Below are 125,986 nucleotides of genomic sequence, written 5' to 3' on the forward strand. Positions count from 1 at the left end.
ACCCAGCAGCTGCAAGTGGAGGAGCTGAGACGCGAACCCGGTTCCCCAGATTAGGAGACTACCGCTCTTAACCACTACACCACACTGGCTAGTCATAGAGACTAGCTTAGTTATCCAAGGCCCGAGTGAGCAAGAAAGATGATGGAAACCAGACGGTGGTGCCAGGTGTGTTTCCCTGGAGAGAGCCTTCCACAAAGCGGCCAGAGATGCTAACCATGGCTAGACTACTGTAATGCACTGTGTGGGGAGCTAGCTTTGTACGTGGTTTGGAAGCTGCAGCTAGCACAGAATGCAACTGCTCGGGGGCTTTGTTTTACCCCGGTGTTGAAAGACTTCATTGGTTATTTGTTTTCATGTCTCTCTTCTGTGTATGAGAGTGGAATCTTCCCATTCCGGTTCCAATCCCAGGTAGCAAAAATGCCTTGGGTGGGTCTTCGTTGGAGACTGCTGAGGAGACCAAAGGAGAAGTCATTTCATTGTGGCCATGGAAGCCTCTTTTGGGAAGAAGCAGAGCTGCCACAACTTCCTGACATGAAGGCACAAATTAATTTGGCAGTTGATGTGGACACACTCCAACGTACCTCCTTTGCGGAGCTATGCGTAACTTTGAGACTATTTTCTATTTTCTCACCCACCACACTCTGTTTATTTTAGTCTGTTTTTCACTTGGGCAATAAAACAGGTGGCTCTTTTCCCACATCAGTGGGAGCCAGCAAATATTATTACTCTTGGCTTGACCCCTTTGGTACTGATGGGGAGTCTAGTCTCAGAGCTCCGAAGGCCTGGAATCCTGAATCTCCTGGAATTGTTCTTGGACATGGACCACTTGGCAACTGTTGCCATAGAACCAGGTTGCCCAACAACAGAGCCCGGCGCATATCTGTGCACAAATAGAAGGTGGCCAACTTCCAACCGCTAGAAAATCAACTCTGATTTTGGACCTTCCTTGAGATGCCTCATATGGGATCAGCCTATTGAGTTTCTCGGCTCCTCTTCTGCACTAGGTGAGCTACATTGCCACCACGAGAGCCTTCTTGTCACTTATTTCAGTGGTAAAGCCAGGCCTAGATGCTACAACTGCCACATGACTCCCACTCAAGTAGTGAGAGGGAGGAAATTTGTTTCAGTTTGCATTTAAAGATGAACTTTCTTAATCTGCATGTTCCTAAAACAATATGTGAACCAAATCACAGCTGCCCTTCAAAATTCGCACTTCTCTGAATTTTGCAATGCAGCTCTCCAGCTAAGCTATGTGTACAAAAATGTGTGTTGTTGTTGTTTAGTCGTGTCCGACTCTTTGTGACCCCATGGGCCAAAGCACGCCAGGCACTCCTGTCTTCCACCGCCTCCCGCAGTTTGGTCAAACTCATGTTCGTAGCTTCAAGAACACTGTCCAGCCATCTTGTCCTCTGTCGTCCCCTTCTCCTTGTGCCCTCCATCTTTCCCAACATCAGGGTCTTTTCCAGGGAGTCTTCTCTTCTCATGAGGTGGCCAAAGTCTTGGAGCCTCAGCTTCACGATCTGTCCTTCCAGTGAGCACTCAGGGCTGATTTCCTTCGGAATGGGTAGGGACTCTCAAGAGTCTCCTCCAGCACCATGGGACTCTCAAGAGCTCTCACTTCCATACATCACTTCCATACATCACTACTGGGGAAACCATAGATTTAACTATACAGACCTTTGTTGGCAAGGTGATGTGGGGTAAAGTATGCATATAAATGTGTATATTAGTGAAATTAACTTACAAAAATGTATTCAATTGGGGGCAAATCGCTTTGCAAACATGTGAATTAGGGGGGGAAATTGCCACTAAAATACTGATGAATTTTCATGAGGAATTTAAAAGAAATGCAGAATTGTGATGAAATTTGATAGTGGTTAAACAGAAAATGGGAGAAGCTTACAGTTCGCCCATCCCTACACTCAAAGCCACACATCTTCCTTCCCTGTAACATGAAAGGAATGCCAAAATATGGGATGTAACATCACCATGTTGTCACTGTCCTGGCTCCAAGTCATTGGCTGCCATTTCTGGGGGCCGGGAAACTTGCAAAACGATGATATTGCATCATGTGCTTTGCAATAGATGGCATTACTGGAAGGAAAGGTGAAAAGGAATTGACATCTGGTGGGAGGGCATTCCACAGGGAGAGCGCCACTACCGAGAAGGCCCTCTGCCTGGTTCCCTGTAACTTGGCTTCTCGTAGTGAGGGAACCACCAGAAGGCCCTCAATGCTGGACCTCAGTGTCCGAGCAGAATGATGGGGGTGGAGACGCTCCTTCAGGTATACTGGGTCGAGGCCATTTAGGGCTTGAAAGATCAGCACCAACACTTTGAATTGTGCTTGGAAACGTACTGGGAGCCAATGTAGGTCTTTCAAGACCGGTGTTATATGGTCTCGGCGGCCGCTCCCAGTCACCAGTCTAGCTGCCGCATTCTGGATTATCTGTAGTTTCCGGGTCACCTTCAAAGGTAGCCCCACATAGAGCGCATTGCAGTAATCCAAGTGGAAGATAACTAGAGCATGCACCACTCTGGTGAGACAGTCCACGGGCAGGTAGGGTCTCAGCCTACGTACCAGATGGAGCTGGTAAACAGCTGCCCTGGACACATGGCCAAAGCCATGTGCTTGTGAAAGTCCCAGAAATTTCCAGGTTCCTGGAAAATGGCAAGAAGATGAAGGCTGTTATCCCCATCATTGAGCCGAGAGAGAGGGGACTTCCCCCATTATTTATTTCAATAACTTTAGGGAAGTGATGTGGGGGTGCGAGACAATTTTCTGCAGAGCTATTGGCTTCCATCACTTGCTCAGCGCCATGTAAGGAAAGGCGGTGGATGTTTTCAGCATCGGGCATTATGATGTGGTAGCAGATGTGTTAGCCACAAATCACAGATCTCAGTCTGCACTGGATCCTTTGCCTCAGGCACCATCTGAACTAAGTCTGGGGCCTGATCCTGAAGAGTCCCAGTCTGCACAGGTTCCCCTGCAACAAACACCAGCTGGGCCGAGTCAGGGGCCTGAGCCTGCCCTGGCTCCAGATGCGGGGATTCCCTCGTTGCCTTCAGCTGGGCCATCACTCACAGCTGCTCCACTACCAGTTGGGTCGGGGGAGGCTGAGGCGGCTCCTGGGTCTAGTAACCCACCGAGGTCTCCCGAGCTGCAGAGACTAAGGTCTGAGAGAAGGAGAGACCTGAGTACTCGCAGGAGTGGTGCTCGCCTTCGGGCGAAACAGGGAGGTGAGCGGCCAGCTGAGCTGGGAGGTGCTGCGTCCAGACTCCACCTCTTCCCCGCCAGAGGAGCCGCCCTCCAGCCGCTGGCCACCACCTCCAGCCCCGCCGGCAGCGCTGTCCTCCCTATCTACGGTCCTCGTATCTACTGGATCGCCTCTCCTGGTCTGCCCCGCAAAGGACCTTAAGGTCCCTGAATAACCATAGTTTAGAGGTCCCAGGCCCTAAGGAAGTCAGACTATCCTCCACCAGGGCCAGGGCCTTTTCAGTGATGGCTCCGAACTGGTGGAATGCTCTGTCCCATGAGACCAGGGCCCCTCAGGATTTAACCTCCTTCTGTCGGGCCTGTAAGACAGAGCTATTCCGCCTGGCCTTTAATCTGAATTCAGCCTGATCTTTTATTTCCCTTCTCTTCCGTCCTTCTCCCCTTCTACAAAGATCACCCACTCTGAGACCCCACAGCTAATTCTCCCCTGGCCTCCTCGTTGGCTCAAGTAGGACCAATTCAGCCAGCTAGCCCTGGGGGTTATCTAATTGATTTTTGAATTTTATTGTTATTCGTGTTTTTATACTGTATTTTATGCTGCTTTTATAATTAAGTGTTTTGGAGTGTTTTAAATTTGTTGTTAGCCGCCCTGAGCCCGGTTTTTGAATCGGGAAGTGCAAGGTATAAATAAAAATGTATTATTATTATTATTATTATTATTAAAAAATACTTTGGGAAACGGGGTTTCCGGAGGGAGCTCTGCACCACAGTGCCGGATGTGCTTAAGACAGCCCTGATGGTGCCTGGTGGCCCCTGGAAGGCTTCCCAGAAGGAACATGGCCCTCGCCACCCTGAGCTACAAGATGATGTCCCTGTGGGCAAAAGTCAATGGGAAGAGAGGGCAACCAGGGATCGAAAAATGAATGAGATGAGAGCACAATAGTCAGCAAGACTGAGCTGTGTGGTACATCATTGAGAGTCGACGAAGGTGGGGAAGGCAGGAGAAGGGGCAAAGCAAATGAATTTGCAAGCGGTGCTGAAAAATAGTTGGGAAAGGGATGTGTTTTTCAATACTGTTGGGAAAACTGTTCCCCCCCCCCCCAAAAAAAAGAGTAAATTGTTCTGGTTCGCCGTTTGTCCCGAGCAACCTCCTTCCCTAGCTAATTTTAATGCCTGCTTTCCAAATATACTTGATAAGAAAGCATGAATAAAACGGGGGTTTAGCTTTCCATTTATGGAAGCCTCTTGTTGCTAAGTGTGTGTCGATTTACACATGCATTGATGGGGCTTTCACTGTTGCCATGGTAACTGGTGTAGCGGAGCAGTTACATAAGAATGGGAAGATGCATTCACCTGCCTTGTGGATTGCTGGAATTAATTGCAGGACGGGGAAATAAGCAAAGAGAGAAGAGAGAGATCTGAAGATCTGGGTCCACTAGGGTCCACCTGTGCTGTGCAAAGCTCCTGTTCTTTAGGTAAAGGTAAAGGGAACCCTGACCATTAGGTCTAGTCGTGACCGACTCTGGGGTTGCGGTGCTCATCTCGCTTTATTGACCTAGGGAGCCGGCGTACAGCTTCCGGGTCATGTGGCCAGCATGACTAAGCCGCTAGCGAGCCAGAGCAGCGCACGGAAACGCCGTTTACCTTCCCGCTGGAGTGGTACCTATTTATCTACTTGCACTTTGACGTGCTTTGGAACTGCTAGGTTGGCAGGAGCAGGGACTGAGCAGCGGGAGCTCACCCCGTCGTGGGGATTCGAACTGCCGACCTTCTGATCAGCAAGTCCTAGGCTCTGTGGTTTAACCCACAGTGCCACCCGCCTCCCTTACTCCTGTTCTTTAAAGCACTGCAAAACAGGCAAAGATATAGCATGCTGGGAAAAGCTATTTCTGTTGAATTTCTCCCTGTCATACAGCTGTAATGGGATTGGGCTCCCTGCCAGGAGGGCTGTGTTTGGGGAGGTGACTGTCTCATGCTCTATTCCTCGGGTGTAAAATGGGAACAGCTGGAGTGCAACAACATCTGGAAGGCCATAGGTTCTTCTCCATCCTCGGCTGGTACTTTGCAGGTTAAAATCAGGACTTCGAATTACAGCCAGAAATGGACCTGCTGCCAGCGTAGCTGTTCTGGAATTTGAACAACATTCTCCTTCCACATTGGGTCCCGATTACTATGCTGCTGCTGTTGTTGTTTAGTCGTTTAGTCGTGTCCAACTCTTCGTGACCCCATGGACCAGAGCACGCCAGGCACTCCTGTCTTCCACTGCCTCCCGCATGGTCAAACTCATGCTGGTAGCTTCGACAACACTGTCCAACCATCTCGTCCTCTGTCGTCCCCTTCTCCTTGTGCCCTCCATCTTTCCCAGCATCAGGGTCTTTTCCAGGGAGTCTTCTCTTCTCATGAGGTGGTCAAAGTATTGGAGCCTCAGCTTCATGATCTGTCCTTCCAGTGAGCACTCAGGGCTGATTTCCTTAAGAATGGATGCGTTTGATCTTCTTGCAGTCCATGGGACTCTCAAGAGTCTCCTCCAGCACCATAATTCAAAAGCATCAATTCTTCGGCGATCAGCCTTCTTTATGGTCCAGCTCTCACTTCCATTCATCACTACTGGGAAAACCATAGCTTTAACTATACAGACCTTTGTTGGCAAAATGCTGCTGTATTTTGCACTAACCCTTGCTTTCTACCGGTGCGTGAATAATTGTGGTCATACTGTCCAGTAAGTATCGCAGTAGATCATAGAATCTAAGAGTTGGAAAGGACCCTTGCAGGAACCTTGCCCACAGCTTTCTCCTGGGTAGGCTCGAACCACCAGCCTTCTGGTCAACACCCAGACGCGCTCACCCATTGCGCCACCTGAGGCTCACCAGCCTAAGCTGGTGAGACAGGAAATAGAACACTAGACAGGAGTTCTTTAAGGAGGGGAAAGTGACCCCATCCAGGTTAAATAGCACCCCTCTGTCCAAACCACACACAGCACCTCCACCTTCTCTGGGCTGAGCTTCACTTTGTCGGCACCAATCCATTCCAATACTGATTGCAGGCCTTGCACAGCTTCTTAGATGGAAAAGAGAGGTGGAGCTCAGTTCCCTCAGCAAGCTGGCGAGATCTCACTCCGTATCCCCAGATAATCCGACTCAACGATTTCGCGTGGATGTTCAACAGCATCAAATCATAACCCCACCTGAACCTTTTTCATAGTCATCCTCGGCAGCCATCCATTTTGATCGCTTCCATGGTAATTCAATCAATCCTTTATTAGGCATAGCAACCACACGTTATAAAACAAACACTGTATGCAGATTGTGGAAAATACGAATTCAGCATAACAATTTGCATAAATAATACAGTCTAACACATCACTGACCAGTCAAGAACCACTAAATCTCTCTATAATGGCCCAGTCTTTCCACATGGACAGCACTCAAAAATTTAGCCAATATCAAAGTAATTTGGTCATTCCTGTCTGAGAGCAGGTCCTGAACTGTTAGGTTGTAAGGCCTCTAACAATTGTATTCTGGCATGAATGCCAAAATCACAAGAAAAGAAAATACGCTCCAACGTATCAGGTTCCTGCCTACCACATTTGCAGAGACGCTCTGCTTCTGGGAGAACTAAATATCTTCCTCTTACTATCATGGAGGGAAACATATTAAATCTGGCTAGCATAAACAGCCTGCACAGTTCATGATTCTTCAGATTTGTCATGTAACCCTTTTGAAAATCTCTACACAAAGGGAGATTTAAGTAAAGAGGAGAGCAAGTAATTCTCAATGAAGCTTTCTGTGTACAGTGGTACCTCGGGTTACAGACGCTTCAGGTTACATACGCTTCAGGTTACAGACGCCGCTCACCCAGAAATAGTGCTTCAGGTTAAGCACTTTGCTTCAGGATGAGAACAGAAATCGTGCTCTGGCGGCACGGCAGCAGTGGGAGGCCCCATTAGCTAAAGTGGTGCTTCAGGTAAAGAACAGTTTCAGGTTAAGAACCAGACCTCCGGAACGAATTAAGTACCATATTTTTTGCTCTATAAGACTCACTCCCCCCCCCCTTAAAAGTAAGGGGAAATGTGTGCGCATCTTATGGAGCGATTGCAGGCTGCGCAGCTATCCCAGAAGCCAGAACAGCAAGAGGGATTGCTGCTTTCACTGCGCAGCGATCCCTCTTGCTGTTCTGCCTTCTGAGATTCAGAATATTTTTTTTTTCTTGTTTTCCTCCTCCAAAAACTAGGTGCGTCTTGTGGTCTGGTGCGTCTTATAGAGTGAAAAATATGGTACTTAACCTGAGGTACCACTGTAACTCTAAAGCCTAAATGAATGTGCAGACAGTGGTGGACCACTGGTGGAATCCTCTCCGGCACTTCGGGCGGGATGCCAAGGGGCAGCGCGAACCGCCCAGTGGCGCACGCAGACGTCCGTACGGACTGGGCATGCACGGCATCCCATACTGACTGCGTACGCGCGGCAGCCCGTAGGGACACTCGCATGGACGGTGCATGTGGCAGTCCATACATACGCCCGTACGGATGGTGAACGAGAGCAGCAGCCCGTTTGGACGCCACGCGAGCGGCGCCCATATTAACTGTGCGCACGCCCTCAGCCACTCTACAGCGTGCAGAAGTCGATCCAACAGAAGACACCTTCGCTGTCCTCTGTACAAAGCCAGAACGGCATCGCCCGCTGCCAAACCACTAACCTTGAATGTAATTATTGCATGATATTTCACTGTGGTCACGAACATGAGGCCTTTTGACAGATGAATAATAGCTTTTGCAAAGCCTTTCCCCCTTCTCCCTCTCCCTCTTCTGGGCCTTAAAATAGCTTCTCTAACTCCCCTTCAGCAGCTAGTCCCTTCCCACGAGGACTGCTCCGATGGGATGGAAAAAGCAAGAGGCTTCCAGAGAGGGCTCAGGGCCCATTGAGCGCAGGGGAACTGCAGGCCTGCTGAATAGTTTATGGCCTTTCATGCCACTGTGGCTCATTGCTGGAGCCATGGGTCTGTCACTCATCTCCTGGCAGCCTCTTGAGATGGTTCTGCACAGAAGCCGTGTAAAGAGGCTTCCAAAATTGATTCCTTTTTAGCAAAATGAGAAAACCAGCTCGTACGAAGCATGGCTTTTGCCAGGGGTGGCGGACAAATGCATACAGTTCGCCTTTGAACGTACGTGTCCCAGCTTCACTTGAAATTTGCACCATCTCCGATTTTCTCTGACCAAAGAATGCACGCAAATATTCGCATGTCGAGGGGAATAATGTACAAAAATGGATTCTATTTTTTAAAAAATAATATTTTTATTAGGGTTTTTACATTACAAAATAGAAAAATAAAAAATAAAAAATAAAAATAATTAAAAACAATCAATCTTTTCATCACATTATTTTTCATTTACTTGTTTCCCGGACCTCCTCATACCTCCCTTTTTTGTATTCCAGTTCAATTTATTAGCTCAGCAGTTTCTTTCCCTCTTTAATCCACCCAGATCTTTAATCTTAAACTATTATAACATTAAATTTTTACTTATAAAAAACCATCTTTTCATATTCTTTTATACCATTACAGCTAGAAACCACTTAATTTCAATCCCACATCATTCTAGCATTCATTAATTTTACAGTATCTCTGTAAATAGTCTTTAAATTTCTTCCAGTCTTCTTCCACCAACTGTTCTCCCTGGTCTCGGATTCTGCCAGTCATTTCCGCCAATTCCATGTAGTCCATCACCTTCATCTGCCATTCTTCCAGAGTGGGTAAATCTTGTGTCTTCCAATACTTTGCAATAAGTATTCTTGCTGCTGTTGTAGCATACATAAAGAAAGTTCTATCCTTCTTTAACACCAATTGGCCGACTGCCCAGGAGAAAGGCCTCTGGTTTCTTCAAGAAGGTATATTTAAATACCTTTTTCAATTCATTATATATCATCTCCCAGAAAGCCTTAATCCTTGGGCACGTCCACCAAAGGTGAAAGAATGTACCTTCAGTTTCTTTACATTTCCAAAAATGGATTCTATAAGGGGGGAGGCAGTGGCAGAGAAACCCTCTCCAGCACCCGGGGTGGGACGTCGAGGGGTGGGGCAAACCGCCTGGTGGCGCATGCGCAACATCCGTACAGACTTCGCATGCACAGCATCCCATACAGTCACCGTGCAAGTGGCGCCCATACTGAGCGAGCACCATCGGCCACTCTACAGCTGGGGGGGCAGGAAGCCATCTAGTCTCCCCCCGAGTGGTGCCCAGGGTGGCCCGCCCCCTCCACCCCCCTTCATACGCCCCTGGGGGGAGGGGTGTTTATACTAAGCAAAGTTATATGCTATGTGTGTTTCTTTGCGGATGTTGTTGTTGTTTAGTCGTTTAGTCGTGTCCGACTCTTCGTGACCCCATGAACCAAAGCACGCCAGGCACTCCTGTCTTCCACTGCCTCCCGCAGTTTGGTCAAACTCATGCTAGTAGCTTCGAGAACATTATCCAACCATCTCGTCCTCTGTCGTCCCCTTCTCCTTGTGCCCTCCATCTTTCCCCACATCAGGGTTTTTTCCAGGGAGTCTTCTCTTCTCATGAGGTGGCCAAAGTATTGGAACCTCAGCTTCACGATCTGTCCTTCCAGTGAGCACTCAGGGCTGATTTCCTTCAGAATGGATAGGTTTGATCTTCTTGCAGTCCATGGGACTCTCAAGAGTCGCCTCCAGCACCAGAATTCAAAAGCATCAATTCTTCAGCGATCAGCCTTCTTTATGGTCCAGCTCTCACTTACATACATCACTACTGGGAAAACCATAGGAAAAATGCATATAAATTTCCATGTGGACTTCAAATTGCAATGAGGCGAACTGAATTTAAGAATGGAAAAAATGAGAAACCGAGAGAAACAAACAAAAAAATTTGGCAGATTCCCCCATCCACAATTTTTGCCTTCCAGTGCTTGACATCACTGTTCTTTAGTCATGTATACTCTGCAGTCAGAGCATGGAGGATAGTAAAGTTCCCACAAGCGTGTGGTTTGTGGCAAGAGTATTAGTTTTACCAAGGTGGGCTACGACGACTGGCTTCTCCAAGTGACCTGTTTATTGAGCATTCGTCTTGATTTGCTTGCACAGAGCTTTTGCTGAAGTTAGACTATGCCTGGTCCTTTTCATTCATTCTGATTTGTGGACCGGATAGCTACCTGACAACACTGTTTCAACCCTGAATTTCTTGCGAAGTGTTTACATGTCTTCCCACCAACTATCCATTTGCCCCACATTTTTCAAAACATTCCACTGTCACTTTCCAAACTGCAAAAAGTCGTGGCTTTTTTCCCTTTTCTTTTTTTTTAAAGTGAATTTGTTGTGTAAGGGTGACAATGCACTATAAATCCACTTAACTGCAGAAACCTAAAGTTCTGGTATGAGCTCAGATCCACCCTGCCCCCCCCCCCCCAATACAGTCTGGAGGTCCCCAAAGAACTCTGGAGCAGGGAGGAATATATTTTAGCAGGTTAGAAACAGGATTTACATTCTTTTAAAGCAGGGGTCAGAAAAAAATTTCAGCAGGAGGCCGGCCCACTGTCCCTCAGACCTGCGGGGGGCTGGACTATTTTTTTTTGGGGGGGGGGAATATGAACGAATTCCTATGCCCCACAAATAACCCAGAGATGTGTTTTAAATAAAAGCACACATTCTACAATGGTACCTTGGGTTAAGTACTTAATTCGTTCTGGAGGTCCGTTCTTAACCTGAAACTGTTCTTAACCTGAAGCACCGCTTTAGCTAATAGGGCCTCCTGCTGCCACTACGCCACCGGAGCACGATTTCTGTTCTCATCCGGAAGGAAAGTTCATAATCCGAGGTACTATTTCTGGGTTAGTGGAGTCTGTAACCTGAAGCGTATGCAACCTGAAGCATATGTAACCTGAAGTACCACTGTACCCATGTAAAAACACGCTGATTCCCGGACCGTCTGCGGGCCGGATTTAGGAGGCAATTGGGCCAGATCCGGCCCCCGGGCCTTAGTTTGCTTACCCATGTTTTAAAGCATCTCTTGCCAACCTAGTGCTTGGGGAGGCTGATGGGAGTTGTAGTCCTAAACATTTGAAGGGAATTTGATGAGCGAAAGTGGCTTTGAACAAAGAGCAGCCTCTGTTCCATAAAGATTTGGAGATATCTACCTCGCTCAGCTCCAGAGAGGGAGGGTTGTTTGCTTGTTCACAGCTTCGTTTCCTTCCGCCTTCCAACGAAAATGTTGTCTTAAGTGGCTTTTCCCGACACGTGCAGGATCCCCAGAAGGATGATATAGGAAACGGCGAGTTTCCTTTTCGCTTCACTTTCTATTCAAAAGACAAGGGAGTTCCCAACTTAACGGGTGATGGATTGCAACTTATCTGACCCTTTGGCCAACAGCAATCATAAGAAGGAATTTTTATTGCATTCAAGGGTAAGTGCAGAAACGTGCTGGATAGTATATGACAATGGGGAGATGCTTCCTGCACAAAATAAAAATAAAAGTACAGCTTTACCACTTTAAATTCCACCTTTTAGGAGATTAGGAGAGCTGTAAATAATGCCAATATATTTTGCTTCTGGCAACTAATGCACCCCTTTGGTTTTAGATTGTGCATGGGTAGACAGTTCTAAAAAGCGCAGGACACAAATTTTCGCAGCCCTCTGGAAGCTATGGTGCCTCGTTTTCCAGAAGTAATGTTTTCATGCTAACTATGGATGTGTATACTCTATATACTATATGTGTGTGTGTGTGTGTGTGTGTGTGTGTGTGTATTAGTTTTTTAACATACCATTTTCAACAGTGATTAAACGTACTTTTACATCTTATTTTTTTAAAAACTTCCATCAGTCCTATCTGAAAATTTTCCAATCTAATCTCTTAGTAGGCATTTCTTATTTTCCCTGTTACATTTCAAACTCATAACCAATATCTCTATCTTTTTCTGCTTTGTAACACTTCGTATATTTCTCCTTACAAAACTTCTTGTAGTCCTACTAGCGTAATTTGTTGATTACAGTTGCTCTTCAAATAATTCATATACTTCTTCCAATCTTCTGTAAATCTCTGGTCCCACAGGTTTCGAATCCTTCCTGTCATTTTGTCCAATTCTGCATAGTCCATTAATTTCATCTGCCATTCTTCTTTCGTCAGAATTTCTTCTTGCTTCCATTTCTGGGCTAACAATACTCTTGCCGCTGTTGTTGCATATAAGAACAGTTTGACATCTTGTCTATTAATGTCTTGGCCTATAATACCAAGTAAAAATGCTTCTGGTTTTTTTTAAGAATGTATATTTCAACATCTTTTTCATCTCATTATGTATCATTCCCCAGAAGTTCTTTACTTTCTTACATTCCCACCACATATGATAAAATGTTCCTTTTTTTTTCTTTACATTTCCAACATTTATCATTTGTCTTCTACATTTTAGCTAATTTCACTGGTGTAATATACCATCTATACATCATTTTCATAATATTCTCTTTCAAAGCATTTCAGGCTATAATTTTATCCTTTCATTCCACAACCTTTCCCACTCTTTAAGCTGTATATTACATCCAAAGTCTTTTGCCCAGTGTATCATTACCGATTTCACTTCCTCATCTTTCAAATGCCATTCCAACAGTATTTTATACATTTTAGACATTATTTTACATTCATTGTTTAATATTTCTATTTCAACTTTTGAAATGGATGTGTATACTCAGCTCTGACCAAACTGAGTCTGATGAGGCAGTTGTACATGATTCCACTTTCCATACTATTCGTTCCTGCCATTTCAGGGCATGGGCATTGCCAGGGGGGCAGGGGGACAGATGCCCCCCAAATCAATAAAAATCTGAGGCAATCATTTATTCAAAAATGGGGTGTGTACAATAGATATCTACAGAATAATAACAGTGGTACAATATCTATGGCAGCGTTTGAATGACCCTTGTCTAAGCAAACTGTTAAGAAACAAGCAAAAAGGTACGAATTGTTGTAGGAAGGTATTAGAAAATACAGAAAGCGTAAAGTAATAATGATAGTTACATTAATAATGATAATTACATTCATCACCATAAAGGTTATATGCATCGGGAAATGAAAGGAAGTCTATTCTATGTTAGCAAAAAGATAGGAAAAAAGGGATTGTATAAATTTAATTTAAATTTTGTAAAGATTTATAAGATTATCAGTACACAATTTTCATCTTGGACAGCATCTTGAGAAGTAGAGACGTCACCTTGCCAACAAAGGTCCGTATAGTTAAAGCCATGGTTTTCCCAGTAGTGATGTATGGAAGCGATAGCTGGACCATAAAGAAGGCTGATTGCTGAAGAATTGATGCTTTTGAATTATGGTGCTGGAGAAGACTCTTGAGAGTCCCATGGACTGCAAGAAGATCAAACGCATCCATTCTTAAGGAAATCAGCCCTGAGTGCTCACTGGAAGGACAGATCGTGAAGCTGAGGCTCCAGTACTTTGGCCACCTCATGAGAAGAGAAGACTCCCTGGAGGAGACACTAATGCTGATAAGATGGAGGGCACAAGGAGAAGGGGATGACAGAGGACGAGATGGTTGGATAGTGTTTTCGAGGTTACCAGCATGAGTTTGACCAAACTGCGGGAGGTAGTGGAGGACAGAGGTGCCTGGCGTGCTCTGGTCCATGGGGTCACGAAGAGTCGGACACGACTAAACGACTAAACAGCAACAACAAAAATTGTATATGTTATCTATGAATTTCAATAAAGCATTTAAACTGGGGGGGGGGAGAATATTTTAAAAATCTGAGGTTCTGCCCCCCCCAACAAAAATCCTGGCAACACTCAGGTTCAGGGCAGACAAGCTGCCTTGTTTCCCATCACTGCATGTTCCGTATCTTTCTGCCGTAACTTCTTATACCACAGCTGTTCAGAAGGGGTGCCTCTGTTTTGTTGTGCTGCGGCACAAGAGTGCTCTTCCAGATGGAAATGCACTGTTATTGCATACATACACCTCCAGGATTATATTTAAAAAACAAAACACCAGCCTGCCTGGAGGGTCCCTGGGAATCTGTTCAGGAGCCATAATAATAATAATAATAATAATAATAATAATAATAATAATAATAATAATAATAATTTATTTGTACCCTGCCCATCTGGCCGGGTTTCCCTGCTTACAAATTCGCTTCTTTGCAACTGTTTTTTGAATAGGGCTGCCATATTTCAAAGAGTAAAAAAACCAGGACAATGCCAAAATGACTTGTCTAAGATCCAGGACAAAGCTCCGAATTCCCCCCTGGGCACCAATTCTTCTTGCCTTTGAAATCCTGACGTTAAGGTAAAGGGACCCCTGGCCATTAGGTCCAGTCGTGGCCGACTCTGGGGTTGCGGCGCTCATCTCGCTTTATTGGCCGAGGGAGCCAATACAGCTTCTGGGTCACGTGGCCAGCATGACTAAGCCGCTTCTGGCAAACCAGAGCAGCGCACAGAAATGCCGTTTACTTCCCACCGGAGCGGTACCTATTTATCTACTTGCACATTGACGTGCTTTCGAACTGCTAGGTTGGCAGGAGCAGGGACCGAGCAACGGGAGCTCACCCCGTCAAGGGGATTCAAACTGCCAACCTTCTGATCGGCAAGCCCTAGGCTCTGTGGTTTAACCCACAGCGCCACCCGCGTCCCTTTAATCTAGATGTACGACAGCCGTATTTGTGAAATGCACTTTGCTAGCTCTTTTTCTTCCCCCCATTGCCCTGTTTTTCTTTGTGTAACTCAATCCCTCCAGTAGAGGCCAGGCAATTTGTAATCTAATTACCAGAGGCCCCACTGGAAACTCATCTTCTCTTCTCTTTTAAAGCAGTCAGCGACAGCGTTTTTCAAATCCACCTGAAAATGGGATCCACTGTTATTTTTATTTTATTTCATCCAGTAAATGTCCACCTTGTAAATGCCCTCTTTGCTCCTACTTTCTCACTTAGAAATAATACTACAAAAGCTTCGGGTCTTAAGCTGAGGTGCGACCCTGTCATGGCCTCCAGTTGAAGACCAATATCCCATACAGTGGTACCTCAGGTTACATATGCTTCAGGTTACATATGCTTCAGGTTACAGACTCCGCTAACCCAGAAATTGTGCTTCAAGTTAAGAACTTTGCTTCAGGATAAGAACAGAAATCGTGCTCTGGTGGCGCGGCGGCAGCAGGAGGCCCCATTAGCTAAAGTGGTGCTTCAGGTTAAGAACAGTTTCAGGTTAAGTACGGACCTTCGGAACGAATTAAGTACTTAACCTGAGGTACCACTGTATTGCCAATGTAGTTGCTGGACTCCAAATCCCATCATCCCTTTCCAGTGGCCATGTTGGCTGGGACTGATGGGAGCTGGAGTCCAGCAATGGCTATATACAGATAAAGCCCATTTCAAGCACACACACATACCAAGAATCCTGGGATTTGTAGCTTGTTGAGGGTGCTGAGAATTGTCATGGGTAAATTCCCAGGATTCCTTGCAGAAAGCAATTTGCTTTACATGTATGGTACATACACCAAATCCTCTTTTAAAGCCATCCAGGTTTGTGGCCATGCCTTCCTCATGGGGGAGTGAGTTCCACAGGTTAGCTATGTGCTGGTTGGATAAGTACTCTTTTATTTGTCTTGAAATGTTAAAGAAACCATGCACTGTAATGAAGTTTCAACTTTAAAAAAATGCCTTGAACTCACCCACCTCTCTACATCAGAATTGTTTTGAACCTTTCCACCTCTAGTTTCCATCATCACATTAGCAGGTTCTTTACTAGCTATAAAGCACCGTGCATCTGGGTGCACAGGCCTACGGCTGAAATCCATAGAGAGCCTGTAGGTTTAATCCTCTGTTGGCCAATGTATCCTCTGTTGGCCAATGTATAACTTGTCCTGTAGGCATAGCTCTTGTCACACACACTCTGTTGCAGAGTCCCATCTTCTTACCTGTCGATTCTTCAGGCTGTCCCTCTAAAGTGTTGTTGTTTAGTCGTTTAGTCGTGTCCAACTCTTCATGACCCCATGGAACAGAGCATGCCAGGCACTCCTGTCTTCCACTGCCTCCCGCAGTTTGGTCAGACTCATGTTTATAGCTTCGAGAACACTGTCCAACCATCTTGCCCTCTGTCATCGCCTTCTCCTTGTGCCCTCAATCTTTCCCAACATTAGGGTCTTTTCCAGGGAGTCGTCTCTTCTCATGAGGTGGCCAAAGTATTGGAGCTTCAGCTTCAGGATCTGTCCTTCCAGTGAGCACTCAGGGCTGATTTCCTTCAGAATGGATAGGTTTGATCTTCTTGCAGTCCATGGGACTCTCAAGAGTCTCCTCCAGCACCAGAATTCAAAAGCATCCATTCTTCGGCGATCAGCCTTCTTTATGGTCCAGCTCTCACTTCCATACATCTCTACTGGGAAAACCATAGCTTTGACTATATGGACCTTTGTTGGCAAGGTGATGTCTCTACTTTTTAAGATGCTGTCTAGGTTTGTCATTGCTTTTCTCCCAAGAAGCAGGCGTCTTCCTCTAAAGTAGGGTTGCCATATTTCAATAAGTGATAATGATGCTGTTTTTTTAGTTTTGGCAAAAGTCGTTGAGTTTTTTGGGGGCCAAATCACCCCCAAAAGACATGGGTTGCCATATGTCCGGATTCTGCCATTTTCCCAATTTCCACTCGGACACTGCTTCCGACTACAATATTCCGGGTATGTCTGGGAAATTCCAGACGTATTCCGACCCTATTAAATGCTGAGTCCGTATGATAGTGCCTGGGCTCGGCCAGCTGCCTCTCTGCCTCCTCAGTTGGGTTCTTCCCAACATCACTGCTTGTGATCTATTGGGAGACATCAGCCAGCCTGGGCCAGCAACAAGGGGTTATCACTCCCGCAACACTGCCATCTCAGAAAGTTGAGAACAGGCCAGGAATAATAGCTGTAGAGACATTCTCACCTGCCAACACTGACTCCTTGAGATGGATGCAAATTTCCTCCTATTGTATCTTTCGGACCTTATGCCAATACTTTTTTTTAAGGATTGAATATATGCAAAGACAGAAGTGTGTTCTAATATCGACCGAGCACAAAAGCTGACAGTTCTGCATTCCTGGCATTGTCCTTTGCAATGCGGAGTCTCAGAGAAATAAACACATTAAGCATTACAGTAATCTGAAGAACAACAATAGAAAGGGAGGTGGCCTGTACTGCACAATACCAGCTTACAACGATAAGGGACACTGAAGAGAGATCCGCGCTTGTTTAAGGAGGTGTGGATTTTGTCTTAGGATGCTTTCAAAATGCACATCCTCAACCAACAAAGCCATTGATGCAGTTGTGAAATGGTAGGGAGAGTTAGTGTGTGTTAGCAAGCACAAGCCATCATCCTTGCTCAATAAATTAAGGACATCTGAAGGACTTAAATTGGGACTCAGCTACATTATTAAAGAAAAAGTGTTTTATATACAGTGGTACTTCCAGTTGCAGGCGAGATCCGTTCCAGAGGTCCGGCCGTATCCCGAAGTTTTCGCAACTGGAGACCGCTTCTGCGCATGCGCGAGTGGCAGTAGAATGCTTCTGTGCATGCGCAAGCGGCGAAACACTTCTGGGTTTGCCGCTTTCACAACCCGAAGGGTAACGTAACCTGAGGTTCCACTGTATACGTTATAGCGCTGTGACACTAGATGGCGCTGTGGAGTCCCGTCTTTTGCCAACGTGATTTCCCACTTTGAGGTTTACAACACATTTTTTTCTGAAAAGCTTTTTTTGATGTGTCTAGACCCAGGCCTTGGTTCAGCGCCTGTCCCCTCTTCCTACAGAACACTGGACATTGTCGTTCTGACATTGTCGTTCTGACAATTACACCTCCCCTGTCCCACCTTCTGGGAACAAATACTTCTTTTCCTTTCCACCTTCTCCTTTCTTCCTTTCCTCCTCCACCCCCTTACCACCAAAGCTTGTCCCAATGTCAGGAATGTACTGGCAGATGTATGTGGGAAGCATTCGCAGTCTGGCGATGAACTCGGTTGCTTTTTCTGAGAGACAAAAATAATAGCTTGAAAGTAAGTCCAGGGGTCTTTCAAAACCTTGTCCTTCCCAACATGCTTTTACACAGAGGATGCCTTGCACCAGCTCAGACCACTGGGCCATTTAGCTCCGTATTGTCATGAGTTGGGGGAAGGGGGTAGGCTGGATGCCTAGTCAAAATCAAGGTCGTGTACATAACCTTCTGGTGGCTTCCTCTACAGCCATTGGCCCACCCCAAACCTGCTGAGCTTCAGTAATGTTGGGAGTCTCCATGTGCCTTCAAACCAGCCCAACTTGTGATACTTATTTCCCCCAGTCTTGCTAGCTTGAGCATAAATTGCTGGATGGCCTGTTCTCATTGTAGATTAACCCAGCCGAAAGCCACTCTTTGGCTTCCAATCAGATAAAACAAATCATACATATACACCCCAGTTTAGCTACAGTCATGCTTAACTGATGGGTTAATCATTGTCACTTTTGTTCTGACGGAATGTAAGAAACTCTGTGCCGGTTTGCTTATTGGAGAGGGTACTAAGCACAGAATAACACCTCCATCCTTCCGTCACAAGGGTCAAGATCACAGGAACCCTTGTGTTTAAAAAGTTCCCCTGTCAAGGAGTTGCCCCCAAATGTTTGGGGCCTCATGATGCTTCTGGGCCAGAAATAAAACAAAATGGAGATGTTTAGGTTTCATGGCGGGGTCAAAGCTCAGAGGTCAAGTACATGAAGATCCCAGATTCTTGACGTCTTAGGGGTGGGGGCTGGCTAAAACACTGGAGATCTGCTTCAAGGGCAATCCTGAGCTAGAAGGACTGTTGGGATGCTGCCAGGAAGACGGGGGTATCAGGTAGGAACCCAGCTGGCTCCAGCAGCCACCCGCCGGCAGCCGGTCTCCCTTGGAACAGCATCAAACAACGACACGAGCCTCAGATACGTTTAGAGACCCGTGCACGCTCTGTCAGCAGTGTGTGTAAATCTTCTCACAGCAGAAGACGCGGACAGAGAGATGTTTAAGCATAATGTACAGCATAATGTAGGGACGTGGGTGGCGCTGTGGGTTAAACCACAGAGCCTAGGACTTGCCGATCAGAAGGTTGGCGGTTCAAATCCCCGCAATGGGGTGAGCTCCCGTTGCTTGGTCCCTGCTCCTGCCAACCTAGCAGTTTGAAAGCGCGTCAAAGTGCAAGTAGATAAATAGGAACCGCTCCAGTGGGAAGGTAAACGGCGTTTCCGTGAGCTGCTCTGGTTCGCCAGAAGCGGCTTAGTCATGCTGGCCACATGACCCGGAAGCTGTACGCCAGCTCCCTCGGCCAATAAAGCAAGATGAGCGCCGCAACCCCAGAGTCGGTCACGACTGGACCTAATGGTCAGGGGTCCCTTTACGTTACAGCATAATATAAAAGGTAAAGGTAAAGGTACCCCTGCCCGTACGGGCCAGTCTTGACAGACTCTAGGGTTGTGCGCTCATCTCACTCTAGAGGCCGGGAGCCAGCGCTGTCCGCAGACACTTCCGGGTCACGTGGCCAGCGTGACAAGCTGCATCTGGCGAGCCAGCGCAGCACACGGAACGCCGTTTACCTTCCCGCTGGTAAGCGGTCCCTATTTATCTACTTGCACCCGGAGGTGCTTTCGAACTGCTAGGTTCGCAGGCGCTGGGACCGAACGACGGGAGTGCACCCCGCCGCGGGGATTCGAACCGCCGACCATGCGATCGGCAAGTCCTAGGCGCTGAGGTTTTACCCACAGCGCCTCCCGCGTCCCACAGCATAATGTACAGCACTTTATTCAGCATAGTTCAGGAACAAAGGAAAACATGTCTGCTTCCCTTTGTGTCCAGCAAAACAGCAGTAACACAAAAGCTAGATACAAATGGAAGTTCCTAGTAAGTGCTGGAAGTAAACAGGCATGTGACACACAAACGTCATGCCTGTACCCTTTTAAGGTGGAACGGAACTATATCCTAACAAGGACGGTGGTTCTGACTTGATATAAGGCAGCTTCATGGGTTTTTAAGGGTCACGTTTTCAACATTTTGTGACTGCATGTGATGAAACATGGTGGACGAGACTTCCACATCATTCTACCAAGCACAGGACATAAGAGCATAAGAAGACACTCTACTGGACCAGGCAAAGGCCCACCCAGTCCACCATCCTGTTCTCACAGTGACCCACGGGTGACTCTGGGAAGCCTGCAAGGACGTCCTGGGAGCAACAGATCTCTACCCACTTGCGAATCCCTACCACTGGAATGGAATTCAGACGTATTTCTGCCTCCAGCAGTGGAGGAAGGTTACACAGCCATCACAACCAGGAACCATCAAACGCTTTGCCCTCCATGAATTTGTCTAATCCTCTTCTATAGCCACCCAATGTATTTCATTGGAGTTGGCTAGCAAATTCAGCTGTAAAGGGTTCAAGTGCTTTTTTTGTATTTTCAAAAAGTTGAAGCCAAAGCATATTAAACAAGGCTAACATGCAGAATTAGTTCGTTAGATAAATTAACAGGAAGGATTCGAAATCTGCGGGATCAGAGATTCTTAGAAGACTGGAGTAAATATTTGAATTATTTGAAAAGCAGTTGTAATAAACAGATTATGCTAGTAGGACTGCAAGAAGTTCCGTAAGGAGGACTATTTGAAATATTGCAAGAAAGACTATGAAGAGAACTATTCGTTAATGATAATTAAAAGTAACAGAAAAATTAAGAAATGCAGAACAAGTGCTAAAGAACGGAAAATCTTCATAAGTTGTTGACGGAAGTCTAAAATATTGTATAAGATAAGAAGTTATGTAATGATTGTTGGAAATGGTATGTTAAAAAAGCTATTTCCTCCTTCCTCTCCATAAAGGCTTATAAGCTAGTAATCTTCCTCATTAACTTAATATTCCACATTTCCTTTCTCCAGAATCTCCCAGATGGCAAGTGTGTGTGCCCCCCCCATGCTTTTGCTAATAATAAACATGCCATAGTTAGCTCTTCACCTCTTTAAACCCTTGTGTTCCTGGACCAATGTTAGGAAACTTGGAAACCTAGGGCAAACACTCACAAGGCATGGCTCAAAATCTCTCTGGCCATTCCTTGCTTTCTAGCTGCAGAGATGGCCATCTCACTTTTCTCTCCTTCATTTTCAAGGTTAACACTACAGGTCAATGCAAACATTATCGAGCGAGGTGAGCCAATGGTCTCACCAACTATAAGGAAACTTCCTATGTTCCAGATACACAACCTGATTTAGACTACTCGATGTCTTCCCTGCTGCCCAGAGTACTTATGTCTCTGGCTGTTTATTAGATATGAAAAAAGCAGCCATCACAAATGTTGATCTGTACTGTGGATCTTGAAAATACGGAAGAGCAGGACTTGGGAGCTTGCATTGGTGCCCTATTCCCAAGCCTGACACACAGCTGTTTCCGAGTTAGAACAAGACATTGGCTTTGTGTATCCTTTCTTAAAGGTAAAGGTACCCCTGCCCGTACGGGCCAGTCGTGTCCGACTCTGGAGTTGTGCGCCCATCTCACTTAAGAGGCCGGGGGCCAGCGCTGTCCGAGGACACTTCCGGGTCATGTGGCCAGCGTGACAAGCTGCATCTGGTGAGCCAGCGCAGCACACGGAAACGCCGTTTACCTTCCCGCTAGTAAGCGGTCCCTATTTATCTACTTGCACCCGGGGGTGCTTTCGAACTGCTAGGTTGGCAGGCGTTGGGACCGAACGACGGGAGCACACCCTGCCACGGGGATTCGAACCGCTGACCTGACGATCGGCAAGTCCTAGGCGCTGAGGTTTTACCTACAGCGCCACCCGCGTCCTTTCTTACGGTGCCTCAAAAGCACACCTTGACACAAGTCCTCAGGGTTTTACCAGACAATAGCCACCAAAGCACCAGACACTCAATTCATTACTTATTAACCCCTGTGATCAAGAGAATGTGCCCTGGCAGACTATTTACTTTAGGAAGTAGTGGAATTTTCCCTTTTCTTCCTGCTAGGGGTATGTGGAGTGGACTTGCATCCTTACTTTATTGGTAAGAACTATGGGAAATAATCAGCTCTCGCGAATCTCCGGTCTTTATTTATTAAGTAAAGCATTTCAAATCCACCTTTCAGGCCACACAAAGGAACTTCCAAGGAAATGTTTATCACGAAATACCTAAATGGTATTTTTTAATTAAGTTTTCCAACCAATAAACACTTATTTAACAACACTACAGTGTCACAAATATTATAGGGAGCACATTATCGGAAAATGCATTCCAAGTACTCCTGCTACTGACACAGCACGCCAGAATAAGAATTGAGATGATGGGGTTCTGCCATCTGTGTCTGAAGCTAGCAAACTGGAGGCAAGGGGACCATACCTCAGTAAATCTATTTTTGTCTGTCTCACCCCTTGCTTTTCTGAGTCGCTTTGCTTTTCATTCAACGCCAACTGCCACATTCTAGAGTATCGGCTACAAATAGATTCTCCAACCTCTTCCAGTTTTGTGAGATTTCCAGATGTGCTGCTACCAGGGGTTTCAGGAACAAGTCTTTTAAGATGTGTGACTTTGTTTACCTGTTCGCTGAAAATTGACATTAAAATGTTTCTTTCATCTCTCTGTGAATAAAACCGGCTAACTTCTCAACTCTACCTGGATTAAGATGCTTTTAAATAAATACAATTGCTCTGGACGTCTTGTAAAGATTAACCAGGTTTTTCCTGACCATTAAAATTTGACTCTTTTTATTAGTAGATTCTTCTTATCATCTCTGGGTTGTATCCAATACCAGGCCTACTAAGAGTAGACCAACTGAAGTTCATAGACATGACTTACACTCATAGTAGTAATAGTAGTAGTAATAATCTATTATTTGTGCCCCAGCCACTCTGGGCGGCTTCCAGCATATATAAAAACATAATTTCAATGGGTCTACTCTCAGCAGAACTTTCAACCCTCAAATTTTATTATACTGTTTTTATGTTTGTACTTTGCATACCACTTCAGAGATTTGAAACATTAAGCGGTTTAGAAATGCTTTTAAAAAAATAAAATATTATTTGGTAGGATCACCAAGGACCGAAGAACATTGCCTTGATGGCTGAATCTTGTGGACTCTATTGGAAGGTAGTGGACTCCCCTTCACTGGAGGTGTTTTTAAGCAGAGGTTAAATGGTCATCTGCCATGGGTGCATTAGCTGAGATTCCTGTATTCCTGGGGTTGGACTAGATGACCCTCGGAGTCCCTTCCAACTCTACAATTCTATTTGGTTTGACAACTGCCCATCCCGGTAATATATAAAGAAGATCTGGCACAAAATCCTTGTGGGTATAGCATGAAATTGCAAATCTGTATACTTCATTGGTTGACTCAGGCTATGACCAGAGAGAAAAAGAGAGTGAGTTTTTCAAAGCTGTGGGTAGATTTTAGCCACAACAAAAACTTAGTGGCATTTTTAACTACTCAGATAATTTGGGTGCCCACCACTTAGCTGAAGATTTTGCCTTGAGGCTGCCCAAACCGGTTAACTCATTTCTTGGAAAAGTCACAAGACTGAAGATAATGAGAGACAAGTGATTATTGTGAACTCTGTGGCTTGGAGCTACAGTTTTCGAATTTTCTCCCACGGAAACAGGTGGTTCTGTAAAGCACGCTTTCCCATTTTAGACGAACCAAAGTTTACTGTGTTGTCCAAACCCTAAACTACAGTCAGTCTTATCAATGATTACTGAGAACAAGCCAGCGTCATAAATTATGGTTTGCAGGGGACTTGTTTTCAGTACTCATAGAACCGAGCGATGTTTGTTGAGCTTCAGACAACACAGCAAGATGCAGTTAATTAAAAAAAATAAAATGAATGTTTCAGCTTCTCAAATCTTCCTTGCAGGCACACTGGAGGAGGGACGTGTGAGCTCAAGGCTTGCTGCAGCGCATTACATCTGAGCAAGGTAAGAGCCTTATCACAAACCACAGGGATTGGTTGTGCACAGTGGATCCCAATTGGTCTGTGGACCACAGGGGGTCCCCGTAACCCACCAAGGGGGCCCGTGGCACATAACTGGCCACTGTCTGGGACATCCCATTTTGGGCGCCATGCTCTCACATGGGCACGGGACTCTTGCAGGAGCACGGCCCAGAAGTTGTGTGACCTGACTTTGCACTGGGACATGTTGAAGGGTACGGTGGCACCGTTCACATAACAAAAACTACCACAGAGATATCAACATTTTCAAAAGTAGGTGGTCCACGGCTTGGCTTCTGAAAAACAGGGAGTCTGCAGTACTAATTGGGAGCCCTTGCGCTAGGATGTACTGCATGCCTCCACTCATCAGTAATTACGGTATAGACTTTTCTGTGCTGTGACTTTGTTTGTAGAATGTTGTTGTTGTTGTTTAGTCGTGTCCGACTCTTCGTGACCCCATGGACCAGAGCACACCAGGCACTCCTGTCTTCCACTGCCTCCCGCAGTTTGGTCATACTGGTAGTTTCGAGAACACTGTCCAACCATCTCGTCCTCTGTCGTCCCCTTCTTCTTGTGTCCTCAACCTTTCCCAACATCAGGGTCTTTTCCAGGGAGTCTTCTCTTCTCATGAGGTGGCCAAAGTCTTGGAGCCTCAGCTTCAGGATCTGTCCTTCCAGTGAGCACTCAGGGCTGATTTCCTTGAGAATGGATAGGTTTGATCTTCTTGCAGTCCATGGGACTCTCAAGAGTCTCCTCCAGCACCAGAAATCATAATTTGTAGAATAACCTTCCCTAAAACACATTGGGGGGGGGGGGGGGAGTTTCCAGAGAATCTGATGGATGGTATGTTTTTCTGATTGCTTCTTGCTATTTCCCAACTAACTTTAATTGGCTCCTTTTCTTTTCTTCTTGGTAGCTTAATTATATTTCATTGTCAATTGCTTGTCACTGTTTTCAGCAGCTGTGTTTTTCTTTTCTTTTTTAAAGTCCATTTTCCAGGATTCCCTGCTATGGTGTTGTTGACTAAAAAGGTAAAGGGACCCCTGACCATTAGGTCCAGTCGTGACCGACTCTGGGGTTGTGGCGCTCATCTCGTTTTATTGGCTGAGGGAGCCGGTGTACAGCTTCTGGGCCATGTGGCCAGCATGACTAAGCCGCTTCTGGCGAACCAGAGCAGAGCAAGGAAACGCCGTTTACCTTCCCGCTGGAGCGGTACCTATTTATCTACTTGCACTTTGATGTGCTTTCGAACTGCTAGGTTGGCAGGAGCAGGAACCGAGCAACGGGAGCTCACCCCGTCGCAGGGATTCGAACCGCCGACCTTCTGATCGGCAAGTCCTAGGCTCTGTGGTTTAACCTACATTGACTACATTGTACCAAATTCCAGATTCCTTGGATAAGGCAGGGTCCCTCTCAGCCATGCCTACCTCATCGGGCTGTTGGCATGACCTTGTGTATGCAGATCTGAGTTCCGTGGGAGAAGAGTTTGGTTGCCCATACGGAGAATGAGCAAATAAACCTCTGCCATATGAAAGGCACCTGCTAGAATGCATTCTAGGCGGATCAGTTCCAAGCCAGGCAAGTGCAGACATGTGTAGGATTTCTTTTCCACCATCCATCATGTGCAGAAGGGCTTTAGAGAAGGGCGTTTGTTATTTTTAAAGCCAGCTTAACTTTAGGGAAGAATAATCAGCATTCTGAGGCTGCTTGGGAGTTATGCACCACTGCGCTCCGCGGGGCTTGTTTTTCAGCGCGCGCACCGGCTGCAAACTAGCCGGCACCTATCTGCACACGCAAAACGTGCAATGCCGGGGATCCTTCCACGCACCTTTTGCCCAGGACAGAATGCAACCCATTCTAAGTCTCCCCCGGTGCGCGCATGCAGAGCTTGCCTCTGCATCCCCCGACGAGCATTCCCTGCCCCTTCAATGTGCTTTGCGATTCCTGCCACTCGCCCCCGCCATTAACTCTCGCCAGGCCCCCCTCCCTCCCTCCCTCTGATTCCTAGCAGGCGCCTTTCCAGCAGCCCCCCCCCCCCCCATCTTTTGCCCAGGCGTTGCGCTCACAGCGATGCTGCAGCCCCATCAGCAGCGTCACTGGGCTCTGCAGGTTCTCCCACCTTCGCGGTGCGCGCGTTCCATTTCCTTGCGAGCGTAGCCAATCGGCGCGCTGCGGGGGGAGCCCTGCCCTCCACCTCATTGGCTGTCCGCCTCCCCTCCCTCTCTCTTTCTCTCGCCCTTCCCTCCTCAGGCGCCCCCCCTCCCCGTTCGCCCCGATTTGCATATTCATGAGGCGGGCGGGCGCGAGGGAGGGGCGGAAGCGGAAGCGTTGCGCGGAGACGGTTTCCGAGGAGCCGAGGGTATAAAGCGCCCGCCTGCGCCGCCCGCCGCCCGCTTCGGAGCCCGCTGCCGCCTCCGCCTCCGCCCGGTCGCCGTGACAGAGCCCGACGCCCGGCCGACCCGCCCGCGACCCCGACCCCGGACCGTGACCGGACAGGACCCGGCCCCAGCGGAGCAGCCCGCCCCTGCGAGGGGGAGCAGCCGGGCCCCGGCAGAGCAGCGCGCTCCGGCAGGAGCAGGTACCGGCCGCGGAGGGAAGGGCCGCGGGGGGGGGGGGGAGGCGCGCGGTCCACACGACCCTTCTGACCCGCGACCCTGACACGCATCGGCACGTCGGAATGGGCCGCCGGGAGGAGTAGATGGTGTTTGTGAGGGAGGGAGAGCGCAGGCGCACCATCCATACAGCCCTTCTGACTCGCGACCCGGACACGCACCTGCACGTCGGAACGGGCTGCCGGGAGGGGTAGGAGGTGCTCCTGAGGGAGACCACAGGCGCGCCATCCATACAGCCCTTCTGACCCACGCACCTGCACGTCGGAACGGGGCGCCGGGAGGGGTAGAAGGTGTTTGTGAGGGAGGGAGAGCACAGGCGCGCCGTCCACACGGCCCTTCTGACCCGCGACCCGCACCTGCACGTCGGAACGGGCTGCCGGGAGGGGTAGGAGGTGCTCCTGAGGGAGACCACAGGCTCGCCATCCATACAGCCCTTCTGACCCACGCACCTGCACGTCAGAACGGCGCGCCGGGAGGGGTAGAAGGTGTTTGTGAGGGAGGGAGAGCACAGGCGCGCCGTCCACACGGCCCTTCTGACCTGCAACCCTGACACCCATCTGTGTATAGGGACAGGTGGTTTGGAGTGGGGGATTGAAGTGTTTCCCCGAGGCAGGGAGGGCAATGGCACGCCATCCACATGACTCTTCTGTCCCGCGTCCCTGACGCTCACCTGCATGTTGGAACAGACTGCCTGGGGTGGGGTGTTTCCTTGAGATGCACCATCCACACAACGCTTTTGCCCCATGTCCCTGACACGCACCTGCACATCGGAGTGGTCCAGCTACAGCAGTCTTCTGTGTTGTTTGCCCCCCATAGCAGTCGGGGGTGGGGGTGGGCATAAGGTTTTACAGCTTTCCCTGCTGCTGAATGCCCCACCCTGAAACAGGTGGCATTTGGAGGTACAGTGCCTCTGCCCTTAGAGGTTTTACTCAGTTGTTGTAGGTAAAATTGCCGGCAAATCTCATGGGTAAAGAATACCCCCCATGAGATTTGCTGGGGTAGAGTGATTCTGAACTTGTAGGTTCTATGCAGAGGTAACGTAAACTCCTGATAACATATTTATTCAAGTATGTGCTTGGCTACATTTTGAAAAAAAATTAAGCAATCTTTAGGATTTGTTTTCGATGTGTATTCCAGCCTTGCAAGTTGCCTTCTGTTGATGGGGTTAGTGGTTAGAGTGTTAGGTCCAGGGTTCAAATCCCCACTCAGCTTGATGTATCTCACACCGTAACTTTGGGTCAGTCGCTACTTTCCCAACCTTTACCTACCTCACAGGGTTGCTGTGAGGATTAAATTGGGGAAAGGGATGCCACCTTGAGCTCTTTGGAGAAAAGGTGGGATATAAACGTAGTACTAAAATCTTGCCCAGTATTTTGTTTTCGATCTTGGTCTGTCTGGTGCTTGTAAGGTACCCACAAGAAAGGCCTAAGAGCAACCAGCAGCAAAAAAAATTTGGTGTGAAGACACACAAGGCCACCACCTTGGTTGAAGCTAACCAGCTTTGGGTTTAGTCCATGGGTAGGCAAACTAAGGTCCGGGGGCCAGATCCTGCCGAATCACCTGCTAAATCCGGCCCACAGACGGTCTGGGAATCAGCGTGTTTTTACATGAGTAGAATGTGTGCTTTTATTTAAAATGCATCTCTGGGTTATTTGTGGGACATAGGAATTCGTTCTTTTTTCCCCTCCCCAAAATATAGTCCGGTCCCCCACAAGGTCTGAGGGTCAGTGGACTGGCCCCCTGCTGAAAAAGTTTGCTGACCCCTGGTTAGTCACTGGATGGGAGACATCCTAAGAACCACATTTATGTCACCTTGGGGGGAAAGTGGCATGTAAACATAAGGAATAAAAAGAATGAGTGAGAAGAATTTTTTGGTGTCTTTTTTGGTGCCTTAATGTGGCTGACAGCTCCATAACCCCGTGTGGATTTACCAATCATTCCCTGCCACAAACCAGTTAATCTAAAGGCTGCCTGATTTGTGGTTTTCTAAAATACATATCTGTCGGACCAGCGGAGCAATTCAGGGAACCAAGCCAACATCAGGGTGGGCTTAGGGATCAGAACTCCTTGAGAAAGAGAGTGGTGGAGGAAGGGACCCAAAAGGAAACACGCAAAGGAGTGTCTTAGGGGATTTGCCTTGAAAGAGGATTTCATGGCTGGGGAGGGGGCATTCTTATGGAAAGGTGTGTGTATTTGAGTAGGGGGGTGTGTGTCTCTGGGCGCCGGGGTGGGAGTTGGAGGAATGCAGAGGCCGTTGTGTGACTGAGGGATTCTTCTTGTTGGAGGATTGTGCCTTGGTGAGTTACAGATCCTGTTGTGGCTGTAGAAACCGATACAGGAGGGACATGTTTTGTTGCAGCTGGGGCAGCCGAAGGCGTCTGGTTGTGCTGCTGCAGATGCACCGCAGCATTCCTTCTTTCTGCTCTTCTCCCAGCGGTCATTCCTCCTCTGGTCACTGCTGTGGCTGCACAGCCTGACTCTCTGCCTCCAGGCACTGAGGTTGTCTGTAAGAGATTCCCACACGTCGGGGTTGATGTTGCCAGCCTTCGTGTTTGGAGCCATCTTTGTAACGGAGACTTGGTCTGCCAGCACAGGACAGAGGAAGCCTGGAGTGTGTGCATTGACTTGGAAGCGAAAGATACAAGTAGGGGGTTGGACTAGATGACCCTTGGGATCCTTTCCAGCTCTGCAATTCTTTGAACAGCAGATTCAAGACAGGGACCATAGCAAATGGGGTTCAGAAGAAGAAAGGCTGGGGTGTTGTTGGAGAGGGGTTGAGTTTGAGAGGCAGGGTTTTGGGACAAGGGAGAGAATTGGGTTTGGTGGGGGATGCAAGAAGACAGCCTGTGGAAAAGAGGGAAGACACGTTTTTTGAACTATTCTTGAGATGTTCTTCAAGGGAGTTCAAAAAGGTGAGCAGAATCCCAGCGGGCGAGTGAGAAATAACTGCAGAAGCAAATAGTTTGTTGCGTGTCCAAGTGTGTTGGTTGATGGGAGGAAATAACGGGGGGTGGGGGTGGGAGGAGATGATAAGGCTGTCTGATAAGGTAAGAGAAGAGGAGAAGAGATCACATCTTGGGATCTGTGTGTGGAGCATGCAAGGGGTGAGAAAACCGACCCTAGAAAAATCAGGTGCCGAAGGGGCTGCAAGAAAGCTTGAGAGAGAGAGAGAGAAGATTCTTCTCTGCAAGGTCAGGTTGAGGAGGCGGGATGGGTGGCAAAGGGCTTGGGGTCGGAGGCAAGGAGCTTTCTAAAGCAGGATGTGCAACGGGGAGAAAAGGGAAGAAGCAAATAAATGTGTCGATCCTGGAAAAGAGAGTGAAATGAGGGAGGAACTTTGCTCCTTGTAGTGCTTGAGTCAGCAACTATCAGAACAGACTTCGAGGGCGGAATACAGGGTGGGAAAGAATCATAGGGAAGGTTGCAGTGACTTGTGGCAAAGGGGGAAGGGTTTGGGGTGCAAGAACAAGAGGGGTGCAAAAGCCAGAGAAGTGGAAGGGGAGAAAAGTGTTGCAGGTAAAGAACTGCTGGTGTGTGGAGTGTCCTGTAGGTGACCAAACAGGGTGATTATAGGAGGAGGTAGCAAAGCATGAGAGAGGGATTTTTTGCCATCCTGAGAGGCATCTGTGTCCCGGGCGGCTGTCTACCAGCTCCACCTGGTACGCAGGCTGAGACCGTACCTGCCTGCAGACTGTCTCGCCAGAGTGGTGCATGCTCTAGTTATCTCCCGCTTGGACTACTGCAATACGCTCTACATGGGGCTACCTTTGAAGGTGACCCGGAAACTGCAATTAATCCAGAATGCGGCAGCTAGACTGGTGACTGGGAGTGGCCACCGGGACCACATAACACCGGTCCTGAGAGATCTGCATTGGCTCCCAGTACGTTTCCGAGCACAATTCAAAGTGTTGGTGCTGACCTTTAAAGCCCTAAACGGCCTCAGCCCAGTATACCTGAAGGAGCGTCTCCACCCCCATCGTTCAGCCGGACACTGAGGTCCAGCACCGAGGGCCTTCTGGCGGTTCCCTCATTGCGAGAAATGAGGTTAGAGGGAACCAGACAGAGGGCGTTCTCGGTAGTGGCGCCCACCCTGTGGAACACCCTCCCTTCAGATGTGAAGGAAATAAGCAGCTATCCTATCTTTAAAAGACATCTGAAGGCAGCCCTGTTTAGGGAAGTTTTTAATGTTTAATGCTGTATTGTTTTTAACACTCGATTGGGAGCCGCCCAGAGTGGCTGGGGAAACTCAGCCAGATGGGTGGGGTATAAATAATAAATTATTATTATTATTATTATTATTATTATTATTATTATTATTATATCTATTGAGGGAGACTTGGAGGGCAGCTTTTGGTATGCATTAGCTTTATGTGGAGATGTGGCTTGTGGGTCATTAAATCATAGAATTGTAGCGTTGGAAGGGACCACGAGGGTCATCTAGTCCAACCCCCTGCAATGCAAGAATCCTTTTCCCAACGTGGGGCTCAAACCCACAGCCCTGAGATTAAGAGTCTCATGCTTTACCAACTGAGCTGTTCCAGATGTAGCCTAGCGGGTCAGCCCCATCGTATCTGTAGCACCCAGAATGGGTATTGGGTTTTCCCTTTCAGTGCTGGGGACCTTCCCTGCGTGACAAAACTTTCTTTCATTTGGGGTTGGGCAGGTCTGGTAGGAGGGTGCAGAAGCTTAAACTGGGTTTCACCAATGAACCCAGCAATCAATCCTGTTTTGTGTCACTTTGCCAGTAATGCAAATGGTCAATTCATTTTGCTGATCAGGTAAAGTGCTTCAGTTTGCATATTTGTGGTTTGAACCCAACAGGGATGAAATTCTTTGCCCCCGTATTATAAATACGCAGCAGTAGCACGTGTAAAGTTATGTTACAGATGCAAACACAGTTAACTGCATAGGATTTCTGAAAGCAGGCATTCCAGACCTAAAAATACAAAAGTAATTTTTGTGTGTGTGTGTCAAAGATCTCTCAGATATTGTTTGGAATGTTGTACCCGAAGCCACATGAAGTATATTGAGTTATTAGGCACTGGCTGAAGTGTATTTAGAGAGAAATTTCTTCTCGGTGTTGCGGGGGGGGGGGGGAGAGGCATGGTTGACTTTGAGGCTGCTCTTGGAAAAATGCAATTTGTTTTCTTGATAACTATCTCCACAGTCCATAACGCTTTAACTGCATGTTATCCTTACATCAGATCCTTCACCCGTTATTTTCGTTGGTGTTGTCAGTGATTCCAGCTTTAGAGGAACTAAAAGGAGCGAATCTGGTGGTGCACGTGGATTGAGAGGCTGATTAGCTAGCTTGCCTGTTAAGAGGAGGAGGATCTGCAAAGAAGCTCTTGTGCGTACTGTGTTGACTGATACCCAAACTGAGGGTTTGGTCTACAAAGGTATGTGGATGCCCACCTGCAAACTGTCCGTTACCTAGAGTTGTAGTGCTAATGGTGTTATCCCTTTACTGCCATTTAGCTTCTGAAAATGTATACATTTAAAATGGCTTGCACGGCACTCTGCTCTGGCATAATTATCTGTCTGATTATGATCTGTATCGCATTGCACTGCCTGGCTTAAGCACTGCTGGTAACGTTTGCTGAAAATCAGCCGCATCTTCTGCTGCTTGCTTTCGGCGCAAGTGGGCGGATATTGGCTTGGCTTTGAAACAGAAGGGTGAGTGTATCTCTAAACAGTCTGATAACTGGGAGGCGGGGGGAGATTCGTAAGCTGTCATACTTGCTTCTCAGCATTCGGTTAGTGTGTTTATATGTGCACTCTGCTCTGCCCGGTACATATTATTCTGCCCACAGTTGCTTCATAGAGCAAGATAGCCTTGCTGGCGAGAACTGTAGCAAAATCACCAGCCTTTGGTCTAAGAGACTGTGCTTTTTCGAGTGAGGCTGCACAATTGGGGCACTATGCCTTTAAATGAATAGCTCATTTGTAATGAACACTTCAGAACCAATCTTCCTTCAGGAACGGGCTCGGAACTCCAGAGGGAAAATTGTACAGTTTATGGTTTCTGAGCAATCTTGTTCTTTACAACAAAGAGTGAAGTATCTTGAGCTTCATTTATGTTATTCAGGGCTACTTTTTACTGGGGCCGCTGCCAAAAAGATGACAAACGCTGATGCTGAAATGCAGGCACTTAAAGGTAGCAGCAGCAGCAGCTGTTGTCTTGGAAATAAACATTAGGCTGGGGCTTTCAGGAGCACAGTTTTCATCTAGTGGGCATTGGTTGTTTTTCTCAAGCAGTCGTTCCAGGGGCATGGCTTGAGAGAGGCTCCGGCAGTCGGGGAAAAGGCTGATAAGTCAGGCAGGGATGCTTTGGTTTACACGTTCAGAAAAATGAGACAGAATTCTGAGATGATAGAATACATGGTAGGATTTGAGATTGCCAGGGATGAGGGATCGGTTTTGAATGCTGCAGCACATTAACAAAATATAAGAATCGGGGAGCAGTTGGGGATAATTTCTGTTATCTGCATGCTAATTTTCTACTTAAGGGAGCTTTTATGTGCAGTATTGCTTAAAAATGGGGTTTGCATGCACACCCCCGCACTTGCATCCTGAAGTGGTACATTCCAACTCACAAATTTACCATCTCATTCTGCTGCAAGTGTTGGCCGGGTCTGACACCGTCAGGTCACTGGTCTCTCTAGCCCCCTTTTAACAGCTGGCTGTCGGCATCTCTCTTCAATCTTGGGCTGGGGTCTTTCCCCCCCCGCTTTACTACCTGAGATTCTTTCACTGGGGATGTCAGTAACTGAATCTGAAATCTTATGCAATGCAGGGCGTTAGTTCTGCCGCGACGGGCACACTCCAAATATTGCATTTGCACTCGGCGTTTCTTTCAGAGAGTTCATCTGGCATTGTAGCTTAATATAATATTGCCCCAGCTGTACAACTCCCTTCTTGCAAACTCAGGGGAAGGTTACATCATAGTTTTTCAGCTGTTGCTTACACAGTGAAGGAGCCTGAAACCAGGCATAAACCTAGCTTATATAGACTGCTGCTGTTGTGCATGCTTCACAATTCAGACTACTTATTCAAGCAGAAGAGGCAGCAGGAACGAATAATCCTGTGTTTCTGCAAGCGTTTTTACTTGGCTTTGTTCACCACGTGGCTCTTTCACCGTGTTGTTCGCTCTCTGATTTGAGTGCATTGTGCTTGGATTTATTCATACGTCAGGCTTCAAGCAGATTGCGGAGGTTTAGCACTTTTTTCTGTTTTTAGCTGATTTATTACGGAGCCTCCATTTTTATATAATTTCAGAGGGTAACTTACCGCAGCTCAGCCCTTTACAGGGTAGTTCAGGGACTGTTCCTTAAAAATGCAGATTTCACCAACTCCCTGAGACAAATGGTTCTACGGGAGAATTACTTTCTCTCCTTGCCTAATTAACTTTGGCTTTAGAACATAAAATGGTGCAAAGCCAGAGTGGCGAGTATTCATAGTTTGAACCATCCCGTGTGAAGGGAGCAAGGTGAGGAGTTTATAGCAGCTTCTAGAGTTCATGTTCACTTTCCAAGGATTTGGGGCTATGATTACCAGCGAAGAGTACTTAAAGATCTCTTTATGGAGACTACTTTAACGTAAGCTCTGCGAGGAATTTTGCAAATGCCAGGATAAAAGCTTAGGTTGTTAAAGCCCAATGTAGTTGGAGAAGCTGGCACTATTTATACCTCATATGTGCTCGGCCTCCCTTTTAAATTAAGCAGTTCCCCTTTTGCATATTAAGATACTCAGATGCTTAGCCAAGCTCCCTTTTTTCATCAGACCTGTCTTGCAGAGTGATCCTTCTTGACTTCTTACACCCTGCATTCCATCCACTTGGCTGGCTGAAGGACTGAAGTTCACCCCAAGGTCTGGGGCCATTGCCAAGGTCTTGGAAAAAAAGATGTTTGTTTATCCTAGGAGAAGATGTCATTGGCTTGGCAGCTCACAGGCATCGCCCTGCCAAGCTTGATTGTGGACTTTGATTGACTGCATAACATGGCCTTTTTTGTGCTTTTACTGGCCCCGTGCTTGGCTTTTAAACTTGCAGATGGAAACGGGGGGAAAAGCATCTCATGTAGCTAATATTCATTTGCCATAAACTTAGCCAGCTTGCGATGTGTGGCATTGTGTGAACGATCTACTAGATGGTGATCACATTGGTGTATTTGACCAGTCTTGTTTCTGCTACTTCCCATAACTGTAACTCTAATGCAAGAGTTTGAATCTGTGTCCATGCTTGACACTACCAGTTGTCATCGTGGGGAAGAGCCATAGCTTATGCTCTGCATGCAAAAGGTCCCAAGTTCACTCCCTGGTGCCTCCTTGTAGGGCTGGACTCCTGCCTGAACTGCTGGGCTGAACTCCTGCCTGGACTCCTGGAGGGCTGCTGCCAGTCCATGTTGACAATATCAATCTCTATGGACCAATGATCTGACTTGGTATAAAGTAGGGTTTTTGTTTCTCCTACAATGTGCTCTCTGCATACCCACTGAGTGTGATCCTGTGTTGCACTAGCAGGTGTCTGCTTCTGCAAAGGGACTTCTTCAAAACCTACACCCCTCTTTGGCCTCCTAGTTCTGCTCCAAAGTCTAGCAGAACTTTTGGAGCACGGGGACTGGAGGGGGAAGAAGAGGGACCGAAAGCCCCATTGCATATGTGGGTTTCCGTTTCACAAGCAAATAGACATAGCCGGCTATTACCTATTATTATTTTTTCTCACTTGGGCTGGATCTACACTGATCTATAAAAACGCTGTTAAAGGCCATGAAAAAAGTTATATATATCTCAATGCAATTTCCCATTGCTGACAGGTCACTACTCTGCAGCGCCCTCTGGTGTCACATTTTTATAACGTATTTTTGACGTTACAGCCGACCAGTGTAGACCCGCCCTTCATCAACCATTGTTCCCTCCTGTATTTCAGGTTTAATGTCTCCCCTCTATCTGCTTCATGTAGGCCTTCATTTGTATAATATCCTGGCTCAACAATCCAGGTTCCTTGTCTAAGGTGCCACAATACTTGTATTTGCTGCTACAGACTGCCGTGGCTACAGTTCTTTAAAGTACAGTGAGTTAAGTTACACTGAAACTAGCTTTTAACTTTGACAGCTCACAAAACACTAGTTTTGCATTCAAGTATGGTTAGAATCTCTGACATGCTGTAATCAAGCCTTGATCTTGGACAAGTGTTATTTATATGGTGCATATATCAAATACTTGGTTTTAACCAACACTTTGTGTTTAGATATGCTATATCAGGCACACACTAAAAAGCTAACATTTGAAAGAAGCCCTTGGAAGTGCAGTGTTCAATAATTTTAAAATACATTTTTAAATTCTATGTAATTCTATGTATGTATGTATGCATGTATGTATGTACTGTATCTCTTTTTTACATATAAGTTGCTATTTTTTAAAAAAAAGTAAAAATGAATATAGCATTTCACTATAGCAATTGTAAACGGTTAAGAATTACAATTTTTAATCTACAGTATTTTATATGAATGCGTTCTAAATTTCATTATACTTTCCCATGCAAAGTCGTTTCTATAAGCAATCCACTAGTCAGGTCTTCAATACATTGAATAAACAGAGTTGTATATTTATCTTTCCAATGCAGCAATACCAGTCTTTTGGCCAGATTAAGGGCACAGATAATCCATTGTCCATTTCTCAAATTCCATGTAGTAGGTGTATAGTTCAAAAGAATATTGTCCTCTGAAAAATGTAGCCTTTTTCACACAGTTATACTTACATTAATCCACTACTTTCTGCCAAAACTTAGTAAGTGTAAGGCATTGTTAGAAACACGTGTTTTAAAGAAGCATTATGCTTATTACATCTCCAACAAAATGCTGTTTTAGACAGTTCTTTTCTATGTAAACATAGTGTCCAATAAATTCTAAATATTATCTTCTGTTGTATAACTCAGGTCCACTGACAGCCTTGCTATAGAAGTTAAAACACTACCATTGTCCCGGGAACATAGGAACCTCCGATTCTTTATTCTATTCATTTCTTAACATCTGCATATAAAATTGATTTATTGATAACAAATATAAACAAAAGGTAATCATTTTTTTTAAGCTTTAAAGTATTTAGCCACTTGTTCTAGTATCTCAAGCATCTCAGAAACTGAAATAGAATATTGTTAATAGAATGTTGTAGCTGCAAATACTGCCACTGGGTTACATCCAATAGCTGATATTTATCTCTTAATGCCACGTGTGTTAAAAATTCATCTTTCGATTTAACAATAATTTCATGTATTTCTGCATATATGAATTGGGAAATATTCCAAATTTCTTAGGTGCATCTTAAGCACCTTCCGGCCACCCGCAATTTCTTGTGGTTTGGCAGCACTTGCCCTTGTTCTGGGTCTAAATTCAGGCAAATCAATAGACAAAAGGGGTCTCAGGGAGGCTTCATTGATCTGTGATGTATTTTGAAGTGCACAAGGGAAGGCTCAAAGGGGAAGCACATACGTAGAAAAAGTTTAGAGTTCTTCTCTTGCATGCATGTTCGTTCTGAATGCTTAGGGCATCCATGAGAACTGTTGTCAAAGCATTTGCCTGCAGTCCCTCCCAGCAGAAGCCCTGCATAAATCTGATGTCGATCGCTTGGCTGTTCCCTGAAAGCTGCTTCCATTAACATTATGATGTCATGGAACTTTAGAATCCTAATGTTTTCTGTTACGGGAGTCATCAGAAGCTAAAAGCATCCCTGCTTGAACTTCAGGCAGGCCATCGTTGGTAGGGCTCTTTGGGATGGGGACGGTAAAGGTTCTGGCAAGCACAGTACCATTCTGCTAGTTCGTCAACCTGACTCTTGGTTGCACTATAGAGATGGGCCGTTGTGCACTGCGCGTTGGAAGGAAGCGGATCTTTCCTGCCACAATAAGCTAACCTGCTGCAAGGTTCCGGTCACTGAAACTTTTCAAGCCAGGGGGCAATTTGCCCAGTCCTGCCCTGTTTCAGTTCAATCACAGCTGCAGTGTGTAGCCTCATCTTTTGGAAGCTGTCAGATGTACTTTGCAAGCCAGGGTGATTAGATTGGAGCTGGCCTAATTGCATTCCCCTTGGATCACTTGTCTCCTTGCATATACTCCTGCCCACATCATATGCTGCAAGGCTTCACATATTTGAAATTCCATCTTGCTTCTTCAAGAAAATCCAGGGAGTAAACAAGACGTTACATTCAGTCATGGCCGGTCGGCCAGGCTCACCGTTCCAGAAAATGTTCCGATGACAACACCCCACATCCCCTGACACATAGATTAGTGCTATGTAGGCAGCAGTGTTAAAAACTCAGATATATAAGCTAGGTGCCCAATAGCTCCTTAAACCAAGGTTTCAGGCGCCAAAATGGAATGTCTTGTTGACATTTTTGGGCAAGACGTGTTATTTTTTTAAATGATGGACTGACTGAGATTGAGTCTCAGTTAAACATCTGGCTAGTTCGGATGGCAACCTTGAGCTATCCTTAAGAGCTTTGAGAACTGAAAGAAGAAAAGTCACTTGATCCAGGGACAGGTCACACATATGCCTATGCTAACCCGTTTTTTGTTAATGGTGACCTCTCCTTCTCAGGCTGCGCAAAAAAAAGCATTTTGGTTCCAGAAATCCATTCCAAAGGTGCAGATAAAATGTAACTGAGATAATTCTACAGGATGTGGTTGGTACTGGTGTGTGAAAACAGCCGGGGTATGATCCCCAGGCGTGCACCTCCAGATGGTGGAGATGTCAGGCGCCATCCTGGCACCAGGCATCGTCACTTGGTTGCAAGTGGTCAAATGCCGGGTGCAAAATGCGCCTGGCTAATTTCAAACACTGGAGTCAGCCACTGGTGGGTATATTTTTGTGATATCTTTGTGGTGTTTCTATAGCAGTTTAAATTTGAGCATCAGTCTAATCGTATTTCTAGGGACGCGGGTGGCGCTGTGGTCTAAAGCAGTGTTCCCCAACCTTGGGCCTCCAGCTGTTTTTGGACTACAACTCCCATCATCCCTCGCTAGCAAGACCAGTGGTCAAGGATGATGGGAATTGTAGTCCAAAAACAGCTGGAGGCCCAAGGTTGGGGAACACTGGTCTAAACCACAGAGCCTAGGGCTTGCCGATCGGAAGGTCAGCAGTTTGAATCCCCGCGACGGGGTGAGCTCCCGTCATTCTGTCCCTGCACCTGCCCACCCAGCAGTTCAAAAGCACGGCAAGTGCAAGTAGATAAATAGGTACCGCTCCTGCAGGGAGGTAAACGGCGTTTCCGTGCGCTGCTCTGGTTTGCCAGAAGCGACTTAGTCATTCTGGCCACATGAAGCTGTCTGTGGACAAACGCCGGCTCCCTCGGCCTATAGAGCGAGATGAGCATGCAACCCCAGAGTCGTCCGCAACTGGACCTGTCAGGGGTACCGTTACCTAATCGTATTTACAGGTGTGAGGAATTCTGCAGTGAAGTATTTAAGCTTCAGCAAGTGAAGCATGCCAAATAATTTTGGAAAGTGTGGAGCTTGGTTCTACTAATTCTCCAGCTAACCAGCTGGTGTAGCTTTTTTAAAATAGCATAGTGATCGCACAAACACTTCTTAATTGCTGGGAAAGATTTCAAATGAGTTCCAAACTAGACGTGACTTCAAAGTTGCGTTAAGTGTGCCAGTTTTTGTTTTGTTTTTAATGCGAATAGAAGGCACAGAATATGTTGTCTTTTGGATCTCAGCATGCCTCTGAGAGTGACACACTTTGGAAATAATTCCCACACTGAAATCTAGTTTGACCCTTACAGTTACCACAAAGCCAGAGTATGTGGAATTTCCAAATTGGTAGAATGTTAGTAACAGGGAGTTTTCATGAAAATCACCTGTTGTGAACCCCATTTTTAAAATGGTTGGTAACACACTATTGTGCAAGTTATTCCCAATGGCCCATACCTATAATCCCCATTGGAAATAAGTTTAATAGACCACAAATAGCTTTATGAAAATAAGCAGAGATTCAGCTTTACTAGGTTTGTCTATATGAACTGGTTTTGTTAAAGGAAATGTATCAATAAGCTGTTGCCACTTTGGTCCCAGCGAATACAGTGGTACCTCGGTTTAAGAACAGCCCTGTTTACGAACTATTCAGTTTACGAACTCCGCAAAACCAGAAGTAGTGTCCAAGTTTGCGAACTTTACCTCAGTCTAAGAACAGAAGCCGAATGGTGGAAGGGCACCGGCTGCAGGAGGCCTCATTAGGGAAAGCGCGTCTCGGTTTAAGAATGGTTTTGGTTTAAGAACGGACTTCCGGAATGGATTAAGTTTGTAAACCGAGTTACCACTGTAAACGTGTACTCTTGTGCCAAGCTGGTCTAACCTATTGGCTCCTCCATGTTATAACTATCTCCCTGTGGAAGGTCTAGCTTGTGTGAGAAAGATTTAAATTTAACTCTTCCCTTTGGTATGCTAGTCTTCTGCATGCGGGGAGATGCTTTTCTAGGTGGAAGAAAACTCACAGCATGCTGTTTGCCCACCCATAGGCTGAAACGTCAGAGGAGGTCTTTACCATATGTTTTTGTTGAGCATGTAGGCTGGAAAACAAAACATCTCAATTTCCCATAGTAGGTCTCAGATTTGGGGAGGAAACCTTGTAAAAGCGATGATGATTAGCTTTTCACGTACTGATGCTAATTAAAACCTTAATGTCAACAGTGTGCTTGGCACTGCTCAGAACTTGAGTGGCGGGGCCTCTGCCAAGAGGGATTGTGGTGTGCAATCAGGCAAGCTACCTTGTTCCATAATTTGCACTAATTCTAATCTGAGATCATATTCTTTGGAGACGATCGGGCTCTCTGGTGATTAAAACTTCTAGTCAACAAGCCTCAGCGGTTAAACCCTTGAAGACAATCCAGAGGCTCTGGATGCTGTGAAGCCAGAATTTGCTTTTGTGGGGGAACCCGAGCGATCTCTGTCAAAATGGAGGGCCTACTGCACTTACCCTCAGGTTATGGCTTCCGGATTTAGTTGCAATTTAAATCCTCGCACGGTTATGTCATTGTAGTTGCTTGCTTTGTAATTAGCATGCGATAATGACTTACCTGGAGGCTTATAAACTTACATACTGTTATGTATACTTAAAGGCCTGCAGACAAAAAAAAAAAGTGTTTAATTATTCCAAATTGGAGCTTGAGCCTTCCTCACACCTTCAAGTGCTAGTTACAGTGGTACCTCGCAAGACGAATGCCTCACAAGACGGAAAACTCGCAAGACGAAAGGGTTTTTGGTTTTTTTAGTTGCTTCGCAAGACGATTTTCGCTATGGGCTTGCTTCGCAAGATGGAAACGTCTTGCAAGTTTGTTTCCTTTTTCTTAAAACCGTTAATACAGTTGCGACTTGACTTCGAGGAGCAACTCATAGCACGCGGTGTGGTAGCCTTTTTTGAGGTTTTTGAAGACTTTGGTGATTTTTGAAGCTTTTCCAAAACTTTTCCGACACCGTGCTTCGCAAGACGAAAAAATCGCAAGACGAAAAAACTCGTGGAACGAATTAATTTCGTCTTGCGAGGCACCACTGTATGTGCATTTCTCCCCAGGTTGCCTTCCCTTCTCAGGCTGCTTCCTCTGGCCTGATCTTTTGCCCTAACTACTGTGTAATGTTCTCTGTTCCAAATATAATTTTCCTGGGCTTCCTGCTGTCTTCTACGCTCCTTGATTTGCCCCTCTGTGGTCAGAGCACTGTTACTCCCTCGGACGTGAAGGTAACATGGCCGATGATCATCATTGATAGATGCCTCACTCTCATTGCCAGAGTAGATTTAAGGCAGTTTTGTATTTAAATACTTAGCTGGTAGTCCGAGGTGACATGGAAGTCCATGCGGTTGAGTATAGCTGGAGAAAGGCCTTCATTGCACCCAGGAACAGCGTGCAATTGTCAATAATAATAATAATGTTCCAACTTGACCTTTGGGGAGTTTTCTGAGTAAGAGCAGCTCATGTCCTGAAGATTGCCAGCTGACACTGTCAGCAAATGGATATTAAGCGTTCCATTACTGACAGCTAAAAGCATGTTAGAGATCTGTGCTCTGGGCTGGTTCTCAAGGTTTAAAAATGTGATATGGGGGAGGAAGACCAATATAATAAGGTTGGCGTAGAAGTAATGTTTTAAAACTCCAAATGCAGGATTTTCGATTCCCTAGCTACATAGAGAATGTGAGGAAGAAAAGACACGCAGTTTGAAGCCTCAAAGTGCTTGCACTAGCCAGAGGCTTCTAGACGTAAATTTGGCTTGCACATTTCAGATATTGGGATCCACAAATTCGTTTTGTCGTGGAAGGTGTCCTTCCCTGTGTGGTGAACATGATGAGTCCCTTGCTCCCTGCCTCAAATCTAGGATCCTCAGAACCTCATCTCACACTGCACTTTGGGATAGTAGCTGCAAATGTGCTTCCAAAGTTCAGTGTGAACTCCAAGAAGGAACCCCCTCCCCTTTCCCTGAGTCCTGGTATCCAGATCCTCCTTTGCGTAGTTTGGTTTCATACCGTTTGATGGCAACCTCCATGTACTCCTGGTTGTAGCATTAAAGTATTAAAAGTTTCTTTGACGTGGTGATCAATATCAAGTTGCACTGATCTTTCAGTAGGGGTGAGAAGTGGAGTTTTTCACTGGAGTCTCCGTTAACTTGTCTGCCTTTGTTTAAAGGGGAACAGTAATGTTTTTGTAGCCGAATATGACACTTGTGTTTTGCTGACCCTGCATATTTTCCCTCTTCAGCTGGCCGGCCTTCTGTTGCACGCACTGCTGGCTCATTAAACGAAAAACAGAAAAGCCCAGTGACTTCAAAACAAGTCCATTATCAAGTGCCAAATAACTGGAGGGGAGGGGCGAATTTAAAGACAAACCTCATGAAGATGGTCTGTGCACTTAATTTCTCCCATTCTTGCCTTTGGTTTTATCTGATCGCTGTGCCCTGGCCAGCTTCCAGTATGCTGTGGTTCAGTCACTCGGTGCCGTGTTCCAGAACTGTGAAGCTGACCACCCTGGCAGTTAATTTCCTGAAAACTCTGATCTTTTTTGCAGTAGTGTGTTTTTCTCACAGAACCTGCATTCGCTGCTGTAGAAAATGCTCCTCTGATACCCAATAGGAGTTTGACATTAAATGTTGTTGAGGCAGGAGCTGGGAGCATATGCGTAAAATAAATTCCAGTGATTCTCATGTATACAGTGGTACCTCTGGTTACGTACTTAATTTGTTCCAGAGGTCCGTTCTTAACCTGAAACTGTTCTTAACCTGAAGCACCACTTTAGCTAATGGGGCCTCCTGCTGCCGCCACACCACCAGAGCACAATTTCTTTTCTCATCCTGCGGTAAAGTTCTTAACCCAAGGTACTATTTCTGAGTTAGTGGAGTCTGTAACCTGAAGCGTATGTAACCCGAGGTACCACTGTACTTGCTTTGCATTAGCATCTTCCATTTTTTGTTGGGACACATGCATCAAGTTAAGAAAAGACAAGTGGCACAGCGTCTAACTTCAAGGCTGTCGCTGGCTGCAGTGCTCTGTGAATGAGGGTGGGGCATCTTTTACCCCCACATCTATATAGTGCAAGCCCTATATGGCTGGCATTGGCCCAAGCTGTTTGTAATTCTGGACACATCCATCAAGGTGGTGTTGGGACTTGGACCTCTTCAAGCCCAGGAGCCCCGCAGACCTGGGAACAGCTGCATCCAGGGGATGTGAGAGCCTCTGTATTCATTGCTTGCCCTTGTTTGCCCCCTCTTCTGATAGTGAGTGGGAGATGGCAAAAGTAACTCTGTGAATCTTGAAGTAGCAGAACGTCAACACCCAACTGTCTTGGAGACGTGGAAGCTGACATTCTCATTGACCCCGGTAGCAGCAGTGGCCTTCGTGCCATCAGAAACCTTCTCTAGCAAGTGCTCCTTCCCTGTGTCTTTACAGTGTAAAGAAATGTGATGATTGATTGATTGACTGATTGATTGATTGCCATACTCACTTTTCAGGAAGGCATGATATATTTTCTCTTTTGGCTTATGTTTACTAGTAAAGGGATAGCTGTGTGTGTCTTGGATGCTGGCTGGAGTGGTCCCAGATGAATGACTCAGAAGTCTATGTGTTGTTGCTCTTTGCCTGGTCTGTGGACAAACAGCCTCTTTTTTGTGATTTAACATCCTAGTTGTTCAGGCAATTTCTACTTAAGCACCAGCTTTGTAATAGCTACAGCTCTATTCTGGAGGAGGCACATGTCTCCCTCGGAAAAAAGTTGGTCCTGGAAGAGGCAGCCACACTTGGTTCTCTGTTGCCCTCCACCTTTGCATGAAAGAAAACAGTGGGGATATAGAATGATGCTGAAGTCCCTGTTCTCTGACTTCTTTTTATCCTCTGATTTGGGCAGATCTTAGAGCTTAACTTATAGCTGGAAAGCTCAGTGAGCACCATACTAATTTTTATGTCGCCCAATGAAACTGGAGACAGCTGCTTTGTGCGCATAATTTGATGCGCATAAGGAGCTCTAGTTATCCTGGAGTCCTCTTAGGGCCATGGCGTAATGGGTGAGGACACAGCAGAGGGGCTCAGCCCCCCTGCTCCTTGCAGGACGAGGCTGCAGAAATCGTATTCCTAAAGTGCCTCCAGGCTTAGGGCTGTTCAATATCAGGACAGATTTGCCTGTCTGCCTGCAGACTTGCAACTTATAATGATCAGGGTGGCAGTGAGGACACAGGAGGAGGAGGAATATTGTATTTAAAGAAAAGGTGTGGGGGTGATTTAGGGTGGTGGGTTTGACCCATGAACCCTGTACATGTAGACAGCTGAAAAGCAGATGTACCTGTTTTTAAGATTATCAATATTTAGTTAAGAACCTGCTGGATGAGGGCTGCACATCCTTACTTTTCTGGATTCGAAACACAGACTTAAATAGTTTCCTATTATTTCTTGGCCATGGTATTTAAGCTGTTAGTTTAAAACTAGAGTTAAATTTGGTCTACTGGTCTAAATAATATTTCTGAGTTGTTGTTTCCTCCCGCAAGTGTTTTTGGGTTACTTCTCTAACACCTTAGAATGCTGTCCTACTCTAGCGTAGTCATATTTAATTCACAGAGCAGAAACATTGTATAACAGAGATTGGCCCAAATTATTCGTAGCTAGAGCCATGCAGAAATACGTTATAAATTGTTGTTGGCATTCGTTTATCTTGAGAGACAATGGAGTGCGCCTCCAGGGGTGAAAACAAACTGCAGGGGAATCACAGTGCCTGCTGTAGCTGCAGAGACCAGTAACGTGTGATGCCAGATAGCTTGCAAACCTCTTTTGGAAGCACTGATGTCAGGCTTCTGATTACTAAATTGTTGATCTGAACTTGGTGTTTCAACGCGGTTGCTTCATTTTCACTTCTGTTTGTAAAAAAAGAAAGAAAACAAAACGCAGCTTAAGCAAGTTTTGCTTCCTGACTGACTCGCCACACCACAAAGCTAACATGTATCTTGGAAATACATGTTTAGAATGCTATTCTTTAGTCTAATGCAGAATGCTTTCTTAATCTGCCTGAATGAGTCATTTCTCTACTGATAACTTGAAATGTTATTTATATAAACAGATGAATTGTGCTCCAAGTCTCCAACCCTTTCATTCAGAAGTTAGTTAGTTAGTTAGTTAGTTTCTTAGTTTGTTTAACATTTACCTATACTCTTCCTTTTCCCCTGACCAGGACTTTTGTCAACAGATCAATTGTTTTCGACCTGGGCTTGTAAATATTCCTCCTATCCATGTGAAGTTTTGCATTGAGACTTGTCGGCAGAGTGTGCAGCAGTTCAGGGATAAGCTGGGATTTTGGTGATCTGCCTAATAACGTAGCGTTTATTGTGTGCATCATTTCCTGGACAAGTTCCAGAGCTACCTATTGTAACTGAACAGGTGACGCGAGAAACTGGCCCTTTGAACTCTGGAAGATAATAGTAGTCAGGCTATATAACTGCGGTGTTGAAATAATCCCGTATTCTGTGCTGAGGACAACAAAAATCCTGTGACCTCAATACATTTTTGCAGACAAAGAGAATTTCCTTATTTCTGCATCATTCTGCTCGAGTGAAGAGAAGGCATGCTGAGCCCTGAACAGTGTTCAACACCCAGAGACGTCCCAAGTTTCTGAGGCCCTCGCTGCATGTTCTCAGATTTTATCTGAGAGGTGGAAATTTTCAAAACACACCTTATAGATCTGTAGTTCTCCCACTGAAGTGTTAAACCTGTGTCTCTGACCTGTAGGTGGGGGCTCATACAGTTTCCATGTAGGAAAAGGAGTATCTGCCCTTAGAAAACTCATTGGTATTATGGGAAGCTAGGGACGGTGAAGCAAGCCAGATGAAGACTAGAGTGCAAGTCTCGCTCTGAATCTCACTACAGTCGAACCTCTGTTTACGTAACCCTCTCGTTATGTAAACTTCGGGATGTGCACGTGGCAAACCCGGAAGTATTTTACCGGGTTTCGCCCGGCGCGCATACGCAGAAGCGGTCCTCAGGTTGCTGAAACCTCAGGATCTGACCAGACCAGATGGATCCCGTCCGCAACTGGAGGTACCACTGTATTGGCCAAAGGTCAGTATTGGGGTGGTTCTGGGTCTTGCTTTGCCCACCGAAAGCTCAGGTAGCCTTGATGGCTAGGAGCTCCTTTAACCAGGTCCGGCTGTGACAACTGCCGTTGTTTCTGGGCCCAGGATAGCTTGAGCACAGTAGTCCAGGCACTGGTGACTGCAGCATGGGACCACCGCAGTGCACTTCATGTGGGGCTTGTTCGTGTTCCAGAAAGTGTAGTTAGCGCCGATCTGCAGAACCGGCACTTTTACATCTGCCGCATAATATTCATTACACACTTGCAAGGATTGTATCTTCAGTGTGAAAGCACCTGCACTTTGGGGACCCCTGCCCACTGACTTCCACTGTACTTCCACTGTACAGTGGTACCTTGATTCCCGAACGACTTGGCTCCCAAACAAATCGCCTCCAAACAAAACAGGAAGTAAGTGTTCCTGTTTGCAAACGTTTTTTGGAAGCCGAATGTCCGACGCAGCTTCCATGGGTTCCAATTGAGTGCAGGAGGCTCCTGCAGCCAATCGGATGCCACACCTTGGTTTTCGAACAGTTTCAATAGTCGAATGGACTTCCGGAACGGATTAAGTTCGAGAACCAAGGTACCACTGTACTGTTTTTGGTGTCTGCTAAAAACCCTTTTGTTTAGGGCAAGCCATGTAAATCTGACATGTATTTTAACATGCAATTTTATGGGGTTTGTTTTGGTCAACCTCTTTTTAGCATCTAGTTTTCTTTGTATTTTTTTAATGTCCATTTATGTAAATCGCTCAGAGATTTTGATGATGAAGTAGTGCATAAACCCTGTTAAGTATGCGAGAAGGTTGGGCTGGCATGTTCTTCCTTGACATCTAGTTTTGTATATGTATAGAAATGTATTTGTATGGAAGAATGCTCACTTATGTTTGTCCCCACCTGCAGTCTGAAGTGGCGTAGCCCAGAGCTAGGCTTGCTTTCTCATTGAGGATCTGACTTTTAAGAATGTCCTGCAAGCATTCCAGTCTTAAGCCACGTGGAACACAACAAATGCCAGGGCAGGATGTTCGTTGGCATAGCATTACCGCTTCGGGGGTACATCGTGACCTGCGTTAAGAAACCACGGACTCAAAATATCACCCACACGCCCTGCCAATACTCGAAAATAATGACAAACACTTTAGTCGCTAAATTGTGTCCATGTGGAATAACAATACGGCAAAAATACTTAGGGCTATGGCAAGCCTTTCTGTTGCAAGTGTGGACAGGGCACGGATCCTAGCACGGAAAGTAACAAAGTGATTCACTTTTTGGGTTGGGAGGCGTACGTATTGAGCAAGTGGATTTGCTAATGAAAGCATTTAGTCCCACCATATCATGTGGCCAGGATCCAGCACGGGCAAGTCTCTGGCTGCCGAATATTTTTTCCATGGAGTTCATTTGCATGCTAATCCTGCATGTAGCAATTTGTAGAACTGCCTTTGCAGGTGTTGTTATTGCTCTCTGTGCTTTGTTCCAATGGACCCGGAGCCAGCTTTGAGATGCTCCGGAATTGGCGCATAAGTGATATTGGCTCTGCCCACGTGAGTCCTGCATCTGCTCAGGACTCTCGCCTGCTAAAAATGGGTGCCTCCGAGCTCTCCTCCTCTCCCTGCTTCTTCTCTTCGCCTCCTGCCAAGCTCCCTCACCTCCAACCCAGGTGTTGGTGCAGCCCAGGTCCTAGTCTCATTCTCTGATGTAAAGAGTGGATAGCAAAAACAAGCAGCACAACATGTCAGGGCAAAATAAGATAGAAGGAAGTTGCTAAATGGAAAGAACTTCAGTAATGTGAGGTTGAGGTGGCATACTGGATCATGTCCATCAAGTTGGGCCGCCTTGAGTAACCATCAGCCGTTGTGCCAGAGCAGATCTCAGAACTGTACAAAGTCCTTTTTTTGTTTTGTTTTGTTTTTTCGCCCTTGAGATTACAGTAGTCAGGCAAGATGGCTGCGCCAATGTAACAGGATGGGAGGAAAGAAATTGCTGCAGCACAAAACTTCAGTATTTGCTGACCTGGCGCCATTGCAAGATGGTACAGACCCTTGCTCTATTCCATTCTGCTGGAGCTATATATGGCATGAAGAGCCAGACTGGCCGATCTTGAATGAGAAGATGAGCATCGAGTAATCCCCCCATGTCACACAGGTGGCTGGTTTCCCCCCCTGCAGCTTGTGTAGTTCCTCATGCCAGCCCACCTCCATGCCGGGGACCCTAGTAACATCTGTCTGGGGCTGTTTCAGCTTTATTTAGCTGTTGCAAAATCGGCTCATGTTCAAAAACACTCAAAAGGCTATACCTGGATTTCCAAGGTACAGCTGACTTGTTACCCGCTGTAGAAAGCAGTGTGTATCTATTTTTGAAGCAGTATGCACACAGACTTATATGAAAAGTGTGGAGGGCAGGGTAAAGAGAGTATATTCCATGGTAGTTGTCTTCCTACCTGTGCACAAAAACGCAAAACAGAGATCAGTGCACGTGCTCTTGTTCTGGGCCTGCAGGGGGCCAGGGAAATTAGGTTGATGGTTCTCGCATCTGCAAAGGCATTCCAAGGAGCCACCAAGCAGGATAATAATAATAATAATAATAATAATAATAATAATAATAATAATACCCCGCCCATCTGGCTGAGTCTCCCCAGCCACTCTGGGTGGCTTCCAATCAAGTGTTAAAAACAGTACAGCATCAAATATTAAAAACTTCCCTAAACAGGGCTGCCTTCGGATGTCTTTTAAAGAGAAGATAGCTGCTTATTTCCTTCACATCTGAAGGGAGGGTGTTCCACAGGGTGGGTGCCACTACCGAGAAGGCCCTCTGTCTGGTTCCCTGTAACCTCACTTCTCGCAATGAGGGAACTGCCAAAAGGCCCTCAGCGCTGGACCTCAGTGTCCGGGCAGAACGATGGGGGTGGAGACGCTCCTTCAGGTATACAGGACCGAGGCAGTTTAGGGCTTTAAAGGTCAGCACCAACACTTTGAATTGTGAAACGTACTGGGAGCCAATGCAGATCTCTCAGGACCAGTGTTATGTGGTCCCGGCGGCCAGTCACCAGTCTAGCTGCGGCATTCTGGATTAATTGCAGTTTCCGGGTCACCTTCAAAGGTAGCCCCATGTAGAGCGCATTGCAGTAGTCCAAGTGAGAGATAACTAGAGCATGCACCACTCTGGCAAGACAGTCCGCAGGCAGGTAGGGTCTCAGCCTACGTACCAGATGGAGCTGGTAAACCGCTGCCCTGGACACATGGCCAAAGCCATGTGCTTGTGAAAGTCCCAGGACAGCTGCCCTGGACACAGAATTAACCTGTGCCTCCATGGACAGCTGTGAGTCCAAAATGACTCCCAGGCTGCGCACCTGGTCCTTCAGGGGCACAGTTACCCCATTCAGGACAATGGAATCCCCCACACTCGCCCGCCCCCTGTCCCCCAAAAACAGTACTTCTGTCTCGTCAGGATTCAACCTCAATCTGTTAGCTGCCATCCATCCTCCAACCGCCTCCAGGCACTCCAGGGTGGCTGGGGAATGTAAGGAGCTATGGTGTAGGAATCTCTGACGTTTTGGCTGACCACTTGCCAGCATCCAGACACTGGGTCCTCATGCACACGGGCCATTTTCCAAAGAAGAGCTTTCCTTCCCGTCAGCATTACGCTGCACAGGATTCATATGAAGCTGGCTCTTATTTTTGATTAAATTTTACTGCTTCCCTTTTGGCCGTGACTTTTTGACATCCCTAATTTGATGGATTTGTTTCTCACAGTAAAGCAGTGCCACTAATGGAATGCATGAGAGGGTGATGGATAAGGCAATATGGTCTTCCTCGCCAGGCTTGCTAAGATGAAAAATAGGCTTCTTAGGTAATGGGCGCCTTAAAAAGAATCCCCCCTCATGAACTCTTAAATTTCCATAATTTTTAAAAAGGCTTCCTTCCATTTCTCTTCTTGGACCCAAACTAGTGGTTGAAAAATGTCTGAACGAAACGTCTCTTTCTTGGCAGTGGCTAAGGAACCTGGAAGTGTGTAGGCTGGTCTCTCCACCTTCTGATATCTGAGGCTCTGTTTATTTCTGGATTAAAAACAGGGTTGTCCTGTGTGATGACTTTTCCCAGGAGAAGAGGAGGAATGTGACCTGGTTCATTTTCTTTGTTCCTCTCACTTGCACACAGTTGGAGAATCACCAGTTTAGGCTTTCTCGCGTTCAGGCGCATAAGCTCTGAAGAGCAAGACCGTGCAGGCGGACTTTGGTATTATTAAAAATAGCTTTTTATGCCCTTGTTTTGCATTGTTACATGAGCCCTCTCCTCCCGCATCAGAAAAGATAGCAGCACGTCAGGTGGACCAGCACGTCTAGCTCTGTGGATCGCAGCTTCTTCTGTTCAACAGCTTTGGACGACTTTCTCATTGCCACCGTTTGACTGCAGCTGCAAATCTTTGCAAATGTTGCCTGGAGATTTGCCCTCCCACTCCTCCTGGTGTTGGAACTCGCTGTTGGCCGTGCTAGAGAAGCATTTTGCTCTAGGCAGCATATTAAAATGAGCCACCTACATAGTGATGCTTGGAACACCTGGGATGGGCTGCCCTTCCCGAACCTGTATTTTTCGACTGTATTGGTTATTTAATCCTTATCGTGGTCCTCTTGAATTGTGTGTAGATGCCTGCATCCCTCTTCCTCCGGACCAGCCTGCTCTATGTGGGGCTACCTTTGAAGGTGACCCGAAAACTACAATTAATGCAGAATGCGGCAGCTAGACTAGTGACTGGGAGTGGCCGCTGAGACCATATAACACCGGTCTTGAAAGACCTACACTGACTCCCAGTACGTTTCCGAGCACAATTCAAAGTGTTGGTGCTGACCTTTAAAGCCCTAAGTGGCCTCAGTCCAGTATACCTGAAGCAGCGTCTCCTCCCCCATCATTCTGCCCGGACACTGAGGTCCAGCGCCAAGGGCCTTCTGGCAGTTCCCTCGCTGCGAGAAGCCAAGTTACAGGGAACCAGGCAGAGGGCCTTCTCGGCAGTGGCACCCGCCCTGTGGAACGCCCTCCCACCAGATGTCAAAGAAGAAAATAACTACCAAACTTTGAGAAGACATCTGAAGGCAGCCCTGTTTAGGGAAGCTTTTAATGTTTAATAGGTTACTGTATTTTAGTGTTGGAAGCCGCCCAGAGTGGCTGGGGAAACCCAGCCAGATGGGCGGGGTATAAATAATGAATAATTATTATTATTATTATTGTTATTGTTATTGTTATTATTATTATTATTATTATTACCCTCAGCAGGTCTTGAGCTCCTTCCCCTTACTCTCCATTTTTCTCTTGCATCTTGTGTAAGGGATCGTTGAGGGCAGAAAGTGTGAAGCCACAGCTCTATGAAGTCAGGAACTCGCACTCACTGCCTCAGTTTAACTTTTTGACAGCTCACTAAACTACAAATGGTGTTCCACCTGCTCAACAGGACTTCCCCTTCCCCTCATCTCTGTGCACCCCAAAAACCTGCATCGTAGGGTCCCTCAACCCTCTGGAACAGATTTTGAGTGTGTTCTGGGGTGTGTGTGTGTGTGTGTGTGTGTGTGTTTGCTACAGTTGTGGGGTGGAGTTCCGTTGCTCAAGTGGAAGTCTGTTGCATGACACAGCAGCACTGGGTGCAACATTACACAGCTAGTGATTAGGGCTGTTTTTATCCGACACAGCTGGAACGGGATAAACCTTAACAGAAAAGGCAGCATAGTTTTCCTCCTTCATGAGGCTGGCTCAGTGATGGAGATGAAGGCTGGCCAATGCTTAAAATACAACGATTTTCACATTAGTGATCCCTTCTGTGTTTGGATTAATGAATTACTTTCATATCAGCTTGCCCAACAGGTAAAAAATCTGCTGAAGCCCTCCTGCCTCATCTGAGATAAGGTGGCTGTCAGTGAGAGGCAGAGCTTTTTCGGATGTGACAACCTAGTCAAGGAATCCCCTCCCTAAGGCGGCCTGCCTGGTACCTGCCCTGCTGTCCTCCAGGCACCTGGAAAAGTCTTCTTTTAATTCAATGAGACATTTGCGATTTTGTTGCTCTTAGTAAGTTTCAATATAATTCTTCCTGTTACTTTTATTCTGATTTCGTTAACGATTGAGTTGCTTTTTTTCTTTCTCGCAAGCTGCTCTGAAATCGAGCTGGGTGGTGAATGAATTATTGTACCTCAACACAGCTGATTAACTTTGACTGGCTTGGTGCATAGATAGTTATTACCATGGCTAATAGTGAAATGATGGTGATTGAAGCATTCATGTTTAGATGCAGTGCGTCTCTGAATACCTAGAGGGTGCGGGGAAGAGTTAGTGAGATCCATGGCTTTCATACACTGTTTATAGACTTCCTGGAGACATCGGGCTGGCCAGTTCTGGAAACAGACCCAATAGGTTTCATTCTGGCTCTTAAAATGAGATACAAAAGGGATGAAGGCACTCCCTTTTGAGCAACCTATGTTAGCATGGGGACTGTAAGCTTCAGTGTTGTACAACTCTTTTATCCGTTTCTGTGCAAGCAGGAACTGTCCCTTCACAAGAGGTAGGTGTGATTTGGTCCGTTACGTTGAAACTACAGGATAAAAATACTGAAGCTGCCTACTGCAACTTGAATTAAGTTGTTTGTTCATCCTCTTTCAATAATGAAGATGCCACAACCTTTGCATGTTTTAAGATGTTAGCAAAGGGCTTGATGATTAGCTAGCTTACGGCGGCATAAATAGCTGCCGAGCTGCTCAGAGGAAAACCTGATCTATCTACCATCAGCATTTGCTGCCATGTGAGATTCTACGTCAGGAGATTAAAGGGCTAGCTGTGGCTAAAAATATAAGCTAGCCATGATAAACATTGAGCTCCCGGCCATGTGAACGTCCACAAGGAATGCATGCTGTGTGTACAGTGCTTCCTCAGGATGAAAAAGGAGTTGCTTAAACTGCCTGACCACTCAGCGTGGGAAAAGAGTTATCTGCCCTACCCGGGATGCATGATTTTCCTGGGTTCCTCTTCCTCACCTGAGAAGGGAACGCAAGAATTGCTAGTAAGCAGTTGTAACCTTAGCATGATTCAGCCTTGAACTTAAAAGTTCAGACACCTTGGGAAAGTATACTGTGCTTGTTAACAACCCACTAACCAGTATCTGCTTTCCAGCTTTGGATTTTACCACGCAAGGCTGTTGGTGAAGATCTAGGAGCTTGCTTGGTAGTTGCAAAGCAGAGAGACATTTTCATGTGTAACTTGGTTTCCAGCATGGGGCTAACACCCTTCAGATGTTACCGCCTGGAGATCTGGGTTCCCACTCACGTCGGGAGCCTCCAAAGGTATGCAAGTCTTCTCTGTAACCATGTGGGGTTGTTAGAAGAAACCCACAACTCTGGGGAGTTCTCTGTTCTCTTGAAAATACCTGAAGAGGACTACTAACCTTGCAGGGATACTCCTATGCTACTAGTAGTTATGGACGTAGTCTGGCAAAGATGATCAAGGATATGGAAACCAAGCCTGGGGGAGCTTGGTTGGAGGAGTTGGGTATGTTTAGCCTGGAAAAGAGATGGTTGGATGGTGTTCTTGAAGCTACCAGCATGAATTTGATCAAACTGCGGGAGGCAGTGGAGGACAGAAGTGCCTGCCGTGCTCTGGTCCATGGGGTCACGAAGAGTCGGACACGACTAAACGACTAAACAACAACAGCCTGGAAAAGAGGAGACTCAAATATCTAGAGGGCTGTCGCATGGAAGATGGAGCAAGCTTGCTTTCTCCTGATCCGGAGGCTAGGACCCAAACCAATGGTTTCAAGTTACAAGGAAGGAGATTCCAACTAAACACCAGGAAGAACTTTGACAGCAAGAGGCCGTTTGACAGTGGAACAGCCGGTCTCTCTTGGAAGATGGTGGACACCTCTTCATTGGAGGTTTTTGGGCAGAGGTTGGATGGCCACCTGTCATGGATTCTTTCATTGAGATTCCTGCATTGCAGGGGCTTTGACAGGACCCTCAAGGTCCCTTCCCACTCTACACTTCAATGATTCTATATGTGCTCCCGCTGAAAAGAAATGAGAATCCTGGCCAGAGCTGTGTTTACTCTTGTGATAAAAGGGGGGGGGGGGAATGCAGCTAGGCCTCCAATTCTTGCCACAAGGCTGACCAAGTTAATCTCACTTAGCTCCCTGCACCCAGCTATTGAGAAAAAATCAGCAGAACATTTTTACTTTGGGGAGTAAAAGAAAATGCCTAGGACAAGATCAAATGGTGAATCTTCACTTTTCAAGAAGCTGGATTTTGCATGGCAGCTCTTGTAATGACACAGCTACCTGTGCTTATAAAGTCTAAAACTCAGAGCAGCCTGGATTCCCAAAGCACATCTGCAGATGACTAGAATGTTATGAGGTGCGATGCATAATGCTAGCGTTGGACATCTGTGCTTTGCAAACAGTAGATAAATCTATGCCAGCTCAGTCTTTAAGCTCATGAAAAAAACACATGTGCAGCCAATGTTTTCTAAGACATTAATGTATCCTGTCTCTCCCTACTGCTGAGGCCCCTTGTCTTCCAGGGGTGCCAGTTAGTTTCCTAGCTGCCCTTTTCTCATGCCCTCTATACCTTCTTTCATTCTCCGTCTGTGCTTTGCCAATGGCTTATCTGATGGAGAGGCTACAGACAGGATGCAACAGGAAGCAGAAAGGAAATGAGTCAAGTTTTTTTTAGGAAAATGTGCTTGGGATTAGGGATTAATAACTAGACGGGTGCCAAAGACAGTATTTTATCCATGAGAAAAGGGGGGAAATATTGAAAAATGGTGTCAACAGCTCCCTCCCACATAGACAAAAGAAGTTTGCACCGTTAGGTCTCGGCACTGGATTTCAAACATTGGAGTTGCTTGTGGTGCCAAGCTATTCTTATGGCAAATTTTGTGTATATATATTTAAAAAAGAGTACAAAGTATGAATGTGAAACCTTGCCTTGTTTTAGTCAGCAAGAAAGTTTTTGAGTATGATACTGGCTAGATCACTGTAAACGCAAATTATATACAGATTTTCCGTATGGAAGACAGTTCCATGGATTGAGAGCCCTGGTGACTACTTGGTGCAGAAGACATTAAAGGACCATCATTTGTGTTAAGTGGGAGCTTTTGTGGTGTTCAGGGGTGGGTGGGCTCCACGATCACAGCTGTGGAAGAAAGGGGCAAATTTCCCTCCATACTCTGGTCCTGATGAGAATAACCTCTATGATGAAATATATTGGGAGGCAGCATGCCTCTGAACATGGAATGGCAGAGATTCAGAAGCAGGGAGGGGGCACAGTTGTGTTCCTGCTTGCAGGCTTCCTGTAGGCACCTGGTTGGCCACTCTGAGAAGAAGATGCTGGACCAGAGGTGGGCCTTTGTTCTCCAGAATTCCTATGTCCTGCTGGTCACCAGGTAGGGCTGAAGGTTGTGCCAGCAAAAGCGTGTGGGTGAAACTTTGGCCAGGTTGTTTCCTCGATGGTGACATTTGTACAATTTAAAATTCCCAATTCTCCCATATAGCTTTAGCTGTTCACCACGTCGCTTCTGAATCATCTGCATGCACAATTTGAAGTCAAACTTCTCTTTCCTCTGGTTTACTATGCCCCATATACCTGAAGGAGCATCTCCACCCCCATCGTTCAGCCTGGACACTGAAGTCCAGCTCCGAGGGCCTTCTGGTGGTCCCCACACTGCAAGAAGTGAGGTTACAGGGAACCAGGCAGAGCGCCTGCCCTGTGGAACACCCTCCCATCACATGTCAAGGAAATAATTGTCTGACTTCAGAAGACATCTGAAGGCAGTCCTGTATAGGGAAGTTTTTAATGTTTTGTGCTGTACTATATTTGATGTTTGACTTTGTTGGAAGCCGCCCAGAGTGGCTGGGGCAACCCAGTCAGATGGGCAGCATATAAATAGTAGTAGTAGTAGTAGTAGTAGTAGTAGTAGTAGTAGTAGCACGGCACTATGCATAGCATTTGGAAAGGGTACGGACCCCCCCAACTCAATGCATTCAGGAAGCAAAAAATAGTTGGTAAACCCTGTTGGAACCAGATCTAATTTAAAACTGCTACGGACTTGAAAAATGAACTATAGAGCTACAGGGGAAGCTCCTGCAGCATTCTTAGCACAGGATTTAACACTGTAAAGAGTATATTCTAAATGAGAGAACCTGGGTATCAAAAGTTAAAGGATACCTGCTTAAGCTGCATATAGGTTGCAAAAGCAGATTTTGGAGCTTTTCCAAGTTCTGGCATCAATACTTATTTCGCCAAGCCTATGAGACAGGAAATAGCTCTTTCAGAAACCCTGAAGTCAGCTGTGAATATACCACAGCTACTACTCTTGGAGCTCTGCAGATGCTGCAGACTCCACGAAGCACTTATTGCACATAAACTGCTGTTTCGAAACTGGGTCAGCCGTGTGTGCGCTGCAGCATTTCTGACTGCATGCTTTTTGCAGAGTTGAAAATCGGTGCAGGAATGGCCACACTCACCATTTGCCACGCTTACTGAAAAAAACCTTAATAAGCCAGTTGCATAACAACAGGACCATCGCCATACTGCTTGGGTGTTTTGTCATCCTGATATCATAAAAACATTTATGGCTTAACTCTGCTTTGTTGCTGCTGCAACTACATCCATGTTTTTTAGTGGTGTTGTATGTGCAGTCACTTCATTCAGCATTTTTGCACAATAGAGTGGGTGCTTGGGGGTTTAAGGGATATATTTATTCAAAGGTTGGATATGCATTTCTAGAACAAGTTGAGAGCCTTAGTCCAGGTCCCTTATATCAGAATGGGCGGACTTCAAGCTTATCAGATCTACCTCCCCCCACCCAAACCCCAAGATCTACCAGCCAGATGGGTGGGGTATAAATAATGGATTAATAATAATAATAATAATTGCCATTATTATTACCACCCAGAACAAATACAGTTAAAATTAAAGAACAGGATGCTTCTGAGCCTATAGATTTGTTTTCAGTATGAGAACTGAGCTCAGTCCTCTCACACAAGTCCACTTTCTGTTTTTCTTGTTTCTTAGCCTGATTTAGGGGGGAGGGAGTTGTGGTGGTGTTAGACCAGTTGGGGAAACCAAACCTAGAGGACCAGTGATTATATACAACAAAACAAATGAAGTCAAGGTCTAGATCATGGGTAGGTAATCTAAGGCCCAGGGGCCGGATCCGGCCCAATCACCTTCTAAATCCGGCCCACAGACAGTCTGGGAATCAGCGTGTTTTTACATGAGTAAAATGTGTGCTTTTATTTAAAATGCATCTCTGGGTTATTTGTGGGGCATAAGAATTCATTCATTCCCCCCCCCCCCCAACTACAGAGCCTAGGGCTTGATGATCAGAAGGTTGGTGGTTCGAATCCCTGTGATGGGGTGAGCTCCCGTTGCTCGATCCCAGATCCTGCCAACCTAGCAGTTTGAAAGCACGTCAAAGTGCAAGTAGATAAATAGGTACCACTCCGGCGGGAAGGTAAATGGCTTTTCTGTGCGCTGCTCTAGTTCACCAGAAGCAGCTTATTCATACTGGCCACATGACCCAGAAGCTGTCTGCGGACAAACGTCAGCTCCCTTGGCCAGTAAAGCAAGATGAGCACCGCAACCCCAGAGTCGTCCGCTACTGGACTTAACTGTCAGGTCAGGAATACGTTCATGTCCCCCCAAAAAATATAGTCCGGCCCCCCACAAGGTCTGAGGGACAGTGGACCGGCCCCCTGCTAAAAAAGTTTGCTGACCCGTCTTCTAGATAAATGTAATATATTTCCTTAGCGTATGCGTGCAAGAATTTAAAAACAAGTATCAGCCGCCACCATTTCCTCTTTACACAGAATGAGATGGGGACAAAGCATGCAGCTGGCATTGCAAAAGGAGTCTTTCTTCAGAAAATACTTCCCCTGCTAGCGATGGATAGCATCATGGGATGGGAAGGGGGAATATTGATGCCAGCTGATTGTGCAACCCCATCTCTTGTCCGGGTCTTGTAGATCACTTGCCTGATGATATTGTTGTGGTAGTTATAGTACTGTCCTCCATGGACAGAATGGTTAGTTCTTCATTTCTTGCTGCCTAAAAGCATAGAAATGTGCTTGAGTGTATTAAAAAATAAATCTGGAACTTTGGCCATAGGAAACTAGATGCAACATCTTTTAAAACAGGTATGGGGAACCTGTGGCCCTCCAGATATTGCTTGACTGAGTACTTGCCATACTGTTTGAGGCTGATGGACATCGGAAGTCCAACAACCTATAGAAGACCACAGGCATTCCATCTCTATTTTAAAAGCAGAAAAGTCAGACAACTAACTCCTCTGCTCAACAGGATTGAAGAACTAACAAGCGCCTCAAATTCATGGTTGTCAATCGCATTTGATTGGGGTAGGCCAAGGTTGTATCAGCCACTGTTAGCCTTTTTAACTAAATGGGTGACCCTCCATATCCAGGGACAAGAGTTCAGGGACCAAGTAACTTTAAATAACAGGCACTGGAGGCAAGCAGGGGAGAGGGGCATAGTGTCCAGCTTGTATGTTTCCTGCAGCCATTGGCCAGGCCATGGTTGAAAGCAGAATTCTTAGGGACTGAGTGGTCCCTAGATCTGATTCAGCAAGTCCATTGTTAAGATATCATAAGCGATCTGGAATTCCCTTTGTGGTGGGGGATAGTTGAGCTGCCAGGCATATTGGAGGAGCTGGTGGAAGCTGGCTGCTTCAAGGGACTGTTTCTGAAGACATAATTTTGTAACCTACCCCCCCCCCCCAGGCGCCGGTTTTAATTCATGATTTTGAGTGGTGAAGTTAAAACTTGATTTTTCAAAACAGCGAAAGGGTCATTGGAGTCACACACCTTTCGAATGAGAAAGCAAAATAAGCCAGGCTTCGTCTTGATATAATCTTCAGTTTCTTTCCTTCCTCTCTCAGGAAAGCAAACATTTTAAGAATGTGAGGATCTGCTAGCAATAAAACACCATGGCCTAGAATGGCATAGAATTAGTGACCCCAGACGATTGGCTGGAATCCTTGAAAAAGGGCTTTTCACTGTCGAAAACACAGTATTATCTCCTCCCAGGACATCCAGAACTAGTCTTAATCCTTTGCCTGTCTGTAAAACTAAAATTTGTTGCTGTTTAGTCGTGTCCGACTCTTCGTGACCCCATGGACCAGAGCTAGCCAGGCACTCCTGTCTTCCACTGCCTCCCATCAAACTCATGTTTGTAGCTTCGAGAACTCTGTCCAGCCATCTCGTCCTCAGTCGTCCTTTCATATCATGTATTGAGATACATAGTGCCTCAAGATTAACACTCTTATAATTAACCTAGTTAATGGAGGAAAGGAAAATGTTATGGGGCCCTAATATATATATTTTGTGCACAGAGCCATGCAGCCCCAGTTGGTTAAAATGTAAAGCTGAGACATTTTTGAAGGTACAGTGGTACCTCGGGTTACATACGCTTCAGGTTAAATACGCTTCAGGTTACACACTCCACTAACCCAGAAATAGTGCTTCAGGTTAAGAACTTTGCTTCAGGATAAGAACAGAAATCGGGCTCCGGCGGCGCGGCGGCAGCAGGAGGCCCCATTAGCTAAAGTGGTGCTTCAGGTTAAGAACAGTTTCAGGTTAAGTATGGACCTCTGGAACGAATTAAGTACTTAACCTGAGGTACCACTGTATGAGTTGTAACTCAGGAGCCCAACCCTTTAACCCCACCCCCACCCCCAAAAGCTGTGATTGGCTACAGATGGTTAAGGAACAGGCACCTACTCTTCAGCCAGTTTGCATGTTCAGAGATCTGGTTCCCAGTCATAGTTCAGGATCAACAGCAAATTTGAAAGCAGACTCCCAAGTAAAGGAATATAGTTAAATACAATACCTAAAGATACGTCTGAAGTTCTTTGTGACTGGAAAGAGGAAGGGCCGGGAACTTATATAATGCACCTAGATCAGCCCAAGTGGTGGTTTTACTGTAGTATCTTGGGAACAAGTCTCTGATGCTTTATCTGGAGGTGCCAGAGACTGAAACAGGAACTCTGTGTGCAAAACATGTGCTTTGCCAGACAACTGTGGCTGCCTCCCCATTATAAATTACAGAAGAAGGTATGAAACGTCCTTGCATTTCCCCCCTCTGCAGAAATCTTAACTCCAGCCTCGGTATGTCTGGCAGTATCGAATGATTGATGAATGGCATGCTTCAGTTTCCAATATCACCCTGGTTCACAAGTCTCACTAACCATAACTTGAACTGTGGTTTAATGTATTTATTATTGTGTGCTCTTTTTTTGTAAACTGCTTAGAGGATTGTTTACAGTAAAGCAGTATAAATTTTGGTAAGTAATGTGAATGAGCAGGATATTGGTGCAAGCTGCTCAAAAGTTCCCAGAGTGCTCCTCCCTTGCTCCCGCCAGCTCCACTGCAGGTAAATCTCAGAGAAGTATTTGGGGCTTATCCCTTGAGCCAAAGATCACATAACATAACAAGCCAAACCCCAGCTTGGTTCATCTACAGCATGGGTAGGCAAACTAAGGCCCGGGGGCCGGATCTGGCCCAGTCGCCTTCTAAATCCGGCCCGCGGACGGTCCAGGAATTAGCGTGTTTTTACATGAGTAGAATGTGTCCTTTTATTTAAAATGTATATCTGGGTTATTTGTGGGGCATAGGAATTCATTCACCCCCCCCCCCAAATATAGTCCAGCCTCCCACAAGGTCTGAGGGACAGTGGACCGGCCCCCTGCTGAAAACGTTTCCTGACCCCTGGTCTATAGCATGGTAGGAGCAAGGGAGGGCAATGGTTTAATGTGACATGTGAGTTATCACCGTTTCATTATTGCAGCAGAATGCTTTGGGGAGGCTTGGAGATGAGTAGAGAACCAAGGTTGAATTATTCAATTATAACCAGGATCTGTGGATCGCCAAGGCATTGGCAACATCCCCCAGAGTGTTTTATCATAATACCTTGTAAGTCAGTGTTGGCTAAACTTGGCCCTCCAGCTGTTTTGGGGACTACAACGCCCATTATCCCTAGCTAACAGGACCCAGGGGTCAGGGATGATGGGAATTATAGTCCCAAAACATCAGGAGGGCCAAGTTTGGCCATCCCTGTTGTAAGTGGTTGAGCTAGTCACCGTTCAGTGGGAGCATCTGCTCGCCCAGCACTGGCCTTATGGAGGTGTGGCATACGATGAAAGATGCCGTAAGCCAAGGTTAGCTGCATGCTACTCACGGCTCAGCACTGCACTGAGGAAAGTCAACGTTGCTTGGCATCAGTTGCCTTTACGTTTCAAACAAGGCAATACAGGAAGTTGTTAATTCGGACAGCAGCAGCAGCTTTGCTCCTTCACTTTGCATCAGCAAACACCAATTACGCGGCAGCAATGCCTGCGTTGATGCAGCTATTAAAAGGCAACAGGAACAGGGCCTGTGGTGCACTTTTGGGGGCGGGATATGGCAATAATCCTCTAAATCTGAATAAAATCGCAACCAACAACAGTGTTTGTGCTGCAGGATCAGAAAGAGTTGAGTTGGGTCCCAGAGTGAAGATTGCTTCTTTGAAGCTCAGAGCTGTGAAAGGATCATGGAGCAGAGTGCTCTTCAAGCACGCCCCTAAATACATTCCGGACTTGCCTATAAAGACTTTTTTAAAAAGGTAAAGGATCCCTGACTGTTAAGTCCAGTCGCAGACGACTCTGGGGTTGCGGCGCTCATCTCACTTCACAGGTCAAGGGAGCCGGTGTTTGTCCTCAGTTTTCCAGGTCATGCAGCCAGCACAACTAAGCCGCTTCTGGCGCAATGGAACACCAAAACCAGAGCAGTGCATGGAAACGCCGTATACCTTCCCGCCGGAGCGGTACCTATTTATCTACTTGCACTAGTGTGCTTTCGAATTGCTAGGTTGGCAGGAGCTGGGTCCAAGCAACAGGAGCTCACCCCATCATGGTGATTTGAACCGCCGACAGTCTGATCGGCAAGCCCAAGAGTTTAGACCACAGCGCCACTCGCGTCCCCTTTCTGTAAAGGCTTATGTTGAGTGTTCTTCACCCGCTCTCAATTTTTTGAACAAAATCCACTGGTTTGTTGAGGCTGTCCCTTAATGGCCAGTTTAACAGTGATGCCTCTCTCCACTTTGACTGCTGTTCAAGTGAGAGATGGGCTATGAGCTTTCACCAGGGTTTTCTGACAGCTCTTGTTGCTGACTTCTGCTCACGCTGATGCCAAATGCCATGGACGGGGGTTGGCTGATGCACAAGGTTATAATGCATGCCTCATCAGAAAAGCATCAGGTGCAGAATAGCTTTAGTCATTCTCAGACAAATAATCCTACAGGCGCTGCATTCATTCTTCTAAGACAGGCATCCCCAAACTCGGCCCTCCAGCTGTTTTGGGACTACAACTCCCATCATCCCTAGCTAACAGGACCAGTGTTCAGGGATGATGGGAATTGTAGTCCCAAAACAGCTGGAGGGCTGAGTTTGGGGATGCCTGTTCTAAGATAAAGGTAAAAGAAAGTGTGTCAGCTATTGGTGTCTGCGGTTCCATACCACTACTTCTGTGTGCTGACAACTTACTCCAGCTCACACAATGTCCTCTAAATCTGTAACAGCTGATAGCTCCAGTTTAGGCTGAACCTCAGTCCAGTCTTCTCCTTGACCTACAACTATGCTAGTCAAGAAGGGCTTTAAATGTTGCTTGCTTACTCTCCCTGTAGAAAAAGTTATTTTGCTGTGGGCAGGATAGATGGATTTTCATTTATTTGTCAGTTGCTTTATCTTGCCCGGGGCAACCCAAAGCAACTCACAACCAAGATGGATGGACATCACCACAGAAAATGCAAACTTTATTTAAATTTAAATCTAGTTCATATGCTCCTAAACAGGGATATAACAGCTCTGTATAATAATTTTTCTGTTGTGAACCACCCTGGGATCTTCAGATGGAAGGACAGTATATATTATTATTAATAATAGTTTTCAGCTAAACAGAACTTTTCTGCTACCTTGCAGGACATTATATCAGGTTTCCCAAGATTGGTGCCTTCCAGATGTTTCGGATTACAGCTCCCATCAATCCCTGACCATTAGCCATCCTGGCTGAAGTTGGTGGGAGTTGGAGCCCAAACATCTGGAGGACATCAGTTCGTAGAAGGTTGCATTAGGTCATCCAGAGCAGCTGGGTGGTATAGCACGCTTTGCATTCAGGAGGCCCCTGGCAACTCCAGCAAAAAGAGCCAGGGTAGCAGGTGGCGAGAGATCTCTGCCAGAGACCCCGGAGGGCTGCTGCTAGTAAGTAGGCAATGCTGCCCTAGATGGACAAAAATTCTGACCCAGTATGTATCCTGTGTTGCTTGTTATTGCCTCTTCCGGTACAAAACTGCATCTTAATTCTAGATAAGAGGACTTGATGGATTTCTGTTTGGCAGTCCGTACACATGTGAGGTTCTCAGTGCGACCCCTTAAATGAAAAGCAAGAGCTTGTACAGTGGTACTTACACTTACATTTACCTCCGGTTATGTATCCTTTGGGATACGTGTGCGGCAAACCTGGAAGTATTTTTCCAGATTTTGCCGCATGCACAGAAGCGGCACCTCCGGATACGCACACCTTGGGATCCGACCAGAGCTCCAGAATGGATCCCGTGCTCAACCGGAGGTACCACTGCACTTTGGAATTTGGAAAGCTCTGTGATAGGGTCTAGGATAGTATATTCTGGATCCTAACCAGCATTCACTAGACCCTATGCACTCGAAAGCCCACACTAAATGTACATTCTCCGTAATATTTGATCTCAAACATGAGAGAGTTCAAGTAAATCCTCCCATCCCTGTTTTCTTTTGTACAAAAAAAAGAATAACGCAATGTAGCTATGCTAGATGGCAATAGGTTTAAGTTTGAAATAATCGGTAGGCTTTAGCCTGGTTGTATTAATGAAATCTAAATTTTAAAGACAACCATAGGTGCAATATTATTCCAATTTGCATAAACATTCTTAAAAGTAGAGTCTCATTTTATTGATTTTAAAATTTTATTTACCTGTCCATTGGGTACAGAGTGCTGGATTCTATGCTGGTTGTCAGAATTGGAAGCCCAAATTAATCAGGGGCCACTGTGGTCACTCTCTCCTTAGTGCCAGATAAAAATCAGGGGCTGGAATGGGTGGTATTCCAGAAGTCATTGGCAAGAGGAATGCTTGCAGTTATTGAGAGAGAGAAAATAATAATGGTTTTCCACCCTGGCACTCTTGACAAATATACCTGAGAATTAAATATGGCAGTTCAGTAGAGCAAGTTGAGAAGTTCTTATATTTGAGATTAACTTTCTCTGTGTCTGCTTCGTGGGCTCCATCCATTGCCAGAACTAAATATGAAAGGCTTGCCAGTGAACGCGGTTGATATTCTTAAGCCCATGGAAATATGTGCAGCCAACTGGGGAAAAAACAAGGCAATAGTAGGAACCCACAACGAAGCTTGCTTGTAAAATAACGTCGCTCAAAACAGAAAATAGCCAGACTAGGATCTATGAAAATTTCACTCAGAAAGGGGAGATTGGCCCCAGTTGCCACATATTGCAGGATGCATGTCCTCTGAGCCAAATCTCCCTGTCCCTATTCCCTGTTTCAGTCTCTCCCAGCTAGCAAAGGGCAGTTTACAATCTCAGACTCAAATCTGAAACCTTCATTGGCATATAGACAAGATTCCGAAAGGTTCAGTAGAATAAAATCGCTCGGCAAAGTCTGCATCTAATGATGAAAATACTGTTGTATAACATTCACGAATCCCCATGGCGTGTTGCAGAAACCTGGCTGCTATCGCCATCTTATCCTTGTCCCAAGTAAACATTAGGAAGGCTACCTTGCAATTCGTCTTACTGGCACTCCCTGCTAACAACCAACTGATGAATGTATTTAGATCGAATTTTCTGATACAAGGGGCAGTGCAAAAGTTCTATAGGTTCTATAGGACTCTGTCTACAGGGGATAGTCTCTCTGCGAGTGGCATTTTCTGGAATCTCCTGTAGTATTGCTCTCTCCCTGTTGCACTCACTGCCCCTGGGCCTGCTAGATTTTGCCTGAGATGCTATTTGACCCCCCTGTATTTTTCAGCAAGGGTCAAGACCACCTCCTACCTACCTTCCGCACTCCCTGCACCACCTTTGTTTAGGCTTCAAGGCCATGCACTTGTGGCTTAACCTCTTGAAATAGAGTCAAGAGTGGATTTCACGCTCTTTATTCAGCTCATAGCGGTGAGGAGGAATGGGAGTTGCCCCAGAATGTCTGCTTTATATACATTATGTACACAATGGGCCCCACGTGATTGGCTAATTCCGGGATTCTTCTGTAGGTTGCGGATTCACTTCCACCTGGAGCTGGATTGGGTGGCTCCTGTGGACCAATCAGACTGCTGCATTCTGAATCCTATTGTTCTAGGACCAATCAGACTGCTGCATCTTGGATCCTATTCAACTCAGTACATAACACTCTTTACTATGCATAAGCAAGCATTAGCAATATTACATTACTTGAGTCACCTTACCACTGTCCAATTCTCATCTGGTGCATTTACAGTCATACCTCGGGTTACAGACGCTTCAGGTTGTGTTTTTCTGGGTTACGGACTGCCAAAACCCGGAAGTACCAGAACGGGTTACTTCCGTTTTCAGTGCTTGCGCATGCGCAGAAACGCTGAATTGCGCTTTGCGCATGCACAGAAGCGCTGAATTGCAACATACACAGATACGGGTTGCGAACGTCCATCCCACGCGGATCACGTTCGCAACCCGAGCGTCCACTGTATTTTCATTTACTTTTGAAAATGCATTTGTGTTCTCATTTTGCATTCTTACGTTGCAGACCGCCCTGTGATCTTTGGATGAAGGGTGGTATGCAAATATAATAATATTTCCTCATGCAAAATAGAACCACTAAACATCTGTTGTCTCCTCCTCCTCCTCCCAAGTTCCTTTGAAGTTGTGCTTAGGGTAACTGTGACTTTTGCCCGCATAGGCCTATATGCAGTTGGAGTCATCCTTCTGTTTAGTAAGCAAGGTAGAATATTTTACTTGTGTGGATGAAATGGTTCGATCTGGCACTCCCGCAGATTGAAAACTGAATACAAGAAAGAATTGCTGGCACTCCTGTGCAGGAAGGCTCAGCCACGGCTGAGAGGATTTTTGCCTGGAATGTTTCGATTCGGCCTCTCCTCTTGAGGCTTGCTTTGGCGAGTGCCAGGCTGCAAATGCAGCTTTTTCCACTCATAATTTTTGTAGCTTTAAAGGGGTAGACAAACGCCCACATTATACTTACTTCTCAGTGTAAGATATTGAAAACCAGCCTCGCTGTTTGTTTGAATGCTGTGCAGAAAGGAGGTTAAAGGCAGCTCTGACAGGGGAAATAGATCCTCCTCTTTCAAAATGAAGGAACTGCAGCTTCTGAAAATGTTTATATCGGCCAACATATGCCCAGAGAATTTATTCAGTAGGTGCATTTGCTAACAGCATTCCGGTTGGTGGAACAAGCAGCCATCTTCCCTTATTGTGTGAAGCCCTGCATCTGAAAAAGGAAGCTATTTTGGTTTGCTGAGTATCTCTTTTGCCAGAACTGGGTTTTATGCATATTTCACAGTGAATTTGGACAAATTGGATTGATGACTTAAGTTATTCACAGTATCACTGGCTGCTTTTTTTGCTAGATGTTATCTGTAGCAAATAATCTTTAAGAGGCTGGTAAGTGCCCACAATACTCCCACAATGCTTATCCTCTTACAGTGTAGCTTATATATGTGTGTGTAAAAGTCAAACGTGTTTGTCTTTCTACTGCAATCTTAGCTTTTGACACAGGCCCCCTTCTCTTTTAATTTGGTGGAATTAACATCAGCATTGCCGGACTAAAGCTTTGGAAGAATTGCAATTACCCATCTTCAAAGTACACACATTCACCACTTCCAGAATTTGCCTCTGGGGCTTTTTACGGCCTGTTTACTTTTTTGAGTTCTCTGTGAGTGTTTCCACACAGAGATACTGAGACATGGTTTCACATACTTCCTATAGCTGAGGTGCATTGTTGTGTTTTTTTGAATTGGAATAAAAGCCGCATTTCTACTCTACACCCCAAAATAATTTTAAAGAGTGTCTAGCAATTCACTGCCTCCAGAAGAGTCCGTCTGTTTGTGTCACTGCATGAATTATTGGCCTGGGAGGTGGTCTTTTTCCTGTTGGAAGGAGGCAATGTCTCGAGAACAGCAAGTCCTTGCACTGCCACATTGGGCTTCCTTCAACAGTTGGTAACTCTACTGGATTGGAAGCAATTGAATGATCCCACTTTATCCAATGCAGAAAACCGCATCTAGATAAGACTGATAAGACTGACATTATGATGATGATGGGAGAGAGGCAAAGCTCATGGTGGAGGTCATGTGGAGATGCACGTGGTATCCTTCTCTAGGTGGATACTTTGGGACCACATCTTAATTAATTTTATTAATTAAGATGTGGTCCCTAAACGGCCTTGGTCCTGTATACCTGAAGGAGCGTCTCCACCCCCATCGTTCAGCCCGGACACTGAGATCCAGCGCCGAGGGCCTTCTGGTGGTTCCCTCATTGCGAGAAGGGAGGTTACAGGGAACCAGGCAGAGGGCCTTCTCGGTAGTGGCGCCTGCCCTGTGGAACGCCCTCCCAGCAGATGTCAAGGCAATAAACAACTATTTTACTTTTAGAAGACAACTGAAGGCAGCCCTCTTTAGGGAAGTTTTTAATGTCTAATGCTGTATTGTTTTTAATATTCAGTTGGAAGCCGCCCAGAGTGGTTGGGGAAAGTCAGCCAGATGGGCGGGGTATAAATAATAAATTATTATTATTATTATTATTATTATTATTATTATTATTATTATTATTATTTATTATGACAGCACACAATATTATTACTACTACTACTACTAAGAAGGAAGAAGTCAAACTTCTGGACTGGATGGTAGCGGGGAGAACTGGGTTACCTTAAGTTGTCGTGAGCCCTCTATTGATTGTCACAATGCACTGATTGTTTCCTCCTTTTGCATTTAAGATGCCCTGAGGTTTGTCGGTCTCATCACTATAGACGTTGCCTGGGTAAAACTCTTTACTGTGCCTCTTCATTTGCTCTGCTTGAGGAAGGGAAGCCAGCTGTGTTAATGCCTAGACTGCTTGAATGACAGGTAAAAAATGGCCACCCAATGGGTCGCTTGCAATAATGTTGTCTGAGAATGCTTAGACGTTTAATAAAAATTACCGGGTTTGTATTTTTCAGACCTTCGCTGTCTTTCCAGCGCAGAGTAACTGATAATTAGTTTTCTTTTGTAATGCATGAAAGGAGAGCCCTTAATTGCCAGCCTCTATGAGCAACTATCTCGTGGCCATTTATATAAGCTCATAAGCATGCGTTGGTTCATTTAATTTTGTTCAGATTTTTTTTCCTTGCTGCTCACTTTGGTCATATTCAAAAAAGGTACATCTCACACCAAACATACTCAACTGCAGACAATCAAATTAAAATTGAATGTATATAGCTGGTTGCAACTGACACATGGGGCTGCCTTTTCTTGTAGATGGGAGACATTTTTTGTGCCCGGTCAATTCAGACATGCAATGAGTTATGCAAATCAGTATAATTTATGCAAATACAGTTTTTCTTCATGAACTTGCTCATTTTGCTTGCAGCGGTCTGGGTAAAGTCTTTGGGTTTTGCAGAAATCTTTTTTTGCAAGGAGTGAATTGGAAATGGAAAATAACCTGAGTAATGCAGGCAGAGTTGAATAAACTTAAACTGCTTTTAAAATCAGACACGAGTCCTTGGCCTCTTCTAGATTGCAGTGGTCTTTGGCATGCAAATCCAGCTTGTAGCGAAGGTGCAACAAATGTCACACTTAGCAGAGGGTTGGTGGCATCCCAGGATGGGAATAAGGGGCCAACAGTGATAAGGGCCTGTGGTACAGTGATGTCTGAACTCATGTCTTGGCTTTTGTGTCTGTTCTGCACTGCTGTCTACCTGAAAACTCAGTAGCCTAGAGACAAAGCCACACCACAGCAAGATATGTAGTACAGTGGTACCTTGGTTCTCAAACACCTTCGTGCTCAAACAACTTGGAACCCAAACATTGCAAACCCAGAAGTAAGTGTTCTGGTTTGCAAACTTTTTTCGGAAGCCGAACATGCTCCATTTTCAAAACAAAAAAAATTCCTTCCAGTAGCACCTTAAAGACCAACTTAAAGACCAACTAAGTTAGTTCTTGGTATGAGCTTTCGTGTGCATGCACACTTCTTCAGATACACACTGTGTATGTTCTTCAGATATACACTGTGTATCTGAAGAAGTGTGCATGCACACGAAAGCTCATACCAAGAACTAACTTAGTTGGTCTTTAAGGTGCTACTGGAAGGAATTTTTTTTGTTTTGACTATGGCAGACCAACACGGCTACCTATCTGTAACTGTGTATCTGAAGAAGTGTGCATGCACACGAAAGCTCATACCAAGAACTAACTTAGTTGGTCTTTAAGGTGCTACTGGAAGGAATTTTTTTTGTTTTGACTATGGCAGACCAACACGGCTACCTATCTGTAAATGCTCCATTTTGAGTGTTACGCTTCCAATTTGAGTGCCACACTTCTGTTTTGAGTGTTATGCTGAGGTCTGTCTGTTTTTGCTATTTATTTTGCGTTTTTGTTATTGTGGCACTCTTTTTTGTTTTTGTGACTATGTGGAACCCAGTTCAGCTACTGATTGATTGATTGATTGATTGATTGATTGATTGGTCGATTGCATGACTACACTACATTGTTTATTGCTTTCATTTTATGGATCAGTGGTCTCGTTAGATAGTAAAATTCATGTTAAATTGCTGTTTTAGGGGTTGTTTTTAAAAGTCTGGAACGGATTAATCCGTTTTGCATTGCTTTCTATGGGAAAGCACGCCTTGATTTAGAAACGCTTTGGTTTTAGAACGGACTTCCAGAACGGATTAAGTTTGAGAACCAAGGTACCACTGTACATATGTACTAAAGGTTGTGCATGAATCACAGAACTGGAGGGTTAGAAGGGACCCTATTCCAACCCCCTGCAGTGAGTGACGCTGTAGTTTCTCCTTGTGGCCTTGGCTTGCGACACAGCCACCAAATGATTGGTCACACAACCGTTGAGGTATGGGCAAGTGGCTTTGGTTTGGTGATGACTCTTGAGGTAAGCCTTCCCTGTTTCCATATGGAATTTGACATTTATCCATTAGAATACGGGTAGTTTTAGGAAAGGGAAGCCTCATGTAATCATCACACAGAAATCCTACAGCAGTTAAGACGCAAAGCATCCCATCCCATAGCTGCTGATCCCCAAAAGAGGACAAATTCTGGGTCTGGAGAGTTACTGCATGCATCCATACAGGCTGGTAAAGAGAGATGTTGTCAATATTATGAGACTAGAAGCAAGTCACATCTTGCTCACTCTCTCTCCATTATGAGGCAATGGGCCATGATGAAAGAACTCTCACATTTCAAGCTGGTAACAAGGGGCACACAAAGGGACTCTTGTAATCTGAGAGCGTACACCCATGGGTGATACCTGCAATATTAGATGCTGAAAGATAGCATCTCTGAGATAATTCCCTATTCGCAAAGCTCTAAAGGCATGCCACTCCCTGGCCTATGCAGCACAGCACACACTGGGTGCTGTTGTCATGCTTGGCTCAGGGAGCCAGGCAAATAACTGCCTTCCTTCTGTCCTCCTTGGGCAAGCGCCGTCTGAACGGCAACTGCAGGATTTTGAAGCATTAAAATGGCACATCTGGTTTGCAGAATCTGAGCAACACGGGTGCACCATTGAAGTACGCAGGTGTACAGTTCCTGGGCCTGCCACACAAATGAGCCTTAACGTTGAAGTTTCGATTTACAGAGGTTCACTTCTGCATAGGTTGCTTTTCGGTGTTGGCATTCAGGTTCTCAGGGCCTCCTGAGCCTTGAGCCTAAGCCAGAAAGTTTCTTCATGACATCAGAACAATGGCAGATCGGTAGGATAGATTTGATATCCAGGACTCCTATAACATCAGCATCTGAGGATTAAGAGAAGCAAAGGGGAGACCACAGGTATCTGATACAAGAATCCAGGATCAATAGGCACCACTGGCCCTTGATTCTTCCCATTTGCAAATCTAATCCGTCTTGTGGACCTTTGCAATGACCATACAATCTTTCCGTAAGTTAGGGTGTCTTATAAAGGGATCGCTAATTGTGATAGTCTTGCTTTAAATAGTCTTTCTTAAATGTTTGCCCTTGTAATCAATAATTGGCATAAGGTATAATTAAACCTGCTAACCTTTGCCTGGCAGCAAGACAGATCATGAAAAGTCAATGTCTTCCTTATCTTAGGGGATGTGAACAGACACGATACTACAGTTGCAGCCAAAGTTTTATTGCCCTTCCAGGCCATTGCAAAATGCTAGAGAAGCAAGACTCTGATGGGCATGAAGGCAAAGGGTGTTGCAATCTAACTTAGGAATATTGAAAATGGGTCATCATTTACAAGTGCTCCCCAAGGCCCAGGGAGATCCCTGTGGAGGCAATTCATCCATGCTTCTTCATGTGTTCGGTGTTAGCATACGACCCCGTTTTCCTTCAAAATGCAACTTTTCATTCCAGCCGCTTGGCCTTGTCCGGTTAGGTGCAGATCAGCCAGTTGCCTTGCCTTGATGGATGGACTAATCACACTCCTATTTGTCTCTGAGTACCAAACTGTTCACTCAGTCAGGATCCTGCTGGAATGTCTATAGTGATCCACACTCATTAGGAGCCCTGCAGGATCAGACCAAAGGTCCATCTTTTTCAGCATCCTGCTTCCCATAGTGACCAGTTAGATGCCTTGGCGAAGCCCACGAACAGGGTGTAAAGACATGGACGCATTCTGTGACTTTCTTCCCCTGGACGTCTTGGATTCACTGCCATGCCGTCACTTAAGCATGGAGGTTCCATACAAGCAACATTGGTATGCCTAGCCAGCCACCACTTGTATGAATGAGGATTGTATTCAGGCCTCGGCCTAAATAGAGCAGAACTTGGAGTATCACTTCACACGCCTTGCCTTGTGCCAGCCTTGCAGGAGATCTTATTGCTAGCAAAGTTAGAAAACAACAACCTGGATCTTATTAGGTTGCGTGAGCTCATTCCCATAGGATTTAGATCGTTGTTGGACAAAACTTGCTGTGTTCATCCATTCCTGAAATGTAGGAGTTTGAAATTCAGTGCGCGGTTACTCATTTTGGACTGATGCTTCTCTTATCAGCACTTTTTATATTCAGAAGGTGTAAGTTAGTTCTTTTGTTTCAACTTCATATCATACAATTCTAGAGTTGGAAGGGACCCTGTCTTTATGCATTAGTTAGTATTTCTATCAAGGCACTACAACTCAACGCCTACACCCATTATTACAACAGTGATTCTCTTCTACATATTTAAGTAATCTAGCCATTGGTATCTTGGTGGCCACTATTAGCTCTCTTTTTCCGTTTTTAAATCATCGCTGCCAATAGTTGCAACAAGTCCAGTTACTATTATGGAACAGTAGTAGAATTGTGCATGTCTGAATAATCATGCTTCTAGTTCTGCGGACATTTGATTCCTGCTTTCAACAAGCAGCCTACAGTGCTGCATGGCAAGCTGATTTTGAAACCGAGGGAACTTCAAAAGTGGCTTGTGATGTGGCCTGGAGGTCTGCTTTTGAGAAGGAGCAGCCTTAACCTGTAGCTCTTTAGATCCTGAACACAGAGCATGACAATTTCCCTGAAATATCTGGAATATTGTAGCTGCCGTGTCCATGCAGAATTTGGCGAAATATACTGGAAAATCCGTATGTATGGCAGTGTCGGTTTTGCAAAAAAAAAAAGGTCAACAACTTCGGCCTCAAAGAAGCTCAAAGCTCAACAATTTTCCTTTCTGGATTTTCACTTTTTGAAAAAAGGCAACCCTACCCTATGCATAACCAGGTTTGCGTTTTGCAAGTGACTTAAAAAGCAAGCACATAATTCGGCATCATTTCTTGTTAGAGGAGCAGATTTTTATTTTTTATACAAAACAATTCGCAGTGTCAGTTCCTGTTGAAAATTAGGTCAGAGTCGCAGGTTTCTTGAACTGCTATAGCCCTGTGATAAGCTCCACACTTGAATAACAGAAGCTGAAATATTTGTCCACAAGGATCTGCATTCACATCCCAGTGAAGTCTCCCTTTTGCCATTCATTTACTCCTGTTTAATGTGATTGCCTGTTTGGTTTGCATGTGAGCTGGGTTTCCTTACCAGCACATCCCCACCAGCAATGCATGCAGCTTTGATGTACGGCTAGATCAATGTGGAATAATTGAGCTAATAAATGGGCATCTCCAGTCGAGGACTCTTCTTCCCCGGTTTCTAAAAGTCTCTTAACGGTTGTGCAATAGCACATTTCACTTGTTGGGCTCCCATCTTGTTTGTTGTGGAGGAGACTCGTACCGAGCACAACTGCCAAACAAGGTCAGCAACAGCAGAACATATCTGCATAAAGTATCGTGAGTGTTTATGACTAAGGAATCTGCCAGATCATTTCATATCTTTGAAATCATCGTTGGGGAGATTATAGGCCTGAACTTGCATGTTTGTGCATCTTTCTGACCTAGAAAGATAAACCATTGTTGTCATTTGTGATCCACTGATAATGGATGGAGATAACAGTCCCAGCATTGAATTTCCAGAAAGTGGTGGAGGTGCGGGGAACTGAAACATGGGGATGTTATCATCATTTCACCTTCTTGCAGTCCACAGTGCTTTCTTTGATGCATGTATATTGGTGCATCATAATCTGTGCAGAATTAGATGCAAATTGGACAGAGCAGAGAATCATTAAATAACTCAGATTGGCATTAGCTCACTGTAAACAGTGTTGACGTCCTAAATTAGGGCTGTACGCTTTAGTCACTGAAAGCTATCATTTGTTCTTTAAGCAAATCATATAGTTAAATGAACAGCTAGATTTGAGCTCTCAAACCTACCCTTTCTGGACAACCCCGGTGTATGCTACTTGCATCCTAGAAGTCTGCACAACGATACTGATATATAATTAACAACCAGTGCAACTCTGATCCTTACCAGGACTAGCAAGTGTTATGTTTGATGGTTGTTTACTCCCAGATATCAACTTACAAATTGCTTTTTAAAATTGCTTTTTAAAAAAGGCCGTCTCTGCCCTCAGGCTTAGCCTTTAAAAAATGACACAAAAAGAAGGTGGATCGAGAGGGTGGAGGAAATAGGCATATTTGAGTACTTGTTCTCAGTTACAGAAACTTTTTTGAACTGTAATTGGGTACAGCCTGATCAGGAGAATTGAACAGCCACAGCCCTTTCAGCTGCCTCAAGATGCTTGACAAAGTTGAGGACATCTGTTGGATCCACCTTGCTGAAGCTTAGTAGGTCTGGGTCGTTGAATTCCTTGAAGAAAATATAAATGTACTAAATAATGTAATAAAAGTCACTTAACATGGAGCCATAGATTCCATGGAGCTATGTGTTCACACTGAGAGCATAATTTGGGGACATGTCCATAAGCGTGGTGGAAGAGGCCTTGATTTGAGTTCATTTACATTCCTAGAACAGGGAGAGGAGATGTGCCATATTTTTCGCTCTATAAGACGCACCAGACCACAAGACGCACCTAGTTTTTAGAGGAAAACAAAAAAAATATTCTGAATCTCAGAAGCCAGAATAGCAAGAGGGATCGCTGTGCAGTGAAAGCAGCAATCCCTCTTGCTGTTCTGGCTTCTGGGATAGCTGCGCAGCCTGCATTCACTCCATAAGACGCACACACATTTCCCCTTACTTTCTAGGAGGGAAAAAGTGAGTCTTATAGAGCAAAAAATACGGTACCTTGTCTCAAGGTGCTCTGATGGTCTGTGACTTGCAGAGTGGATTTGATTTAAATCAAATCGATTTAAATCACTAGTCAGTAAAACTTGATTTAAATCAATTTTTTAACAGAAAGACTCATTCTTGCTGGTATAATCTTAATATTTACAGCCAGATGAAGGTTTCATTTTTGGAATAATAAATTTTCAGAGTAGGTTTTACGGTTATATCAAAAATTACTGATTTGGTTGTACTATGAGAAATAAATAGACAGATAATGATGAAATTATTGTGAGGTTTAATAAGTTAACTGTTTATATTTGGAGAACTTTTCTGCTGTACTTTATTGGAAGGAGAAAAATAATCATTAATAACAATTAAAACAATTTTATTTAACTAAAACAATAACATTACAGCATACGTATTAATGTTTCTAAACTGATGTGGTTAAGCACATTTTTTAATAAGAAACTTAGACTGAGTTTTAGCACACATGAAAAACTTAAAACAAATCCTTCTTTCCTGATGAATAGCCTTTGGACTATAGTGTAACTTAAATAGAAAACTATAGAAAGATTTTTTCCTCCATAAGCATTTTATTTTAAAAATCCAATTTAAATTTTTAAAATCCAATTTTTTTAAAAAAATATAGAAACCATTGATATTTCTCCACCCTGGTGACTTGCCTTTTGTCCTTCTTTGCAGATTAATCAGCCACTCGATGGGGATTACCAGTGGAGCAGCTGTTTGTGTCACCTTTCCACCTTTGTGTAGCAAGCAAAACAACTTCAGCACCTCTTCAATAATAATTATGAAACTGGTATTAACTGAATGGCAATTATGGATTTTTAACTCTAGTTCACAGTAAGCAAAACTCAAGCCCAGCAAGCCATATGTTGAATTTCCTACCAAATATAGCTTTTTGTTCCTCTGAATGTTTCAACGCCTACACACGAAATTGATGACGGAACCTGTTCGTAACGAGGGGAATTACAAATATTGCTTGCACGAGGAACGCGACGCCATCAGAAAGAGAAGACACCGTAACTTATCGTTAGAGATGATAGTGTTATTTATATAGGTAGAATAAATAAATAAATATATAAATATATATATTATATATATTTTTTATGGTAATGAAAATGGCTCCCCAGAATGCTGACTCGGAATCTATGCAAGTTCAAGAGCTACCCGTGGTTCAGCTTCAGAAACCGGAAAACGAGAATGAGAGTAAGGAAGAGACCATAAGCGAAGGATCCATAGACCGGATACCTGTACGTCTCTGGGTGATGCACGGGGCCGTGATGTTTGGCAGAGAATTCTGTTACGCCATGGAGACAGCTTTGGTGACGCCAGTATTGTTACAAATTGGTAAGTGGAATTGCATAACCATGAACGGCCGCCATCTTGCATCCTCTGTTATCCATGAAACAGCAGGACAAGTTGGCCCTCTGGAGTTGTTCTCTGATTTTGCTGTACCCACCCCTTCAAGAGGCAAGCAGAGACCACAGGATACAAGCCACTGGTTCTCAGTAACCGACTCCTGTGTTGGAACCATCAATCCACATCAGTGTAACCGGGAGCCATGCGGGTTGAGTGGATCATGCGATTACTTTCCATACCAGTGTCTTGGCTCCAAGGGAGGTGCCATGCTGACGTGAGAAGTAACCCCATCATCCAGCCACCCAACCCAGTTTGCCTCCCTGTGGGCCAGCCAATCGCCATGCTGCAGTGGTTTAGGGATCGGTTTCAAGTCAAAAGTATCATTCAACAAAACCCTAGTTCAGGAAGGAATATCCAAACCCTACAAGGCTGGTATGGTGGGGTTGGGAGTTAGAAGGGACTATAACTATCACTGAATCAGGCAGGTTTGTAGGTATCATATGAAGAAATTAACTGATCCCATTATTGGTGTGTTTGTATTTCCTAAGAGTTAGCTTAATTTTTCTGCTTTCTGTGCCTTCCCTTTCCCTTTTTTTACCTTCATCCTTAGAGGACTTGCAAAACTTTTAACTTCTGGCAGGGTGGATTTGATTTAAATCAAATTGATTTAAATCACGATTTAAATCACTAGTCAGTGAAACTTGATTTAATTTTTTTTTTTAATTACATAAAGGCTCATTCTTGCTGGTATAATCTTAATAGTTACAACGAGATGAAGGTTTCATTTTTGGAATAATAAATTTTCAGAGTAGGTTTTACAGTTATATCAAAAATTACTGATTTGGTTATACTATTAGAAATACATAGATAATTATGAAATTATTGTGAGGTTTAATAAGTTAACTATTTATATTTGGACAACTTTTCTGCTGTACTTTATTGGAAGGAGAAAAATAATCATTTCCTTAACAATTTAAACAATTTATTTAACTAAAACAATAACATTATAGCATATGTATACATGTTTGTTAACTGATATGGTTAAACATTTCTTATTTTAAAAAAACTTAGACTGAGTTTTAGCACAGATGAAAAACTTAAAACAAATCCTTATTTCCTGATGAATAGTCTTTGAACTATAATGTACAGTGGTACGTCGCAAGACGAATGCCTCGCAAGACAAAAAACTCGCAAGACGAAAGGGTTTTTGGTTTTTTGAGTTGCTTCGCAAGACGATTTTCCCTATGGGCTTGCTTCGCAATACGGAAACGTCTTGCAAGTTTGTTTCCTTTTTCTTAACACCGTTAATACAGTTGCGACTTGACTTCGAGGAGCAACTCATAGCACGCGGTGTGGTAGCCTTTTTTGAGGTTTTTGAAGACTTTGGTGATTTTTGAAGCTTTTCCAAAACTTTCCCGAAACCGTGCTTCGCAAGACGGAAAAAATCGCAAGACGAAAAAAATCGCGGAACAAATTAATTTCGTCTTGCGAGGCACCACTGTAACTTAAATAGAAAACTATCTTTAGAAAGATTTTTCCTCCAAAAGCATGTATTTTAAAAATCCAATTTAAATTTTAAAAATCCAATTTTTTGGATTGATTTTTAAAAAAGAATCATTTATTTTTATCCACCCTGGCTTCTGGTCAAGGCCGATATCACCAGCTGCACATCCAGCTACCTGGCAATAGATTCTGCTCCATGTTGCACTCCACTAAATTAACCCCCCTCCTACTTTCCAATACAGCCATCCCATTATTGCCTCCCCAGGTGTGCATTTGGCAATCCTAAAGGATTTAGCTCTCTGCTGTATTTGTGGGTAGGCTAGTTTGTTCCAGGCTTCAAAGGAAAGCCCAGCGTTCATTTAGTGATGTTGAAAGCAACTTTGAAGTGGCGGTGACACAAGCAGTGGTCTGGGCTACCTCGGGAATCCCTCACTCTGAGAAGGACCCCCCACCTTCCTAAGAGTAAGAGGGGAAGTGAGCATTGGGGCTACTGCCATGTTAGCAGCAGCGGAACAGCTTCCTTAGCCAAAGGAGATGGAAGCAAAGAGCCAAGGCAGTAACATTCACCTTGGGTGACATAGTGCTTTATGTTAACCTGTGCAGGACCTCCCTAAGTGTGGGGACTGGGGCGATCACCCCCATTTACCATACCCTAAGGACACTACTGGGCACACTTTTTTGTACTCATTCCTGGCCTTTTGTGGTTCTATGCCTTACCTATTGAGCCGTTCTGCTTTTTCTGAGGTTCCCCCCAGGTCATTGCAAATCCCTGTTCAAAAGCCAACTATTTCAGCTATCCTTGAAACGTCAACTGACTCGCCACACTTTTAAAGTCGCAATAATGTTGATCTTCCAGTACCGAAGTCCATCTTCTTCCAAAGTTCACTCGGCTCTTGAAGTTCACATTACTCAGCGAATAATACATAAACCAATGTCTCCTGGTGTTTTGATGGTTTGAATCTGTTGCTTCTGCAATAGGAGTACAGTAATGCTTAGAATTAGATTTCAGTTTAGATGTTCCATATGCTTGATATCTCAGCTAGCAGAGCAGTAGACTGCAGGGCAGGTGCAAAGCCTAATCTAAGTCCTCGTCTTTTTTTTTAAGAAGCCCAGGTAGAACAGTAGATCATGTCTCATTCACATATGCAAAAGAAAAGGGGCCAAGTTGCTGTGTGGCCTTGGGCAAGCCACATTTCTTACCTAACACTACCTCACACGGTGTTGCTTAGAAGCACCATTTTAGTTTTGAACCCTCAGGATAGGGTGGGAAATCTGAACAAATTAACTTATTTACATTGACTCAAGGATGTCTACACAGAGCATTTGTAATGTTAACCTTAGAGTGTGACATACATAGCATACGGGATAGTGATTATCAAAAGGGATTGATCCAAGTTGGAAGTGAGTGACGGGCAGCTCTCAGTAGTGTTGAAGACTTTATCTTAAGATGCAAGACACGTCTCCCAATTAACTGCAGATCTCTCAGACAGATTATCCACAATGAGTGAACGTTCAGCGGCTTTTGCTGCATAATTTAAAACCATCAAAAAAAATATATGGAGGCGTACAGTAGAAGGCAGAGCTTCGTTTGCGAAATGTTGCCAACATATAAGGAGCTTAGCTTGCGAAATATTGGCCTGGAAAGGTGTTTGTGCCATAACTCTTCTCGGAAATCTTTAACGCCTCTCTTTGACCCCGGTGAGCTTAATCCGGTCATAACTTGTCCAAAGACCTGTGGGTTGGATGGCTCAGAAGGAACCCAAGTTTGGACGCAGGGCAGGCTTTTACACTCACCCAAGGGTGTGCTAGTGTTCTGGCGTTAGCAACTTAAAACTGCCCCTTGAGAATTATGTGGGGCAGGTGTGCCTCCTGGGGAGAGGCCAAGGTGAGCTGCCACATACTCTTTTGGGCGGGGACTGAGAAAAGTGAGTGGAGTAACATCGGATCATTTTAACCTTTTGAATTGTAGATTAGTTTCTATGCATCCCTCTCTGATCTCTATCCAGGCAAGCACAAAGCCTTGTCAGAGGTCAAGGACACAGTCTAGACAGGCAAAAACACCCAAGGAGGGTGCAGTGTTAAGGGGTGTGGCCCGGGAGGATTCCGAGGGCCAGAACAGGGAGGCCTGGGTAGCCGCATTGGAGCCCTGGATGTGTGGTTCCCCATCCCAGTGGAGAGTGAGGGTGCGTAAAATGCACTGAACCGGTCTTTGCTACAGATGGCACCATCTCCCTTATCCAGGAGCAGAAACCTTTATCCCAGCAAGTAGGTAGATGCCAGGAGTGAGCTAGCGGGAAATCACAGTTAGTGGAGTTAACTCTTTATTAGAAAAAACAACAACAACAGGATCTGCGCAGGAGTATCCAGACTAATGAGCACAGCAACGCATCTCCAGCAGGTCTTGCCCCCGCGAAGCAGTTGCGGAGACTGGAGGTCCCCACCTCCCCACAGCTGCCAAAGGCCCCTCTTCTCCAGGGTTTACCCCAAGCAATCTTAGACTGCACCCTCTTCAGACCTCTCCTGGTTCTTCAGGGAGGAAGGGAGCTTGTCGCAGCAGGAGGGGGAGACGCCCTGGCTTCTTCACCAGCTGCACTCATCCTTGCCCCTTTGCCTCCCTCTTCTGCTTCAGCTTCTGCCACCAGTTCTGGACATCTCTCTGCCATAGACTCCTCTCACTCACTAAGCCCTGTTACCTCTCAGCTTCAAACACCTCCTCTTCCCGGACTTTGAGCCTTCTTCCCTTGGCAGTTCCCCAGCCGGCTCCTCCCCGCATTCCTCTGCACCCAGCCAGTCCAGGACAGCGGAGGAGTTATTTTATAGGCAGAGGAACTCTTTAAGATATACAGGACTCGTGCCATAATAGGTTCTGATATTTTTAAACAGTGCCGTATTAAATGCCTGGTTACCATTTACTCTTGCCATCACCTTCGGAAAAAGATGGGATAAAATGTAGATATTAGAAGAGATGATAAGTGGGTCACAGTATTGCCTTCCTCTCTGTGACCTCAACGGTGATGCTCTCTACAGCCAGTGATCTGCCTCCAGGCTGTCCTCTAAAAAACAGGACCAAGCTATGCAAATTTAGGGGGAGCGATCTCATTCATGTGCTTGTGTCTGGAAACTCATACTATGCCTTGCTTTCAACATTGAAACCTGGACTCGTGCCCTCATCGCTTTGAGGTGTGTTGGCAAGTTGGTTTCAGCAGCCCCTCATTTACATAACTCTGCATGTTAAGTAGAGTGCTGCCGACATTTATAGGTGCAGTTTCTGAAGACTTAAACGAGGGCGCTTCCACTCACATTCCATTGCAAAATGCCTCCACTGTGCTGGTGGTGGTGGGTTTTTTTCTTTTTTTGTGACTTTCGAAATTGACTTGCAGTCACCCTGGTACCAGTTGCATGGAAGAGAACCTTTGACCTCCGCTAGATAGGTCTCTCCAAACAAACCCCCCATTGTGGCCATTCATTTGCATGTGTTCTTGTTCTAAACTGCGTTACCCTTCGAACAGTACTTTCTCCAGATTGGTAGCTGGAAGCATGTAACCATATCCGGGGCCTTAGTGGCATAGCAACAAGGGAGAAAGTAAGCCCTATTTTATCAGGCAGGTTTCTCTCGCATGACTTGCTTTTCTGTTGTTCTAACCCACCCAACCCCAGGCTAGCAACTTAATAAGTAGGGGGGATGAATAGGAGTCGATTAGTGAATATAGTACACTGGGAAGCATCGGTTCTCTGGCGTTAAAGGTGGGCATGCCAAGGAGGTGCAGATAATTTCTGGGAGAAGCAACACCTCTTTCCACGTCTGGCTTGCAGCCTGAGAAGGAGTTTGGGGAATACACAGCGGGTGCCTCTCCCATGGTTGAGTGAGGATGTTGTGATCTACCATGCACAGGGCAGGGTAACACAGCTCCCTTTCCCCATTGAAGTCTAGCTTTCTTGCATGCTAAAGGTAAAGGTACCCCTGCCCGTACGGGCCAGTCTTGCCATACTCTGGGGTTGTGCGCCCATCTCACTCTATAGGCCGGGGGCCAGCGCTGTCCGGAGACACTTCCGGGTCACGTGGCCAGCGTGACATCGCTGCTCTGGCGAGCCAGAGCCGCACACGGAAACGCCGTTTACCTTCCCGCTAGAAAGCGGTCCCTATTTATCTATTTATCTACTTGCACCTGGGGGTGCTTTCGAACTGCTAGGTTGGCTGGGGGAGCGCACCCCACCGCAGGGATTCGAACCGCCGACCTTTCGATCGGCAAGCCCTAGGCGCTGAGGCTTTTACCCACAGCGCCACCCGCGTCCCTTCTTGCATGCTAGCTAGAGTTAATTATTTTGTGAGTTAGTAGCCTTCTTTCCCCCCCCCCCCCTTTTTTGCAAGGTCAAAAAAGCAAGTCTGTAAAATGCACAAGGGTCCAGTTCTTGTTCCTGGCCTCCTTTGGGTCTTCAAGAACCAGCTAAATCTAAGCCTATTTTCTACCTTTAGGTGTGAAATTAAGTTTGCTCTCTGCCAAACACGAACGTCCCTCTTGCTTGGTCGTTCTCTCTCTTGGGCTTTGAAATGATGCAAACCATATTGGCCGCAGGTGGTTCGTGATGATTTAAGTCGGTTGCAGGTTTGTTCTGTTTCCCAATTTGGAAAGCTGGCTGCTAAAGGCAAACGAGTTCTTTAGCAAAGAGAAATCAATACATACCTGCTCTGTGCCTTAACAAAAAAAGAGAGCTTGTTGTAGCTTCAAACTGGATTTCTGCATTGTCAGGGGATTAAGCTGTCTCAAGAATGCTCCACTTGAAATCCTCAGATATTAGAGGATGACTTGAAACTGCGGCTCTGTTGTAAACCTGATTTCTTGCCTTTTGTCTTGCCAACTTCAAATTAAGCATGTTGAGAAGGATCGTTCCCATTTGGGATTCTGTGGCTTTCAGGTAAAAATGCAGGTGAAGGGAAACAACACCCCTGCTTAATCTTCTTGATGTTGGAAGAAGCAAATAGTTTTATAACAACCCTTGATGGGCTGGGAGAGAGGTTTTCTTTTATATCCCATCGCTGTGTATCTGAGTCACCTTGCGTTTAAAACTCTTACAGTATCCTTCTGTGTTTTTGCAGAATTCTCAAATTTCACCCAGTTTGGAATCACCAGGTTTGACTTCCTGGGATGGGGAAGTAAAATCTCCCGCTGTGTCCCTGTGCCCCTCCCCACTCCAAAGAAAAATATGCTTGCAGGGGGGTTGTAGAAGGAGCAGCCAGTAGACTAACGTAGCAGTATTAATTTTATCACTTCATTCAACCGGCATAGCTGAATTAACTTTATTAAGTGCTGCAAGCACAATGGCCCTTTTAATACCCTAAGCACTTATGGTCCTCCATTCATGAATGAGCTTCAGTCATCAACCGGCGTACTATATAGAGGCTTCCCAGAGCTGATTGTCTAAATAGCCAACCCCACACAGAATGAAGCCCCCACAGTTTTGCACTAAATAGGATTTGTGTATCTCGCTCGCAGCTACAGGAAGCTCCAGCTTCAATAAAGGCCACATGCCTCGGAAGTGGCAAACACTTTTATTTTTAATGAAGCTTAGTAGGCGATTATTTCAGAACACCCTCCCAGTTCCAGGTTTTCAATGAACGGTGGGGCTAAAGGGATTGATGGATCTATTGGAATGCTTGGAACGTTTGAATCAGCAACTGCGTTCCCTTTTGACGACAAAAGAATTGGGGTGAGTGGTTCTTTTTGTGTGTGTTTGCAGTAAAACCACCTCCGAACACCCCAACTGTGGGTCGCAAACACCCGGGGGGGGGGCGGGTTAGTCGCTGTGCATTCATCGCCATTGTTGGTTAGGTAATCGTAGGCCTTTTTGAAAGGATAACAAAGATTGCGTTTCGTTTTGTAATGGGTTGGTAAATACGGCGACTCAGTGATTTCCTATGCATAGTCTGCAGGAAACTTAAACCTTCCCTTTTGCTGTTTTGGTGTGCACTGCAACACCCTCCCACCCCAAATTGACTCATCGATGGAGAGAAACCCCTCACACAACCCCTCACACAAGCCACTGGCATATGGCAAAGGATTCTGGGGCACATTCTTCATGGAAGGTGCTGGCCAGCCTGTCATGCCTCCCCATTGGCTCGTGTGTGTTCTTGATGTGATGTGTCTAAATTCTCCTGCACCCTGTGGAGAGCTTGAGCTTCAGGCAAAGCTGTTCTCCCCATACCGATCATCTCATGGTGCTCAACTCCCAATAAGCTGCTTAAAAAACCCAGGGTTCCATCAGGCCTATTTGAAACCCCCACAGTACAGTGGTACCTCGGGTTAAGTACTTAATTCGTTCCGGAGGTCCGTTCTTAACCTGAAACTGCTCTTAACCTGAAGCACCACTTCAGCTAACGGGGCCTCCCACTGCTGCCGCGCCACCGGAGCACGATTTCTGTTCTCATCCTGAAGCAAAGTTCTTAACCCGAGGTACTATTTCTGGGTTAGCGGAGTCTGTAACCTGAAGCATGTGTAACCCGAGGTGCCACTGTACGTCGTGTAGAAATAAAACCCCATAGCAAAGCAAAATAATAGTTGAATTGCAAACAAAGACCTTCCCAGGCAAAATGTTGATGAACTTGGGACCCAGAAGGTTTTTGGGGGGGGGGAGATTTTAGCACGGAGCATGTGAACTTGCAGAAAAGAGCCGCATTTAATGAGAAGAGAAGGGAGCAGGATCCAGTCCTTTCTGCAACAAGCATATCGAAGTGAGCTTAATTGCTTTAAAGTCTTTCTAATATGAAAAATGGGTACTGCTAATAGCATCACATTGCCCAAAACATGCTGGGCCTGTAGAGTACCTGGTTTGCGCTCCCCTGGCACCTCCCCTGCCTGAAATTCTGGAGAGCCACTGTCAGTTACTGGGCTATGTGGGTCAGTGGCCTAATGTGATCTTAAGACAACTCCCTATGTTCACGTTAATGCACACATTTTTGCTTTTGTTTTTTCCCATTTCCACATCTCCAAAAATGAGGGATCCAGATTTGTTTTTTTGGGGGGACACTTTTATCTTGACGCATTTTTGGAGCAGCATAAATTGCACCCTAACGCTTCTTAATACTGATTTCCATTTCTCTGTTTCTCTTTTGCAACAGCAAATACGTTAGAACTCTTTAATTTGGAACAAATGCAAACGGTTGTAGAACACGTGACATAAAATAGTATTCCTGCTTTTCCAGAAAATTGCAGCAGTTCACACTACTGTGCGCTCTCTCTCTCTCTCTCTCTCTCTCTCTCTCTCTCTCTGTTATTCATTGTTTCATGGCACTCCATAGCATCCAGCTGCTTTTTTCATTGATTCTAGCAAAGTGCTCTCTAACCACATGTTTACAAAGGACGTCGTTTCTGTGTCTGATGTCATCGGTTTTGTTGTGCTGCCCCCACCGTTTCCAAAAAATATATATTTTAATTTCTCTTTCCTCTGCCAATAAACCACACACTGCTTCTTGGATCAGTTTGGAAACCATTTTCATTAACCTCTGCCAGTTTTTTTGGACAACTTATTCATTGAGTCCCTCCTCCTCAGCCCGCAGCATTTCCTGGCATTCCATCCCAGGGATAATGAGATCATTGCCCATATCTTGTATAAACAGGGGTGTCCCCCCCCTCCAACTTTGAAATTGATACAGGTAATTCTCATTTTAGAGAGACAACTAAGGTTTAGTCAAGACAGATCAATATTACTGTCCTCCTGGTAGCAGGCCAGGGATTTTAACCCTGATAGTGACTCTGTGAGGTCCCATGTTTATAAGAGCATCCAGAAAATAATCTGTTTTAAATACATATAGCCAGGTTTGGTCCTAAAGCTTCCCCATCAAACCGTACTGTGTGCATTACCCTTATGGGAACTTGTTCCTAAATTGGTCAATATCCTTGGAATTGCAAAAAAAAGCTCTATTGAGCTTTGGGTAAACTGGGCTGCTGCATGTCTGTGGGCGACACATGTCATTAGAACTGATGTCTAATCTTTCAGCGAGAGCACTGCAGGCTTACATAACGCATGTGGCGCGTAAGTGGGGGCCTCCTGTGCAGCCTGTACGTTTTAATTACAGCCCTCCGGAGAGGGGGAGGGGAAGATTATAGCACAGCGGAAAAACCCGAGCCCTTGCAGGCTGGCATCTCTCGCGGAGTATTTGGGAAGGTCCGTGTGATCTTCCAAGTGCCTTGCTGACCATTTGGGAAAGGCTCGATCCTTTTTCGGGGCAGGCCTAACTGTACCCACTGTATTTCCTTCAGTGCGTGGGGTGCTGGTGGTTATTAGCTGGCTCCTGTACCTGTCACTCCACCTGACTGACAGCAGTCCGTTGCAAAGTCAGCAAATTTCTAAGTGTGAGCATGTACGCTGGGGCTGGGGAAGGGGGCAGTTTACAGGTGTTCATGAAGAGTCTCAAGGAATCAGCATTGGAGATGGGAAAGGGGGAGTTGGGGCTTTGACACACACCTGCCGGCATCCCCTCCAACATTTCCTCGCCCAGATCCGTCTCTGCTTTCAAATGCACGGCCTTTTTGTTTTGTAGTGAATTGAAATGAGCTTATTGCAAGGCCAGTGTTTGGGAATCGCAGAGGGAGAAGAGGGGGCCGTTGCACTCATTGTTCTGCTTGTGGCCTTCACATGAACATCTGGTTGGCCACTTGTGAGAACGGAGTGCTGGCTAAGTTTGGCCTCTGGCCTGATCACAGCAACCAGGTTCTCACGATTGTAATTCTCATGCAACAAAATTCAGATTCCGTGGACTCAAAAAGCAGTACTGCGGCGAACCTCTCTGAAATGAAACAGGGTTATCTTCCTTCCTTCCTTCCTTCCTTCCTTCCTTCCTTCCTTTTTAAAAAGCAGATTTATACTTCTTTTCTGTCAAAGAATCATAGAATTGGAAGGGACCCCAAAGGCCATCTCCTCCAACCCGCTGCAATGCAAGAATCTTCTCTACATGGGACCCTGAGATTAATAATCTCATGCTCCATTGACTGAGCTGTCGTTTGTGGTCTGTTGTGCACCTACAAGCCACAAAGTGAGGTGACCGCCCAGTGCAGATGCCTGCTCAGTTTCATCCCGCTGGCTGCCACCCAAATTCTTCTCCCCCCGCCCCCCAGCAAGTCACAAGCCCTGGGAACTTGCTTTTTAAAAGAAAAGCAGCTGTCGGATTCCGCTCTTGGGCAGTGTTGCTGGTGACATGAATGCCCTGCTCCTCTGCTGCCTTTTTGGCATGTACGTTCTGCCCCGACGGCTTTTTGTTGCACAGCCAATAAAACGTGACAACGTTTGATGAATACAGCAGCATAACACTAACTTAGCTCTCGCTCAGGGATGGCAGGGAACGCAGTGACAGGGTAGGATTCAGTGAAGAATGAGCAGATGGGATAATTGGCAGCAGGAAAGAGGGCTCTCAATTACCTCCACTGGCCTGTTGACCCCTTTCAATGGGGCCCAATTGCTCCCTCCTCAGACTCCTCTTGGTTCTGTTGCATCAGTAATTCTGCAAGCATTTGATCTGGTCAAAGGCAAAACAGCTTAACCAAAGAGGGATGCTACTTGCTCAAGTACGTAAATTACTTGCAAACCAGTGGTGCTTCAGTACTAGGAGCCTCACTTCAATTTATTCAAGGCCATTTACTTCAAAGGGAGGACATTTCATGCTTGCTCTGATCTCGTGGAGCAGCTTCGTCCAAATAAAATGTTTGGGGAATGGCAAAAAGCAGGCAGCGTCCTCTTTGTGTTCTGCAGAAATACTTGTTTCCTGCTTTTAAAAGCACATTGTTTTGGTCTTAGATCTCCCCGCTCCAAAGACTTAAAGCTCTCTCTTTTTTTGTTTGCCCAGTAAAATATTTCAATTGTTCCTTCATTGACAGAATCATAGATCTGTAGAGTTGGAAAGGCAATGTAGGAATCGCAACTTACTCTGAATATGTGCTATTGATAAACAACGGCACAGGGTTTCTTCCAGAGAATCGTGGAACTGTGCTGCTGAGAATTGTAGTTCTGTGAGGGATGAACTATAGCTCCCAGGACTTTTAAATGCATGGTATAGATAGGACCAGGAATGCGGGTGGCACTGTGTGTTAAACCACAGAGCCTAGGACTTGCTGATCAGAAGGTCGGCAGTTCGAATCCCCGCAACCGGGTGAGCTCCGGTTGCTCAGTCCCTGCTCCTACCAACCTAGCAGTTCGAAAGCACGTCAAAGTGCATGTAGATAAATAGGTACCACTCCGGCGGGAAGGTAAGCAGTGTTTCCGTGCGCTGCTCTGGTTCACCAGAAGCGGCTTAGTCATGCTGGCCACATGACCCGGAAGCTGTACGCCGGCTCCCTTGGCCAATAAAGCGAGATGAGCGCCGCAACCCCAGAGTTGGTCACAACAGGACCTAATGGTCAGGGGTCCTTTTACCTTTACCTTTACCCTTATAGATGGGACCTTAGTTTTTTCTGCCTACTGGGAGGTATTTTTTAAAAAAATATAATAAAAGCTACTATTCCCATGCACCCTAACGGGAAGCAGTGCATTAAGAATGAGGCTTTTAATTCTTTCCTTGACGATAGAGAGCCACTCCCTGCTCCTGATCTTCAACCTTGCACTTTTAAATCAGTAGGGCTACTTGAGGGGGAGTTGACTGCTGGACGCCAAACTCAATACAAGCTGTGTTCTGGACATGGCTTGTATTGTTAGAATTTCAAAACCAGGAGAGTTTGGTTTCTGCCCTCCTGTGGTTCCAAAATTAGAGCCCCATCCACACTCCAGCTGCTTCTCCACAATCTCCTGAAAAGTAAAGGGTAAGTGGATCTCATTCTAGAGGTGCCATTTATGCTTCTGTAATGGTACAGGTTTGTGTGTGAGTAACTCAGGAAGTGGGTGCACAGACTTCATTCCTTCCCGAAAACTGCTCTCCAAAAAACCGCTTTCCGTGGACACAACCTTGATAACTAGATAAAAAATGGCCAGCGTTGGCAGCCTCCATGGCACCTGGCATATAAGGAGGTGTCCTTGTTTCCACGTGGCCGATCTGAAACCTGAAAAGACAGAAATCTCACGCACGTTGCATCATCGGGCAAACCCGAGCCAGCAGCAGGTGGCAGTTTCCACTGCCAAGCCTGTTCGGAGCAGTAGTCATTCGCCCGAATGGTCACGCAGGGTGTGTTCCCGTTGCTGGGTCACCCTCCAGATATAAGAGATACGCCCTGAGCCAACTCTGCAATTAACCTGTGCAATTGAAACGCTCCCCTTGCCAGAGCTGAGTAGCTTTCCACAAGAAGAGGGCGCAGTCGGAGGATAAGGAGATCGCTTCCTTTGATTAGGATCTCGGTGGACAGGAGCCAAACCACCTTTCCTCCCCCTCTGCTCGTGAGCATCGTGTCAGTTTGCGCGCCTGTGGAATTGAGCATGTGCAGAGTTCGTTGTACATGCTCGCACGGGGGCAGTGGGAATTAAGGGCAAGTAACCCATGTCCCTTCTGACCCTCCAAAGTGTTGGTTTAAAGTGTTGGTGCTGATCTTTAAAGCCCTAAACTGCCTCGGCCCAGTATACCTGAAGGAGCGTCTCCACCCCCATTGTTCAGCCCGGACACTGAGGTCCAGCTCCAAGGGCCTTCTGGCAGTTCCCTCCCTGTGAGAAGTGAGGTTGCAGGGAACCAGGCAGAGGGCCTACTTGGTGGTGGTGCCTGCCCTGTGGAACACCCTCCCATCAGATGTCAAAGAAATAAACAACTACCTGACTTATAGAAAACATCTGAAGGCAGCCCTGTTTAGGGAACTTTTTAATGTCTGATGTTTTATTGTGTTTTTAATATTCTGTTAGAAGCCGCCCAGAGTGGCTGGGGAAACCCAGCCAGATGGGTGGGGTATAAATAATAAATTATTATTATTATTATTATTATTATTATTATTATTATTATTATTATTTATTACACTTGTGTTCATGCGTGAGCAGATTCTCCCAGGGATTTGCTTCCGCCAACCACCTCTGCCTTTCAAAATTGCAGGCTGTGGAGTGTGTGTTACTCCCTATTACAGAGGCAGGGATTATCTTGACCCAAGAATGCCTTTTTTGATAGCAGGCCCGTGTCTGCTGCAATCATAACAAGCTGACTTGCACTGAGTCACGCCTTGCATCTGTTTGACACGGTATTGTCTACAGTCAGTGCTCCTCAAACCTGGGTCTCCAGCTGTTGTTGGAACACAACTCCCATCATCCCTAGCTAGCAGGACCGGTGGTCAGGGCTGATGGGAGTTGTAGTCCAAAACCAGCTGGAAACCCAAGTTTGAGAAACGTTCTGCACTATCTAGGATTACAGGCATGGGGGACACTCTCAGCCCCAGTTGGAGATACTAGGAATTGAACCTCTTACTCTCTGCCTGCGGAGCAGGCACACTACCAACTGAGCTACAGGCTTCTTCTCCAAGCCGGAGCCAGGATAGTTCCATTGGTAAAGCAATGAGACTCTTAATCTCAGGGTCATGGGTTTGAATCCTACCTTGGGCAACAAATTCCTGCATTTCAGGGGGTTGGACTAGATGACCCACGTCGCCCCTTTCCAACTCTACAGTTCTATGAGCCTCTCTCTCTTTTTGCCACCAGAAGAATTTGGGTACCTTTCTCCATCTTATCACTGTCTTGTTGGGGAAGTGAGAGGAGCATAGAAACTGAAAAATGCATTTTTGTGGCCCACCTCCTCCTCCTCCTCCTCCTCAGGCCAAGCTTTGTCTGCTAGACGCTTGGACTCGCGACAGACTTCGCAAATGCTGCTCCCAATTTTCCTGGGTGGGGGGTGGGCCTCAGCAGGTCAGTTGGAAATTGTAGAGTTGGAAAGGGGCCTGAGGATCATCTAGTCCAACCCCCTGTAATGCAGGCTGAGATCCTATCTGACTGCGGACTGTCTCGCCAGAGTGGTGCATGCTCTGGTTATCTCCCGCTTGGACTACTGCAATGCGCTCTACGTGGGGCTACCTTTGAAGGTGACCTGGAAACTACAACTAATCCAGAATGCGGCAGCTAGACTGGTGACTGGGGGCGGCCGCCGAGACCATATAACACCAGTCTTGAAAGACCTACATTGGCTCCCAGTACGTTTCCGAGCACAATTCAAAGTGTTGGTGCTGACCTTTAAAGCCCTAAACAGCCTCAGCCCAGTATACCTGAAGGAGCGTCTCCACCCCCATCGTTCTTCCCGGACACTGAGGTCCAGCTCCGAGAGCCTTCTGGTGGTTCCCTCACTGCGAGAAGCCAAGTTACAGGGAACCAGGCAGAGGGCCTTCTCGGTAGTGGCACCCGCCCTGTGGAACGCCCTCCCATCAGATGTCAAAGAGAACAACTACTACCAGACTTTTAGAAGACATCTGAAGGCAGCCCTCTTTAGTGAAGCTTTTAATGTTTGATGTATTATGGTATTTTAATATTTTGTTGGAAGCCGCCCAGAGTGGCTGGGGAAGCCCAGCCAGATGGGCAGGTTATAAATAGTGAGGGGTTGTTGTTGCTGTTGTTCTTTGTTGTTATTATTATATGCAGCTGTCCCATGCGGGTATCGAACCTGCAACCTGGGCGTTATCAGCACCATGCTCTGACCAACTGAGCTACCCAGGAGAAGGAGCTTCCTTGTGCTAGCTGGAAACTTTGGCCTTAAAAGTTGGACTCTCTGCAGTCCTTTTTCTCCATCCAAGATGGTTCTCATGCAAGATCCCTGTCCCTTATCACGAAAGGAATATTGAATGTGCCGTGTGACCGAGACTCGTGCTAGCAATTTCCTGTGAACAGCCAACTCCTCAGGTCCCACTATTGTTGCCCAGTCAGTCGTTGGGGCTTTTTTTGTGTGCTATGTGTCTGGAGGCGAGGGGGGGGGGAGAGAACAAACAAAACTTATTTACTGTAGGCCCCGTGTCCTGTTTGTTTGTAGCTGGCTGGGAAATGCCATTTTTCCAGAGTCTCAGCAGGAGCAGCGGCCGCAAACAAACGAAATTGTTTTCTATTGATTCGTGTGGGCATGTCACAGCTTTGTGCAAAAGGCAGGTTTTTCTTCTTAAAAAAAAAAAAATAGTTACAATCAGCTTTGCTTATCAGGGGTGCTTTTGGGTGACCTGTTTTCCCAGACTGTTTTGCAGAACTTCCTCAATAACTTCCAGGAGAGGTGTAGCATTCCCACCCGCTCCGGAGGTCAGCAGAAACAAATGGGGAGGAGATAAGCATTACTCAGCCTAGTCCCTGATAATGAGCGCTGCCAAATCATTTCGTTCTCTTTTCCAGTTATCCCATTGGAATAAGCATGGCAGAAGAGAGCTGCTGGGATGCAGTTCTTTGAGTTATAGAATCAAAGGATTGTTGGGAAGGGACCCAGAGGGTTATCTACTCCAACCCCCACCAACGCAGGAATATTTTGCCCAGTGTGGGGCTGGAGCCCACAGCCCTGAGATTGAGTCTCATGCTCCACCGACTGAGCCATCAAGGGCCTCTAGGTTGTTTTCGTAGGAGTGTGTTTGCCAATCCCACCCTCCCCAGCTTCCCATCATGTCCGCTGAGCATGCTCAGTCCTCACGGGGCTGTTTTAGGTGGGCTCCCATTTTACAGTCCCCCTCCCCACGTTATTTTATACTTCTGTGAAAATTTGAGATCCCCCCTGCAAACTAGCTGATGCCTCCCCACTCTGCGGGCACAGTGCCATTCTCGCTGCCTTGTTGGCATCCGTCTGTCTTGAGAGACAATGGAGTGCGCCTCCGGGGGTGACGTCAAACCGCTGCATTAGCTGCGCCAAGCTGACCTCCTCGGGACGCAAACCTGGGCAGCGTGGATGGAGGTCTTGGGCTGGCCAGAGGACAAGACCCCCCTCTTGGCCTTGCTGTTGTGGCCCAAAGGAAAGCAGAGAAATACGTTTGGCACCAGCTTGACTGCAGGATTTGCGTACAAGGCGCTATCCAAATGTATTGGGGACTCCACTCCAGATCTGTGCAGTGTTTACTCCTTAGTCTGTTCTACTCATAAAGATGCCCCCCCGCGAGGCAGCGGAGGTTTAGCGTCAGAGTTTTCTTTCTCCTAGATAGGCCACCTTCCCAGGTCGATGAGCCCTTTCTCCATCCTTCCCTTCCCTCTACGTCACATGCAGAAACCACTTTCTTGACCATGGGACCCACTATTGGTCTCTTCCGCTCAGTCTGCTGGAGCCAGTCTTTGCATGCAAAGGAAATCCCTAACTCACAGAGGGTTTGAGACCTAGTGACTACCCTCACCTGGTTTAGCCAGCCAGTCGCAGCTGTTCCTGGAGTGTGGCTGCTGTCACATGCTGGCATCATCTAGGAGCCACAGGTGAGAGGTGAGTGCAGGGTGGGGTCCAAAGGTGCACAAACTACCCCAAAAGGAGCACAGTATGTTCCCCATTAGAGGTGATACCCCCTCCCCTAACACCCCATACTCTTTGCTGTATAAAAGATAAAGGGACCCCTGACCATTAGGTCCAGTCGTGGCCGCTTTATTGGCTGAGGGAGCCGGCGTACAGCTTCCGAGTCATGTGGCCAGCATGACTAAGCCGCTTCTGGCGAACCAGAGCAGCGCACAGAAACGCCGTTTACCTTCCTGCTGGAGTGGTACCTATTTATCTACTTGCACTTTGACGTGCTTTCGAACTGCTAGGTTGGCAGGAGCAGGGACCGAGCAACGGGAGCTCACCCCGTCGCGGGGATTCGAACCACCGACCTTCTGATCGGCAAGCCCTAGGCTCTGTGGTTTAACCCACAGCACCACCCTCTTGCTGTATAGGTAAAGGTAAAGGTACCCCTGCCCGTACGGGCCAGTCTTGACAGACTCTAGGGTTGTGCGCCCATCTCACTCAAGAGGCCGGGGGCCAGCGCTGTCCGCAGACACTTCCGGGTCACGTGGCCAGCGTGACAAAGCTGCATCTGGCGAGCCAGAGCCGCACACGGAAACGCCGTTTACCTTCCCGCCAGTAAGCGGTCCCTATTTATCTACTTGCACCCGGGGGTGCTTTCGAACTGCTAGGTTGGCAGGCGCTGGGACCGAGCAGCGGGAGCGCACCCCGCCGCGGGGATTCGAACCGCCGACCTTTCGATCGGCAAGTCCTAGGTGCTGAGGCTTTAACCCACAGCGCCACCCGCGTCCCTCTCTTGCTGTATAAGCACAAGCAATTAGTGTACATATACAAGGGGGATCTGCAACAGAATGTTGCAGTATGGGGTGCTCGTGTTTACTGTTCCAGTGTGTCAACCGTACTTTCCTTCCTACCCCCAAATAGGGAGAGTGGTCATTTCTTGAGGGCGGCCAAAGTACAGGGTGTCCCCAGATAGTGCTTTGAGAAGGAGCACAGCTTATTTTCCTGCTGTGTTGATCATCATTTCTTACTTTGAAACCGAGAGCTTGAATGGTAGAGGTTGGTTTGGGTTCCTCGGGTTTTCGGCGAGTCCTTCTGGGGTCGCACCGCAAATCCTCTGTGAGCGTAGCCTGACTTGCAAAGATCCGTATGGAACCCCTCAAGCCTTCAGGCGGGTTTAAGGTGCCAAGAGGCATGGCAAGTCCAAGTAACTCCTTGCCAAGACGCCTGATTTTAAATCACTGCAAGTAACACGGTGTGGGCGACGGGAAAACATGGTGTTCCCATCCCTCCTTCGGCTTACGGTGCTTCAAACCCCTGCAGCGCTCGGTCTCCAAAACAAGAGCATATTCCTATCGGCAGCTGAAAGAACATTTAGAGTGGGTTTTAATTTTGTGCTTGGTCAGCTCGGATCAGATTAAGAGCCGCTCTACAAGCTAAGGGTGCGTTGAGTCCCTTTCTCTTAGTTGTCGATGGCGAATTCAGAGACAGAGCCCTCCTTTATGCTGCTGTACCTGGATCTAAATTCCTGGCTGTGTTTTGTTCCATGTCAGATGGGGCGATAGGGTCAGAAACAAGCAGCGTTTTCACAATGCTTAGCTCCTGAAATCCTCCTTCTCTCCCCCCCCCCCTTTTCTTTTTGCTGTGCTGCTTGACTGAGATCTGAGTACTTACGATGTACTAAAAAGGGTCCCCAAATCAGTTTTGTTTTCACTGCCTACGGGTTTGTTACGCTTGTATTTTGTCTCTGGCGCATTGCATGCCTTTCCTGGATTTAGACTTGGAAATTTATGCCCACAAGGGAGTTCCTTTCCCCTAGCCCAGATATATTGCACTCTGCTGGTCTTGTGGGGTGCCACCAGCATTAATTCCTAAACAGCCCCCTAATAGGTTGTGGTGAATTAATAGAAGGCTGCTTTGTGGCTAGAGCACACCTGTCCCATCCCCTGGGGACATGGTATCAGCATCCGCCGAATTAATGTCCTTAGCCATGCGCCACTCATTTTCTATTCAGCCCCTGCTAGCAGCAAGGAAGTCTGCCATAGCTCTCTGCATCAGATGCAGTTAGATCACTTGGTCACTCCCGTACAGGGGTGCAGCAGCAGTGCCCTCCCTCAGAGGAAGCTGCCTGTTGCATCTCTGTAGGAGTCCCTGCTCCAGTCAAGGGACTTCCTTAACTCTTGCAGAAAGAAACACAGTTGATGGAGTCCTTAATCTTGCACTGTTTTGGGGGGTGGAAAGAAACCGTGCTCCAGCTTTAATAAAGGATGAATAAAGAATGTGCCTCGTTTATCAGAAGTGCGGGAAAACTCTGTACAAACTTGCCTGTTTTTGATAGTATAGTTAATGTTGTCTTCAGTGTTGATACTAAAGCCATAGGGCAGCCGGAACTGTTTTTGTGTTCGCTTTGGGATTCTGCAACTAGAATGAATTAAACAAAGCAGGCAGTGTGTGTCCAGTTTTGAGTTGGGGAAGAATTTTTTGTTTTAAACTGAGCCTAGGGTGGTGGAAGGGACGCAGGTGGCGCTGTGGTCTAAACCACAGAGCCTAGGGCTTGCTGATCCGAAGGTTGGCGGTTCGAATCCCCGAGACGGGGTGAGCTCCCGTTGCTCGGTCCCTGCTCCTGCCAACCTAGCAGTTTGAAAGCACGTCAAAGTGCAAGTAGATAAATAGGTACCGCTCCTGCGGGAAGGTAAACAGCATTTCCGTGCGCTGCTCTGGTTCGCCAGAAGCGGCTTAGTCTTGTTGGCCACATGACCTAGAAGCTGTCTGCGGACAAATGCTGGCTCCCTTGGCCTATAGAGTGAGATGAGCGCACAACCCCAGAGTCGTCTGCGACTGGACCTAATGCTCAAGGGTACCTTTAGGGTGGTGGAAAGAAAAGAGTGAACTGGAAACCTAGATGAAATGGGTGGTTTCAAGATTGTGGTAAGGTGTGTTGGACTTCTTGAGGGGTGGGGTGTTGGGAGAGAGAATACAGTACCTGTGGGAGCCCATGAAATGGGCAAACTGGGATTGCCGCCTCTCTCATAACCGCTGCCTCAAAGACAACAGACGAGTCTCATTGCTTCCCATACACCTGTGAGCTTTCCCTCTGGTGGCATCTAGAATCTTGCTCTTCCTTTTAAACAGAAACCCACAGTGCTCGGCTGGTGCAGGGAACCTTTGGCTTTCTGGGTGCTGCTGAACTAGAACTCCCATTGGCTGCAGTTATCATGGCCAGTCGTCAGGGCTGATGGGAGGTGTAGTTTAGCAAACACCTGGAGGGCAACAGGTCTCCCTATACACGATACTCAGACCCATGCATACGCTGCTAAATTCTCTGCTGTGTTGCACAACTACAGCCATAATAAGTATTCCAGTGAAAGCGTCGGATGAGTTTCTGCAGGTGGGTGCCTTTCCCTTGTTTATACGCCACACAGTGAACGTCCAGCAACCTTAAAAAAATACTGTGTACTAGTCAGGTTTGTCCTTTCTTTCCTTCTGCCAGCTACAGTTTTGACAGGCTTATTAAAACAGGCTGTACCAATTTAGGAATGCAGACGTCAACAAGCCTGTTTGAAGGAGAGGTTTTCCAGTCAGCAAACAGCATAGCTGGTGAAATTGCTGTTGGCATAAAACAGCTCACCCAAAATATATCTTTTTCTTTTTAATCCATCCCTCGTTGCCCCTTGTCTTGTTTCTATCCTCTCAGGTTGTAAATGCAGATTAAAATTAATCTTGGGATTATGATTGTTATTGATGCAGAAGCTCACCCTAGCATGCAGGAATTTGCAGCTTGCGAAGGCGAGATACAAATTTCACGGGTTGAAAAATCCTAAACGCCGCCACCTTGTTTTGCTTGGCCTTGGCTTTCGGCGTCAAAATCTCAGCTACATCTTTTAAAAACAAGTTTCCACTCTTTATATTTAGGTTGAACATTAATTGGGTTGTTTTAAAGGTAACCTTGGGACGCAGATGGCGCTGTGGGTTAAAGCCTCAGTGCCTAGGACTTGCTGATTGAAAGGTCGGCGGTTCGAATCCCTGCGGCGGAGTGCGCTCCCGCTGCTCGGTCCCAGCGCCTGCCAACCTAGCAGTTCGAAAGCACCCCCGGGTGCAAGTAGATAAATAGGGACCGCTTACCAGCGGGAAGGTAAACAGCGTTTCCGTGTGCTGCGCTGGCTTGCCAGATGCAGCTTTGTCACGCTGGCCACATGACCCGGAAGTGTCTGCGGACAGCGCTGGCTCCTGGCCTATAGAGTGAGATGAGCGCACAACCCTAGAGTCTGGCAAGACTGGCCCGTACGGGCAGGGGTACCTTTACCTTTACTTAAAGGTAACCTTAGATGCATGTTAAATGTTTCTGTTCAAACGCTACAGGGGTTTTTGGAAAGCCCGGCGTATAACCTCACAAAGCAAGTCTGCAGGAAGATTAAGATCTGTCCGTGCTTTAAATAACAGCCCTTTTAGTCTCGCCTAAACAGCCGCTTCAGTTCTCAGAACACGGATTGCGTAATCCTGATGGCAAATACAGAGTAGTAATGTAACCTTAAATGCATGTTGATCGTGTTTGCAAGGTCAAATCCTAGGCACAGCCTGGCCATGTGTCTTTGGGAAGCGGATGTTTTTTACCGCAGTGGGGTTTTAAAGATTGGCCTTGGTTGCCCAGTTGCTAATTGGAATCTCTCAGATGATTATTTGAAGTGGCGAATAAAAACATGGTTGTATTTTTGGGGAGGAGATCCTCCTTCTTAAAAACAGCCTCTTTAGTCACGTTATTCTGACACTGGCACCATCTACAGGGTCCAGGTGAGCATTACACGTACTAAATAATCTCTTCAATATACAGTGTTATCTTTTCCCAGATACTCAAAAAGTGGCATTTCACAGCCAGTAAAACAGCAAACCCAGCATATAAATGTCTCTTCGGTTGGCTTCATAAACGGCGGAGGAATCCACCGTCTTGTTGCTCTCTCCCTACTTAATGGAATAGTGAAAAATTAACAAGGGGCTGTTCCGCTCAGGTTTTGGCTTTCTTTGGCAGAGAGTTAAAGCACGCGGGTGGCGCTGTGGGTTAAACCACAGAGCCTAGGACTCGCAGATCAGAAGGTCAGCGGTTCGAATCCCCGTGACGGAGTGAGCTCCCGTTGCTCGGTCCCTGCTCCTGCCCACCTAGCAGTTTGAAAGCACATCAAAGTGCAAGTAGATAAATAGGTACCACTCCGGTGGGAAAGTAAACAGTGTTTCTGTGTGCTGCTCTGGTTTGCCAGAAGTGGCTTAGTCATGCTGGCCACATGACCCGGAAGCTGTACGCCGGCTCCCTCGGCCAATAAAGCGAGATGAGCGCCGCAACCCCAGAGTCGGTCACGACTGGACCTAATAATGGTCAGGGGTCCCTTTACCTTTAAGATATGCTGTATTTGCAAATATGCAAGGAGAGTGTGAGTGGAGGCCAGCAGGTAGAAAACCCACTACCCCACATCCATAGAAACATAGGAAGGGGCCTTATCCTTGGTCCATCTAGCTCCACTCTGCACTGAGTGGCAGCCGTTTTTCTGGGGTTTCAAGCAGGTGTCTGTTTCCAGGTCTACCTGCAGATACTGGGGGTTGAACCTGGAAGCTTCTACCTGCAAGGCAAATGCTCTACTGGCGCTCCGCCTCTTTAGGGAGAAGATTTATCAACACTGGGTGAACTATTTAGAGTAAGAGTAATAAAAAGAAATTGTTATTTAGGGGAAATGAATTTAATTCTAAATTATATTCCGGATACATGGGAGATTTCAAGGGGTCAAAAATAATGGATGCACCATGCTATATTAGAAGCAAAAAAAACTTGTTTTGATGAATTGGAAGAGCCGCAAAAAGATTCCATTGAGCACATGGATTGATAATATGGACAGATTAGCTGCATATGAACAAATTACATGTCAGCGCAAATTAAGAATGGATAAATATGAAGAAATCTGGAATGAATATTTAAACGATAAGGCGGATAGTGGGAAGTGGGGGGAGGAGAGAGAGGTGGGAAAATATTGTTAAAAGGGTGCAGTCAATTGTGTTATTGTTATTATGGATTTTGTTGTAGTGTCTTTTGCGGTTGTTGTTTGTATCGAAAAAAATGATTAAATAATTTATTTTTTAAAAGTGTTGAAAACATTTGGAAGAACTTTCCAACAGTAAGAGCTGTTCAGCAATGGAACAGACTCCCACGAGAGATGGTAGGCTCTCCTTCCTGGGAGGTTTTTAAGCAGAGGTTGGGTGGCCATCTGTCGTGGATGCTTTAGCTGAGGTTCCTGCACTGCAGAGGGTTGGATTAGATGACCTTTGGTGTCCCTTGCAACTCTAAGATGCTGCGATTCTATGATTCTAACTCTGCATTGGTGGCACGCACACAAGCGGCACCATTATGCTGTTAACCTCGTAGAACTCCTGATCCCTCAAAGATTATTTCTTTCCAAATGTTCCCCATCCTCAGCTGTTGCATTCCCTTGTTCCCCTAATGTTTAGTTATATTTATTTAGCGCGGATTTCCACATTTGATCTGTACGTTTCCATTCTTATTTCCCAGTGGGGTCATGGGTGTGCACTAGTCAGTGAAAACAAGCAAGGCGTAAACCATGGTTTCATATCCTGGCTTGTTCACTACTTACAAACCGCAGTTCCCTGAGGTTGGATGCAGCGGGGAACTGTGGTTTGTTTAACAGCAGAAGCAGATGCTTGTGATCTCCTTTTCGTGGACCCAAAAGGAGAGTGCAAGCGCAAGTGTCATTCAACCATAATCTTGTAACAGGAAACCATGGTTTCCTGTTGCATCTGAACCAGGCCAGCGTTTGCCTGGTTGACTGCATTTCTTAAACCTACAACAGCATTGGCTAGCCTGGGGGGGTCCTGTGTTGAGTTGAAGATGTTTGCTTTCCAAAATGTAACCAATAACCCTCTTGAATTCTCTGTCTTTTAGGTCTTCCTGAACAGTACTACAGCCTCACTTGGTTCCTCAGCCCAATCCTGGGCTTGATCTTCACTCCTCTAATAGGTTCAGCTAGTGACCGCTGTACTCTCAGCTGGGGCCGCCGGCGGCCTTTTATCCTTGCCCTCTGCATTGGTGTTCTCTTTGGAGTTGCCCTTTTCCTGAACGGCTCCATTATAGGTAAATCGGGGTATTCTTGGGTCACTGTGCTGTCTGCTCAAATAAGCAGCAAAGGACCGCACTCTGCAGCCAGCTAAAAAAGCATTAATTGCAGAAATGCTGTGGGATTTTGCCTCCGAGCACCTGAATTCTGTGACTGGAACAAGCTGCAGAAAGTAAAGTTGTCTTAATTTGCTTGGGTGGTATCCAGCATTAGTCCTACTTACTCAGGCTTGTTAATTTCAGTGCCTTGGCCTCTGTTTCTTCTCATCAGAAGTGACAGCCGGGCTTATCGTGATGGCTTGTGGTGGCTGCATTTGCAAGTTCACCTTCCCACCGATTCAGTGGTTACCAGCAAAATCCTAGCAGGTCTGAAACGACTGCAGCTCTTGGCATGGGAAAACTGTAGGAACCTGTTCACAGGGAAATGTTTCCTGTTGTGCTCTGATTTCCCTTTAATGCATATCTGGCAAACATATCCTGTTTCCAGCATTATTTGAAAAGGGGGGGGGAGAAGGACAAAAAGATCGTTTCGCTTTTTCTTGTTCTGTTCTTAGGCTGGGGGGGGGGGGAGAACACGGCAAGATCTAAAAATTGTTTATCAAATGACTAAAAGGGGGAAGAATAACTCTTTCCTTCATCTCTGTCGGCGCTGTTAGAGCAACACTCTGGGGAAACAATAGAAGCTGGGAATTTACCTTCTTTGGGGATTCAGCCTAAGGCGAACTCTGTTGGCAACTCTTCACATTTGCTGGGTATTAGCCAAGGTGGTGCAGTGCTTAAGAGTTGTTGTTGTTTAGTCGTTTAGTCGTGTCCGACTCTTTGTGACCCCATGGACTAGAGCATGCCAGGTACTCCTGTCTTCCACTGCCTCCCGCAGTTTGGTCAAACTCATGCTGGTAGCTTCGAGAACACTGTCCAACCATCTCGCCCTCTGTCATCCCCTTCTCCGTGTGCCCTCCATCTTTCCCAACACCAGGGTCTTTTCCAGGGAGTCTACTCTTCTCATGAGGTGGCCAAAGTATTGGAGCCACAGCTTCAAGATCTGTCCTTCCAGTGAGCACTCAGGGCTGATTTCCTTAAGAATGGACATGTTTGATCTTCTCAAATCCCCATTCGGCCATGAAGCTCACTGGCTGCGCTTGAGCCAGTCACACACTCTAAGCCTAAAGTAGTAGTAGTAGTAGTAGTAGTAGTATACCACCCTTCACCTGTAGATCTCAGGGTGGTTCGCAGGATAATAAGGCAAGATAAAAACACAAGTAACACAATAAAAACAAGAACTAAACAAAACAGTACACACACCCACACACACCCAGCTTGTTGTGAGGATAAAAGGGGGAGGAGGAAAACTCTATACTTGGAGGAAAAGCAGAATATAAGAAGGCTGATCACCGAAGAATTGATGCTTTTAAATTCTGGTGCTGGAGGAGACTCTTGAGAGTCCCATGGACTGCAAGAAGAACAAACCTCTCCATTCTGAAGGAAATCAGCCCTGAGTGCTCACTGGAAGGACAGATCCTGAAGCTGAGGCTCCAAGACTTTGGCCACCTCATGAGAAGAGAAGACAAGGAGAAGGGGACGACAGAGGACAAGATGGTGGGACAGTGTTCTCAAAGCTACCAACATGAGTTTGAGCAAACTGCGGGAGGCAGTGGAAGACAGGAGTGCTTGGCGTGCTCTCATCCATGGGGTCATGAAGAGTCAGACACAACTAAACAACAACAACCAAATTTTCCAAATTTGGAAAACAGTTAGTTCCCCCGCTTCTGTGCCATTCTCATCCTGAGGACAGGAGCAGCATCAAGTGCTCACGCTTTGTAAAATAGGCTCCCAAAGCTTATGGAAAGCGAATGTGTTGGAACTTACGAAGCTGTCCTCTGCAGGGAAAGGCTGTGTCTCTGCACTGATCTAGGGTCTTTCCCAGCCCTGCCCGGAGGTGCCAGGTATTGCCCCTCGCAGCTTCTGAATGCAGAGCTCACAGTCTCTCTCCCCTGCTTGACTTGAAGCACTTCCTCCCGCTCTGAACTTAGAAAGCCTGCAAGCTCTGATCTCTCTGAGGTGGTTCAGCCCACGAACATTCGATCTACCCCACTAGAACATTTAGGGCTTTGCCTGCAATCGAGGACAAGCAAAACGTGTTATTTTAAAAGCCCCTCTCGCCCCCCAGCAAACGCTTCAAATCTTGGCAGCTCTGGGATTTTTTAAAAGAGTACATTAAAAGAATGTACTCTTTTTAAAAGAGTACATTCCTCACTCTGTGGTGCTGTTGTAGCCAAGCACATTTCATTACTTCCTCCTTTTTCTGTTTCGGTCCGTCCCCCCCCCCCCCACCTCCCACAAATTGCATAATAAAATTTTCAAACACCACCTTAACCTGGGCTGACCTTCTCGGCCAACTTTTGTCTGACAAGGGAAGAAGCAGGTAACCGAGAGCTCCCAAGGCAATATAAAAATGTGCTTATCAGAAACGCATTGTATCTGTCCTATTTATAATAATAAATAATAATAATTTATTATTTATTATTTATACCACGCCCATCTGCCTGGGCTTCCCCAGCCACTCTGGGCGGCTTCCAACAAAATATTGAAATACAGTAATGCATCAAACATTAAAAGCTTTCCTAAACAGGGCTGCCTTCAGATGTCTTCTAAAAGTCTGGTGGTAGTTGTTCTCTTTGACATCTGGTGGGAGGGCGTTCCACAGGGCGTGTGCATAGCCGTCAACGGTTCCCTTTTTTTAAGGGAAATTCCCTTATTCCGAATAGGATTCTTTGCAAGAAAAGGGAAAAGTTATCAGCTATGGGTGGGTGCCACTACCGAGAAGGCCCTCTGCCTGGTTCCCTGTAACTTGGCTTCTCGCAGCGAGGGAACCGCCAGAAGGCCCTTGGCACTGGACCTCATTGTCTGGGCAGAACGATGGTGGTGGGGACGCTCCTTCAGGTATAGTAGACCGAGGCAAAACAAGCCCTCAAACCAGCCCTGGCCTAACCCATGCCACAGGGTTGAAATGCCCAGCCAGAGCGGCCAAGGGATAATTCCAGCAGTTCGTCTTGGCAGCCGATCCATTAAGGAGATCCGTTTGTTTCCTTAATAATAAAAAGGACTGTTATTTTGTTCTTGGGTCGGTTCTTTACGAGGAAAAGAGTAACGGAGAGAGAGAAAACGCCCTCCTTGTTTTCTTTGCTCTTCTTTCCTGCCAGGCCTGGCCATCGGAGATGTCCCAGACAAGCAGCCCATCGGCATCGTTCTCACTGTGCTGGGGGTGGTGGTCTTGGATTTCTGCGCTGATGCGACGGAGGGGCCGATCCGGGCCTATCTGCTGGACGTGGTGGACAGCGAGGAACAGGACATGGCGCTCAACATCCACGCCTTCTCAGCTGGTATGTGGTTCTGTCTATTGTTTTCTGTAAGGACACCTGCCCCAGCTTCTGTCCCAGGCATCTCCAAGTATGGCTTGGGAATGTCTCCTACCTGGAACTACAAAAAGCTGCTGCCAGTCAGTGTGGGACAGTACAGTGCTAGACTCCATATGGGTCTGACTCCGTATAAGGCAGCTTCCTGTGTCCCTTAAATAATTTTTATTTCAATTTATTCCATAGAAGAGCATACTTAAACTTCCAACAGCGCTTCCCTTTTAAGATTGTACCCTGTTTCCCAAGGTGGCTCAGTTGAGATGAAACCAAACCATGGTTAAGGAAAGCCAACTGTCACCAGAGTTCTTGGGGGGGGGGGGGTTGATCAGCTAGCAAAGCAAAGCAAAGCAAAGAAGCTTTGGTTTGAAGGAAACTTGAGAGAAAAAGGCTCCTGGCTTTACTGTATGGCTGGAAGTTCAAACCACGCTTTGGGTTCCAAACCATGGTCAACCTGAAACCCTGGCTTGGCTTGATCGCTGAAATGACTGCTTTCGGCTCCATTCATTTGTCCGCAGCTGTGCCAGAAGCAAGGTCTGTCTGTTTGGCAAGCTGCAGTTCTCAGCTGAACTAAACAAATTAACTACATCATATTTATGGAGCTACTGTTACAGGATGCGGAATCTGTGCCCCCATGGTTGATGGATTCCAAAAAGGAAGACCTTTCTCCTCTTTTATGTACCAGCCAGATAGGAGGCACCGCTGCCTCGCCCACTTGCGTGGTTCCCAGCCTTTTCACAAAGCAGCCAGCGCATAACTTTTTGCCCATCTCTCCTTCCTTAGGTCTCGGAGGGGCCATCGGCTACATGCTGGGAGGCCTCGACTGGATGCAGACGTTCTTCGGGGTCATCTTCGTCTCCCAGGAGCAAGTCCTCTTCTTCTTTGCCGCCATCATCTTCTCCGTCTCCGTCGTCCTCCACCTTTGCAGCATCGAGGAGGAGCAATACAACCCCCAGCAGGACAGGATCGACGACGAGGCCGACACCCTTTCGAGCGTCAAGCTGAGCGGCAGCCTCCCTCCCCTGAGCCGCCTGAACGTCATCAGCGAGGAAGACCATTACAGGAGCTCCATGTACCGGGACGAGGTGCAGTCTGAGCAGGACCTCAACATGGACTTCCTGGACGTGGACATTGTCCGCAGCAAGAGCGACTCTGTCCTGCACATGCCCGACGCCACCTTGGAGATGGAATCCGAGCTGCTTTTCCTCCACGAAATCGAGCCTTCCATCTTCCAGGACTCCTCCTTCCCCAACACCCCGCACAGCGCCAGCCAGGAGTACATGAAGTCCAAATTCAACCGCCTGTCTGCTTTCCTCAGGGAGAACGAGAAGGAGGAGGACATGTTACTTGATAATCACTTGAACGAAGCCAAAGCCCCGAACAGCAACGGCTCCCTACCAAAAGACCTCCTGAACGGGCACGCCAGGATCGGCATGAAGCAGTCGAGCACCTCCAACTCCATGCGCAGGCGCAAGCACATGTTCTACCGGCAGCCTTCCCACACCTTCTCCTACTACGGCAAGATCGGCTCCCACCGCTACCGCTTCCGGCGGGCCAACGCCATCGTGCTGATCAAGTCTTCACGGAGCATGAACGACATCTACGACATGCAGAAGAGGCAGCGGCAGAGGTGCCGGCACAGGAACCAGAGCGGAACCACCAACTCCAGCGGCGACACCGAGAGCGAGGAAGGCGAGACCGAAACGACCGTCCGGCTCCTGTGGCTGTCCATGCTGAAGATGCCCCAGGAGCTCCTGCGCCTCTGCGTCTGCCACCTCTTGACCTGGTTCTCCATCATCGCCGAAGCCGTGTTCTACACCGACTTCATGGGGCAGGTCATTTTCAACGGCGACCCCAAGGTGAGTCGCAAAGCTTGCCTCCGCCACGTGTTCTACTTACTGAGTCACTCCTCTACTCCATAGATATTTCGCATCGCTCTGCAAATTAGCTCAGCCCAAGCAGAGGGCGCTGCAAAGAAATTTCCCAGGTTTGTTGTGGTCCCAGGTTTTTTCATCACCATTTGCCTTGGGGTGTCGCCTCCAGGCTTTTAAAGTTTGGTTCTCTGTGGCCTAAAACTGTATTGCTTTATGGCCGATTTGGTTTTGGTTTCACTCCTTTTATCGTTCCAAGTTTCTCGAGAATCTTTCTTTGTAACGTAGGTTGAAAATAAGCTAGATGAATAAGCGAAAGTGTAAATCCTGGCCCAATTGCACTGGCTGCCGATTCGTTTCCGGGCCCAATTCAAAGTTCTGGTTTTGACCCGTAAAGCCTTAAATGCTTCAGGACCAGAATTCCTCAAGGAGCGCCTCTCCCTATAGGAACCAGCCTGGACCCTGCAATTGTCTTCTGAGGCCATTCTTGTGTGCCTCCTCCACAAGAGGTTCAGAGACCAGCGACACGAGAGCAGGCCTTTTCTGCTGTGGCTCCCCGTTTGTGGAATGCTCTCCCCAGGGAGACTCGCCTGGCACCTTCATTAGATTTTTAGGGACCATGCGAAAATGTTCCTCTTCAAACAGGCCTTTGGCTGATTAATATTCTGTGTCCTTTTAAATATATTGGGGAGGGATGTTTCTTTCTTTCTTGTTTCTATAATCGGTTTAATGTTTTTATGTTTTGAGCCGCCCTGAGATATCTGGATGAAGGGCTGTATGCAAATTTAATAAAACCAACCAATCAATCAATCTTTGGCTAGGAATCATAGAATCATAGAGTTGGAATAGACCACAAGGGCCATCGAGTCCAACCCCCTGCCAAGCAGGAAACACCATCAGAGCACTCCTGACATATGGTTGTCAAGCCTCTGCTAAAAGACTTCCAAAGAAGGAGACTCCACCACACTCCTTGGCAGCAAATTCCACTGTCGAACAGCTCTCACTGTCAGGAAGTTCTTCCTAATGTTTAGGTGGAATCTTCTTTCTTGTAGTTTGGATCCATTTGCTCCGTGTCCGCTTCTCTGGAGCAGCAGAAAACAACCTTTCTCCCTCCTCTATATGACATCCTTTTATATATTTGAACATGGCTATCATATCACCCCTTAACCTCCTCTTCTCCAGGCTAAACATGCCCAGCTCCCTTAGCCGTTCCTCATAAGGCATCATTTCCAGGCCTTTGACCATTTTGGTTGCCCTCCTCTGGACACGTTCCAGTTTGTCAGTGTCCTTCTTGAACTGTGGTGCCCAGAACTGGACACAGTACTCCAGGTGAGGTCTGACCAGAGCAGAATACAGTGGCACTATTACTTCCCTTCATCTAGATGCTATACTCCTATTGATGCAGCCCAGAATTGCATTGGCTTTTTTAGCTGCCGCGTTTAGGAAGAGAAGTGCAAACATTGACACTTCCATGCTCTTGTTCATAGTGTGGCCTTTGCTTAAATCTTTATTGCATGGGTAGGCAAACTAAGGCCTGGGGGCCAGATCTGGGCCAGTCGCCTTCTAAATCCAGCCTGCGGACGGTCCAGGAATCAGCTTGTTTTTACATGAGTAGAATGTGTCCTTTTATTTAAAATGCATCTCTGGGTTATTTGTGGGGCTTAGGGATTTGTTCATTCCCCCAAAAAAATATAGTTCGGCCCCCCACAAGGTCTGAGGGACAGTGGACTGGCCCCTGCTGGAAAAGTTTGCTGACTCCTGCTCTATTGCTTCACTGCAGGCCCCTTCGAATTCCACCGAACTGCATGCCTACAATGCCGGCGTTCAGATGGGCTGTTGGGGTTTGGTCATCTATGCCGCTACTGCAGCTGTGTGTTCAGGTAAGAGGTTTTGCACCGGCAGCTGAAACTCTGTGCACCCCAGACCAGAGAAGCCGTGTGTGGCTGACAGATAAGAGAATCGAGGAAGGGGACTGTGCAGGGGAAGTTAGCCGAGGAAGGCCCCGGCCATGAAGTGCTTTAATGAGGGAGAGTTGGGTAGCTAATTGCAACTAGAGCGCGGGGCGCTTTTCTCTAATGGTGACACGCTTGGCCTCCTTTCTGCAGCCTTGCTTCAGAAATACTTGGACAACTACGACCTCAGCATCCGAGTGATCTACATCCTGGGCACTCTGGGCTTCTCCATTGGCACGGCAGTGATGGCCATGTTCCCCAATGTCTACGTCGCCATGATCATGATCAGCTCCATGGGCATCGTTTCCATGAGTATATCCTACTGCCCCTACGCCCTTCTAGGGCAGTATCACGACATCAAGCAGGTAGGTGGCCGTGGGCCGGGTGTTGGGGAACGTGAGTTGGGCAAGAACCAAATGGACGGATGAAGTCAGACCCCAGATCCATCCAGCCCAGCCGCTGTCTGCTGCAGCCTTCCCTGACCAGGTGTCTTGGACTACATTTCCCATCAGGCCCAGCCAGCACAAAGGGGGTTTGATGCTTTGAAGGCATCCCACGGCATACACAGACCTGCAGAGTCAGCCTTTAAGCTCTGGAGAGCCTTCAGGGAATGGGAAGAGAGGGAGACAAGCCCGTCAAATTGTAGTTTGCAGCTGGAAAGCCCAGTATCCAGCAAGCAGCACTTCAGGCTGCTTTTGGCCCGAGGATTGCCAGTTCCTCATACATATACATATACATATACATATACATATACATATACATATACATATACATATACAAACATATATTCTGTTACACAGTTTAAAATACTCATTTTAACATCATTAAAATATCAATGACTTCCATTCTTCTCCTTCCATGGTTCATTTTTCATATCATAGCTTCCTGCATATTTTACAAAAACTAAACCATTCAGTATTCAATCAATACATCCATCAAACCTTATTTACACTGTCAAATTTATCTTAATGCTTCCAACCTTTTCAGGTGTGCACAGCTCCCCCCATATATTCAATAAACGTTTTCCAATCTTCTCTAAACGTATGTTCTTCTTGTTCTCTACTTCCATATGTTAAATCTGCAAGCTGTGCATATTCCGTCAACTTAAGTTGCCATTCTTCTTCAGTAGGGACCTTGCTTGTTTTCCATTTTGGGGCTAACAGAACACAGGCTGCAGTAGTTGCATACATAAATAACCTTCTTCTTTTTTTGACACTTGGGAATTTCGTTCTGAATTGTCCCCAACAGAAAGCACTCTGGGTTTTTTGGAAAAGTAACTTTAAACATTTCCTCCCCGCCCCCCCATTCATTATAGATTAGTTCCCAGTACAGTGGTACCTCTGGATACGAACTGGATCCGTTCTGGAGCCCCGTTCGCATCCTGAAGTCAACGCAACCCACGTCTGCGCATGCACGGGTCGTGATTCGCCGCTTCCGCGCATGCATGTGGCATCATTTTGAGCGTCTGTGCGAGCGGCGAAATCCAGAAGTAACGCATTCCGTTACTTCCGGGTCGCCGCGGAGCGCAACCCAAAAGTGCTCAACCTGAAGCAACTTCAAGCCGAGGTATGACTGTACTCTTTTACAAGTCCACCACATATGAAAGAACGTTCCCTCCACCTCTTTGCAGTGCCTGACCACAGACGTAGAGGACTTGTCCCAAGAGTGTCAGTCCCCAAAGCAAGCTGCTTCAGATACTGCAACGCGACGTGTACTCTGCTACCCGATTCCCCATTTTGTTGATAGCATCTCCTGTCCCTTTCTCTTTCAGTATATCCACCATAGCCCTGGGAACTCAAAGCGAGGTTTTGGCATAGACTGCGCCATCTTGTCCTGCCAAGTCTACATCTCCCAGATCCTAGTGGCCTCTGCGCTGGGAGGAGTGGTGGATGCCGTGGGCACCGTGCGGGTCATACCCATGGTGGCGTCGGTAGGGTCTTTCCTGGGCTTCCTGACGGCCACGTTCCTGGTGATTTACCCCGACGTCGGCGAGAGCCCGAAGGAAGAGCAGAAAGGCCTGGCGCCTCCCGAGGCGGCCGAGAGCGGCGGCGACGCGGATGGGGAGAAGCCGACCGTGATCAAGCTCTCTCGGAAAGAAGCCTCCGCGACAGAAGTGGAAAACGAGTCGGTCGTTTGAGCGAACCGCCGCCATTTGCACACATTCCAAGCCATTCCAGGTGCACGAATCGGGACGTTCTCACAAAGCAGAATGAACTTTTCCAAGGACATCCTTGCTGCAGCATCGGATTGAAATGGTTCTTTCATGCAAAAATGTAGATGAAATTCCATAGTCTTAGGGTAGCCTTGAATAGGTAGCTTTGATGCTGATTGCTTTCTCTACAATCCAGAAAAATCTCCTTTCTTAGAGGTATTTTTAATGGCGAGAAAACACGTTTCCAAGGTGACTTTTATCGATGGGCAGGAAAACGTTCTTGCGTGGTTTGCTTTGTAAGACCTCGTGGCGGTTTTTCAAAATTCTCAAATTACCCATTTGGACTGTTTATTTCCCTTCCACCAACACCACCATTTTTAAAAACTGTAATTAAAAACGAAAGCAATTCTGGCTGTGGCTTTTGCAGAAAAGTTTTCTGTTTTTTTGTTCCGACTCCTTCAGACCTTGCAAGTTCAGTAGGATGGTGTATTTTAAAACTGATGCCATTTTTATTAGGCTGACAGCCGCGGTTCTCTGCTTTATGTTCCTCCCCCCCCTTGAACCATAGTCTGGATTTCATTATTTTTCCGTGCAATTACTACTAAGTATTCCCCACCCCCGACTTCCCTTGGACGTATTGCATCAGTTACTGCAAGAATTGCTGTCGCTTTATTTTATTATTATTATTTTGTTTTGATTCAAGCTGTTTGGAGCACCCGTCCCCGCCGACTGTTGCTTGCCAAGGATTCCTCGAGTGTGATCTCTTCACCGCAGAGATGGCGATGTTTCGGTGGTCGGGAGGGACTTTCGGCTGGCCTCGGGACGGTGGGAGGCGACATGTGTAGCTCTAAGGAGCACCAGTGGGACATTCTGCGACCTGTTTTGATCGGCGAGCCGGTCAGAATTTGACTTATTTTTCTTTTCATCTTTTGGTGGCGCTTGAAAGCCAATCATCTCCTTTGTGACGAAGCTGCTAATGGGGACGCGGATTCCCCGCTGTCAGTTTCTGCAGACGGGCTGTGAGCTTCCCCTTTGTTTAGAAAGGGGGTCGTCGATTGCACTTTTTTCTGAACTTCTGGGCTGGAAATTGCGATAGCGGAGAGTTTCGAAAGGTAGTCTCGCTCCCGCAAGCGTAAACCAAAGGCCTACCTCTTGATAACTGCAGCCTGGAGAGAAAGAGAGAGAGAGTGCGTGTGTGTTGCGTGTGTTGTTATTGTTGTTGTTGTTTTAAAAAAGGAAAATGTATCTTGAAACAGCTTTGGGCCTTAAAGAAAACAAAATTCACCATTATTATTTTTTTTAGAAAATGCTGTAACTTTATTCCTAGGTATGCCGGAGTCTTACTAAGCTGTTTCCCCACGTCCTTTCAACCCAGACTCCCTCCCCTCCCAACTCCCAAATTCCGGGTCCAGGACAATAGCAGTAACACACATAGCAGGTTGTCGGGTAAGCCAGGCTCTCATACCAAGCCAAGTGTCATTGCTGGGGATCGACAGCCTGTTAGAGGATGTCCTTAAGAACAGCCAGCCTAGAAGGTCCTTCTCTTTAGAAATGGGGGGGGGGGGGGGCTTCTCCTTGCACGTTCCCCTTGCGCCTTGCAAGCAATGGGAGCCAAAAGAGGCCGCAGCTGGTTTGCAGGCTGAAACCGCAGTGAACCCAGGCTGCTCTTGCGAGAGATTTCTGCTGCCTCAAACTCACCTATTTAAAATGCATGCCTCGAACCATGCTGCAAGTATAGCAATTCGAAAGCAAAAATCCTATCTTATCTATATATTTCAGAATGAAAAGCAGTTTTTAATAAATTACTTGAATTGTCAATTGTTATGTATGTTTGACATAGCTGAAATGGAAATCGCCTGGCTGGCATCTCTGGGTAGTTTGATGGCATCTCCTGTTTGTTTCTTAGCTCTCCATCAATTTACATATTTTTACCTCTGTAGGTGGGCGGGGGGGGGGGTAGACAGGGTTTGCATAGGCTTTTTAGAGGCCACGAGGATTTCATGAATGCTCATTTTATATACAGGGTTTCACAAACTGTTTTTTAAATGTCTGAGGTCCCCCTCAGGTCCCCCACCCCTCCAAAAAAAAAGACAACTATTTGGTGCATTTTGTTTGAAACTTCTTTTCAGACCACAGTATAAGACTACTTAAGCAATCCAGTTATTGGGGGGGGGCAGGGGGAGAAAAAGGAAAACCTTTCAGGAGCTTGTAGCCAAGAGAGCCCTCGCTCTCCACCTAAACGGAAAGTCTTCTTTCACTACACATACGACTTCTTTATTTTTTGAAAAACTACTCCACGACATTAATTTGAGATAGCTGTTCTCTGCGTAAATTGCACCTTGTTCTACGAGGACCCCACTTCATCGCTCTTGAAAGCGTGTAAAAATAGGAAGCTGCCACTTGCGGCAAAAATCCTGCCTTACGCTTTGAAGAGGAGGCGAAAAGGGAAGACTCTCAAACGCCTCAGTTGGATCTCTCCCCTTGATGCAGTTTGAAGGTCACCCATTCGGCCCTGGCATTTCTTTTCCTTGAAAGCTCTCCCCCCCCCCTTTCACTCCGCCTTGTTCTGCCTGAATTATTGAGGATGAGGAAGGCAAGTGTTTATTTTCCAAAAAGGAAAAAGCTTTCTTTTCAGAGGACTCAAAAGCTTATTTTTAGAAGAGCACGTCAAAATTTGGAGGCTTCCTGGCAATTCCTTGGTTCCTACGAACACTCGCTTTCTGACCAGCTCTGCAGTTGCGGGGTCACAATTTTCGCGTCACTGTTGGCTCTGCCGGAATCTGAAACTTGATCATGCATTGTAGTGCCAGGAGAAAATGGGCAGGTCTTGGTGAACTTTCTGATCTTTTGGACCCTTGTGAAGAGAACATGGGCAAACGAGAGATTTAGCCTTGTAGCAGGGCTTAAACCCTCCTCAACATTTATGCCATAGAATTCTGAATAGCATTTCCCTTCCTGCGCTCTAGAATTTACTCTTTAGGGCTTCTGAACTGCAGCCTCCAAGACGTGCTGCTGTCTGTCGAGAGATGCAAAGAACTCGGAGCAAATGAGCCTCGATGAGCCCAGAGCCAAGGTGGAAAGAGCAAGCCCCAAATTCTGTCTGGGAGCCAGTCGTGTTTTCCTCTTTGTAGATGCATTTAGTGTCTTGGTGCCGACTCATTAAATCCCAGCACGGGATCATCATCGTTCCTATTTGCCTTCTTCAGATGCTGAAGTTCAAATTCAATTGAGCAGAACTGAATTGGGAAACGTCTTGATTTTGGAAAGGTAGAGGGAGCTATCGGTATGCTTCCTTTGCCGGCTGTGAAAGCTGTTTAGACATGCCATAGGAAGGCATGAGGCAGAGCTAAGGCCAACACACTCTGGAATTGTAGGTCTGGTTTTGGCTTAGGGGTCTCTGAATTCCCCACATCCCAACAACCCCACCATTTCCAGGGTTCTTTAGGAGAAGCGTCAGCCGCTGAGTTTTTTACATCATGAGCACACACGTCTCATTCTTTCATCTGTCTCTTACAAAGCATACTGTTAGAATGGGACATTTCGCTCGCTGATTTTGAGACGTCGCACCTTCAACCAAATCTTTGTGGAGTGTCTGGCTCACAGACACGTTTAACAACCTGAAAATCTTCTGTAGTTGCCATCAGATATCTGGTCTCGCGGGCAGCATTTATTGGACTTTGTAGGGCTTGATAGGGTTATATGTAATCTTTTTTTTTAAAAAAGAAATCACACGAATTGATTTCCTGTGGCAATATCCAGCTGGACTTCAAGCTTGTATATTTATGACGGCTTGTGGAGAGAAAAGCAATAACCTCTTCCTCCTGATTTGCACGTGGGGATTTGAACCCAAATACTCTTTTTGATACTCTGGTCTTCCCCCTGCCTATTCCGTCAGCCAGGCTTTCTTCAAGATTCCCAACCACACCATGTGGGTGACTGATCCTCCTCTTTCTGTCTTAGGAGACGAGGCTGTCGGGAGATTGGAAGACCCGTGTGATTTTTCAGTGTGCTTTTTACTTTCGGCCATTCCATGAAAGTGGAGGATAAGAAAGCTCTCTTTAAAGGACCGGTGAATGAGGCTTGCCCCATCACCATCTTGTCTCTGCCGGGAATGTCTGTTTCCTTTTCTTCCTCCTTGTCGGTTCCTATGGATGAAACCTCCGGCGAAGGGTCCCTAGGCTGGATTTTCCAGAAGGCAAATCTTAGCCAGGATACGGGAGGATAGCATCAACTGCCCTGAGTTCCAATTTTGAATTCATTCTGCTGAAACCCATTTGAGAAGGCTGCGGCAGAAGAGCTGCAATTTCTGGTCTGCAATCCAGAATCAGACCATATCATGAGAGTGGCAAATAACCTCATCTGACTGCATGGAGTCATAATCTTGAAAGGCAAGTTAGTGCCACTCGGTCTGATTTGTGCCATCTTTAAAGGCGGCTTTCGGTACCCATTTTAAGGCACTCTCGTGCTGCAGAGGGAGGGGGAAGTGAAGCTGTTAGGCTGCAAAGCCAAATCTTGACCCATCACTCCACCCCAAAACAGAGCATGATAACTAAAACCCAGCAGAGTATTTCTTATTTGCAGCTCAATTCTGGGAGCTCACCTGCGCGCCTGGCATTCTTCTGGTCCCACCTTTTCGCCATTCAGTCGCTGGAATGCTTTTTTCTTTATTTTAAAAATGAAAAGGGGTTGGGCCTGGTTAAGGATTAATTAAAACGGAACGGGTTGGGCCTCGTTTTGCTGCTGTTGTCACTGTACATTGAAACATGGTGTTCCCTGCTCTTTCCTTCTGTCTGCTAGCAAGATGCAATCAGCTCTGACTTAGATCCATTCGTTGCTTCTTACACAACCCGAAATCTTGCATGACTCCCCGCATAAGCACATGTAGCAACTTTTGAGTACCTGAAGTGTCTTTTTGTGGGGGGGTGGAGTTATTTGGTTTTTATTCATTTGCAGATATCCCTTGTGTCCCCCGTCCCCCCCAGTTAATAGGCCAAATAAATGTAACAAGACACAAAAAATATTGCACAGAAATGGGGGAGAGTGACTTGGGAAGGAAGAAAGAAAAGGATACCAAATTTCACCTGTGTGTGTCTTCTCCTAACTATGGATTCTTAAACGTGCAGGTTTTGTCATTTAAACAGCCAAGCTACAAGGTTTTTAAGACTGCATTGAGGGAGGAATGCCATTTGCAAAACGGAACAAAAAGAAGCAGATATTATCTACCCAGAGTTCTGTGGTTCATGTTGCTCCCATAATAAAAAGTTTTACTGAGGATGTGTCTTCTGCTGAAACACTTGTTTATGCCCCCATTTTATTTTATTTTATTGAGGAAGGGTCTCGGAGACACCCACATGAATTCCAGGAGCATAGAGTTCTTACATGCACAACTTCCTTGTGGCAGTTAAATTCAGAGGGGGAGATGGTTTGGCTTTAATTCAAGAGTCAGGTGACACTTGGACCTTAGATGGGATGAATTCTTCCTTTCAGCAACTTCTGACAGGTAGACTAGCCCTAAGGTGCTGGTTTTGTTTTTTCAAGTTGCCGGAATAATTCCTGGGTGCGGAAAACATGCTGTGCAAATTCTCTGCGCGTGTTCAAGGTGGTCTTTGCTAGAAGCTGTGAAGATGCTTCTGCACAGTTTGTAGACCAGACCACATTTGATCAAGGGCGTTTTTATGATCCGTTTCCAGATCTGCTCTACGAGAGCAAAGACTAAATCCACTGCCCGAGGGCTCCGGTATCTTTTGGGGAAAAACAAACAGTTGCCTAAGAGGGAGAATTCCAACCACTGCAAATTCTCTCACTATACATAGCTGTGGAACAAGCAAAAGCAGCTGGAATTCCTTCTAAACACATCTCTCTTAAGATTCAGTAAATTTCTCTCCACGTGCACCTAAAAGCTCTGATGCAATAATTTGAGGAATCATCCTGGAGTTACAAAATGATACCTGGTAGGTCTTTCAGGCATCCTCGTCTGATGTGTAAGAGAACAGGGCATGCATACCATGTTGCTTTCTGATAAACAGAAGGGGCATTGTAGAGGTTATGCATTTTTCATATAGTTGCCAGTAAATTAACTTCCTATGAAAAGCGCCCAGGTAAATAAAACTCGGGGGGGGGGGGGATGACAATGTAAACTCCTTTTCTTCTTCTGGTCACAAAATAGCTAACTTCATTGATCAAGTGTCAAGTGTCTAATTTCATAAAATTAGAACCCAGAAAATCTCAGCTCTGTCCGGCTTGGCCATCACCCGAGTTAGCATTGACTTTTAGTTCTGTTTTGTTTTTAAATTTGATAGAAGCATGACCTCCTCCTGGGTAATACAATTTGATCATCTGATCTTTCCTACGCTGTGTACTTTGTAGTTGTTGTTGAATTTCTCCTGCAACATGGGCCTGAAACCTTCTTGGTAGCCAAATGGCCAGCTTGAATATTAAAATAAAATAAATGCCTCCCCTAGTGAAAAGCTGCGTATAGGCATCTCTTAATGAAAAAAAATATAAGTAAATATATATATTTAGTTCCATTGTGAACTGGCCATATGACAACTTCTTGTTTATCAACTTATTAAGTTGGGGCAGTATACTAGCTCTTGCTGAGTTTAGCAATGTTTATAAGTGTGTGTTAAACACATAAATGTTTCGAGTTTAACGAGGAAAAAGGGATAAATAAGAAATGTGACCGATGAATGTGTCTGAGTGGATTAGATGGCAGAATGTTCTGGGATTTGATTTTGACACAGAGCTTTCTTTTTCTGGTTTTCAAGGTAAAGACTTGTTGCATGAGAAACAGTTTAACTGTTCTGCACTTTTGGTCTCTTTGTAATTTCCCCCCACACCCACCCATTTATGGATAGAAATGGCTGAATGTAGAGTTTAAAAGAGAAAAACAAACAAACCACTATTTCACATTTACATGTGTTCAATCCATTGTTCTACAGTTCAATCTTAATAAACATTTCAATATGAGCCGGTGGATCTGGGTTTTTGTGTTCGTGGAGAATGGGAAATAAGTCAGTCTTGCTCTTGCATAAATCTAAATAATTGGGTGCACATAGAATTTAAGAGAGCCAGCCCATTCTAGCCCTAGTTCCTCTCCAAATCTGTCTGCTAATGTTTCGGTTCCTCTTCCTTGTCTTCTGATACGCAGCCCCTTAGTAATAAGATGATGGGGGACACCTGGCTTACTAGCAGTACATGCGGGAAAGATCTAGGGGTCTTAATAGACCACAAGCTGAACATGAGTCCACAGTGTGATGCTGCAGCAAAAAAAGCTAATGCTATTCTAGGCTGCATCAACAGAAGTATAGTGTCCAGATCAAAGGAAGTAATAGTACCACTCATTTCTGCCTTGGTCAGACCACACTTGGAATATTGTGTCCAGTTATGGGTGCCACAAATTAAGAAGGATGTTGACAAGCTGGAATGTGTGCAGAGGAGGGAGACCAAGATGATCAAGGGTCTGGAAACCAAGCCTGATGAGGAATGGTTGAAGGCGTTGGGTATGTTTAGCCTGGAAAAGAGGAGAGTGAGAGGAGATATGAAAGCCATCTTCAAATATCTCAAGGGCTGTCACACAGAAAAGGGAACAAGCTTGTTTTCTCCTGCTCTGGAAGGTAGGACTCGAATCAATGGATTCAAGTTAACAAGAAAGGAGATTCTGACAGTAAGAGCTGTTCAACAGTGAAACCTCAGGAGGTTGTGGGCTCTCCTTCCTTGGAGGTTTTTAAGCAGAGGTTGGATGGCCATCTGTCATGGATGCTTTTGTTGAAATTCCTGCATTGCAGGGGGTTGGACTAGATGACCCTGGGGTCCCTATTCCAGGATTCTAGGTTCCTAGGCCTGGCATGAAATGTTACTGCACCTTTGTACAAACTAAGGCCGCAGTAATGCTCTCTCTTTCCTCACTTCCTTCCACTACCCCTGGGAAGTGGAAGGTGGTTTCAGACATTACACAAGGAGCTTGGAATAATAATAATAATAATAATATTTATACATACATACATACATACATACATACACACATGGTTTCCCCAGCCACTCTGGGTGGCTTCCAACAGGATATTAAAATACAGTAACCTATTAAACATTAAAAGCTTCCCTAAACAGGGTGTGCACTGTTCCTTCGCAGGTTCATTCCACCCCCACGTCCTCCCTGCTTCCATCTAAAGTCCAAAGTCATTCCTCTTCTTGTTGCGCAGCTGACTCTCCCAGCCTTTGAAACTATAGATGCAAAAGGACAGACAGCCATGTCCACAGCACTGAAAACTCGCACCACCAAGGAGCAGGAAAGCAGCCTGTCTGGTACTCAAGCTGTTTGTGGCTGCTTGTGTGTGGCAGCAGCCCAAGAACTCCTTCCTCCCTTCTCACTAGCTACACCATTTGACATTTGTCTGTGCCAAGTGAGCAGTTACAATGCTCACATATACAAAATGCTGGCGTGAAAGTGGCGAGCTCTACTCTGTTGACATCCCAAGGCATCTTGGTGCCTGGGCTCACTGGGCAAGAATTGCCACCTCTGGGCCTACAGCAGACGAACGGCGCTGACGACTTCAAAAAAGTTGAGTTCAACGAGACAAGACTCCCAGGGAATCATGGTTAACAAAGTCTCAGAAACAAGTCTTTTAATCTGCATCAACCAGCTGTTTCCAAATTAGAAGCCCCCAGCAAACAGGCTTTACTGAGAGCTTTAATTTGATTTTTGTATTCCAGGTTGATGCACACACCCCCCACTCGGCCAAATGATCTCCAAGGTTGCATACAAAACCCTCGAGCAATGCAGAAGGGGTGGGGGAAACCCTACCCAGTGCCCCCTTGATATTGCAGCCCTTCCCTTCAGCTCTGTGATCCAGGACAACAGTCAGGCAGAGCACAGCATTCATGCCATTTGAGAAAAGATGATTGTCATGATACATATTTACACATTGCCTCTCTGACAGGAACACAAGGTGGCTTACAGATTAAAGAAAAAGAACAACTAAAGAGCAGCCTCTATTAGTATGCCCCGCAGAGGACCTTAAGGTCCATGAATAATCATAGTTTAGAGGTCCTGGGCCCTAAGGAAGTCAGATTATCCTCCACCAGGGCCAGGGCCTTCTCAGTGATGGCTCCGACCTGGTGGAATGCTCTGTCCCATGAGACCAGAGCCCTGCAGGATTTAACCTCCTTCCGCAGGGCCTGTAAGACAGAGCTATTCCGCCTGGCCTTTAATTTTAATTCAGTCTGATCTTTTATTTCCCTTCCCTCCCCCTCCCCTTTTATGAAGATTACCCACTCTGAGACCCCACAGCTAGTTCTCCCCTGGCCTCCTCACTGGCCCAAGTAGGACCAATTTAGCCAGCTAGCCCTGATCATCTAATGTTTATTGGATGGATTTCCCCCCTAAATTGATTTTTGAATTCTGAATTTATTGTTATTCACATTTTATACTGTTTTTGTTGCATCTGAACCAGGAAGGGCGGGGTATAAATATAAAAAATAAATAAAATAAAAAGCATTGGTGTAAGCCATTCATTTAAAAGCGAGCACTGATAGAATTAAAACTACACACACACACGACTTCCGGGATAGCGCGAACGGGTAATGGCGGATTCCCTCCGAGCTCCGGAGGGAATCGGCTCCGCTAAGGACGGGTCTTGCCGTGCCGGCGACACGGGGACCCTTAGAAACCGCAGGCGCGGAAGCCTGCGGACATGGTGACTCGGTGGGCACCTTAATCGCCCTCCCTGACCCGCGAAGAGCCTTTTTAAAGGCTACGGAGTGGACCGGAGAGTGGCGTGGTGCTGAGAGTCGATCGCTGCCTTGGCGGAGCGAAGCCGCGAGCCATGACCGGAGAGCGCTATCTTTCTTCCTGAAATTTGGACTGAAACAAATAACCCGTGAGTAGAAGGGAATTTTGGCATTAAAAGTTTTTATACCTAAAATTGAGTACGATCGGGGGTGTGTTAAAAGGAAGTCCGCACCCCCCCCCCCCCACAGAAAGATTCAAAGCAAAGAGAGGAGTACTAAGGCGGAAAGACTTTGGCTTTAAATAGATAACTCTCACGAATTGGATGACAAAGTTATTGTGCTGGAGTGGAAAAGAGCAGAATTTTGAAAGTTTCCTTTTCTCCTGGTAATCCCCCCCCTTGGACCCGGGAGCGCCCTGCGTGAGAGCCCGAGGAAAAAGAATAAAGAGTTTGACAGCTGTCAAAAGAGCTGTCAAACGGAAGGCAAAGACTTGGGACTGTGTTATTGGTACTTTTTCGGACTAAAAAAGCTACATTAAAATTGACCTTTTTGAAACAAAGTGACTGGGAATAATAAAGTGGCTGGGAGCTACAAAGAAACGGATTGTTGGAATAGAATCATGATGGAAATCCCCCTGGAGGGAACTAAAGACATTGCAATGGCTGCAGAAGGGAAACTATGGGCAGAGATTGAAAGGATGTTTTTTCTCGTGGGAACTTTACAAGAGCAAAGTACCACAATAAGTAAACAACTGGAGACTTTCGGTTTGGAACTGAGCAACTCTGCTAATGATACAAAGTTGATGGAAAGAAATTCTGCAGCTGCAGAGAAGGAGATAACTTTGGAGCGGGGGGAAAAAGAAGAAGAAGAAGGAGAGGAACTTCAGGTGGAAAAAACCAACCAAAAGCCTGCAACCTCTGGGAACAAAGGAAACAAAGAAAACGACAAGTGGATTACAAATCTGCAAAAGGAGAGAAAGACAAAGGAAGAAGTCCCCAGAATAACTGGAATATTGGACTATATAAGAGTAAACAAGTATGATTGGGGCTTTTTCATCAAGCAGGAGTATGAGAGACTGAGTGGTCCTGAGCAGAAACTGAAACTTATTGAATTGGAAGGAGGAAAAAATGAGAGGCTGGTGACAGAACCTCTTCAAGAAGAGAGGGCCAACAAAATGGATTACCAACAAAATTGGTGGAGAGAGACTAACTGGGGCTTAAGAGCCTCTGATGTGAGAAACCCGGGCTAAAGCAGCCAATCTATTGGGACATTGGTTTGGGAAGGGACAGAAACCGGGGCAGGGCAGGAGGGGAGAGGAGAATAGTTAAAATCTGAGATTTAGAACTGCTATATTATGATTTTTTGATGCAATATGTGAAGGAAGGAATTCATGGGAGAAGAATTTAGGCCGTACTTAGAGAAAAGATTTATTGTGTAAAACTGGATAAGTTCAAATTGGGTCAAGCATAAGTGACAAATTTTAAGAAAGGATGAGACATTTAAGGGAGGAGAGCAAATAACTTGCTGAGATAATTAATGAAACTGGAATGTGGGAAGGGGGGTGCGGGGAAGTCAATGAAAGAAGGTAATGAAAGTAAGGTTATGCAATTATGTATGTTTTTGTTTTGTTTTTATAAGTCTGTCTGCCTTTTAAAAATTTGAAAACTCAATAAAAATTTATTGAAAAAAAAAAAAAAAAACTACACACACACACACACACACACACACACACACACACTAAAAGTCTATTAAAACCATCCAAGTGATTACAGTTAAAAAAGCAACAGCACAGCCTTTTCACTAAAAGCAGTCCGTTCCCAAATGCATGTTGGAACAAGGAGGTCTATGACTGCCTGCAGAAGGACAACAAGGAAGGAGCCAGTCTGGCTTTTCTGGGGAAAGAGTTCCCGAGTGTGGAAGCAGCCACGGAGAAGGCCCTCTCCTATGTGAGCATGAAACTCTTAATCTCAGGGTTGTGGATTCGAAACCCACTTAGGGCAAAAGATTCCTGCATTTTAGAGAGCTGGACTGGGTGATGCTCACAGTCCCTTCCAACTCTACAATAAAAGAATTAGCTTGGACCTAAGCTGCAGAGGGGACGCGGGTGGCGCTGTGGGTTAAACCGCAGAGCCTAGGACTTGCCGATCAGAAGGTCGGTGGTTCGAATCCCCACAACGAGGTGAGCTCCCGTTGCTCAGTCCCTGCTCCTGCCAACCTAGCAGTTCGAAAGCACCTCAAAGTGCAAGTAGATAAATAGGTACCACTCCGGCGGGAAGGTAAACGGCGTTTCTGTGCGCTGCTCTGGTTCCCCAGAAGCGGCTTAGTCATGCTGGCCACATGACCCAGAAGCTGTACGCCAGCTCCCTTGGCCAATAAAGCGAGATGAGCACCGCAACTCCAGAGTCATCTGCGACTGGACCTAATGGTCAGGGGTCCCGTTACCTTTTTAAGCTGCAGAGGGCTTTATAGGACAGAAAACCAAGTCCAGGATGTGCCCTACAGCACAGAGGGTTCCAGGGCTTTTTTTCAGCCAAAACACCACCTCTTTGGGGAATTGCAGCACCTCTTTGTAGCCAGAGCTGCGCTCAGAGGCTTCAGGCTGCATGCCGCTCTTGGCTTTGTGTCAGAGGCTGTGGGGCAGCACGTCGGAGGCAATGTAGTAATGTGGCCGTAGCGATGCTGGCGGCGGGGCAATCAGGCGGAGAAGGGTCCGCCCCCTCCAAAAAAGCATTCCCCCCCCTAAAAAAAGCTCAGCAACTTTGGCTCCCCCTAAAAAATACTCGACAACTTAGGGTTGTCCGTCCAAACAGAAGTGAGAGTTCCTGCACCTCTTTTTCTAGGGGGGAGGGAGGCATTGGATAGGTCCATAAATTACTTGGGACAGACCCCAGACTGAGGGATCCCAAACACTCCTGGAGGGTACCAGATTGGCGATCTGGTGCTTCCCACAAGCCCTAGCTAAATTACAGTAACGAAGGCAGTAGCAGCCAAAGAGGCTGACTCATTTCTGCCTGGCCAGATGCACAGGTGACGTCAGCCATGCACTTGTTTAAAATGAATGGGCATGTGATGATGCTTTGCACAATAGGCCCTGACCTAGTATGGCAGAGAGTTGTATCCTTGCCCTCCCTGCTCTCTGTTTAGGGGAACATTCACTCAACTGCTCTTGACTCATGGGACCGGATTTCATCCCGTAATTCCAGGCTTCTGTCCATTCAATTTTTTTTATCGGACGCTTTTCCTTTAATTTTGAAGCCATGATGCAAAACCTTTTATTGTTTTAGCCCAGGGAGCAGCAGAAAAGAATGGAGGCTTTGAACGCGATGCAGCAGTTCCTTTTCCTAATAGCTGCCATGCAGCGTTTCCTGAGACGCCAGACCCGAAAAACCTCTGCTGTCACTCCTGAAATGGCCAGCTGTGGAAGCAGCCTCATTGTGATGTGAATTTTGTACCATAACAATGAGCGGCCTCTACTGAGAGCTGGTGTAGACCAGTCGCTAAGGGACGCAGATGAGGCAGAGCTGCACCTCTGTGCTTTCAATGAAACGTTAGGAGGAACTTCTTAGCACTGTTTGACACTGGAACAGATTGGTTTGAGAGTTGGGGTCCTCTCCTTTGCTGTAGTATTTCGGTGGCACGATGCACATTTCTCAGAGACACGATCATTGCTTCCTGCACTGCAAATCCCACTTTGACACCAGGAGGGTTGACTTTAGGTGACCTACCAAGTCCCCTTTCAATTCTATGACTGGAAGACTAAGTTGGAGAGGGCGAAAATATTGATGGGCACATATCAGCAATGAGTTGGGGAGGATAGAATTCTGACAGTTCTTTTTGACACTACAGCATCAAACAGGGAGCATAGGAAGTTCCTCCCTAGGTAATGTACACATAATAACCTTGGCAACCAAGTGCTTGGCGAAGAAGAAGAATTTTAATAATAATTTCATTATTTGTACCCCGCCCATCTGACTGGGTTGCCCCAGCCACTCTGGGAGGCTTCCAGCATATATAAAAACAGAATAAAACATTAAAGACCTTCCCTATACACGGCTGCCTTCAAATGTCACCTAAAGGCATCATCTCCTCGACACCTGATGGGAGAGCGTTCTACAGGGCGGGCGCCACCACCAAGAAGGCCCTGTGTCTGGTTCCCTGCAACCTCACTTCTCGCAGGGAGGGAACCGCCAGAAGGCCCTCGGAGCTGGACCTCAGTGTCCGGGCTGAATGATGGGGGAGGAGATGCTCCTTCAGGTATACTGGGCCGAGGTCGTTTAGGGCTTTAAAGGTCAGGGCCAGCCTGGTTTTGGGGAACACATCTGCCGCTGTCCCTGCCCCCTCCTGCTTGCTGGCTAAGTGCTTGGCCAACTGCAGTCCACACGCTCCATTCCTCAGATCCATTTCCCAATATCTCTTCCCCTATGAGTGTGCTGCCCCCCCCCCCCCGCCAAACTGCCTGGCAATGACAGAGGCACTTTCCAAGCATTTATGCAGATGAATGCAGCAGCAGTGACAAACCCCATGGGTGGTATTGCCGCTATTCAAGCAGCGCCTGTGTTAGTTGCCAGAGTCTGCTAAAGTGGAGTTATCAGTCACGTTACAAAGACAGGCTTTTTTTCAGAGAGAGGGAGGACCAATTTAAAAGGCAAATGATGCGTTGGCAGGATTCTGCTCCTGACTCATGTCATCCTTACGCTCCGTTTCTTCACTCCGGCTAGTGAAGTTTATGTTGGGGGGTGAGAAGGGACAAGCGAGTATTTAACACACACACCCTCCCTTTTCCCAAGCGGAGACGAGAGGAAGGCTTCTCTCTGCCTGAAAAGCTGCAAGGCAAAAGACAAGGCCATTTTATCAGGACCAGAAAGTTGTGCCATATCAGTATCCCTCACCCGCTTCCAATCCAGAAGCCTACAGAAAAACCAACTGGGTTTGCTCCTGCTGTTTCCAACAAGCTGTTATTTAGTGATGGGGGCTGGACCAGGAGGCTGTAAAGGGAGACAGGACAAAATCTGTCAACGGCTTTGACAGCTGTCAACAGCTTTTAGCTCTGATAGTTACTTGGACCTTTCGGAGACAGTATGGTACGCTATTGAATGCCAATCACTGGAGCACCAGTAAGCAAGGACCGCTGCCTCTCTGTATTGCTTCCAGGTGGAATAGGATGGGGAGCCACTCCCTGTTCAGTCAAGAAGCTCATTGGGTGACCTGGGACCAGCCACTGTCTCTTAGAAGAAGAACAAGAAGAGTTTGGATTTGATATCCCGCCTTTCACTCCCTTTAAGGAGTCTCAAAGCGGCTAACATTCTCCTTTCCCTTCCTCCCCCACAACAAACACTCTGTGAGGTGAGTGGGGCTGAGAGACTTCAAAGAAGTGTGACTGGCCCAAGGTCACCCAGCAGTTGCATGTGGAGGAGCGGAGACGCGAACCCGGTTCACCAGATTACGAGTCCACCACTCTTAACCACTACACCACACTGGCTCACCTACCTCACAGGGGTGTTGTGAGATTAAGATGGGGAGGGGGTAATACATGCCAGCAGATACAGCTCCCTGGAGGAAAGGTGGGAGGGGAATCTAATCAATAAATTCAGCAAGGCTTTGCTTATGTCCTTTCTCCAGCACCTACTGGAGCACCAAAGCTTCTCTTTACTTTGCTCCCTGCATTGAAAAGGATGGCAGAGACCGGCCGCGAGGCCCTTGTATTGCAAGGAGTGTTGTGAAGGATGCTCTGTGCCCAGCTTAGTGAGGAATACAGAAGGTGCCCAGTACCAGTTTGAGACATTTGCTGTCCCTGGTGCACCTTCTTACACTGCAAACCTCAAGAGCTGTGTCTCAGCCGATCAGCACGACCAAACAGTGAGCAGAACAGCGACTGCTGTGTCCATTGCTGGTGCTGCCTAGAATATGTCCTTTCATTTGATGCAAGCAACACGAGTACGAATCAGCACAAATGCTTCTTTGGCTCAAAGCTCCGATGCTATCAGAGTTCGAAAATGAAGAAGGAATGTCACAACAGCTGTGTACTACTTATCTTTGAAAGACTGGCTGCTAATAATTCAGGTGGCTTGTTAAATTTCACTTGGTGGTGGTCTACAAAAGGCTGTATGCCTCGTCTCTGGTGCCATTAATACTTTGGGTTCCAATTAAATTTTACTCTGTGCTGACCTGCTTGCTCATATATATATAATTTTTAAAAAATAATTTACATTTCAAAATATTCACTTAGACCTTAAAACAATTACTTCCCTTCTTCTCTTTCCATGGTTCATTTTGCATACAATACATCCCTGCATATTTTATATGAACTAAACCATTCGGTAATCCATTGTTACACCATCAAAACTTGTTTACAATGTTTAATTTATCTTAATGCTACCATT

At 46.2% G+C, this 125,986-nt stretch overlaps 1 protein-coding gene across 2 annotated transcripts; it reads left to right on the top strand.

The window, feature by feature from the left end:
- Positions 1-26,480: 26,480 nt before the first annotated feature.
- On the top strand, positions 26,481-116,846 carry SLC45A4 (solute carrier family 45 member 4). Of its 2 annotated transcripts, XM_028736066.2 has the most exons (9): positions 26,481-26,704; positions 68,358-68,487; positions 75,888-76,553; positions 100,322-100,510; positions 103,693-103,872; positions 104,686-105,761; positions 107,554-107,653; positions 107,879-108,090; positions 109,497-116,846. In XM_028736066.2, the coding sequence occupies exons 3-9, from the start codon at positions 76,313-76,315 to the stop codon at positions 109,860-109,862; spliced, it is 2,364 nt and encodes a 787-aa protein (XP_028591899.1). In that variant the 5' UTR covers positions 26,481-26,704; positions 68,358-68,487; positions 75,888-76,312; the 3' UTR covers positions 109,863-116,846. The 2 variants fall into 2 exon arrangements, with proteins under 2 accessions (XP_028591899.1, XP_028591902.1); XM_028736069.2 differs by lacking the exon at positions 68,358-68,487.
- The last annotated feature ends 9,140 nt before the right edge of the window (positions 116,847-125,986 follow it).

Source organism: Podarcis muralis, chromosome 8 (genome assembly GCF_964188315.1).
Source record: "Podarcis muralis chromosome 8, rPodMur119.hap1.1, whole genome shotgun sequence".
NCBI classification, from domain to species: Eukaryota; Metazoa; Chordata; class Lepidosauria; order Squamata; family Lacertidae; genus Podarcis; species Podarcis muralis.

Coding starts and splice junctions, on each gene's coding strand:
- SLC45A4 (XM_028736066.2), top strand. CDS start 76,313: ATGGTAATGAAAATGGCTCCCCAGAATGCTGACTCGGAATCTATGCAA. Junction 76,554..100,321: donor GCCAGTATTGTTACAAATTG/GTAAGTGGAATT, acceptor TCTGTCTTTTAG/GTCTTCCTGAACAGTACTAC. Junction 103,873..104,685: donor CATCCACGCCTTCTCAGCTG/GTATGTGGTTCT, acceptor CTCCTTCCTTAG/GTCTCGGAGGGGCCATCGGC.